General features: G+C 36.9%; 13 protein-coding genes, 1 long non-coding RNA gene and 3 pseudogenes across 15 annotated transcripts; 7 read left to right on the forward strand and 10 right to left on the reverse strand.

Annotated features, from left to right (window-relative positions):
• Positions 1-3,995: 3,995 nt before the first annotated feature.
• On the forward strand, positions 3,996-6,779 carry LOC137724737 (uncharacterized). Its single transcript, XM_068463448.1, has 5 exons — positions 3,996-4,798; positions 5,233-5,371; positions 5,574-5,802; positions 6,289-6,382; positions 6,524-6,779. Exons 1-5 carry the CDS (start codon positions 3,996-3,998, stop codon positions 6,777-6,779), a joined length of 1,521 nt encoding a protein of 506 aa, XP_068319549.1.
• A 3,188-nt stretch (positions 6,780-9,967) lies between these two features.
• Positions 9,968-10,564, reverse strand: LOC137724738 (protein DOWNY MILDEW RESISTANCE 6-like). Its single transcript, XM_068463449.1, has 2 exons — positions 10,370-10,564; positions 9,968-10,126 (listed from the first exon to the last, which is right to left on the reverse strand). The coding sequence occupies exons 1-2, from the start codon at positions 10,562-10,564 to the stop codon at positions 9,968-9,970; spliced, it is 354 nt and encodes a 117-aa protein (XP_068319550.1).
• Positions 10,565-14,266: 3,702 nt separating this feature from the next.
• On the reverse strand, positions 14,267-15,043 carry LOC137724740 (protein DMR6-LIKE OXYGENASE 2-like). The gene is made up of 2 exons (XM_068463450.1): positions 14,849-15,043; positions 14,267-14,512 (listed from the first exon to the last, which is right to left on the reverse strand). Exons 1-2 carry the CDS (start codon positions 15,041-15,043, stop codon positions 14,267-14,269), a joined length of 441 nt encoding a protein of 146 aa, XP_068319551.1.
• A 6,933-nt stretch (positions 15,044-21,976) lies between these two features.
• On the forward strand, positions 21,977-23,051 carry LOC137724741 (WAT1-related protein At1g44800-like; annotated as a pseudogene).
• Positions 23,052-24,299: 1,248 nt separating this feature from the next.
• LOC137724570 (CDT1-like protein a, chloroplastic) lies at positions 24,300-27,794 on the reverse strand. Its single transcript, XM_068463335.1, has 7 exons — positions 27,420-27,794; positions 27,201-27,320; positions 26,856-27,093; positions 25,594-26,499; positions 24,806-25,004; positions 24,637-24,721; positions 24,300-24,534 (listed from the first exon to the last, which is right to left on the reverse strand). The coding sequence occupies exons 1-7, from the start codon at positions 27,716-27,718 to the stop codon at positions 24,477-24,479; spliced, it is 1,905 nt and encodes a 634-aa protein (XP_068319436.1). The 5' UTR covers positions 27,719-27,794; the 3' UTR covers positions 24,300-24,476.
• Positions 27,795-30,204: 2,410 nt separating this feature from the next.
• Positions 30,205-36,158, forward strand: LOC137724569 (autophagy-related protein 9-like). Its single transcript, XM_068463334.1, has 10 exons — positions 30,205-30,629; positions 31,417-32,058; positions 32,176-32,496; positions 33,165-33,387; positions 33,600-33,779; positions 33,879-34,085; positions 34,480-34,557; positions 34,659-34,729; positions 34,842-34,952; positions 35,109-36,158. Exons 2-10 carry the CDS (start codon positions 31,487-31,489, stop codon positions 35,965-35,967), a joined length of 2,622 nt encoding a protein of 873 aa, XP_068319435.1. The 5' UTR covers positions 30,205-30,629; positions 31,417-31,486; the 3' UTR covers positions 35,968-36,158.
• A 1,162-nt stretch (positions 36,159-37,320) lies between these two features.
• On the forward strand, positions 37,321-40,149 carry LOC137724571 (protein KINESIN LIGHT CHAIN-RELATED 2). 2 transcript variants are annotated; one of them, XR_011067458.1, is made up of 3 exons: positions 37,321-39,157; positions 39,420-39,714; positions 39,855-40,149. XR_011067458.1 is itself a non-coding variant. In XM_068463336.1 (2 exons), exons 1-2 carry the CDS (start codon positions 37,473-37,475, stop codon positions 39,631-39,633), a joined length of 1,899 nt encoding a protein of 632 aa, XP_068319437.1. In that variant the 5' UTR covers positions 37,321-37,472; the 3' UTR covers positions 39,634-40,149. The 2 variants fall into 2 exon arrangements, 1 of the variants encoding a protein (XP_068319437.1); XM_068463336.1 differs by having other exon boundaries at positions 39,420-40,149.
• Positions 40,150-41,347: 1,198 nt separating this feature from the next.
• LOC137724742 (RING-H2 finger protein ATL16-like) lies at positions 41,348-42,273 on the reverse strand. The gene has a single exon (XM_068463451.1). The coding sequence runs from the start codon at positions 42,271-42,273 to the stop codon at positions 41,548-41,550; it is 726 nt and encodes a 241-aa protein (XP_068319552.1). The 3' UTR covers positions 41,348-41,547.
• A 2,701-nt stretch (positions 42,274-44,974) lies between these two features.
• Positions 44,975-46,651, reverse strand: LOC137724572 (hyoscyamine 6-dioxygenase-like). The gene is made up of 4 exons (XM_068463337.1): positions 46,442-46,651; positions 45,884-46,134; positions 45,350-45,665; positions 44,975-45,217 (listed from the first exon to the last, which is right to left on the reverse strand). Exons 1-4 carry the CDS (start codon positions 46,649-46,651, stop codon positions 44,975-44,977), a joined length of 1,020 nt encoding a protein of 339 aa, XP_068319438.1.
• A 4,529-nt stretch (positions 46,652-51,180) lies between these two features.
• LOC137726936 (uncharacterized) lies at positions 51,181-53,847 on the reverse strand. Its single transcript, XR_011067702.1, has 3 exons — positions 53,612-53,847; positions 51,863-51,995; positions 51,181-51,778 (listed from the first exon to the last, which is right to left on the reverse strand). It is a non-coding gene; the product is annotated as an uncharacterized lncRNA (long non-coding RNA).
• Positions 52,472-53,613, reverse strand: LOC137726935 (phytolongin Phyl2.2-like; annotated as a pseudogene).
• Positions 53,848-55,086: 1,239 nt separating the features above from the next.
• LOC137720967 (protein DOWNY MILDEW RESISTANCE 6-like) lies at positions 55,087-58,844 on the forward strand. The gene is made up of 5 exons (XM_068460096.1): positions 55,087-55,276; positions 57,212-57,450; positions 57,682-57,932; positions 58,026-58,347; positions 58,447-58,844. The coding sequence occupies exons 2-5, from the start codon at positions 57,244-57,246 to the stop codon at positions 58,699-58,701; spliced, it is 1,035 nt and encodes a 344-aa protein (XP_068316197.1). The 5' UTR covers positions 55,087-55,276; positions 57,212-57,243; the 3' UTR covers positions 58,702-58,844.
• A 5,827-nt stretch (positions 58,845-64,671) lies between these two features.
• Positions 64,672-65,121, forward strand: LOC137724743 (ethylene-responsive transcription factor ERF098-like). Its single transcript, XM_068463453.1, has one exon. It carries the CDS (start codon positions 64,672-64,674, stop codon positions 65,119-65,121), a length of 450 nt encoding a protein of 149 aa, XP_068319554.1.
• Positions 65,122-73,123: 8,002 nt separating this feature from the next.
• LOC137721451 (ethylene-responsive transcription factor ERF098-like) lies at positions 73,124-73,771 on the reverse strand (annotated as a pseudogene).
• Positions 73,772-77,019: 3,248 nt separating this feature from the next.
• On the reverse strand, positions 77,020-77,598 carry LOC137724744 (uncharacterized mitochondrial protein AtMg00810-like). Its single transcript, XM_068463454.1, has one exon. The coding sequence runs from the start codon at positions 77,596-77,598 to the stop codon at positions 77,020-77,022; it is 579 nt and encodes a 192-aa protein (XP_068319555.1).
• An 11,272-nt stretch (positions 77,599-88,870) lies between these two features.
• On the reverse strand, positions 88,871-89,764 carry LOC137724745 (uncharacterized). The gene has a single exon (XM_068463455.1). The coding sequence runs from the start codon at positions 89,762-89,764 to the stop codon at positions 88,871-88,873; it is 894 nt and encodes a 297-aa protein (XP_068319556.1).
• A 3,538-nt stretch (positions 89,765-93,302) lies between these two features.
• On the forward strand, positions 93,303-94,185 carry LOC137721987 (ethylene-response factor C3-like). Its single transcript, XM_068461002.1, has one exon. It carries the CDS (start codon positions 93,400-93,402, stop codon positions 94,159-94,161), a length of 762 nt encoding a protein of 253 aa, XP_068317103.1. The 5' UTR covers positions 93,303-93,399; the 3' UTR covers positions 94,162-94,185.
• The last annotated feature ends 24,337 nt before the right edge of the window (positions 94,186-118,522 follow it).

A 118,522-nucleotide genomic window follows, 5' to 3' on the forward strand; every position in this document is an offset into this window, starting at 1 on the left:
GGGGTTTAACCTACCTAATTCACTAGCAATATAATGGCCATTTAATCATGGTTTTTTAACTTATTTAAATCTTGATTTTAATGAAAGTATTTTTTATGAATTAATTTATTTATTTAAGGAAATAATCAAGTCAACCAGCTAATTAAGCCAGCTTATGCATGAATAAGCGCAGTTAGTGATGCAAAGGATATATCATTTTCCCATGTATAGAGAATGGTGAAAGGAAAGAGTAGAATCATGAGTACAAAGAGACAAAGGAGAATGATTATTTGCTTTCTCATCCCATATGGATTATGATGTCATAGGATTTCGGTAGTTCTTGTAGTCAAGAGTATTTACATTCACGTTTAGTCAAGTTCGAATTCTCTTCTTTTTTTATTTATGCATCATCGTACTTTAGCATATAGATCGGACCATCATCCAAAATCTGGACATAGTTGTGTGGTGAAACCAAGCTATGATACCACAAATTCATGTGTTCATTGCTAGAGGCCAACTTATAAGGAAGGGTGCCCAAGAGCTTGTGTACCATCATAATATAAGTTTTCTAATAACATGACAGTGTTAGTCAAACTTAAAACCTGCTTGATTAGAATATAAACCGAAAATATAATGAAACTGACATTACAGTTTCTTACCATGAATGAGTACTTAAAGAAAGAAAACCATTCTAAATCCTTTCCCCTCTTTTTAATAATACCTAAGAGAAAACAATTTGTCGATTCCACCTTAAAATCAGTAATCAAATACTCACAAAATTAGTAATGAGATCAACTAGTGGGTAGTTGATCCGATTCTCATTCATTATATTCCATATTCCTCAGTTTCTCGATTTCCTAATCTCTCTTTTTATACCTGATAAGTAAACACGCTATTATAGAGAAGAGACGGTGTTTAGAATTTTCAAATTGCTTACATATGTAGATTCCAAGAGGGACCTTTTAATTGCTTTCTTTATCTCACTTGACATAGTTGGGAACCAAGATCATCCCAAGTAGATCTTGTAGCTCAGCTTTTTACTAACATGTAATCTTAACAAGGTGACTCCTTAGTCTCCCTTGTCATGAGTACTAGTTTGAGATCTTCCTTCACCCCCTCAAGTCAATATCGACGGGCGATTGTGGAACATCCATTTGAATTCAATGTCTACATTATGGATGTGTGACACTAGTGGCCATTACATGAATAAATTACATGATATTCCACGTAATTTAATGTTTCATTTTCCAAAAATAAAAAAGCAAGAGCAGCTAGATAAAAGAAATGTGCGTTCATCTTTTTCTATTTTGTTAGAGGCTTGTTAACTTGCAAAACTCCCAGTGGACCCATTGTGGACCAAACAAATCAAGTGATAGAGAATCCAATGATGATCACGATTTATATTTTTGCGTTTTGATTTATCAACTTTTCATATTTTTAATAGGATATTCATAATTACATAGATCAAATTGAACTTTTAAAAGCCAAACGATTAAGAAAAAAGAATAGCAGCACGCAAAATAGTAACATATATTTCATTTTCTTTTGACGCCATTTTTTTAGAAACATATCATATTATGTTATGACATTTTTTTTTTCTTCATTATTGAACATAACACCCCATACTTTGAAAAGCGTATTTTTTTTTTTTTTTTTGCTACTGAAAATTTTGAAGTTCTCTTCTGTATTTCAATGATCATAAACATGAACATTAAAACAATTAAATAAAATAATTAGCAAGATTGTTAGAGTTCCAACCTTAAGATATTGGTATTGTTTGGAAGCGTTTTTGAAATGATTGAAATTACTTTTTGTGAAAATATTTTTGAAACAAATTCTTAGTAAAAATTCAAGTGGATCTTGGAAAAACACTTTTGAAATCCAAAATCACTTTCACTAAAAAAAATGTTTTCAATCATTTTAAAACATTTTTGAACGAATCCCTATATTGGAAAAGTTACTTTCAAAGAATAAAATGACAATGATATTTCAAAATCCAATTATAAGAGCAAAGATGTATTGACCAGATGCATATAACAGCATCATGCAATTCTAAAGCATACTAGTATATGGGACAGTCAAACACGATTTGTGTAAAATAAAATATAAGTAATTACGTACTAAAAAAGTAACTCCCACCCACCAAAGGAAGGTACAAAATGCTTCAAACCACAAGCAAATTTTGGTAAGATTAGGACTTGAAAGATATATCCAACTTTCCAACTTGTGCACTTAGAAACTTGAAAGATAAGGTGGATTTAGTGGCATTTGTCATTCATTAAGGCTTAAAGTTTGTAAGGAATTTGTAATTTAGGTGGTTAAGAGTGTTTATCTTTGCATTGAGATTTTATAGCATATATCTTTGCATCGAGATTTTTTAGTTAAAATAGCTCTTGAGATTAACATAACTCTTCACTTTGGTCCAGACAATGAAAATCGACAAAAGTGGTCATTGAGTTTGTCCACCGTAAATTATTTTAGTTTTTGCTGTAAAAAATTTGTCAATATCCTCGTTATGTGGTCACGCGAACGACCACGTGATTACCTTTTTAAGAATATTTTTTGTCAAACCAACCTTCTATTTAACGATGATACTGACAGATTTTCATGAAATGACCAAAATGATTTACAATGGACGAACTAAGGGACCACTTCTATAAATTTTCATTGACAGGGGCCAAAGTGAAGAGTTGTGTCAATTTCAAAGACCAATTTGACTAAAAAAAACTTAGATTCTATTGTTGTGATGCACTAAGCATAAGATAATGACATTAGCATTGACGCAAGATCAGAAAAAGTGCTTTAAGGATCCGTATCCGTTACAGAAAATTTGAACACACTTCAGCCTTGAAGAGCTTTGATTTTAGTTGACATAACAAACTTCAGTCCATGAGAATTGAGATTCCAATCCAAAGACTTCACTTCTGTCAACAAATTGGAAACTAAATGACGCTAGACTAAATGGGCGTTGGCTGCTTTAAGGTTGGAGCTTATAACGGTCGAGCGGCGGTACTGTCTCAAGAGTATCTTGTATGTAGGTGCTAATAAAATCTTTATATATAAAAGCTCGGTGGAGTGGAGAACTGTCCTTAACAAGTGCTTTTGCAGGTTCAATATGGCAGGTGCTAGAAGGATGTATGAAGCTTATGACTGTGGTCCTTGAAACCTTGCTGTCTGTCACAACTCTGGTCAACACTGCTCAGATTCCCGTTACTGATAATCTGTGTTCATAGCAAAAATGCAGGAGATGTTTGTTAAAGAACGGACTATTGATATGTGATTAATAATTAATATATATATATATATATATATATATTTGTTGTCAACAAAACGTATCGACATATTATTAATGCACCTTCAAAGGCATTGGTGCACCCTAATTTTTTTAATAAAGAACGAACTTCCTAATAAGAATAGAGTATATATATATATTGTTAGTGTGTAAATTGTGATCTGATGTGGTAGTTGTATTTCTAGCTCATATTGCTAGAATGATTAGCTAAATTGGTTGTATACTTTCTTGTTTAAGTCTCATAGGTCTTAAGTAAGTAAGTAGACATGTGTCTTCATCTCATAGGGTGTAAGATGGAAGGCTGGGATTGCATTGATGTTATTATGAATACTGAGATCAAATTTTCTCGAGAATTGCAACCCATGAAAGTGCAAAGGCTACATGGGACATTCTGAAACAAGAATTTGTTGGTGATAAGCAAGTAAGATTTGTGAAACTTCAAGGTCTTAGACAAGATTTTGAGTATACTCGCATGAATGATAATGAATCTCTCTCTATGTATATTGCTAAATTGTTTGATCTGATTAATCAAATGAGAAGTTATGGTGAAGATCAGAGTAATCAGAGAATTGTGTAGAAATTGTTAATTAGTTTGCCTAAATCCTATGATAGTATTGCAGCTCTGATAGAAAATACTAAGGATTTGGACACCATAGATGCTTAGGATGTGATTGTCACTTTAAAGGGTTATGAACAAAGACTTGATAGGCATGGTGAAAGTAGTATGGAGAAAGCATTTGCTAGTTTGAACATTGCATCGAAACCAAATAGGTTTAATGGTCAAACAAACAATAGCAAATACCATAAGAATTTCAAGTCAAAAGGAAAACAGTGGAGTAACAAAACTAATTGGAGTAATAAGGCTGGTGTTCCTATGAAAAATGAAGCAAACAACACTGGAGATAAGTGTAAATTCTGTGATAGACTACACTATGGTGAATGTTGGGTCAAGAACAAGGTCAAGTGTCACAAATGCAATAAGATTGGACATATTGGAAGATACTGTAAGACAAACAAGGTTGTGCAACAAGTAAATCTTGCTCATCAGGTGGAAGAAGCTGTTAATTTGTTCTATGCTAATCACTTTGGTGAAGTGGAGAAAATGATTGATGTGTGGTATATAGATAGTGGATGTAGTAATCATATGACATCCAAGGAATATTTGCTTGTAGACATTGATAGAAATGTGAAAGCCAAGGTCCAAGTAGGCACTGGAGTCTTGGTTAAAGTGGCAGGAAAATGGACACTGGTCATTGAGACAATGAAGGGTAGGAGATATATAAAGGAAGTTATGTTTATACCTGGTCTTGCAGAGAATTTGCTCAGTGTAGGTCAGATGAATGAGCATGGTTACTTTCTTCTGTTTGGAGACTATAGAGTGGATGTGTTTGATGACAGATCTCTAAGAAACTCGGTGGTCAGTGTGAAACCAAAAGGAAATAGGTGTTTTCCCTTGATTTGCAGTACAAACAAAGAGCTTGCATTGAGAACAAATGTGCAAAAGTGTGCAAAGGTGTGGCACAAGAGGTTTGGTCATCTAAATTTCAGGAGTCTTAAGTTATTACAAAGTCAATGAATGGTATTGGGGCTACCTAAAATCCAAGATAATGATGAAATGTGTCAAGGGTGTGCACTTGGGAAGAATCACAGGGAGTCATTTCCCAAAGAATCAATGTGGAAAGCAAATGAACCATTGGAATTAATACACTCAGATGTGTGTGGTCCTATGTAAACTCCAAGTCTGAGTGGAAACAAGTACTTCATTACTTTCATGACTACTTAAGGATGTGTTGGGTCTATTTTTTGACAAACAAATCAGAGGTCTTCCATGTATTTAAGAAATTTAAAGATATGGTAGAGCTTCAATGTGGATATCTTGTGAAGAAATTGAGAACAGATAGGGGATGAGAGTTCACCTCAAATGAATTTGAGAAGTTCTGTGAAACCTTGGGGATATATAGACAACCCATTGTTGCATATTCTCCACAACAGAATGGAGTTGTAGAAAGGAAAAACATGACTGTTGTGGAGATGGCCAAGTGCATGCTGTATGAGAAAGAACTCCCTTACAATGCATGGTGTGAAGCAGTGAACACATCTGTATATCTACTAAACAGAAGTCCTACAAAAGCTTTGGGGAATATTACACCTTTTGAGTAAGTTCAGTGGAAGAAAACATGGGATTGAACACCCAAAAGTGTTTGGTTCAATGTGTTACTCTCTTATTCCAGGAAATTTGACACACAAATTAGAAGAAACAAGTGTCATAGGTATTTTAATTGGATATGGTGCTTGTGAGAAGGGATATAGAGTGCTTAATCCTGCAACTCAAAAGGTTTTGCTCTCTAGGGATGTAATCTTTGATGAAAATGGTAAATGGGACTGGGAGAAGCATAAAATCAAGGAAGTATGCATCCCACTATCTACAAATGAGTCTCTGGACATGGGTAAAATTGATGAAGTGTCAATATCTCTGGAACAAGTGATACCTGATGGGTCTCAAGTTCAAATTGAAAGTTCTCCAGCCACTGGTTCTGATGAATCAACTAGCTCATTATCTATACCTTAGTATGATGATACTCCACTGAGGTATAGGAACTTGAGTGAGATTTATGAGAGATGTCACTTATGTATTGTTTAACCAAAATGCTTTGATGAAGCTGCACATGATAAAGCATGGAAAAAGGCAATGAAGGATGAAATGAGTATGATTGAGAAGAATCAAACATGGGAATTGGTAAGGAGACCATTTAATAAACCTATGATTAGGGTAAAATGGGTGTATAAAACAAAGTTGAACTTAGATGGCTCGGTTCAAAAGAATAAGGCTAGGCTAGTTGCAAAGGGCTATGCACAAAAGCCTGGGATAAACTATAATGAAACCTTTGCACTTGTGGCAAGGTTAGACACCATAAGAACTCTTATTGCACCGATTACAAAGAACGATTGGAAACTGTTTGAACTAGATGTGAAATCGACTTTCTTAAATGGTGTACTTGAAGATGTGGTGTATGTAGGTCAGCCATATGGATTCATTGTGCAAGGAGATGAGGATAAGGTGTACAAATTGCACAAAGCCTTGTATGGTCTAAAGCAGGCACCTAGGGCCTGGTATGGAGAGATTGATTTTTATTTTGCACAGTGTGGTTTCAAAAGAAGTACCAGTTAGGCAACATTGTATACCAAGTGTAGAGGAGACTCAGATTTGATCATAGTGTCCATTTATGTTGATGATATAGTTTATACTGGAAGTTCTCACGAGTTAATGGATGAATTCAAGGCTGATATAATGCATAAGTATGAAATGATAGATTCGGGTTTGCTGCACCATTTTCTAGGAATGAGAGTTATGCAAACTGAAGACAACATCTTCATATACCAGATGAAGTATGTTTCATCTCTGTTGAAGAAATTTGTACTCCAGGATTGTAAACTTGTGAGCACTCCACTTGTACCAAATGAAAAACTGAGAAATGAAGATGATTGTGGAGCTGCAGATGAAGCTTAATATAAGAAAATTGTGTGAAGCTTGCAGTACTTCACAACAACAAAGCCTGATATAATGTATGTTGCATGTTTGTTAGCAAGGTTCATGCACTGTCCTTCTAACAAGCATCATGGGACAGCAAAGAGGGTGCTCAAATATGTTCAAGGAACTCTGGATTTTGGTTTAGAGTACAAGAAAGCAAAGGAGCAATTCTGATAGGCTTGTATGATAGTGATTGAAGTGGTTTAGAAGAAGACATGAAAAGCACATATGGTTATGCTTTTACATTTGGCAACTATTTCTTTTCTTGGACCTCTGTCAAACAACAATGTGTTAATTTGTCCACGGCTAAAGCAGAGTATATTAGTGCATCTGAGGCAATTGCCAAGCCACTTGGCTACGATTTGTGCTAGAAGATTTTGGTGAAATGCAATTTGTTGCAACACCACTGAATTGTGACAATACTTCAACTATTGCTATCACTAAGAATCCCATATTTCATCAAAAAACCAAGCATATAAATAGAAGGTATCACTTCATCAAGGAGGCATTGCAGCAAGGAGTGATTGACTTGGTTCACTGTCCTACAAAGGTGCAAGTTGATGACCTTTTTACAAAGGCATTAGCAAGAGAGCAATTCACCTATCTTAGAGAACTTCTTGGGGTGAAATCAGTTCACAATTTAAAAGGGGTTGTTAGTGTGTAAATTGTGATATGATGTGGTAGTGTGGTAGTTGTATTTCTAGCTCATATTGCTAGAATGATTAGCTAAATTGGTTGTATACTTTCTTGTTTAAGTCTCATAGATCTTAAGTAAGTAGACATGTGTCTTCATCTCATAGGGTGTAAGATAGAAGGCTGGGATTGCCTTGATGTTATTTTGAATATTGCCAAAAGTATATAATGGTTAGAAAGAGAGTGATATTCCCTCACTCTCTCAAATGAATGAAATGGTGAATGTGTGAAGAATATTCAGAGTTATATTCTCTATTCTCTCTCTCTCTATCATCATCTCTCCTTCATTTTTCGTACTGTAATTCCTTTCATTCTCAGAGAGGATATGTGTAGTCATAGCTCACAGTGTATAATTTCTTCGAACTCTAACATATATATCATTGTCCTCAAACAAAAGGTATCAACAGCTTATCAAATACATTTTCGACAGAGCATCCGTTTTTAATAATGAACGAACCTGCTTTACAGATTTCTAAGATATATATATATGTGTGTGTGTGTGTGTGGGGGGGGGGAGGTGAAGTACCTGCAACATGTGACCTATATTGACCACAAATGCATTGGGGACAGGCTCAACAGCCAGCCATTGATCATCTTTCAAGACTTGAAGGCCATGAACTTGTTCTTGGAGAAGAATAGTTATGAGATTAATATTACTGTGTTTAGGTAATCCCAAGGTTAAACTTGGGTCTGGACATGGTGGGGTAATAATTTGCAGCCATCAACTGCACTTGGCTCAGTTCACCCTCAAAAAATCCAGTTTCGAGTCCTAACCCTTCACAAATTAGATCCAGAAGACACAGCCCCAGCTTCCACACCTCCACCGAATAATGTCCCAACACTTCTCTGAAATTTTAGATCAGAAACAAAAAAGAAAATACATCTTTAACAATCTTTTGAATTGCAATGGTGACTTAAAATAAATGTCTTGAAGGGTTACGACGAAGTGATCATAGGCTCATAGTAGAAAAATACCGAACCCGCATATATAGTTCATGAAAAATACAAACGTGTATTGTTTGTTGGAGTTTTGAGACTCCTAGTATCCCACATCGGGGAACTTTTTAGTTCCCATTGCCATTTATATAGGTCTAGTCCTTTGTTCTAGTAATTAGAACTTGAACTATTTGAAAATAGATTGAATGTCTGAGCCTTATAATTTTGTGAATTAGGTATGTATAATGTAGCCTAATACAATTAATATTAATTTTAATTTCAAATAAAGTTTTTTAATTAACATATTAATTAAGACACGTTTGATTAAGAGACACATCTCTTAGAAAAAGCTCAATAGATAGGGTGTGAAACAACCTATATATTTGCAATCACATTTTCCAAATAGTATCATCATTTTCTTCCTCTTTCTCTTCAGTACAAAATTTCCAAAGAGTAAACACACAAAACAATTCACTAGAATTCTATAATCTAGTGCGGGTTATAGAATTAGGTAGTTGTATCCTGGTCGAGCAGACATTGTAGAACCACAAGCACAAAAGTGAGACGGAAATACTGTTCGAAGGACATAGTTTTTGCATTAGCTTCTACCTATGGTTAATCTTGTATTTATTCTTGTTATTTCATTCTGTATAGCAAGTATTTATCATTAATAAAGTATTTCAAGTTTTGTTATTTCTGTTATTTTTATTTATTTCTGAATTTTTGTTCAACATTGTTCAATAGCTCTTTAAAAGATTCGATGCAGAATTGAGCCATTATATAATATTTTAGTATTATTTGTTTAGTTTTCTTTATTTGTAGTGTTTTTTTTCAATATGCTTATAGTACATGTATAAGTATGCAAACAATATATATGTAGGCCTAATTGGATTAATAGTTCCCGTGGTGATAGGGTAGTTGGAAGATAGTCTATGTGGTAAAAAAAAACTAGGATTTAAGCCCCTGTGGTAAAGTCTGTTAGGATTTATGCACTAAATTAAAAATTTCATCAATTTTTTGTTAATTATTAGCACGTGAGCCACACATATTAGGCTAAAACAAAACTCTCCGTACACATGTTAGGCTAAAACGGACTTCTCCATTAATTGTTAACGTGTGAGGCTGGCTCGCGTGCTAATAATTAAAGGAAAGTTGACGGAATTTTCAATTTTAGGCATAAATCCTAACAAACTTTACCATAGGGACTTAAATCCTAGTTTTTTTTTTTACCACATGGGCTATTTTCCAACTACTCTATCACCACGGGGACTATTAATCCAATTAGCCGTATATATGTATTATTCATGCAAACAATATACGTGTATAGTAGTTTAAGAAAACACGTATCTTCCATATGTCTGATAATTGTATGGAAAACAAAGTATTTTTCAAAAAGTGTTTTGTACGCATATAATACACGAATCAACTAACTCTAGGGAAGTGATTAAAATACCGATATTTAGCCGGTTTTTCAGGCCAGGAATCGATGTGTTCCTCCAGAGGATGACAAGTCTTAAATTGTCTCTCCAATAATGTTTCTACTCCTTCACATAGTCGATGCTGGTGTATAGTCTGCAACTTTTCTTAGCATCTTCAGAATAGAGGCTTGCTTTGTCTTCAGAAGGCTGCTCAAAAAACTCCTTGGACACACTCACGACATCATGCATCAAATTGTCTGGCACTCCATGATTAACCAACTGCATTTGCAAATCAAGTTATCGATTTGTAAATCCGCCTTTTAACCACCAAAACAAAAAGAAAGAAGAGGAAGTCATTTTCACACTCTTTTCTCCCGTCTTTTTTTTTTTTTTTTTTTTTTCTCTAGCTTTTGAATTGAATAAATCAAAGAAGAATCAAGGAAAGACATAAACAAGAGAAGCATAGAATGAGAAAACGATAATGTGAAAATCACTACAAAAAAATAAACGAGTAAGGCAAACCTGGAAAAACCCGAACTCTCGGGCAGCTTCTGTGATCTGCTTGATCAGCTGTGGTTTGTCAGTGCCAAGAAAATAAATAACCGGGATGCTCTCAAATAGTGAAACACGTACATTCCCAGGTCTAGTTTCAAGGGGTAATATATAAGATTCAGGTACATACTGCAAGTCCCTTCCGTTTGAGATGAGTTTCTCCATTTTTTTTTTTTTTGTTCAAAATAATGAAGTTAATTAAAAATGAAATGGTTTAAAATAGTTTGAAGGAAGACAGATTAAACGTCCATTTCATAAAAGCATATTCTTTTTTCATGCTGTGGTATAGGAGCATGCAGAAACAGACAAGCCATAGTTGAAAATCAGAAGCGGACAAACCAAATGTTAAACTAAGAAGAATATTTAATTAATCGAAAACAGAAAAATATTGACGAGAAGGCTACATAATTAGGTGTTATTAATATGTTCTTCCCTCAGTTTTTTATTTGGTTGTAGATGCATAAAACAAACAAATATGATCTTAAGGGGAATCTACAAACATCTATCTTGTTGAAGAATTTTGATGAAAATTAAACAAATTTACTGATATATATTTAAATGATATTATGATGACACAGTTTTACGGAAGAAAATACTTAAACTTGAATACTAAGAGCGTAATATGTCCTAATCAACTTGACTATGCCCAAATTGACTAACTAATTCATTGTTAAACATGAATTTGAAATCATCACTCATGAATAGGGGTGACCACAACAATTACAATTTGGAATCGTCGATCATAATTATTTGCATGTTATACATTGTTACGTAAACAATAATAAAAAAATAAAAAAATCACATTGTTGAGGGCTCTACGGTTGACAAGTACAATCCATCTTCGATAATGGATTTCACATTGGTTAAAATTAACATTTGTTGCGGATTCAATTCTTCTAATGAAATAAAAGAAATATCACATTATTGAAGATTGGACCTTTTAATGATTTACGGCAAGAGCTTTTAAAAGCGTCCTCTAGTTTGCTTTTGAAGCAAATATCATAAGAAGAAAAATAGAGCTTTTAATTAGATTATATCGGATCTCTAGGAAAAACTAAATGGAAAATTGCCATCTCCTTACACAATTACAATTTACACTTACTCGGCAATCCACCACACAATCAAGTGACCCCCTCACTGAAAAAAATAACAAATTAAAAGAGGAAAAGTATAAACTTAAATTGTAAGGTCTAATTCAGCTATGCACCTATGGACCAAAATATATAGATTTTGATGCAAATCAAATTCAATAACCTGTCTTAGTAAGTACAAGAGCTTAAGTAAATCCAGCCGATCATAAGCATGCTTTGTCTCCCCTCTCCATTTTCATCTTCGAAACTTTGCCATGCACGACTAAGATGGAATCAACACCAATCTTCGAAACTTCATTACATATTGTTTTCTGTTCCTGCTCAGCGTTGGAGGACATTCTTGTTTATGCGCGGAGTCTTAGGCAAGTTGTCGAAGTCCTAATCCTCAGCCGGGAAGATCTCGTAGTGCGTTCGAATCTTGTTGAGCCTCAGATACTTCTGCTAAAGTGACTCTGTCGGTATGTTTCGTGCTAACAAAGGACGAGCACCACCCCAAGTGTTTGTGCCCAAGCCCAATGACGATGGGTGTTGGGGTGTCCTGAATTCCAGCATCGATCTCTCTTTGCCTCATTGTTATATATATATATGGGCATTGTCAAACAACAAAGTTACAAATTAACAAGCTCAAGAATTTATTAATACCATCAAATATTTCTCTCTATAAAAATAATCATCTTATTATTCATCCATTGATCTGTAACCCAATTTCTTAATTGATTCTTAAAAAATTTCATAGTAAAAAATGCTCTATCACATGGGATTACTGTATGTATTATGTGCATTTTTTTCTCAAAAAAAAAAAATGAGTGGGTTCATCCGCCCCCTCTGGGCCCAAGGTGGCTTCGTCTATATATATCTAACATACTTTGACACTCATTTTGTGGGGCCCATTTCATAATATATTTCAACAGTCCGAACCGTCTATATTTTAGTACATTGTTCATAGATTATCTTTGCAAAAAAATTAGACAAATCCAAAACCATTAAAACATTCATTTGTAGTGAAGAAAATGGATAAATACGGTTTTACAAAGAGACACTAAATTTAAAGAGAATGGACAAATACGATTGGGGTGATTTTTGATAGACATGATTTATGAGGTAAAGCATAAAGAGAGACAGTTAAATGTGTGTGTCCGCAAAAACGTGTGTCAAAATGTGTGTCAAAAACATGTGACCCCTAATCCAACTGCATAATGTTGCTACAGAATCATCATATAAACAAATGTGACAAATAAGAAAAATGTACTTCAGTCACGGTACATATGGCTATATTTTTATGAGGGGGTCCAAATGGTAACTTCATATTATCATAAGGGTAAATTCATATTAAATATCAAGTTGGACATTAGTTTTAAGGAAAAATAACATATTTCAGAAAAAAATACTAAGTCTAATAAAATATTTTAGGATAAGCCACACATCTTATTGCAAGTAAGCCTTTGACTGAATAAAAGGGGTGGGAGATTACCGTCTTGTCCTCAAGCTTATTTTTTTAGGATTTTATAAAGGCTTAAAAGGCCCTCAAAGCCTAGGGTTTACTTTTACGATTTAGCGTTTTAGAAGGTTCGTCGAGGTTTGGGGTTGATCATTTTGGGTTTAGGGTTCTAAAATGTCTTGGGAAGAGCTTAGGGCTTAAGGTGTAGGTCTTGGATTATGGATGGAGAACTAGAGCTTAGGGTTTAAGGTGTAGGTCTCGGGTTATGAACGGAGAACTAGAGCTATGCCTTAAGTGATTAACATAGTGAAATTATTTTTCTTCTAAAAAAGCCTTACGTATGCATGTTACTCACAATTGATTAGGAAGATTAATTGCTATGGCCTTGTTTTAGCTTGAATTTCTTTTGAATTTGATATGCAAAATAATGGCTTCCTAATCAAAAGGGTAGAGATATGATGGAGACAAAAGGGGACGATTACATAAGAACTTGAAGTTATAACGTCAATTTCTTTTCCTATAGTTATAAAGGAATTAGAGAAACAAGCACAAACAAAACCGGTCACAAACTTTTAACCAAAAATCGAATAGAGATAAACAAACATTAAACTGTATTTACACTACGGTTTAGCGCCCCTCTATGTTGGGTTCCTATTTGTTAGGCCCAACTATGATGAATGAAAATATGTTTAGTTTATTTTATCTCTCTTTCCCTTTTTCTCTCTAATCAGGTAGAGTCTTATCACTCTAGTTGTATTTTTCATCAAACTTCCATAACTAGTATTATTTGTACATATTTCCGAAAGAATAATCTTGCATAATCTTTTGGAAGAAGTTTACAACAGCCAATTTCCAACGGGAAGAACATTGTGTCATCGATACATGTATCAAGTATTCAGAGAATCAGATTCATTCCTAATTTAACAATAAGTGCCTTTTTATTTTAATATTAAATAATGAATTCATTTAATCATAACACAATTCAACCTTGGAGAGCTTTGATTTTAGTTGACATAATAAACTCCCGTATACGTCCACGAGATTCCAATCCAAAGATTGTTAAGCTATACACAGAGAAGATGAAGAAAGATGAACCATCACATAGAAACAGAGGAAAGATAGCTGAAAATGATTCTTGTATTCATTTCTTAGTGAAGAAGTAATTACATTGATGAGGTATTTATACAACTCACTAACTTCTAACAAACTGCCCATCTATAATCTTTGGACAAGTGGCAACATCACAAGCATACAAACAACCACGTTATATCTCTATCAAAGACCTCTGTCAACAAATTGGAAACTAAATGACACTTGATCAAATGGACGTTGGCTGCTTTAAGGTTGGAGCTTATAAAGGTCGAGCGGCGCTACTCCATCAAGAGTACCTTGTATGTAGGTGCTAGCAAAATCTTTATATATAAAAGCTCTGTAGAGTGGAGAACTGTCCTTAATAAGTGCTTTTGCAGGTTCAATACGGCAGGTGCTAGAAGTATTTATGAAGCATCCGACTGATGTCCTTGAAACCTTACTATCTGTCACAACTCTGTGGTCAGCACTGCTCAGATTCCCACTGCTAATAATCTGTATTCATAACAAAATGCATGAGAATGTTGTTAAACAACGGACTATTGATCTGTTATTAATAATATATTGAGATATATATATATATATATATATTATTGTCGTCAACAAAGCGTATCAATATAGTATTAATGCACCTTCAAAAACATTGATGCACACTAATTTCTTTAATAAAGAACGAATTTCGTCCACAGAATGAAGTATATATAAGTCTGGCTAGATATAATACGGCTATGGAACATGCGTACATTCTTAATATTCGGCGTTCATGATGAAAATGAACCTCCCGTACGGGAAACTTCTCAGATAAACATGTAATATAAGTGGGTGAAGTACCTGTAACATGTGACCAATACTGACCACAAATGCATTAGGGACAGGCTCAACAGCCAGCCACTGCTCATCTTTCAAAACTTGAAGGCCATTAACTTGTTCTTGGAGAAGAATAGTTATGAGATTAATATTAAAGTGTTTAGGTAATCCCAAGGTTAAACTTGGGTCTGGACATGGTGGGTAATTATTTGCAGCCATCACTTGCACTTGGCTCAGTTCACCCTCAAAAAATCCAGTTTCGAGTCCTACCCCTTCACAAATTAGATCCAGAAGACAAAGCCCCAGCTTTCTCACCTCCACAGAATAATTTCCCGTCACTTCTCTGAAATTTTAGATCAGAAACAAAATGAAAATACATCTTTAACAATATTTGAATTGCAGAAGTAACTTAAAATAATTACTGAACACGTATTTATTTACATGAAAAATACGACGTGTATTATTCAGTAGCTCTTTAAAGGATTCAATGAAGAATTGAGCCATTACATAATGTTTCAGTGCGTATTATTTGTTTAACTGAAAATATGAGTACACCCCTTAGAATTCAATTTTCTTTAACTAAAACCCGTCATGGTAAGTTTTTCTAACAAAAACCCAATGATTAAGCTCCAACTAAGCAATATCCATAATTAAGTTTGACTTGGCAAAATTTGTATTTGTTGATGTCTAAATTACCCTTAATAACACTTACTTTGGGTCTCTCACTTATTATCTACATTTTATTTTACATTATTTCATTCAATTAAATGTCTTCAAATACCTTATGGGGATTTGGAAAAAAATTTAAATGTCATGATTCATATGCATTTAATAACAAAAATTTACATGATACCAATGTTCCTTATATATTTGTTTTCTCATGATGCTAACAAGTAAATTAGTATATCCTACAAATATAAAAAGGTTATTTTATTCAAAATTATCAATATTTTAAATATAAAATAGGTAAATTATTTTGCACAACATATATATAATAACAATATAAGTTCCTAGTAAATTATGTAATGATACATGCAAAATAATTTTCCTACAAAATAAATAAATATTTTTTATTCAAAATTAATTAAATACCAATATTTTGCAAATATATATAACAATTTACCTACATGCAAAATAATTTACCTACAAAATAAAAGAATGTAGATTGATTGCACACTCTATATAATAATAACAAAATGTGGCTAGTATATATGTATTATCACATGAAAAATAATTTACCTACAAAATAGTTATGAGATTTCCCCTGGTGATTGAATGTTGCTTCTGATTCGTTAAACAATTCTTCCTCTTCCTGATTGAATTCCCACATCATCCTTGAGGAAGAAGAAGAAGACATTGAAAGAAAGAAACAGAAACTATGAATAATGATACAGATTTTTGTGAATAAGGAAGCAGAAACTATAAATAATGATAGAGAGCTTGAGAATTTTGGTGTGAGATTTGTGAGGATGGATGGTGGATTATATAGAGGATTCAGAAAGGATTAGGTTGTGCATAATGCCACGTGGCATCCCGTCATTCGTTACAAATCTGATGGAAATCTATCCTCAAAGATTGTAAACAGATTATGACACGTGGCATGCCGTCATTCGTTAAAAATCTGATGGAAATCTATCCTCAAAGATTGTGAACCGATTATGACACGTGGCGCGACATGATTGGTTAATAATCTTATCAGAAATCCATCACCAATAATTGTATTATTTTGTAATATTTTGTATTATTTAATAATACTTCGGATAATGACACGTGGCGCAACGAGAACGATTAAAAATCTTATCCGATATTACAATTAAAATTATTTTGTATTATTTTATAAATAAAAAAAAATACTAATATTTTATTGCCTATTGCCAGGGCTATTGAAGTGTAACGGTGGAGATGCAAATTCTATTGCCAGGGCTACTTACTGTTCATTAAGGGCAGTTACTGTTCATTAGGTGGATTGAATAGTGTATTGCCAGGGGGGAGGGCTCCAACGTTGGAGTTGCTCTTAGGCCTTATTTGGTAACCTATATAACATACCGGATAGGATCACTATTACGATTCCATATATTTGATGCTGTTTTGTATTAAATAATACCCAAACTAAGTGATCCATGCTCGCCGGTCCGCAAGTGCAGCTTCAAAGTGCCAAGCTTAGTCCCTGTGGAAAAGGCAGGAAGGAAGCAATATACCAAGATGCAACTCGAGAGAAAAGAAATTGTTCTCTTTGTAAATTCCTGTCTTCAGTGTTTTCTTTGCTACTCACGGGTACAAGACAAGGAGGCTACCCTGTTATATAAGAGTTCCACCAAAAGCTTTGTGTGCTAGGGATTCGAAAGAGAAGGAAAAATGAAGATTATAAAGTCTGCAAAAGAAAAGAAAGCTACAACAGGGAATAAAAAAAAGGGTGCTTTATATTTTGGTCCTTACAATTCATTATTTCTAGATAAAAACCTATCTATCTTTAAAGATCCAGTTTAAGCCCAAATTTAAAATTTACAAACATATAGGAACACTAATGACCTATTAATCCAATTTATTTACACTCATGCCACTCATGCTTTATGGTCCCTTTTTCAAATTCCTAAATTTATGCCAAATTAAAAGTAGTAGAAAAAGTGAAATAAAATGAAAAAAGTGTTTGCATTAACCGTATCTATGTCAAACTAGAAAAGTAGTTTTTTTTTTTTCGTGATATATTTTGTAGCAGTTTTATCCATATTAATTGGTAGGTAAATTAGTTTGTTCCAATTATTTAAAAAAAAAAAATACTACACCTATGTTATATATTTTGAATCAAATAACATTCCTCTAACTTGTAGGTAAATTATTTTATATGTATTGTTATATATGTTAGATACGTTTTGTTGTTGTATAAACATGAGTGGAACATAATATTGTTGATTTTATACATCAAACTGCATTTCTTTTGTTATAGGTAAAGTAGTTTCCATGTACAAGTACTTATGTTAGGCAAGTTTTGTTGTTGGTACATACAATATTTTGTATCATTGTAAAGAAAGATATTACATTACACCCATCGTATAATTGTTGTAGGTAAATTAATTTGTTCTAATTATATAAAAAAAATACACTACACCTAGTTATATTTAATTTTTCCAATTATTAAAAAAAATTATACTACACCCAACCAAATAACATTTCTCTAACTTGTAGTTAAATTATTTTCCATGTATTGTTAGATATGTTATGCACGTTTTATTGTTGTATAAACATGGGTGTAACATAGTATTTTTAATACTATGCATCGAACTACATTTCTTCTTAATATAGGTAAATTATTTTCCATGTAATTAGTACATATGTTAGGCACGTTTTGATGTTGGTATAAACATTATTTTGCATCATTGTAAAAAAGAGATATTATATTACACCCATGGTATAATTGTTGTAGGTAAATTAATGTGCATGTAGATAATGAAATACAATGTTCTAATATATTAATAAAAAAGGATAAATTCAAAAGTATGCAAGAGTAGGGTGAAAAAACTGAATCGAATAGTTTTATGAAAATTCAAAACCTTTCTAAAAAATTAATATGCAATAAATTTTTAACATTAATGTCTTCTTTTTTTCTTGTTGCAAAATCATTTACTATTTCCTTACAATTAATTGTCTACATCAAGTATGTAATAGGGTATTTTAGGCATGTGAAAAATGTAAAATGTGTGAATTAATATGAAGTTAATGAATTTGCTTATGTGGATCCTAGTCATTGGGTTTTCTTTGAGTAAAAAAGTTATGCAGGGTTTTATATGAAGAAAATTGAGTTTAAAGGACTAAAGTCATATTTTCACTAAAAAAAATAAAGGAAGTTGTCTTCTAAGTTGCTAGAAGATTTGACGCAAACACAAAGAAAAGATGAGAGGGAAACAAAAGCTCCTCCAAAACTTTCCATTCACGTAAGCATTATGAGCATGGTCCCCATGGATTAAATTTTGTGCATAAAACAAGAAATATATCAGCGGCAACTGCTCTACGACACCAAAGATTGAAAAAGATCATTATTTCATAAAGAAATAACGTGGAGATGACTCATAGAATTTGCATGCAAAAAAAAAAGATGGTCTTAGTCTCACAAGTAAACAAAGACATGCATCAACTCTCATTGACTTCATTCTAAAAGCATGCCACATCCTCAAATAGATAGCAGAAGATAGCAATCCTCAATGAAAAAACAAAATCCTATTTGGACTTGGTAAGATAAGAGAAGGAAAAGGCTTGCTGACAACTCCCCAAATCAAATGGGAAAGACACTCACGTGGCAACTTTAAAATGCCACAGCTCTCCAACATAAAATCATGTGCTTTCTTTTGAACGAAAGTCTAACTATAAAAGCTTGACAAAAGCATTTATATATATAAAAAAAAAAAAATGCTGCTCTGCCACTTGCTTTTGTTAAACAATATGAAAGCAAAGACTTGATGTGCTGCTGTGCAAAGATAAAAAGGCGACAACAAAGTGACAGGTATGACGTCAAAATGAAATGGGTTTAAAGACAAAGTGAAAAAAAGGGCAAATAAAAGAAAGAAAGGTTGCTCATCACGTGGGAGTCTAGGTCTCACCCTAAATGCACTAGGCTTTGATTATTAAAGGAAAAGACATGGGTCATTCTCGTCAAAACTCATCAATTCATTTTTTGCCAATCATCATCTTTTAGCTCAAATTAATCAAATGGGCACCTTCTTTTTGCCGAAGTCTCAAGCCAAGTCTCCAGAACCCCAAATCGATGACAACGGCACCGCTCTCATCTCCTTTGCAGCCTCATTGCCGCATCAAATAGAAGACAACCTCGAACCACTTCAAAATTCGTAGACATTAATCACCTCAAAGATGGACTTACGCTACGTCAAATTTAATTTCAAAATTTCAAAGTGGTCGAATGGCACAAAGTCACTCTAAATTCAATTGGTATGAAGCCATGTCAAGTTACAAGGGGCACGAAGCCATATCAAATCCCAAATGGTATGAAGCTGAAGAAAAGTCTCAAATGGCATAAAGTCATGTCAAATATCAAATAGCACAAAGCTGCATTAAATTTCAAACTTGCTCCAAATGTTTAAAGTCCTCGTGCCGCACAAGCTAAAACTGCACAAGGCATCAAAAACTCTAATAGCTCAAAGTCCTCGCCCACACGAGCTAAAATTGCAAAAGGCATCAAATGCTCGAACTGTTTGAAGTCCTCGCCCGCACGACCTAAAACTGCATAAGGCATCAAACGCTCCAACGACTTAAAGTTCTCACCCGCACGAGCTAAAACTGCACAAGGCATCAAAAGCTCCAAACGACTCAAAATCTTCGCCCGCACGAGTTAAAACTGCACAAGGCATCAAACGCTCCAACGGTTTAAAGTCCTTGCCCGCACAAGCTAAAACTGCACAAGGCATCAAAAGCTCGAACGGCTCAAAGTCCTCGCTCGCACGAGCTAAAACTTCACAAGGCATCAAACCTCAACAAATACATCAGGAACTACGAGTGATTGATCCCTCAACGAGAGTACGCAGGCAATCTAAGGCTCGACCTAGGTGCAGTCGCAAAATGAAATAAACACCCAAATTCCCAAATTACGATTTATTCAAATTGGAATCAAAGGGTATTCCTTTCTCAAAAGAAGGCTTGTAATTAATAGGCATGTAGCCTATAATGGGTCGAACTCGAATTAATAAAAATCCTCTTTGAAAACATGAATGAGGGTGAAATTGTGTCGAGTAAATTATTTGTTTACATATTGGGTACAATTTTTGCTCAACAGACCTGCTAAGTTATCCAACCAAAAAGCTGTGTATTATTAGTCGGGTGGTCTCTCGCCCACTATGTTCCCCTCATTTTCACTCTACTCCTCTTACATCGCTTGCTCTCTCCTCTGAATCCAAGGTTCTTCCTCCTCTTCTGAATATGAGGTTCTTCTTCCTCCTCTTTGTTCCTCCCTCCTATTTTTCTTGCAATTTTTCTTCTCTATCTGTTCTGCCCTCCTTTTTTTTTTTTTTTTTTTTTCCCAATCAGATTGAATCTGATTGTTGTTCTCTCTAATTTTGCAATTGATTTTATAAATTTTCAATTGCTAAAGAACCCATATGCCTCCTTTGGGTCATATCCTTTGGAATCATTCTAGTGTAAGAATGTAATTTTTCGTTAAAGTGAATAGTACTATGGGCTTTTTGTTAAAACTCCCTATAAATAATACTGTCATTATTCTGATATTGCACCAAATGCCCAACTATCCGGTAACTATTTATCCTCTCCAACAAAAATAATCAGTACATTACGAGCTGCCAAATGAGGCCTTAAAGCCCATGGTTGACTTTTGTGCGTATGAATTTGGATGTAAAACTTTGAGGGTATGAATTTGGAATGTAAACTAAAAGCTCCTGTATCAGAAGAGTCGGTCACAAACTTTTAACCAAAAATCGAACAGACTAAACAAAAAATAAGCTGTATCCAAACAACGGTTTAACGCATTAGGTTTGCCTTGTTATTAAGTGCAGCTTTCCCATTTGGGGCAGCTATGATGAATGAAAATTCTGCAATCAGTATTATTTGGGCATGTTTCCGAAAGAAATAATTCTGCAGACTGCAGAATCCTTTGGAACAAGTCTACAAAAGCAAATTTCCAACAGGAAGAACAATTCTTATTCTCCACAGCAACATATGCGTTATATCGTATCACCAAATCACTATAAAAGAAAAAGAATAGGGAAGAATCCGTATAGGGCAAGTGCTTAAAAACAATTATTGTGTCGTCGATACATGTATCAAGTATTCAAAAAATCAGATTCTTAACTAATTTAACTATAAGTGCCCTTTTTATTTTAATAAACTAAATAATGAATTCATTTAGTCTCACAAGTTCATTAATCGTTCTTATAAAAACAATCAAACCATAGCCATTCAGTCTTACAGAACAAGTTCAATCAAACCAATTTTTTTATGCAGATCAAAGAAAGAAGCAAAATTTTATTGAAATTAATAAAGAGTGTGGGCATATATGTCGTCAAAAGCGTTTGCCTCCTGAGAGAAATACAAGGGGGCACTTGGTGCAACCGTGCAAGGCTTGAAAACCCAGGGAAAAAAGTTCATTGAATGCAACTGCCTCCACTGGACTGAACCCGACACCTGCCTCCGACAATGGTTGAAGAAATATTGGCTATTGCTATGGTTTCAGGAATAATTAAGTGTAGCCAAACTAGCTGATTAGAGGAATATAACCATTACTTTTGTTCTAAGTACTAAGCACACAATTCTCTCAACATGCAGGCATTATCAAAACAGAACCACATTCACAAATACGGATGAATTTAGTGCGTAATTCCTTTGACTATAAACAGGGGGAGAGTAGCAAAAAGATATGTTGCAGAGTAATGAGATATGGCACCTGGAGTATGTCCATACGGGATGGCCTTCACGAGATTCAAGCCGCACTGTTTTGGCACAGATAGGTTATACATTTCTACTTTTTCACAGCTGCTTCGTTTGATCACGGGATGAATCCTCATGTCTTTGTAACCTATCGACACATAGTAGGTGGCGTTGTGATGTTTCCATTTGCCTATTTTCTTGAAAGGTACTTCTAGCTTGCCGTCATGAACTGAACAATTAGAGTACATTTTAACACTGAATACATTCGACTGAAAAATCTCATTATTATGAGAGTGAAGGTTTACCATTTGAAGTTTCTTTTTTGTTTCCCTGCAGAAAAGTAAGGCCAAAGTTGACACTAGCATTGTTTCATTCACATTTGAGATTGTCTGAAGCAGGAAAATACTAACCTTTTTCTGTTGATGAAGAACAGGGTTAGCTTAACCCTTAACATGTATTTTGCAAGCTTGAAGTACACGTCTCCAACCTTTGTCACATCGGTCGCCAACACCATTCCATCCATGACTTTTCTAATTGTAGTAATTCTCTGGTCGGGCATTAAAAGCTCACAAACACCTGAAAGATAAGTATACATCTCTCGCTTGTTTTTAACAACACTTTTCAATACACATCTCATATAGGATGGAGGCCCCGTGGAATAGCTAAAATCTTCGGAACCTTAATATCTTCGGCTGGAGTCATGACCATGACCTTGTACAAAGTACCTGCCATGCGAAGCTAACCAGGAGATCCAATACACATCAGAAGAAACTCTGTTCCCACAAACTGGACGAAAGGATCAATCCTCCTCATTGCAAGTTGTATACAGAAAAAGTTAGCCTAATTCATAGCAACACAACAAACCATGCATTATCAGCTACATAAAAACATTATGTTAAAAAATAAATTACATCACAGTAAGTTAGCCTAATTCATAGCAACACAACAAACAATGCATGCATTATCGGCTACATAAGAACATTATGATAAAAAAGAAATTATATCACCGTAAACTAATACATGGTATTATAATGCAAGAGATTTCATTTACAGTAAGTATTCTTCTATCTGTAGGCAATCACATTGAAGAAATATCCTGCACAACTATCACTAACCGCATAGATATACTGTATTGGGGCAGCACAATCGGCTGTCTTCACATTAATCATACAACACAAACAGGCAGCATGGAGTATTAGATACAACAATGACTTCTGGTCCATCATATATGCTGTAAGTAAAGCTATGACATGAGTGGAATTCTAATTTATTAAGTAGCTATTGACAGTATATTTTGCATGACAAACAAAAACGACAGGGAGTTGTATGCTCAGGTGCAATAATCTTCACTCAACTGTGGTGCACAAAACAATAAGGACCCGTTTTTGTGACCACTGCACATTGGCAGGTAGAAGCACTGTTATGTCAGACTTGCAAGCAACATGTAAACGCACACAAACACAACAGCGTGCGCACACACACAGAGAGACTTTCAATCTACTTAAATAGATGTCTAATTTGATATTTGGCTCACTCAGAATACATTATCATCATCGGTCTCTACATGGTTTTATGGGGCAAAGATAAAAGATCAAAATCTTATCGGGTCGCAAGAGCAATAATGAGCAGACGAAACACTAGATGCAAATGGAATCTTAGCAGCAGTACAGGTCCTCCATATAGACCTTGAGGAAAAAGATGCAACTCTTGGTTGAAGATTATGCATCCTATCATCCAGAACAATGTATTAGAAAATTAAGCAATTAGCAAAGTCAGCTGAATGAATGCCATTGGTATTGTTTACATGCAATGGCTTAAGTATTGAGTGCTAGCACATTAAGGTCGATACGATCCAAGATGTATCATATTCTGCTTTAACTTCATGAGAAGTGTCATCAGACCTACCAACTAATGTGGTTAAAGAGAAGATGCTTAGAAATAACCCTCGAGAACTAGCACATCTCAATCAGCTTGAAACCAAGCATTTTTTTGTGATGCTTAGAATTTTTTTGCTGTTTATTTGAATTTTAAAGAAAAAAAAAAGCTCTTAAAACTGTAAAAAGGGAAATACATATTTCAATAACATTGTTGCTAAATCATTCTTGACAAAAGCCTCCATACTAACAACTAGATTAGGCCACCCAGATTTACTTTACATGAACTACTAATTAACTAAAACATTTACAAAATGCCTAATGAAAGGGTAAAATTGCGACACTATCCCCTAAATTTGCTTCTTACAGTAACCTTCAATTACCCATCATGTGGCTCACTTTGCTTCTTCAAGCCGTGCACGTATGGACTCAGGGTTTGACAATTTATTAATCCTGCAAGAAGAATAGAAACATAATGATGTCAAACAACTTGTAATGGAATACAATATACATTAAAACAAACAATTTGCATTTCTAACTATAAAGACAACTCACTTGATGACAATTCCAGATGCGAACTTTTCAGAAATCCATTCTGGAACCAGTTCTAATAGCAACTTAAGCTGCTCTTCAACTTCACCTGTGAAACGAACCACGAAGAGGAACTTAGGCTCAACTGAAGCGTCCATAATTCGGAAAGAATCTTCTTTCATATATAGACTACCTTCATCAACGATATCAGAATGGCTAAAAATTAACTTCTCTACAAGATCCTCTTTTTTCATAAATGAACAGTTCATTGATTGAAATAAGAAATGAATCATGTTGAAGAGTTCAGGAAGGCTGGAAATCATCTGTTGTCGCCTCTTTGCTTGCAAGATGGCTGCATTTCGCTCCTTTGCCTTTCTCTCCTTGTCTTTAATCTGCAAAGACGTACATGGATTAGTTCTCAAAATTAAAGTTCATTATGTTCATATCCAAGTAGAAGCAGAGAAATATGGAATAACCAATTCTTAGAGACTGGTTCCGAGGTTAAAATTGTCAACAATGACATAGTAGCCAAAAGCTTTCATGACTATTTTTCTTTCAACTATATGTACTCTACGTTCATCCAATCATATTGTTATCTAAAATAAAAGAAAGAAAAATATTTACACTTATTGACATCTTAGAGAGTCGTACCACCAGTTTCTGCTGCATCTACTACATGCGAAAAGACAGAAAGTTTCCCAATAACAGTTTGTGTGCTGGACGCAGAAAACATTTGTTAAAATATGCTACACCATCCATCCCATTATTAAAGGCAACTGGAATAGATGATGAGAGCATATTTCTTGAATATTTATAATCTAATCTGCTTTTGAGATTTCAACTGGAACAAAAAGGGGAAGACAAAATTTTTGTGCGTGCAGGGCAAGTTAATAAAAATGGAATTAGTAAGCTCCAGCAGCTTTTATAGAATCAGACATGCTCAATAAGGAGAAAGGAATGGAGAATTCACAATAGACATACTGATTGCAGAAGACCTTCTGAAAGAACATTGGAAATGTCACTATCAAGTGATGCGGCATCCAGAACAAGTATTTTCTCCTCAGACAGTTTATTCATCACAGGAGTGCTAATTTTTAATGACCTGGAGCATGGAGGATGCCCAACCAACTTGTTCGGTGAGCTTGTAGAAATATAACCTGGGCTCAACATTTTATTCTTCACAGGAGTGTCAAATTTCAATGACCTGGAGCATGGAGGACGCCTAAACACTTTATTTGGGGAGCTTGCAGAATTATCATCGGGGCTCAGATAACATCTCTTTGGCGGGTGCAATGCAGGTGTTGTGGTCATCAACCTGGCTGGTGTTGCAGCAACCTTTTCTGGGGTCGACCCAATGCTGGCACCTGTTTTGGGCAAACCATCATCATTTTCTATGTGGTCTCTCTCTTTAGTTGGAGTTGCAGGAACTTGGCCATAGGATGAAGCAGCAGTACTGATTTCCTCAGTGCAGAAGAAAGCACTGAAATTTGACTCTGGAACTGAAAATTTTAGAGATTGGGTTTCAGTTCTTGTAACTTTCTGAAAAGAGTGCCTTTGAAAAGACCGGGACAGATAGCCTTCTATTGCTGATTGCTGCTTTTTAGGTGTTTCAAATAATGTCTGAATTGGCACTGACTCTGTGGGAGTCTCGTTTATGTCTGAATTCAAATCCCCCTTTGATTGATTAGATGTCATTAAATGCATTTCATCTGGAATTGCATCACCCTGAAGGCAGATTGTTGATACTGCTGCTTGCTCAACTGTGCATACGCTGGACAATACCTCACCAGGAGATGACGATGCAGGAAACTTGACCGTATCTGAATGCATGTGTTCCTTCACATGATTGAATGGATATGGTAGAATTTCTTCTGGAATTTCGTAATCCTAAAAACAAATTAAGAATTGTTAGACCACATAGTATTGGCAAAGTGGATCAAGAAATAGATTGTAAAAACGATAAAAAGAAAAGCTTGGAGTCACAAGTATACTAGCATGATCTCTCTTTTTCATTTACAAAACTTGAAACTTGCTCCCCAGCTACGACAAGTGGACTAGTAAAAATACTTTCCTTAACTCCTAATCTAATTTAATTAGATAACGACTGAGAAAAATGGAAATATAGGCACCTTGCTGCAAGAATGACCGGGAATAAAAATCATTGCCTAAAGTTCTCATTGTTACATAAATTAACTCAGTACTTTGCATTCTAAATTGCTTGCAATCAGAATTCAGAAGTATACCTCAGGATAGGATTTTGAAATATCTGCAAGCCGTTTGCGGAAAGCCTTCCTTAAACGCATAATCCCACCACCTTCAGATTTCAACTTGCCATCATTGTGCACTGCATGAATATTCATGCTAATGTGAAGATCCGGCTTCCTACGACTGGTTTTCTCATCCCACACAACCATTTTCTTTATCTCAATTACCTCAGGTAAAATAAATTTCAGCTGAGCCAAGTGGGTATAAGTAAACCTCCTAAAAATTAGAGAAACAATATTCAATCAATTTCTGCAGCATCAAATTATATCTTTAGCAACCAAACAGAAAATTAAAAAGATTTTCTTTAACATGAAGAAAAATACCTATCCGTTAAATGCTCAATCACCGGGCTAATATTCGTAAAATTCGACTTCAAACCCTTCTTTCGCAACCTCCCAATCGAAATATCCAAGCAATTGAAAAACTCCCCCAACATCTCATACCTGCAAAAACACCCACAGAACATAATATATCAAAATCAACCCAAACAATTCAGCAAATCAAACACATATAATCAATTGAAGCTAGAAAAAAATTCTTACTTTTCCGGTAGCTGCATGGAGCGGCGAACGCGGGTCTTCAGCGGAGTTTTGTCCGGCCAAGAGGCGATCTCGTCCGTCAGTTGCTTCTTCTGGGTCGACTTAAGCAGGCTTTTGGCAGCGGATCTTCTAACTTGTACAATGGGGAGCGCGACGTTGCAGCTGCGAGCTCCACGACGGAGCTGCGGTGGCTTCTCCGGGGTTTTGGAGCTCAGCGTCTCATTTTCTCGGATTTGGGGCTCACGATTCAGGGTTTTGCTCACCGGCGTCTCGCACCTGAAGGTCTCCGCGGAGGAACTCATTGAGTAGATGAAGAGAAATTCGGATTCGGAATCGATCGAAAGGCGAGATCTTGAGGGTCAGAGTCTCACAGAGAAGGAGAAGAGATCAGCGTTTTGGGGATTTTGGTATTTACGCGAGTTCTCCTTGGCGGGAAAAGATGAAGCGGCGCTCGCCTGGCCGATTGCTTCCCGCCAAAGAGATCCGTTGGCTCCCGCATTCTTGCTTCGGTTGGGCTTTCATTTGGGCTTTTTTAGGCCCAAGCCCGAATTTTTTATATGCTGTGATTCTTGAGCTCCCAGTATGTCATCCCAACTCAAAACTTCCTAAAAAAGCAGAAGCAGCTCCAAAAAATAACCCCAAACAAACACTAATTTTGTTTCAGATACCTATTCGGGACCGCGTACGCTAACTAAACATGGTTTCGGATAATACAAAAATGATTTGGACATTGTTTGTGTGCGTAAAAACGTATGTACCGACTTACACTGCACTTAATTTGGACGTCCATTAAACAGGTAATTGAATTTCAACCAATATATTACAATCAAGTACTTAATCACCGTGGGTATTGATGATGGCTAGTTTTTCCCGGTGCTGCACTAGTTCTTTCTCTCTTAGCAACCCCGCTCGCTGTTCCGGAATCTGAGATTGATTCAAGATTATGCATCCTCTTTCATTCAGAAGCTGAAGTAATCGAATCGAGTAGTGAAATCGATCGATCGTGTGTTAAGCATTGACATTGTAGTTCTAAAAGACATCAGAGATTTGCACGTTGTTCAACATCCTTACGTATATGCATGTTGTTCAAGTCGGAAATTCTACTGCCAGACTTTCTCAGCTCTCAAACATGTTGCTGCCTCAGATCCCATGACCGAAACTATACTCTTCACGTGAACAACAGGTGAAATGATTTACTTCGGCGGGTGGATAATCCTGTGGAAAATCATAAGGACGATATCGAGAAGGGGTTCTACATTAATGGGAGGAGAGACCTTATATGGACTTATAAGAGGTTATGCTACTCTCTATATTGCCAATTAGTTTTATGGTGGAATCTCAATTTTCTTCACGATATCACAGTAGGTTGTCCCACGTGTGAAGTCAAACGGCCACACGCGCTTCATATCATTATGTGTGCTCTATATTATCTCGTGTTAGGTTTGAAAATTCGTCACACGTAAAGAGGCGTATTGAGAATGAATCTCACATTGATAAGAGGAGAGAATTTACATAAATTTATAAGAGGTTAGACTATTTTCCATCTTATCAATTGATTTTACCGTAGAACCTAACTTTCGTACGACATACCCTCCCACCAAGAATCGTCGAACCAATCTAGAATGTTTGTCGAACCAATAATCAAGCATCAACCTTACCTTTCTTCTGTTGTATGCGCGCACACGCACAAAAGAACACCAAGATCACAAGATTCCACAATTACATATAGTAAGATTAGATTTGTAACACAAACGTGAAAATCAATAACAAAAGCGTAATTTTGGCTAAAAGATTCTCAAAAACACAGGATCATTGGGAATTGCTTTATTTTATTTTATTTAATGTTTTTTTCTAAAAAATCGCATGCGTACTTATTAATCAAAGAGTGGGAATAATACATTCCCAAAACGTAACCCTGCTGGAAATGTCAACTTAAAATAAGGTTAAAAAATGAATCTGATAAAGCAAAATTCAGAAACCTGAATTTTTTCTTAGAAAAAGAAAAAGAATCGAAATTAACATTCAAAACTCAGAGATGAATTTACCTTATTATATTATAACAGGCAGTAGAAAGAGGTGGTTTGTTTGTTGTGTCACCGTTTTTGTTTATGGAATGTTTTAAAATAATGACGACACATTACAAATACTAGTCTTTTCGCAATTATTTTTGTGCATTGTAATAAAAAGCATGTACTAATAATCCGACTTGAACGACGTTAATATGAGATGGACGAAATTGATATAAAGATACATTAACACTACAAGGACATGAAAATACATTGGTATTAAGCTCGTTATGAGATGAAATTCGAACCTGAGAATTTAGATAGAATCGAAATTTAAAATTAAATGCACCAATTTTCTTGTTTACTTCATAAACAAAAACATTTAGAAATTCATGTGCCTCATAAATTCAAGCTTTAAAATGTATGTACAACATTCCACACCCACCACTATTTCTCGACTACAACCATTTTACCATGACAATCAGTGTCACTATATCTAATATGGTGCTCGCTCGACCAGCTGCTTTCGACCCAAGTGTTTTTCATTTACATATTGTGTGTTAGGCTAGTTGTTTGAGATAACATGTCCGCCTCCTTTACATTCTAGTTCGAATCGCCACTCGAAAATACCGCCATCGTAAAAGTGGATTTGTGGGCTCCCCTATTAAGCCCTTAACCCAAATATCACCATTATCCAGGCCTTCCTTAGGCCCAGAGCAAACCCTCCCCAATACAATTTTGGTGTTTATATAGTTCGATTCCAACAAAAAACCAAAGGTTTGTGAAGCATCAAACGCTCCGTTCGCAAGTATTTACCCAACTCCACGTCTCCTTCCCAGTCTTTTCTTATTTTTTGGTACAATTTAACAAGCAAGCTCCCACGCAGAGAGACAGCAGAAGAAGAAAACAAAACACCCAAATGATTAAATAAATTTGAACAAAAAAAACCCAAAAGCTTTCCCTTCTCTCTTCGGTTTCTCCTCTCTGCTTTCAATCAATCGGCAGAGCCATTTGTATTTACAGGACCGTTGCCCTCCAGCTTCTTCCCCATTTTTTACCTCCACAGCTCTCTTCACCCTTTGCCCTTTTCCTCTCACCGTCTCAATCCGTTTCGAATTGGGTGTCCTTTTCGAAACGTATCTTTTCTGTGTTCCAATCAATTTCATTGATTTCGACTCTTCTGATGATGCTGCTTCGTGGCTCGGAGGTAAAGATTCTTTCTTTAACTTTATCGTGTTGTTATTCGTTTTGGGTTTTGTTTGTTTTGCCCAAAAGAAAGATTGAATATGTTGGAGTTTTGTTCAATTTTTATTTCTGTGCATAAACATGGTTTTGTTCCTTTTCTTGTCGAATTTTTGCATTTGCGTTTCTGGGTTTTGTTTAATTTGTTTGTTAGACTTTGATATTTTCGTGGCGAATTGACTTATGGTCAAGGTAGATGATCAGATTGTAGTAATTATTCCAGCTTTCGGGTATGATTTTTACTTTGTTGCACAAAAGTCTGGAACTTTCCAAGAAAGTAAACAGCTGAAGTATATTGCTTTATGTAGGATAAAAAACAAAGTAGGTGCTAGGTTTGTAGGATTTTGTGTTACATTGCACTGGAGAGGTTCTGTGTGCGTTTCTCGAGGTTGTGCTGTTACTTTTACTCAACTGGATAGTGAAATTAGTGCCTATGTTCTAAGTTTGGTTTGTTTGGCATATTTATATACTTACTAGTTTATTTTCAATCTGAAAAAACTCGGGTTCAGCGGATCAGTTTAGTATGCTGGAGACAGTTCGTGGTTGGTTTCAGTTGTGATTTGATAATTTGATCCTCGTTAAACTGTCATTCCAATGTGATGATAATCTGAGTGGGGTGTTTTGGTTGTGGTGGGAGAGCTTATTGATTTTGTTACTGCATTATATATTTTACCCTCTTCACAAATGCTGAACTTTGTTTAGAACTTTACATGCCTGTAAAAGGACTTATCTTATGCCTTTCATCCTTACAGATACCTGCTTAACTGGTATAGTAGTTTGTGGAATGGACTGGCTGTATCTGTCCACTGTCAGCCTTTGTGAATGATGTTCCGTAGGTTGAAGGGTGTGACATCTCTTGGCATTTTGAAGTGGAAAGGCGATTCATCCTTGACATCAGGGTTGCTTAGGGATGTGGCTCCTGAGGTTGAATTATCTGACTATGGTAGGGCACCGAGTCCTGGTAGTGAGAGCCCTTCAGGGCTTCTTAATGGTGAGAGTATAAATGTTGAACCAATTGCTGATTTGGACCTGTTCTTTGAAAGGCTCTACAGCTACTACTGTGAGAAAGGACTTTGGTGTATTATTATAAAGTGGATAGTTGAACTTCTGAGCTTGGGCTTCACTATATTGTTCTCAGGATTCTTCTTATTAAAAGTTGATTGGAATGGTCTTCGTAATGCAAAATGTGGGATGGATGCATTCGAATCTGGAATTAAGCCCTGTGACCTTGCTAAGGAAGCCCTTCATCAGCACCCATTAACGCCTCTAACTCTTTCCAAAGCCATCATTGTTGGATATTTGGGCATATTTTCCATTTATTTGGTCTTCTGTTTTTTGCGGTTTTTCTCTCAGTTAAGGGATACTTTGGCAGTCCGTCACTTCTATCACAACAGGTATGTCTGAGTAGTTTGATCTCAAAAGATTTAATGCATTTTGAACTATGCCTGTTGTTTTGTACAAAATCTATGCCTTACTAGTAAAGAATAGTGATTTTGGTTGTCTTCTTGCAGTCTCCATGTCACAGACAATGAAATTCAGACCATGCCATGGGCATCAATTCTTGAAAAGGTTGTTCAGCTACAAAGATCACAGCGGCTCTGTGTGGTCAAAGATCTTTCTGCTCATGATGTGGTTATGCGATTGATGCGGAAGGAGAACTACTTGATTGGAATGCTTAACAAGGGGGTGCTTGCTTTCCCAATTTCACAGTGGGTTCCAGGTGCTGGTCCAATTGTAAAGTTTGGCTCTGATGGAAAGCAAGGACGATTAATACTGACAAAAACCCTCGAGTGGACCTTAAATTGGTGCATTCTGCAGAGCATGTTTGATCGGTAGGGTGAATCTAAGTACAAACATCTTGCAATGTTTATGTACTTCTCGATTTCACTTGGAGTCTTAATCTTATGTCCAAATGGCATATGATCTATATCATATTTACAATTATCTGGAAAACATTATGATGCCTTCTTTCTTGTTTTTGTACTTTAGAATTTTTGTTCACTAAAGTGAATATTTATCCTATAAGATGCTAGGAGCAAAACTATTATGCTTTACTTTAAAAAGAAAAATAAAAATTAGAAGCTATCTCTTAATATGGTCATCCCTGACTGGCAAGAAAGTATTGGGTTGAGTTGTCATGGTCTCTTGGTCAAACTGTGTTTAATATTTTTATTGCTTTTAGTTTCTAATCTACTTCGTGTGCTTATAAATATTTGCACAATTTAGGGAAAAATGATAAACTGGGACCTGTTTTGTCTACACTAGAATCTTTGGTAGGAGGTTTTATTGGTTTGAGTGGCATTGCTTCAAGGACCACTAAAGGGTAGAGTATGGCTTTCTTGATAATTGTTTATTCATGTATCAATGGCTTGTATTATGTATTTCCTTTTGAATGAAGTGTGTAATATTGTTTACAAACGGGATGCACTCGGAGAATTTTATTTGTCCTGTGTGTTTTCTGTTATAATATTCGTTTCTGACGATGTGACTCTTTCTGCAGAAATTTCTGCGTTACAAGGGACTTTAAATCTAATCCAAGAACATTAAAGAAAAGGCTTATGGTAGTTGGATTCGTAATGCTTCTCCTTTCCCCATTTCTTGTAATATTCATGCTGGTATATCTCTTCCTGAGGCATGCAGAACAGTTTTATAACCATCCAAGCACGGCATCATCTCGAAGGTGGTCAAATTTGTCAAGGTGGATGTTTAGGGAATTTAATGAGGTAATATTTTTGTTCTTCCTCTCAAGTTCAACTTGATCCTTTTCCCATGTCTGGTACTTATGCTACAGAAAAAATTGTTAGTCAAAAGTTGTCATTTAAGGTCCAAATATTATGTTGGCTTAGGAAAATCAATATTCCCCTCCCTTCCTGCTTTTTGTTTGCAATGTCTATAATTGTACAGTGTTTTGTACTATTGGCATGGTGAATGGCAGGTGGACCATTTGTTTAAACACCGAGTCACGAGCAGTGTAGTGCATGCTTCTGATTATCTGAAGCAATTTCCTTGTCCTATTATATCCATAATAGCGAAATTCATCTCTTTTGTTTCTGGTGGCTTTGCTGCTATCCTAATCATCATCGCATTTCTGGAGGAATCTCTGCTAGAGGGCCATGTAAGATATTCTTACTTGTAACTTAATGCTATATCAGGCTGTCTGTATACATTTTGATGCTAATTATTTTGTTTCTACAATATTTTTTTAATCATGTAGATATTTGGACGCAACTTGTTCTGGTATGCTGCTGTTTTTGGAACTATAACAGCTATTAGCAGGGCTGCCATTACCGATGAACTGCTGGTCCTTGATCCAGAGGGGGCAATGTCTATGGTGGTACAATATACACATTATATGCCGAAGACATGGCGTGGCAAGGAGAATACTGAAAGGGTTCGGGTAGAGTTTGAAACCCTGTTTCATGTAAGTCTCATTTCATTTACTCTTGTTCATCTTAAACTGGGATTACATGTGGAAAATATTTCTGGGCACTCAAGTAGTGTAGTGTGGCTTCTGTTGAGAGTTTCAGAAAAGTAGGACGTATCTTTTGCCAGTTGGTGAAACAGATATTATAGGCCCCATTTATGCATCACATACGTGGTGGAATCTAGTGTTTTGATTCCGTCCCAGTAAATATTTGATTGTTCACAGTTAATATTATATCCAGTTTTGATTTTTTATTATATTACATGCTTGAAGATTAGTTACCCTTTCCAGTTGAATTTAGCCTGAAGGAAAGAAATTAACAGTTTATAACATTCTATGATTACAAAACAAATTAAGCTGATGTTCATGCTGTTTTGATTTTTCAATGCAGTATACTGGAATGATGTTACTTGAGGAGATGGCCTCAATCTTCCTTACTCCATATTTACTTATATTTGTTGTTCCGAAGGTCAGTTTTGATCATAATTGTTAAATCTCATTTTATTTCTATGCCATCTATGCACAGTTGGCAGTTTTTTGTTCTAATATGCTATCTGATTTATTTTGCAGAGGGTGGATGACATTTTACAGTTTATTGAAGACTTCACAGTAGATGTTGAGGGTGTTGGTCATGTGTGTAGGTCGGTATTCTTCATCAGTCATTGTTGTCACCGTCTTTTCATTTGTATTCTGGCACCATATACTCTATTAACAAGAATACGAAATTTGACTGCCCTCTTGATTTCCTGGCAGTTTTAGTGCCTTCGATTTTCAAAGGCACGGTAATAGCAATTACGGGTCACTTTACAATGTACCTCGCTCCCAGAGGAGTTCTCAGGGGAAAATGGAGAAATCGTTTTTGAGGTAAGATCACAACCATTACTCATAAGATTTCTGTAAGCAGCAATTAAGTAGTTGTCAAAAACATGCAGTATTCCTAGGACTATGCAAATTAGGCACGCCCTGGATAATTGCCTTTCCGCATCTCAAATCTTATGAACTTTCCAATCTTTGTGGCAGCTTCAAGAGTAACTATCCATCGTGGGACCCAAATACTGAAGGTGATCAGTTTCTTAAAAAGCTGAGAACTTTCAGAGAGCAAAAGTTGCAGGGACAAGGAACTCGACATGCATATTCTCCTCCGAGAGGATTTGGTGACCGGAACAATCTTTTATCACGGGAAAGGCCATATCATAGCCCTGGAACTGGCTATCACTTGGGGTCTCTGTGGTTAATTGACGCAGATCTAAAGAATCACCCATATCTCCTTGATTGGTATTACACCTCTCGGCCACACCGTACGGCAAGTTACGCTGGTGAAATTCCAGAAGAACCATTTGAAGCTACTGAGCAACATTCTACTGATTGGACCCCAACCAACTTTCTACATAATCAACTGAGATTTGAAGATCTCTGGGCGCATCGTTATGATGACCGTTCACAGTCTAATATGGGGGCTTCTACATCAGCGCCTTTCCACCGAGAGAGTGTACTTCAGCATCATGACGCTGGTACTTCCGCAATTCCAATGCGGAGTCATTGGTGGGCTAGAACCGGCCAACACGGAACACAGCCCCAGTCAAGTTTTCTCGAGCCTCCAGATTTCACCCAACGCGGGAAACAGCCCCTGTCAAGCTTTCTCGATCCTCCAAACTTCATGCGCCAGCCTTCAGATAATTTTTACGGAAGCTTCGAGGAACACGAACAAGAAGAAGAACCGGAACAAGAACAAGAACAACGGTTGGACTGGAGGAACTACCAAAGCTTGTCCCGAACGACGTACGTGGGTGACCTAGACTTAGAGGCAGGAGAGTGTAATCTTCATTTCGGTGACGTATACAGTAGTGGACCCCCTGAAACTCCGAAAATAAAGCCATAGCCACCCCTCAAGCTTGTAGTGATATCGATTACCTTTTGTTGGCCTCTGGTTTTATCAAGAGGTTCTTGCTTAAGTAGTAATTTGGGTGGTCTTGTAGCAACTGTGGAATGTGATTAGTGTTATTACTCATGCAAGGAATCAGTGCATTCTTTGTTGTATATAAATTCAATCGAATCTTGATTAGACCAATACTTGACTTTGTGAGGAATCTGTGTTATCTGAAGTCAGCATCCTAAAGTAGCGGAAGCTTTCAATATAGTAAGGCCATCTCCAACCGAAGAGTCTACAGGGCTGAAAATAGTCCTAAACTCTCGAACCGAGGGCTACGTCAGAGGGTTCATGGGCCCCATGGAATTTGAAAGGGCCAAAGGGCTGGTCGGATGCAGCCAGCTTGGGGCTAGCCGGAAATTCAAAAAATCCTATCGGATATAACTGACCGAAATGCTTAAACAAAAATTTGAATCCAACAGCTAGCTGACTAGCAATTGTATTCATTTTTTTTTTTGGTTTTTTGGCCCTCGATTGGAGATGGTTTTTTATGACAAGGCTAAAACAAGTCATATGGCCATTTGGCCATCGGTTGGAGACGGAGGCAAATATGACCATGTACTGTTAATTAAAATATTAATATCTTAGAGGACCAAACGAGTCCTCTAGCCAGCCCTCGGTTAGAGATGGCCTAAGAATGTTCCTCCCTAATTAGTACGTCTAGATAATAAAGAATACATGTGGCAAGATGCTAGTATATATAAGTTATTTATTGATCATTTCAAATTTGTTCTTCAATATTCTATTAGTATTACGGTTAAGCGACATTCTTCTCAACCTGTAAATAAAAAGCCTTAGATTCGGTTTACATAAATAACAAGTTTGATACTTGATTATTATGATTGGCTTATTGTGTCTGTTAGTCATAGTGAATAAAAATATTTTCATGCCAAACACGAGATTTTATTCAATAAAACTCTAACAATACAACAAAAACGTTAACAAAGACAAGCAAAAGCATCTTCAAGAGTACAACAAAGACGTCGACAAAACAAGCAAAACCATAACGCCCAATAGGGCAACAAAAGTAATGAGCTCAAAAGAGAAAAATTTAGACTGCTAGACTATTAATAGGACAACAAAAGTAATGAGCCCAAAATGAGAGAAACTTTGACATAACTGGAAAATATCAAATAAAAGAGTTTCGTGCTTTCAGGAGATCTGATTTACGGATGATATGATCCGACACACCTACCTGTACATTCGTGAAATAAATTTTACAAATGATGTGGGCCGACACACTTATCCACACAAAAAATTACAATGCCCATGCCACTAGACTTATGCAAGGAAACCCGAAATTTTAGCTCCTAAAACGCCGCCGTTTAGGGACATCGCAGTTTTCATTGTTCGTTGTCCATCGCCTTCACTGGAACGCAGAAAGCGGTTGTAGGGTTTATGCAAAAGGGTTTTAACAAAAATCCCAAATTCACAAAAACCTCTCAACATTTCGGACCATGAGAAAATCTTCAATCTCACTCTTATCCCACCTCACTCGTCAGAGACTCAAATCCTCAGCCCCTTCTCTTCTTTCCAGAAATTACATTTCCGACCGCCCATCCTCCTCCTCCCCCTCTCCGCCGCCGGTCTCACCGGCCCGTTTCAGCCCCTGCGCCATAATTCAGGACTCATTCTTCACAAGTAGCCAATTCCAAGCAAACTCATCTCGAAATATGAACACCGTCGTCGAAACATCGCCTCAAATTTCCTCCAGGCAGAGAAAATCCATGGAAAAGTCGGACCTTGAAGAGGCTTTCGAGTCTGCGAAAACCATCGAAGAAATGCTTGCGGCTTTCAAGGCCATGGAGTCGGCTTTCGAAGAGAGGGAGCTCGGCATGGCTGCTCTGAAAGTCGGCCTCAAGCTTGATCAGGAAGGCGAGGACCCTGAAAAGGCTCTGTCTTTTGCTACCAGAGCATTGAAGGCCTTGGATAGAGACGATAGCGGTAAGCCCTCTTTGGTTGTTGCCATGGCTTTGCAGTTAATGGGTTCTGTTAATTATGGATTAAAAAGGTTTAGTGATAGTTTGGGGTACCTTAATAGGGCTAATAGAGCGTTGTGTAGATTAGAGGAGGAGGGTTTTGATGTTCGGGATCTTAGGCCGGTGCTTCACGCTGTGCAGCTCGAGTTGGCAAATGTGAAGACGGCAATGGGGAGGAGAGAGGAGGCTCTAGGGAATCTTAGGAAGTGTTTGGAGATTAAGGAGTTGATGTTGGAGAAAGATAGTACTGAACTTGGCAAGGGACACCGGGATTTGGCAGAGGCGTATGTAGCTCTTTTGAACTTTAAGGATGCATTAGGATTCTGTAGGAAGGCGTTGGAGATTCACAAAGAAAAGTTGGGGCAGAATTCGGTTGAGGTTGCACATGACAGGAGGCTTCTTGCAGTCATTTATACTGGGTTGGAGGAGCATGAGAAGGCGTTGGAGCAAAATGCATTGTCACAAAGGGTTTTGAAGAATTGGGGTCTTAGTTCCGACTTGCTTCGTGCGGAGATTGATGCTGCTAATATGCAGATTGCCCTGGGAAACTTTGACGAGGCTATTGAAACTTTGAAGCGTGTTGTTCAGCAGACAGATAAGGATAGTGAGACTAGGGCACTGGTGTTTATCTCGATGGGAAAAGCGTTATGTAATCAGGAAAGAACGGCAGATGCAAAGAGATGTTTGGAGCTTGCTTGTGGAATTCTTGACAAGAGAGAGACAATCTCCCCAGTAGATGTTTCTGAAGCATACTCGGAGATAGCAATGCAATATGAGACTATGAATGAGTTTGAAACTGCAATTTCACTTTTAAAGCGAACACTAGCTTTGCTTGAGAAGCTCCCACAAGAACAGCACTCTGAGGGAAGTGTTTCAGCTAGAATAGGGTGGTTACTTCTGTTGACCGGAAAGGTCTCACAGGCTGTTCCTTACTTGGAGAGTGCAGCTGAGAGGTTGAAAGAGAGCTTTGGTCCCAAGCATTTTGGCGTCGGCTATATTTACAATAACTTGGGGGCAGCATATTTAGAACTAGAGAGACCTCAGTCAGCTGCACAGATGTTTGCTGTTGCGAAGGACATCATGGATGTCTCACTTGGTCCCCATCATGCCGATTCAATTGAGTCATGCCAGAACCTCTCAAAAGCATACGCTGCCATGGGAAGGTATTAATACTCTTTCTTATTTTCTTACATATTAGATTTATTACTTCATTGGATATGGAAGTTACAATGTGGTTATAAATCTTGCTATTTCCATTGTTTCCTGGTCAAAGAAAGTGAACTTAATACGATTCTGGCACTTAAATTCTATTTATCAAGCAGCAATTCATTGAGACGATTGATGCATTTAGTAGAAATGTTTAGTCTTATGTCGATTGTTATGGACAAATATAGTATCTCAGAATTTCTCTCCTGGATTTTTCAGCTATGTCCTTGCAATCCAATTCCAGCAGCAAGTAGTTGATGCTTGGGAAAGCCACGGACCAAGTGCTGAAGACGAGCTCAAAGAAGCACACCGAGTTCTCGAACAATTGAAATTTAAAGCCCGTAACACATTTGCAAGTAATGAATTTACTACAAAGGCCTTACCTCTGCCCCAGACCCAAATGCATGGATCTGACAGGAGTTCAAAAGGCTGATTTCCTGTGAATTAATAATTCAGAAGATGCTCAAACTTATCCATCTGCTGCATAGCATGGACTGGGTAGCTTCATATATTGGTGAGGATCTGTGGCTGCTGGTTTTAATTTTTTTCGGTAATCTTACGTAGCTAGTTATATAAACGACACAATTTATAGTGATTCCTAGTTTTGCCAATGCCTTAATTATTCTGAAGTAATCACCCTGTTTTTTCTGCTAGAAGTTGAAGATTTTGGCCAGCATTCGAGTTTAGCCTGTCTACGAAGCTTGTAATGATAATCTTGGTCCTTAATTGCTTGATTAATAAACGATCTTACGGGTCTTTTTGATACACTTATTATCTGTTTAGTAAGAATTTAATCTACATTTCGAGCGTGTGGACGACTGGTTTACGCTGGCTTGCCAGATTTTTCTGAGACATGTTGCCCTACAATATAGTAACTCTGTTTCTCTTGAACAACTTCTTGATGATGTTTGGTTAGCAAAGACATGTAATGATGATGTTGGTGTTGGCTTGGCTCATGTATGCTGCTTTGTTGTTTTGGCCCTGCTTTTCTTTTAGGGCATGTTAACAAAAATGGGAAATTGAAGGAATTAGAGAACTAAAACATAAAGAGAAGGAAAGGGAATCGGATCAACTAGTCACCTAGTGGATTTGATTTCCAGATTTTAGGCATTTAATTACAGATTTCAAGGGAAAGTTAACGAGGGAAATGATCTCAATTTCTATTCCTTGTAACTAAACATGCCTGTATGGAAATGATTTTCGTACACCGTTTTCTCATCATGCATACCGTTGCTTATTTTTGTTCTTTGAATTGAATAGATCAAAAGAAAACCTAGAGACAAAGTTAAACATGAATGGACATAAAAAAAATGCTGCTTATTTTTGTTCTTTGAATTGAATAGATCAAAAGAAAACCTAGAGACAAAGTTAAACATGAATGGACATAAAAAAATGCGTGTGCAAAAATCATACAGCCTTCTTTTTCTTTCCTCTGTATTCATAAGGGCCAAAGAAATGAGTAATGTTATTTTTATCACAATTTTATACCACATTTTTTTACTATCTTTGGTGGTAGATGAGTTGGACAAGCTACATCATTGAATTTCAATCTTTTTATTAATTAAAACACTTAAATAATCTTAGGTGGAAGAAGGAGACTCCTCGTATACCACAATCGTCATTTAATTAACAATCTTTTATTATTTATTGATTAACATTTTGAAATTAAATGCTAATTAATTTAGATGATGTGGCTGTCCATATCAGATGGTATACAATTGTGGTACAAAAATATGGTAAGAATAACATTATTGCAAAGAAATAGCATTCGTATAATTAAAATTAGACATAATGAATCCATTAAGGCTTTCAGCACTCACCAACATTTGCATAATTGCTTCAATATAAAAATTTGTCAAAAGTAATCATTCTCATTCATGAAGAAGAAGATGACAAAGCTAGAAGCAATGATTCTCAAAAACCCATGCCAGGGTTTAAGCAAGGAATCTCTAATGTCTTTCATTATGTCTAAAATTAACCCAATGTGACCCCATACATTGGTTTATCTCATCTTTAGCTTAGTTGGTTAAGATAATTCACCTATACAAGGCTTCAAGTTCGGATTCCCCTCCCATTGTCGTTCCAAGATAGTTAAGAACATTCACTTCTGCACCTGATGTCCTAAGTTTGACTTACCCTTTCCCAATCTTGCGCCAACTGTTTACAGCTTAGTTAAAAGCATTAATCTATACATCTCAAGTCCTAAGCTCGATTCCCCTCTTCCAATACCGCTTGTATTAAGAAGAAAAGGGTACAAAAAGAAATTCACATGACAACTCACACTCAACAGGAAGGGAAAAACAGACCTGAGTTTTTGACATTCTCCGTCCTTCTTGATTCATAACTTCTATGTGGTGCTATGAGTTATGACTTGTGTAGAATCATTGCTATGTTGTTGCCTAGGCGGAAGTATGACTCCATCTCCTCCCTCCAATTCAATCACTACAAAGTCCACATCACTACCGATCGAAAACAGCTCCGAGTCTTGAGGCGAAGAGCTCGGTGCTATGGCATGATCGATCGGACAACGAATAGTACCCGAAACACTTGTTCTGCAAAGAGGGCAGTTGGCATTGCTTTGAAGCCATACATCAATGCAGTCCAAGTGAAACTCATGGCTGCAATTGGGAAGAACTTTTAGTGTGTCTTGTTCTTGAAACTCCTTCAAACAAACTGCACATCCACACACACTTCTCTCTTCATCAACTTCTCCTCCTTTGAACTGAACAGTTGGGATTCCACGAATGACTGATTCGTCAAGGCCGCGGTTCCACACTGACGGAGAGAAGGCCGTAAGTAGCTCCTCATTTTGTCGAGCTCGTGAGGTGGTCGGAAACCTCATTATCAAGAGATTGAGTTGGTGCCACTTTGAGCAAAACTTGACAACAATGAGATAGTAGCTCACTAGCAAGAAAGCTGAGGCCATGAGGCTTAGTAGAACAATAGCTAAGGTAGGGAAAGAAGAAGGTGGACTGGGCAGAGGTGGTTGATATGTGGAGTTTACCTGGTTTTTGATGTTTAGGAAGACAGTTTGATCACCAAAATTGTACCAGTTGTTGTGCTTTGGTGCCATAAAAAAATGGAGCTGAATGTCAATGAAACATGAGAGTTTGTGTTTCACAGACGCTGATATATAAGATTTTGACCAATAGGTTTAGAGTTTTTTTTTTTAATTTAATTTATTAAATCAATGAAATTTAATAAAATAAATTTTAAAAAATACATCAAAGATGCCTGCAAGACATAAATTTTAACAAAAATGCCTAAACAACAACATCATATATAAAAGTTAAAGCGGAACTAGTTTGGTAACAACATAAATGTGAATGTACAAAGAATTGGAGATCAATTACAAATTTCTAATTGAAAAAAAAAAAAAAAAAAAAAAAACTAAATCTACAGTAAACCGTATATAAATCACAACTTAGTGGCCCCTTAATGACGTCTTGGTGTCTCTCGAATTTTACTTTTAATTAAAAGTTGTAACTAGTTACATATATGTATATTTACATACAGGTGTTGGAAGATTGGTTGAACATAAAGGTGGTTCTGGGCCACTCTGAAATTATGGTTTAGAATGGAGTTGGCCTACTTCTTTGGGACATAGTCCCTCCCTACAACATCTTCTTACAACCCATTATGGTTTAAGGGTGATAGTTTTCGCATTTCTTTTGAAGTCATCTGCACTTCAAATTAGATATGTTTACAATTATTTACAATCACTTGCCATCTAATACTAAGGGTTAGATAAGGCATAATTTTAGATATAATTGGTGATATATCACATTATCTCTATCTCTTTCATTACGTTAGATTTTGATCTTATGTGATGATATACATACTTGGTTACAAGTAGAATATGTCCTAAATTGATGGATTTGGAATTTTGGAGAGCCATTGTCAACTGTATGCGTATCTCACCATTTGGAAAAAGAAATAATATTAAATGTTTGCATAAAAAAAACATATTTGGAAGAAGAGAAAATATAGTTTAACTACTAAAATCTCCACTAAATAAGGAAAAGTGCATCCTGCAGATAAAAGGATAAATTCAAATTTTATTTTAATTTTAAAAAATAGAGGTGACTATTGGTCAAAACACTTCAATCAAATTTTAAAAATGCACATATATTTAATCTAAATGATATAGAAAAAATGTAGGGAATTCTAATTTTCCCTAAAAAAATATTGTTCAAATAGAAGCCTGTGTTTGCATTTCATAACCAAGGATGCATGATATATCTCCTACTCATGCCATAGTTTTCTTCTTTCCCTGAAGAACACACAACTTGTACAGCGCTGCAACTCCAAGTCAACAACCTATATATATTTTTTGTATGCCAATCACTAGCAATAAAGCCCAAGATTTGGTGTTAGATTACATATTGATTTTTAATCCTTCAAAATATATTTTTGATAAAATTCATATTTTATTATTTATTATTTAATGTGTATTTTTATTTCATCTCTCCACATTAAAATTTTAATTTTGTTAATAAGTCAAAATGAGAGAACATTTAGTGACACATAAGAAAAGTATGTAAATACATACGTGTTTGTACCATACTTGATCAATTCCGAAATTACTAAGCACCGGTCAACAACATACCGTTAAGGACCCACAAGACTTTTGCTCTAACCAGGAGGCCAATCACAACACGACACATGTCAGTATTAGAGACCAATCACAGCGCAACACGTGTCGATATCAGAAGCCAATCACAACACGACACGTGTCAATGTCAGAACAAAGCTAGAAACTCTCTTCTATAAAAGGGGATCATTCTCCCACAATAATCTTTAATGTCATTTGTACTAAACTATTCACTAGAACTCACTAAAAGAGAGCTTGAACCTATGTATTTGTGTAAACCCTTCACAACTAATGAGAACTCCTCTACTCCGTGGACGTAGCCAATCTGGGTGAACCACGTACATCTTGTGTTATTTGCTTCCCTGTCTCTATTCATTTACATACTTATCCACACTAATGACCAGAGCAACCTAGTGAAGGTCACAAACTTAACACTTTCTGTTGTACCAAAGTCCTCGCCGATTTTGTGCATCAACAATACGTGTATAGAAATAATTGTACCAAAATATATTAAATTGGATTGTTTTATCCAAAAATGTATGTACCAAAATATTTGTACTTAAATATATTATGATGAATTAGTGTTGTTGATGCACAAAATCGGGTCGATCTTAGACCAATGTAAATCAGATCGTAAATCACACAAACACACAAGAACACAAAGATATATTGTGGTTCACCCCAAGTTGGAGCTACGTCCATACTGGTGTTAATTCGGTTTCACTATGTAAATGAAGGTTACAATGTACATGGAGGCTATAGAGGCTATAGAGGCTAGGGTTTGCTCTCTTCGCCATCCCTTGCTCCCCCTTCAAGTGGGGGTGAAGGATCCCTTTTATAGAATAAGAGTTTCCTTCACCTCTTACATACATCATGGGCTCGATCACGAGGCCCAAATACTAAGGCCCAATGTATGGTACAACAAGTGTAACCAAATGTTAGTACCGAGCTATACTATAATGAATCTGTGTAATTAAATGTTTACTGAAATATATTATAATGAAGTATAGACTAAAAAAATGACATAGAATATAAATGCTAGCATTTAAATAGAACCAAATGAACTCAATTTTGGAATATTGTACGAGACATTATTCTAAACTTAAAACTGAAGAGATCATTCTAAACTATAACTCAAAATATGTGGTAATTTATCTTAATTGGCGCGCGGGTCACATGATTAGCTCCCCGAGAGGCTTAAAACCTTCGACAGTTCCTCATCATTGGCAGCTTTCGATTTGAAGTATTGAAGGAACTCTGTAAACGTCATGGATTTGTACAATGGTGGATTGCACAGAGCTTTTGCAGGTTCTATAACAGTCTCATTAGACGGATAAATAAAGTACGCAACCGTTGTCCTTGCAACTCTTGAATTTGTCACGGCTCGATGGTCAGCGCCTTTAAACTTTGAGTTGCTGATCATCTGCATTAATCCACGCCATCAAGTTAATGTTCGGGAGATCACATTTTTTTGTATATAAAGATTTAAAGAGTATATATTAAGGGGGTTTTACATATAAACTTTAATAACATTACAATTTAGTTAGATACGTACCTGCATGATGTAGCCTATGTTAACAACAAAGCCACTAGAAATAGGCTGAACACCAATCCAATTCCCATCTTTGAAGACTTGGAGTCCTTCTGAATCTTGCAGTAAAATGGTAATGAGGCTTGGATCACGGTGTTTCGGTAATCCCAAAGTTAAACTAGGATCTGGGCACGGCTCATAGTGGTTGGACAGCAGCCGTGGATGTTCACTGAGTCCACCATTGAAGAACTCTTTGCTCAGTCCCAACCCTTCAGCAAGCATCTCCAAAATCCTAGAACCCAACTTTCTTACCTCCTCCACGTATGGCTTTAAAACTTCTCTGCAAATACACGAAAAAATCAAAATCATCATTAATCTACAATCGCATGGAATTAAGCTAATGAGTAGCGATTTTCACACATCTGTTTGTCATAAAACACTCATCGCCTTTAAGCTCTTTGATTCTCCTTTAATTACTAGGACATAAAGGAAGAGTGTAGCGAGAGAAAAGGAAATGCGGAAATCATTCTGTTTGAAAAGGATACGAGCACTATGTACCGGTATTGAGTAGGATTTTGAGGCCAAAACTGCATGTTGTTTTCAGAAGGATGAGCAGGGTGAGTCAATGCATCTCTCCAGTAGTGAAGCTCTTCATTCGCATAGTTTTCACTGCTTGTGTAGAACTTGCATCTTCCAGTGGGGTCCTTTGAGCCTTCGATTATCTTGTCTTTTCGGGGCATTGCATGAAACTCCTTGGAAACACTCATTGTGTCATCAATCAACTTCTTGGAAACCCCATGATTGATGACCTGAGAAAATAACAATACTGTTACTATTAGAAATTCTCTGAGCAAAACGTCGTTCCCTTATTAAATAAAAATTAAAGAATAGAAACGGACATGCATCGATAAGGAACTTGATGACACATTATCAACAACATTAAAATTTTTTTTTTTAATAAAGAACAGATACCTATTCAATTGCAGACAACTTTCGTTTAGCATAAACATAATTGAACTTTAAACTTCAATGCAAAAAAAAAAAAAAAAAAAAAAAAAAAAAGGAAGAAGATGAAAGAAGTGTAAAGTTGATGAAGGTGCATGACTCTTTTCAAACCTGGAAAAATCCGAAGTCTTGGCTAGCTTTGGAAATTTGTTGAAGTGTGTGACTGCGATCATTGTTGCCAAGATCAACTACCGGAATGTTCTTGCAAGGAGGAACGCCGATAGTGTTGCCAGGCCGCTTTTCTGGTGGGTGGAGATAGGTTTGGGGAACAGATTGAACATCAAACCAGCTTGAAGCAAGCTTCTGGTCAAATGTCTCCATATCAACCTTCGAAACACAGTAGTAACAAAAATCGTTGCAAGTTGGCATTTTATAGGAAGTCATCTACCCTATTTCACATGCGTCGCCAAGTTGTGGAGATGGAAATTAAGAAATATGTTAGCATTAAATAACTTTCCATATTTCAAAATTAATGAATAAGTTGCTGTTCTTTTTTTTGGTAAGAAAATAAAAAGGATATGGTTCAAATTTTTTTGCCGGAACTAGAGAGTGCCAATCCCTCTAGATTTGTGAAGCTTCCGACTAGGGTAATAAGTAAAACAAATCCGTTTCCATAATTATTCAGCATAAATAGTGTCAAGTAACGTTATTAATCAATTAATGCTAACATGTGTATGGAAGTCATATTTAGCTAAATTGCGTAGAAATATGTGTTTTCTCTGTAAATCAAAGTTCAAATCCTCCTCAACGTCATTTAGATTAGGTGTAATCAAATAAAAAAGCATGTGTATTGATTTATTAATGTAATATACTAGGTCCATAATTTATCGCTAATGTTGTCCGACCCACATATAACACACTAATAACTAACGTCACACCAAATTTTAGAGACCAAGAGCATATCTTTGCAAGAATGAATCAATTTATTCGAATTTATTTAAGTTCCTTAATATGCATTCATGCATATATACTAAGATGCCAGCCTACATTCGCATTTACACAATATTTTCAACTTTCCCTTACCGTCAAATATTTGCTTGCAGCTGTAAATAAACCAACAGATTCTTATGATCAATTAATAACTATATATTGTGTTCGACCCTTTTGGGAAGAATGTCAATGAACTACCCAGCTTTTCGAATTGGTCGAACTCGAAAATTGCGAGATCAAAAGGTTAATTGACTTACAAAAAATCGAATCCTGTTATAATTTTAGGAAATAACTGGCCCGTTTTTGGGACACTGTTTGCCACTACTTCTTTGATCTTTTATTTTCTGGTTTTAGTGATTGATTATTTCCTTTATTTTCTCTTTGTTTTCGCTTTCTGACGTTTCCTTTTTGATTGGGAAGCAATTTCACATTTCACATTTCACAATTTAAAATTGATATAATTATGTATAGTTTGCCTTCCCTAATTCGTCACTGTATTTTGAATGAGTTTTTACCTTCAACTTTCTCTATTTGTACTAAAACTGTTATTACACCCCACATACTGTCTAATACTACCCTCACACTCCATACTTTCTACAAACACTTACAATCTCCACTTAAACCCCACATCAGACTCTGGTCTATTTAAATATAATAAAAAAGGCCCACAAACTCATCTTTTTCACCTCGAATATCAATTTTAACGTATATTGATGATAGATTTGAGCTAAAATTTTTGCCTTTAGACGAATCACCTCTAATTTAACCTTCTTTGATATTTAAATTTGAATGCAAGCCTTTGCATTAGTGGTTGCAAGGATTCTTGTTGAAAAAATTATGGGTGCCTTGGAGGCTTGGATTAATTTTGGAAGGGAATAAACTAATATTCGATTCAAGAATATATACTATACTGTTATTATTTGTTAATAAAATCACATCGGAATAATGGTAAGTCTACTAATGATTAACCTAACTTGTCCACGACCTCCTGTTTCATACCATTTCATATCCTTCCACCACAAACTAAAGAGTAAATTTGGCGATCACATTGGCCATTGAATGTGGATAGGGAAAATACTTTGAGTGCTTGAAGAAAAACAATCTAATACGAATTCAAAATGATTTTGGGTGTAATAACCTGTCCCTAATTTTACAATTTTATAAATTTTAAAGGAGTGAATTGACGAAAATGTCCATTGAGGCGAGTTGTTGACCTTTGTTGACAGTTAATTCATGACATGTACAAGCTACTGTTTTACTGTATTCTCGAAGTACTCGACGGTACGAACACGTAGGCGCAAGCGGAATCGAATTCAAAGTTACAATGAAGATTTTACGGAATTACAAATCCGAAAAATACTTTTATAAAAAAAAATTATTATTTTATATTATTAATTTTCTATTATTTTTTAATATTTTTTGATTTGATATTTTAAATATTTTAATAATTTATTTTTGGCTCGTGGGGCCCACACATCTCAAAATCTCTACTATCTCCCCGTCGCGTGTCCCTCTTCCCTTACTCTCCCGGACCTTCCTCTCTCTTCCCTCCATCACCGACAAGTCTACCCCGACGAGCACACCACCCACAAAACTTCCCCGTCACGAACTTTGACCAGGTTGAGGCATTTCCCTTTCCTTTTATCTCCGGCAGTGGCACCATCACTGTTCATATATCTCGAGTTTCCGACGATGGTAAGCTCCAAAAACCACCCAAACTTCTTGGATCATGTTTTGGTTTATGTTTCTAGCTTTTCTAAGGTCTTTGGTGGGGGTTTTAGTTCAGAAACAATGCGGGGGAAAGTTTTCCAGTTTTTCGATGAGGAACTTGGCCTTTACAGGCTTTTTCCGACCGATCCCGACCACAACTCAACCTCATTTTGGTATACTCTTGTTCCTGATCTCCTAAGCTTCATTTTGACTTTTATTTCATTGAAAATAGTTAAGAATCGAGCTCGAATGGAGCTCGAGAAGTTTCTCGACCAAACTCGGCCCAGTTCGGCCTTCTTCTTTGTTGGGTTCGGCTGACCTACAAGCCCAAACTGGTCAACCCGACCCAGGAGAGAAAAGGAAACAAAAAGGGGGCCCAAGCCCAAACCCAACCTAAATCTTTGGGTCGTTGACCTTATATGGCCCATTTCCTAAAAAGGATATGGAATATTTCTTGTTTTAACTTTTTCAAAATTTTCTCGAAAACAATTTAGGCTAATTTTAATGCCCCGAGTCCATTTTTGACATCCATTTAGTGAAATTCCAAAGTTTTAACGTAGTTGACCGCTGGGGCGGCTTAGTTGAGTTTTTAGGGTTGACCATTGACTTTCTCATTAACTTTTTGTAAAATTTGTCAAGGACCCTTCTTTGGGTATTTTGACCCCTTGATTTCAAATCCTCACTCTGTTTTCCCAAATTTAATCATTTTAGTGGAGTTTTACGAATGGTCCTAATATTATGCTTAGGTGCAGTTATTATCATAGACTCCAGTTTTCCTAGTTCGAATGGTTGCGACTTCGCAAGTATTTGTGAGTGGGCATTTTCTTTTATATAGTACATATATACTTGTTTAGTTTCCATATATACATCTAATAACGAAGTTCCTATGTGATTGCCATAATTAAATTAACGTTTATAAGAATTGTTGGATTGTTGGGAAATTATGAAATAATCCTACGGGATGCACATGTAAGCTTACTATAAGGGGATGTCTTAATTAGATTTACGGCTATGAATATTTTTATGTCGACTAGAATTATCGAATTACCGTACATATTTATATTTACGTTATCTGCTTATCATGTGCTACAATGGTGTTTGTACTTGGCCGGGCAAGGGCCAGGCTTCACATATATGTTCACATCGTACCGTACGCTCACTTTGGATCCACTGTAGGTGCCAGTCCTATCTTAGATTGCTATAGGCAATTAGGACTCGTATGTGACGCGTATAGTGCTAGTCTTCACGTGATTGTAGTACTAGAGCGTAAATCATTATTACACACAGTCTTGTTCATGTCAGAATACCTCTGCATGAACTCGTGTGTCAACATATGTTGATGAGCACTCGATATGATATGTTTGTTTATGCGAGATTATGTGACTACCGGATGTTAGGTGTTTATATAAGAAATATTGTGATGTATTAAATTCTTGAGATATTACAGGATACGGTAAGTATTTCCATAATATACATAGTATGTATATTTTGGAAACTATACTTATTTTATAGCGAGTGGTTATTATGTTTTCGAAAAAGGTTTTTACAAAATTTTGTTTTTAGGCACACTCACCGTTTTTTTTGCCCCTCCAAGTTTTAGTAGCTAAGCTTTGTGTCGACGAGGATCCTTGGCAAATCTTGGTATAAGTGGTTACCTTCGATGATATAATTCTCATTATACTTTTACTATACTTTACTTATGCTCTGACATCACGTGTGAAATGTGTTCATTCCTGCTCACAAGCGCACTATTATATTTAGGCACTTTTAGGTTTAAATTTATTCATATTTTTCACATCACTACACTTAATGGCTTCGTCACCCTCCGGGTGTCAGCCAACACAGCTCAATTTGGGGTCCAAGTAGACATCCCGGGTCGAAGTGTGTCATTGGGAGTATTAAGAAAATAATTTTCTTTTTAAAATCTTACGTGGCCTAAATAGTCATTTTATTTGAACATTTCTTATCTAAAAAAATAAAAAATTAATCTCTCTCGAGAACTTGTGATAGGGAGAGAAGTTTAATTTTTAATTTTTTTTTTAAATTAGAGATGTTAAAGTCACTTATAGGTGATGTTTAGACAAAAAAAACAGAAAAATTTTGTTTTGTGAAATTACATTACTATCCTTAACTTTTTTATTGTGATAGAAGATTAAATAATCTTCTCATCCTACTTTGGTTGAGAAAGTGCGTTTTATTAATACGTAGTTTATATAAGTGTTGATAATGGTGTTAAAATAAGAGTTAATAGATGTCCACCTGTCAAAATCTTAAGGGCCGGTAGTTTTTTGGTACAAATATTTGGGTGCAGAAGATCTGAAGGCGGCCTAGTTTAGAAAGCTAATACAGCGATCTTACATTCGAAAATATGAGCTTCAGGAACTTCTTCCTCGCTCCTTTGACACTTGACAGCTTCAATACCTTGGACAACCACTGCAACGGGAGCTCACGATCTTCTTCGGAGAAAATGGTATGTACAACAGGCACAGTGCTTCAGGATAAACTATTTTCACAAACGTTGGTGCGTAGAGTTCATCTCCACCACAGTTTTGAGACATTTGAACTAGTGGGGTACCGAATATTATGTGCACAACGTTCGTGAAAATAGAGTGCTGATCCTAAGTGTAACAAACTCAAATTTCGGACCTATCAATTCCAGTGTCGTCCTCATTCTCTGAGTCGTCCCTTCTAGAAATTATATTGATCAAGTTCCTAGTGGCTTGGCCGACAACAAGGTCGTCTTTGCTGCTCCGACAACAGCGGGTTGCAAAGAGATGATGGGAAGGCTTGCCCTCTCCTGTATCATTGCTGTATCATAAAATATTGATAACAATAGTTCAGAATTCAGTGGAAAGCCTTATTAAGAAGACAATCACAAGACAAATTTCTAACCAGAAGCCACAGAGATGGAGCTTGAAACGTAGACATAGTCTGCTGCCGTGCAATTGTACCAATCTGCAGAATCCCAGCTTCTGCTGCTTGAACGGCTTGAGTGGATTTGCTGACCCCATCAGCTATCTCTTGACTGCATGGAATGGAAAACAAAGCATGACATACTTCATCCAATTTAAAAGTTCGAAGAAAAATCTGATGTGAGCATATATAAAAGACACAAAAATTGAATTTCAAAGCCTCAACAGATATCGTTGATAACCAATAGTGTTGTTAAGTAATTCCTCCTATCAAACCTGGTTTAGGGCTGGTTTGGTATTGATGTGCTTTGAAAAAAAACTGTTTCTACCATGCTGTGAGAATAAGCAGCTGTGAAATAAAGCAGCAGAGTGTTTGATAAATTTTTTTGTGAAAGTGCTTTTGGAAAAAAAAGCAGTATTATAATGTTTGGTAAACTTTTATGTAAAACAGTTGTGATCGTGTGAAATGATCAAAAAAAGTATAATACTTAATGTGCCATTAATTTAATTTTCTTAACAAATAAAGGTGAATTACTAAAATTTCATCCATCTTCAAAGTAAAGCACATTACAACACCGAAACACCAAATCCGCCCATTCAACTGTCAATGCACTTGAATCCCCTGCAAACCCACAACCAAATCCCAAACAACACGGCCCAAACAAACAAGTCAAGGATCAAAACAACCCAAGCATGCCTCCTCCAAACTTGCTTGGCCTTTTGGCGGTCACCCGAATGCAAAAGACCACTCTTTTGTGTTGGCAACAGAAAATCTCTAAACCCGCCGCCATAGCATCATCGCACACATCCACCTTCTTCTCCATTGCAGTCACATCTTTGCAAAGATCGCCATTAACCTCCCCAGATAACCTCCTCTTCTTCTTCAACCCTTCGCTCGGATTCTTCCCAAGCAGCGGTGTCAGCACCATTTTCTTCCCTTTACTCGCACCAAAGCTTAGATTCTGACTGGCTGCCGGCGAATTGGGCAAGTCCGAGGCCATTACTTTTCGAATAATTGAATCAAACTGAACTTGCAAGCAACTGGGGGCAAAATTATCCCGAACCAAGATAGACCCACTTCCACTAACATCCTCAAAATCGGATTTCAACTGGTTTAAGAACGAAAGCGCCTTGGAGTCATTGAGATCGGCATCGCAGATAGCGAAATACACAAAAGGTTTAGAAGTGAGATGCCAGAGCAAGGAAGAGAAGTGAGACGCGAGGGGTGAGGGTAGGATCTCCATTTGAAAACTTTAATTAAACCATACTGTTCACCCGTGTTGCTGTGATAAAAAACCGGTTTTTGAAAGCAGCAAATAGCTGCTTCCCATTTCCAGCTGTTTCTCACAGCAGATTTGGAAATAAGTGCTTTTTTGTTGAGTTACGAAGCACAACATTGAGCTCAACTTTTTTTCATCCCAGCTTTTAAAAAAATGTAAGCTGTACCAAATCAGGGCTTAGTGTATTTCTGGATGTAAACACCAGTGTATAACACACAATTTTCCAAGGGAAAAAGAAAAACAGCTTAGATTGAATTTTTGCCCCTTAAAACCCCCACTGCTTAAGCAGATGGGTATGTATGCATGAACTTGATTTTGAGTTATGAACTAGCAGTTAACGGATAGCTCATCGAAAAGAGATGAGTCTAACTATGAAGAGAGACTACAAAGCAACCGTGTATGACATAAGAAATGAATCAAGGACTCCAAAATGAAGATTTAGTTATCACCTAAGATCATTCAGTTCCAGCGTAAGATCACTTATTTCCATGCCTGAAAGCCTAACGGCAGCCATAGTACTAGGGAGTTCTTCACAAGCTGTATCCGCCAGCTTTGAAAGAGATATTGCAGCTTTCCCCTTTGCCTACAGAACATACCAGAAACAGCTACATTGGAACCTCAATTTGGACAAGACCTCCATCCAGTTTAAAGAAAGAAAAGGGCACCTAAATCTGCGAACTTGTCTTTGGAAAAAAAATATATATATATATATTTATCAAGAGTTGCAGTAGAAGATATTACACATTCCATGGCATGCAAGCAGTAGAAGATGAATCTTCCGACCATCCAAATAACATTTCAGCAGCCCTCAAACTCTTCAAATTAACCAATTACAATCGTCTAAGGAATGGGAGGGGACAACCACTAGCAAAAGCATCAAAGACCCGATAACCAGCAGAAAGATATACATAATGAATAGGATGTGATTCGGGGTTTAGGGTTCTTGCGAAAAAGTTTGGGAGCTGACTCCAAAAGCTTTCACAGTTTAACTAACCGCCATTTCGGATGGATCACATTACACAAGAGCAAGAAGCAGCTGCAAAAAACACAAATGAACACCCGAGTGAACCTTTTATCGGGGAAACCACACGTGTAAGCACAAAAGACAAAGTTGTGTGTGTCTGTTTGCATCCCATTGTCAATATATATTGGACGGTTAAAATTGATTCAACAGTCTTGGTCATTCAATTTAAGTTACATATCAAGTTTGGGAATCGTTAATAACATTTCAAAATTTTCATTATACATTCTTAATAAGTGTAATTTTCTTTTTAATTATAGAAAATTTGAAATGCAAAAAAAGATTTTTGGAGTTTCAATAATAATTCTCTCAAATTTAATAGTAAATATGTGTCGGCACTGAATATGACTAGTGTAACGGTGGAAATCAAACCCTCTTTACCCAATTCGATGCTCACTTAAGCCCAACAGCGATGAGATGCCCTTTTGGTCTATCAAAAAACATACATTCCTCATATGAATTCTATTGTTGTGCACATACTCAGACCAAAACGACGTTGTTTTAGACCTAAGAATTTTTTCTCCTTCATATCGAACGGCATCCAACACTTCGACATAATAATAAAATAAAATAAAATGATAGCATAGACTCGTCGATTTGGTACGTTCATAAATCTTTCTTCTTTTTTTATTATATCCTCTCAACATTGCTAGAGGATTTCGAAGAATGATGACATGGTGTTAATATTAATTTTTTTGTGTCATTTAGTATTACAATCTAATGATATTTCTCTTCACTTATAAGTGAGAAATCTTAAATTTGATTCTCACTAAAAATAAATTTAAACTATATTATTATTATTTCATCTTCATTTTTAGGGTAAATAATAACTTTTGTTCAAAAAATAAAAATAAAACTACCACTCATCCCCCATTAACCTTTCACGATCCGTCTTCTCCTTGACCCTAGACCAAGACAAATCCTTTCTGTTCTGCTGCTGCCGGCTGCTCCTCTATTCTAGACCACTTCTGTTCTGCTTCTGCCATTGGTCCAGCAACCAGGTTGCCAGCTTAGTCCAACTTCCAAGCCATCAGTCAGCCTGCCACACCGCCATCAGCCCCGGTCCCCACCTACGGGCACCGCTAATTTTAAGGTAAATATCTAATTTTTTTTAATTTAAATTTCTAATGGATAAAAAAGCACTTCTCTGACAGTTCCTAATTTCGCCCATTTTTCTAACAATTTCTGGAGCATCGTGTATAGGGGTGGGCACGGTACGGTTCGGTGCGATTCCACCCCTAAATTGGAACCGGAACCAAAATATATTAATGGTTCGATTCGGTGCGGTTCCACTTAAATTTATGACTAGAACATTACGGTTCGGTCTACATCGGTTCCGATTCGGTTCTTGCCGGTTTACGGTTCCTAATAATAAATTATTTGAACACCAAATCATTATGCATTCAAATACATCTTCTAAAACTGATTACATAAAGTTGCATACAATACATCTTTTTTAATGCAAATGTCTTTGGTAGTGGCACCAAGTCAACAAAAAGAGACAACTAAATTACATATGCACTGGTCAATCAGTCAACAAACAAAAAAATGATGAAACAAATTGCAAGTTTTCAGACTTCAGAGAGCAAGCAAGAAGCAGCAGCTCCTGTACACAATTTTTCAACCTATTATACCATGACATGTGTGTGTATATATAATTTATTTATTTATTATTAATAAAACGGTTCGGTTCGGTTCGGCCGGTTCTTAGTCATTCGAAACCGGAACCGGAACCGGTTTGACCGGTTCGGTTCGGTTTTTCACTCAAAGTTGACTTTTCCGGTCAACACGGTTTTTTTCGATTTTTTTTCTTACGGTTCGATGCGGTTTTGCGGTTTGGCGGTTTTTATGCCCACCCCTAATCGTGTATTCCGGAGTATCTAAGAATATCCCATCGAGGGATTGACCACAAAGTCGTTTGTCTTAATTATTGAAGAGTATGGGAAAACTGCCAATTGGTCCTTGTGCAGTCGAGTAGATACACTCTAGTGGAGTTCTGTTTATTGGAAAAGGATTTTCTCCTAATCTTTTTTATCAATCAATTCGGATTATTGAAATTTGATATATAACGATTAACTTTATTATAATTTTTAAAGTAATGCTTTATTTTTAACTGTTGAATCAAATTTTAAGGATCCAGATTAATTGATAAGGTAGATTTGATGAAAAAGATGTGGAGAGGATCCCTTTCCCTGTGTATCCTTGCTTGTATTCTTCAGCTCGTAATGATACTCGACTTGTTTGTTATATATCTTTCAATTATTCTTTTGGCCTTTTTTTGGTTCAAAGAAAAATAAAATAAAAATTTGAAACACGTCTAGTGAATAATGTCAAGAAAATGATTTATGCACGTCTCTTTTACACATTTTGCACACTCCGTTTACTTGTGTCTCTCGATTGTATTTTTCTTTGTTCAAAACCAATGTTAGAAAAAGTAAAAGTGTATAGAAGAGAAAAATGACGTGTGAAAATCATTTCAATCAATCATCAAGCTTAATCTCTTAGAACCTAATCTGCGTTTTTCTTCTGAATTTATTTCCCTCAAATTCATATTTTCTGGTATCTAATTTGACTTTAGGTGAATTTGGGAAATCCTTCATACTTTGGGAGCCGTCATGATTTCGCACACGATATTCTTTCTTAAACTCAATGGCATCAGGAGAGCACTCGCTATAGCCTATAGCGAACGTGGCTCATGGACCACATTCGTGGTCTTGTTTATAAATGGTAGCCAAGCTGCCAGAGATTTTACCATATAACCAAGTATATACATCCCGTTGTTAGTATCCTTCGTCACAGCCCCTCGGTCACACTAGAGAAAGTCCCTCAATGTCTCTCACATGGCATCACATGACAATACGGCAAAACCGACATAGTTGGCACCCTGTTCGCTATTTATGTTTTATTTAAAGTAGGCTGTGTGGAGATTGGATGGATGGTTGATGCAAATTAAAGTATATTATCGTTATCAAATTGCTACAGGCCTGCAACAAATATATATTATTATGCACTATTTTTTGGTCTTCAGTCATCGCCGGATCAGATTCACATTTGGAGCAAATGGAGAAGCTTGTTTCAAGCTGGTACAAAGATGGAACCTTGCCGGAGAGTTTCATATGGCCACCGGATTCAAGACCCGGGAAGCTTGCTGCTGCTCCTTCATGCAAGAACATTCCAGTTATTGATCTTGGTGGAGCTGAAGGCGGTGATCATGCCTACATCATTCACCAAATACTCGAGGCCGGTCAAGAATTCGGATTTTTTCAGGTTCCTTATCAGAACTCGAAGTTCTTCCCTTAATTGTCGATATTCTAGTAAAGTTAGATAATGATCGTTACAGCTGTTAACTTTCCGTTAAAATTGTTAACAGTTTTGTTAGAGTTGGGTATTCTGTGCTTAGGCTAGCTTGTGTACAAGTACAAACTCTGTTAATTAAAGGTATTGGTTGAATGAACTATCGGATTTTCATCAATGTGATTTCCAAATGTTGCAAAGCAGGCAATCAACCATGGCATCTCAGATACTCTGTTAAGTGACACAATGAGTGTGTTGAAGGAGTTCTTTGAGTTGCCGCTAGAGGACAAGGCAAGCGTTTACTCTGAGGACCCCCAAAAAAGTTGCAAGCTCTTCAGCAGCAGCGTAAATTATGATGGGGAAGATGTTCATCTTTGGCGCGATGTCCTACGACACCCTTGTCATCCATTGGTGGAATGCTTGCAAGATTGGCCTCAGCAGCCAAGTAGATATCGGTAAGGCCTGCAGTTTCATGTTCAGAAAAATACCATTGTTTGTATGCATATATTTGTCAAAGATTCATATGAATCAGTTGTTGATGATTTCAGAGAGCTTGTTGGGACATGTTCTACGCAAGTGAGAAAACTGGCTCTGAACATTTTGGAGCTAATCAGTGAAGGACTTGGGCTCGGAACTGGGTATTTCAGAAACGAACTTAGCCAAAACTTGATACTCTCAGTTAATCATTACCCGCCTTGCCCCGACCCAAGTTTGACATTAGGATTAACTAAACATTGTGACCCAAACGTCATAACCATCTTAATGCAAGAGGATCATGTAAATGGACTTCAAGTTTTCAAAGACGGGGAATGGGTTGGTGTGGAGCCTATTTCACATGCACTTGTGGTTAACATAGGCTATCAGTTACAGGTATAGATCAGCAGATTCAGTACCCTCTTTACGTGGAAAAAAAAAAATTATAGCGTATCGGTCTTCTTAATTACCAATTTTTGTTGACGTGGGATGCAGATCATCAGTAATGGGAAGCTGAAAAGTTCTGAACATCGGGCTGTGACGAATCCATGTAATGCTAGGACATCTGCAGGATTTTTCGTTGCGCCTTCTGATGTTTGCGTTGTAGAACCTGCAAGAGCTCTTGTTAGTGCAAGCAATCCCCAACTATATAAAAGTTCCCAGTACAAAGAGTTTGTTCGCAACTTTAATACGACGATATTCGAAGGTAAAAGCGAATTTGCAATGGAAAGCCTTAAGCTCCAAACTTAGCTGATGATGACCAACAGTTGATTACGATGGAGCGAGAAGTAAATGGAATGCAAGAATTTAGATGGCTCTGAGTGTTGTATGTGGTCGAATATCCTAATGGATAGGGTGCGGAGTTTCTACCTATATATGCATCCTAAGTTCTAAACTCCCCATCCCCTTAGTAATAAAATTTGAGTGTTGTTCATTTGAATAAATGTGTTTTTGCTCTCTGTGAAAGCTAAAACCGAACTGGTTGAAATTTACTTTTATTCATTGTAAGATTATAATAAGATTTTTTAATGAATGATCACGCTTAATTGCTTACATCCCAATCCCCTTTAAAAAAAAATTATTTCCTTTCATATATTCGTCTTTCCAACTTGGTTTTACTTCTTGTAGGATGTAATGGTTTCATTTGTCTATACACGAAGTAGAGTTGAGATGAGTTTTGCATGTGAAAGTTGAATAAGGCATGCCTTACTACTCCTCTCTAGGATTCAATCGTGTCATATTCCTATTATGTTCTGGAAACCTTAATTTTAGATTTACTCGACTTGTTTATGAGCCCGTTTGTTAATTGGAAAGGAAACTAGCCAGAACTGCATTGACTAGCATAAATATAGGCCTTAACTTAGTTTCATTTGAGAATGAATTCCACATAGATGGGAAGACGGATCTTATATGGACTTATAAGTAAGTTAGGATACCGTTCATATTTTCAATTGGTTTTATGGTGAAAACGTCAACTTTCTTTATGACCAGAGCTAGGTTATCCCATATGTGAAGTCTCAACAACCACGTGCTCCATACCACCCAAGTTGTGTTGTCCATATGTTTGGCTTAAAAATTCACCACACGTGAGGGACGTATTGAGAATGAATGCCACATTGATGGAAGAATGGACCATGCATAGACTTATAAGTAAATTGAGCTACTCTTTATATTACTAATTAGTTTTATGGTAAAACCTTAACTTTCTTCAGTATCCTCAACAAACTCATGATCTTTAATTTTTTTTTTTTTCCTAGAGTTGATCAATACTTTAGGAGTTAACATGTGATCATTGTTTGTTCTCAAGTGACATTTAAGCTGATTTTAATGATCAAGATGGATTTCCAAACAAGTCACAAGTGGATGGAATGGAAGCCTAGAATATGAACAAGGGAACAAGTTTCTTTTTTTCCTAACAAGGGAACAAGTTTGTGAGGTCTGAAAGCTGCTACTTACCTACCAGCGGGTTGAAGCCAGTCAAAACCAAACCGACGGCTAAACAAAGCGAAGAAGGATTGGAAGAGATACCATGCCCGCTGGCAGCTCCAAGAAAGTCCCGCCTCCTAACTCAACATCAAATAACTTAGGTAATGGAGTTTGCTCTAGGGTGTTCTGTATCCCAGTCGTACTTGATTTGGAAGCAGTTTCCCCACACCATGTTGAGAGACAGCAAACTGGGTTAAGAATGAACGTTAGGCTACCAAGAAAAGCATACAATAAAATCTAGATTTTGGTGTTTAATTTGTGCATTTTATATGTACACATATATAATGTTATGCTACCAACACACGCACATGTATACATGGGTCACAATCGGGGGACACATTTTGTAGTGTATTTTTACGATCAAATTGTTTATCTTGTACATCTTAAAGATCATGTCTACTAAAAATACCTAAATTCGAAACTATATGAGAAGTGAATTAAACAATAATCATTTTAGTGTTTCTTTGCAATCGTATTCGTCTATTTTCTTCATTACAAAACATGTGTGTGTGTGTGTGTCAAAAAATGAGTAAAAAAGTTACGAAGTTGATAAGGCTAGTTGGACAAAATAGTATGCTCAGTGCTCGACACCAAGTTCAAATGCCATGTAAAAAGTGATTGTGCTCTAAAGTAGTGTATTTAGCAAATGAACAGTTGTGCTCTAAATTTAAATAGTGATTTTTTATTTTGCTGTAGTAGAATGTCGTTTACAATATCATTTGGAGATGAATTTTTTTAATTTAGCTCTTTAAAATACAACTTCAGTTAAAAAAAAATATATATATATATTCTGTTACAAAAAACAAATGCAACTTTAGTTGCTTTACAGCATATCTTGAACAAGAGATGCCGTAAGCACTTACATGATGCTACGTGCGATGTTACAACTGGGTTCATACAGTGTAAATGAAACATGTGACATTATATATGTTAATTAATTTAAAAACCTATTCATTCTATGATCTCATCGATTAAGTCACTGTACTTATTTGCACACATCTTCAATAATTAGTGTAGTTTTTTAATTTATGTGAAACAACGTCCTTGATTACGAAAGTAATTAGTGTAATTTTATAGGGAAAATGATCTTCGTAGGATTTTTTTTTTGGGGATTCAGGTGATCTTGTAATCGTGTTCATTTGTCGTACATCGTACGGTCAGTTTTCGTTAGGTACTATTTATATTTAATTTAAAATTTAAAATAATTTGTGACCGCATGATATACGATAAATAAATACGATTACAAAATTCCTTTGATCCCAAAAAAAGGATCCGTCCTAAACCAAACTTATTTTTTGGATGGTCTGGATTAAACTAAACCCACTTGTTAATATACTACTATTAAGCACTCTAAAAGAAGCATTTGATGACCTCATGGATTTGGACTTTGCCTTATTTACTTCCTCCCCTCCTTTTTCCTGAAATCAAATCAATTAAAAAATGGAGATTGGGAATTAAGATTTCTGACCGTTGGAAAATTTTCACTATTATCTAATTTTAGCGTGCCCAAGAAGCAGTGTGGAGATTAAAAATAACCTAAACAGGCCAAAATCATTGCATTGCCTCGTTCACTTCATCAAATGTCCCTAAAAGTATACTATTAAGACCAACTCTAGTGAGTAAGTTAAAACTTAAAATTAAGTTTTAAACCCAAAGATTCTACAATCATTTGGTCAAAAAAGGTTTCACGTTGAAAGTTATTTTTTTGCCAAATTTAACTTAGAAAATTAGCCAAGGTTAGTGGTTGGGACACATCGGTGAGACTCAATTGTTTACGCTGTCAGCCACTTGCGAAAGAACCAAAGACTATTTTTTTTAATAGGACAACCCATGTGGTTGGAATCAACCAACAGTCCAGATTCAATTTTTTTTTTAAAAAAAAATCAAAATTATAAATACATTAAATTAAACGGTTGAGATTGAATATAAGCAAACTTACCAAATTTAAATCCAACGGCTAAAACAACTAAAAAAATTGTATACATCAAAATTCACCAAAAAACTTTATAAATATCTATGTATTTGTTCAAATATCCACACAAAATTCACTTTCGTCAAACAATTTTTCTTTTTCTTCTTTCTATTCACCTATATATTTGTGTTTAAGAATGGGGTAGGCCCAAGGTGGTTTAACCATACAAGGTCTACTCAGTCTATTTAATTTTTTACATTATTCAATGTTTTCTATATTATATAATTAGAGTAATGTTATTCATATCATGTTTTTGTATCACATTTTCATACCACCTTAGGTGACATTTGATATGGATAGCCATATCATTTGAATTAATTAGATTTTTAAATTTAGTTCATTATTTAATAAACTAATAATTAAGAAAAATTAGTTAATTAAATGACTATTATGGTATACGAGGAGTCTTTCTCCTTCATTTCATTGGGTTTTGCAAATTTTTCAAAAGATGTGGCTGTCCATATCAGATACCACCTAAGGTGGTATAGAAATGTGGTATAAAAATATGGTATGAATATTGTTACTCATATAATTATGGATATTGCTATGGAGACTAAAACAAAATTTGCACACTAAATGGTGTGTCACCAGTAAAAATCAATCATCAACTTCCGTGTAATTTAATTTACAAATTTTAATATACAAATTTAATTGCCCCTAGCATTACCCTACAAACTTTTTGTATAATATAACGTGGATAATCTCAGTAAGCCTTGTATGATTTGTCCTTGCAGCCATCTACTTAATTGTATTTTGGGGACAATGATCCTCTCCAGATCCCTTCCACCTAATCCTCTTCATCAAACAATCCGGGCCCTTGAAATTTGATCCAACGGCTAAAGTTATTATAACATTTAGAGTGGACCCGTGTTTTTAGCCATTTGATCAAATTTCAAGGACTCGAATTGTTTGATGAGGAGGATTAGGTGGAAGGGATCCGGAGAGGATCACTTTCCGTATTTTGGTATCTTGCTCCTAGGCTCCCAACTCACCAAGAAAGGAGCAAACAAAAACAAACATTAAACATGGCACTACATATTGTGCTTAGGATGTTCGCTCTCTTATCGTTTGTATACTAATTCGTAATTATGAGACAGGATTTAAATTAAGGAGAAATGAGAATAAGGAGAAGGTGGTGTAGTAGGGTTGTTGGGGTGGGTTGGTAGTGGGTCTTGGCAATCTGGAAGGTGGTGCGGTGGTCTGTGTTCTAAGGGGCGGGGATGGTCTGTGTTCTAAGGGGCGGGGATGGTCTGTGTTCTAAGGGGCGGGGATGGTCTGTGTTCTAATCGTGGGAGGCAAATGGAACAAGCTGCATCTGAAAGGTAATTTCTTCCAAAATTCAAATACCTCATCCAAGTCAGTATTCGGGGAATATCAAGGGTTTGATTACTAGTGTTGGATGGAGCCCACTACTTTTTTCATTTCCAAATTTAGTAAACGCGAAAATCACCTAAAGAATTTGATTTCCTTTCTTCTACCTCAATTCCAGTTTTGTAAACACGCCATAAGGACTTCCGCTTGCTGATTAACAGTAGCATATAATCTTGCCGATTTAACAACCTAAACGCATGCAAGATTGTCATCCTTATCGTCTGCAAGCCAAATGATCTCGCTTTTGAACAAATTTAACATATAATCTTTCTCCTAAGTTTAGGACTTGTCTTGATCTATAAAGTCATCTTCAACCAATCCAGCCAGAGGGTTATAGGACTAAAAGTAGCCCAAAATGACATGAAAACCGTCTCACGACCGAAGGCTAGGCCAAATGACTCGTGGACCCCACTGGACCAAAATTGTACAATCAAGCCAACCGGTTGGCCCAAACTAGCCAGCCGCGAGCTGGCCCAACATTCAAACCCCAACGGCTATCTGGTGTTAGCATGACGCCATCTAGCAACGGCTAATTGACGTCATGCTAATGCCAGGTGATCGTTGGATTTGGATTTTTTTTTTTTTGGGTCAAAATAAAAAAAAAAATCTAATTTTTTTTTCCTATAACTACCTAAGTCATTAAACAACATTAAACTTAAACAATATTAAACAACATAATCTCTATAATAGAGATGATATCTACATGTATTGACAGACCCTACCTCTGTTCAAGAAATAGTGCACATGATAGTACAAATAAGTGGTAAGTGTAGCATTTGACTACCGCCTTTCATGTCGACCACCCAAAAGCCACCCACCTGTAGTGCCACAATGTGATTCCACTGACGTTCTCCATCTTTTCTCTCTTTTCCACATTTTCGTTCTCATGTTATCTCTCGTTCTTTGCCACTCTTATTCGACTTGGAACCAGATGGATGGCTGGATACACCTTAGACTTGTCACCTCCGACCTCCGATTTAAGATCCTTTCCGTATGTGTTGCCGTTGACCTCGAGTTAAGACCCTTTCAGTTTAATTAACCAAAACCCAAATGTTTATATAACTACCATTTTGAAGGAATTACGTAATCTAAAAATTATGACACTGCCCTATTTGAAATTGGGAATGAAAATACCAAAAAAAATAAAAAATAAAAAAATAAATAAAAAAGGTTCCTGTCAGATACCCTCAAAATTGACCGCTTCTTGAAAGCCATCATGCACCTTCCATCTTCTATTAATTTGTCATAATACTTTGCACCTAATAAACAATCTTTATCAAATGGCCATCTTGGTGTGATTTGTCAACTTCTACTTATACCCAATTAGTCACGTGTCCAAAACCCAATATAAATTCAAGAGTGAGGATTCACTAGTTTCACTTTACTAGGCCATGGAAAGAGGCGGCAAAGATAAAGAAGAGAGACAGAAAGATATCAAGTATAGAGGTGTGAGAACAAGGCCGTGGGGGAAATTCGCAGCCGAAATACGCGATTCGACGAGGCAGGGAGCTCGGTTGTGGCTTGGCACCTTCAACACTGCTGAAGAAGCTGCAAGGGCTTATGATAGAGCTGCTTTTTCCATGAGGGGTCCTCTTGCAATCCTCAATTTTCCAAGTGAATATGATTTGAAAGATGCTGGTCAGTCTGCTGCTGCTACTACTTCCTCGTCAACTTCTTCGTCTTCATCTTCTTTGTCGTCGTCTTCAAGACCCCATAATGTGACCAGGACGGAATCCGGAAGAGAAATCTTCGAGTTTGAGTGTTTAGATGATAGCGTTTTAGAGGACCTTCTTGATTTTGACGATCGTACCAAAGCTAATGAAGAAAAACAAATTAAGTAGGCATTCTTTAGTATTCTGGTTTCCACACTCCATTATTACAATGTGCCTTGAGATTTTCTCAGTTGTTCCATAAACAATGCAAATGTAACCCGAGTTTCTTTGTTCCGGCGGCGGTGTGGGTTTTGAGTCGTTTAGATGAATGATATAATGAAAGACTGCTTCCGTGTGAGTACTAAGAAAAGAAGATGACATGTGTTATCAATCTATTGATCAACTATTTTAGTGTTTTTTCTGGGTCTTAAATCCAACAATTACTTTTGTTACCATACAACGTTGTTTTACACTAACAGGTACACTTTATTAGGCACAGTCACACAATAAATCAAACATAATTTGATATTAAATTTGCCTCGCAAGTAGAACTCAAACCTAAAACCTACTCGTGACTACACTATATTTGAAGCCTTAATGTCATAAATATAATTAAGACCTATTTGTAGCTACGTTCCTTATAACTTGATTAATATCACTTTGCCTTTATAACTCGAAAGTTTCCACTTTACTTCATGAAACTCAAAATTCGTTCCATTTTGCCCATTAGGACTCGATTTTGATACCATTTTGCCTCATGAAACACAAAAGCTGTTGTAACGTCTCATCCCCGAAATATTTATTTTCGAGAAATTATTCTAATGATAAGCCCAATTTAATACTCTTGTTTAATTTACTACCATTACACATTATTCTTTAATTAAAGTTCCTTAATTACTCACAAAAGTGTACCACCAAAATTACTTATAAAAAACATACGTTAAAATTTTTAATTTAACACCAATTTTTTCTCTTCACTCTAGTTCCCAACAAGAGGTCAAACTCGATTATTTAAGGCTGCATCTGACCTGTTAGACTGCCTACGTAACATTAAGCAGGATCAAACCTTTCGTAGTTCACCATTCATCATTTTATCCATTTCCGAAAATACTCTAATAACGGAAATATTCAACATTAGTTTTCACAATCGAATCACACCAAATGGTTACCAAATACGGGTTTTAAAATATCAAAATCTGCATGATACGACAGGGTCGGCCCACTGGCCACTCGCCGCCGCACGCGCCGCCGCGGGTGGCAGTCGGCCGCCCCAACTCGCCTGAAATATTTAACTATTTCCAAAAATAACCAAATTTTACAGGAAAGTAGATCTCAGTGAGGGGAGAAATTTTCATACCTGAGGCCAAGTCCAATTCGGCCGGGAAACTCCTCAAATTGCCCTCAAACTGTGACATCCCGTCCCGGAAATATCAAAACGTACTTTTGAAATTACAATTTTACCCCTAGTTCGTTACATTTACGTGTAGTGTTGTGTTGTGTAGTGTTGTAGGACCACACACACACTCACACACTCTCTTTCTCTCCCGTGATTCCCTCTCCCTCTGTCTCTTTTCTGTCTCTTCTCTCTCTCTCTCCCAAGCTCCGTTCTTTCTTCTTCTTCCTTCTGAAAACGTACGGACGACACACAAATCACCCAAACCTTGATGGATCGAAGAAACTAAGGACACCATCGAACTCGTGAAGCTCGTACGAGTGCAACCATACCATTTTCAGGTGAGAAATCCTTCGTTTTCATGTCGATTCGAGGTAATCCGATTTAGGTACTGTTCATGCAAACTTAAACTAGCGTGTTTTTGGACTTTTGAAGCTTGTAGATGTCTTAGTGAGGTCCCAAGGAGCCTCGGAGTACTTCGTTGGAGAAGTTTGGACGTCGGGATCATCGTGGTCAAAGTTGGCCGGAACTTTCGAGGGGTTTTCCGGCGAATCCACGGCGAGTTAGGGGTCAAGGCAGGTATGGATGTGTTCGTCTCGTCAATACCTTCATTTTGATATATTGTACGTCGAAAATGGTTAAGAAATGAAGAAGTTATGACACTTTGAAGTTTACCCAGAAATTCCGGCAAAACACCCACCGCCGGCGAAACCAGTCCGGCGACGCGAGGAAGAAGACGCGCGCGTGGGCAGCGCGTGAACAGTGCGCGTGGAGGCGCGTGAGAGCTCCAAATTGAGTTCTGAAAATTGTCACGCGTTCGTGACGTCGTGTAGATCACCGTGGTATATTCATACACCCAAATTGAGTAACGTATGAGAAAGTTATGGATGAATGTTTGGTGTATGTGCGTTAAATAACGTCAATTTGGTTACTTTTTGTATAGGTGAAAATTATACAGACGACGAATGTAACCAAACTAGGCGTGAGGGTTACGAGCCGGCTACTTATCAGTGAGTGGGCAGTTATTTTTCAGTATATATATATACGTATGCTTGACGTATTTCCCAGAAAACGTATTTTAAAAGAAATACGAATTAAATATCCTGTCATGTATGCATTATATTTTAATATGTGCATTACCATAATTATGCATACTGTTGCAAGGTGCTGAGGAGGCCCAGGTAAGCTACCTTTGAAATACATTTGATATACATTTGAAATACATTTGATATACGTACGAAATACATTTGATATACGTATGAAATACCTTTGAAATACATTTGATATACGTACGAAATACATTTGATATACGTATGAAATACGTTTGGAATACGATTGAAATACTATGGAAATACAAATGAAATATGATTGAGATATGATTGGAATATGATTGAGATATGATTGGAATATGATTGAGATATGATTGAAATATGATGAATTATACGATTGTGATATGATTGAAATATGATTGAGATATAATTGAGATGCGATTGTGACATGATCGAGATATGTTTGTGATATGATTGAGATATAATTGAGATACGATTGAGATATTATGCTGATAACGATCATGAGATATGATTGAGATATGAAGAATGATATGATGGAGATGTGATTGAAAGCTCATTTACTTGCACACGTATATTAGTGCTCCCGCCTAGAGATAGAGGCATAGCCTTCACGTGTATGTTCACCTCCCGCACCGCATGCTCGCCTTGGATCCAAGTTAGGTGCACAGCCTGTCGTATAGACCACTTATGTGGGTTCGACTTGTAGGTGACCCGCGATTTATCGCACAGCTTCACGTGATTGTAGCACTAGAGCATATTATGTTATATACAGTGATGAGTTGCAGACCACGCGAGGTGGTACTGAATGTGTGCAAGATATACATGATGTGATGAGATGATTATGAGCTATATATGCAGCCGAGGGCTGAGTTGATTGTGATGAAATGATTATGAGCTATATATGCAGCCGAGGGCTGAGTTGATTGTGATGAAATGATTATGAGCTATATATGCAGCCGAGGGCTGAGTTGATTATGATGAGTTGATTATGAGCTATATATGCAGTCGATGACTGAGTTGATTATGATGAGTTAATTATGAGTTATATATGCAGCCGAGGGCTGAGTTGATTAGAATGAAAAAGTATGAGCTATGTTTATAGCCGAATGTTGAATTGATTATATGTTATTCCATCATATTCACATAGAGATGATGAGCATTTTGTTATGATACTTGGCATGACATACATTCATATTGTCTAGCATAATTTGAGATATATTACGCATACGATTATATACTTTACTTCTGGGAAACTATACTTGTTTTACGGCGAGGGGTTAGTATATTCAAAAGAGAAAAGAAGGTTTTGAATACGTTCGTTTTGCTGACCCACTCAACTTTGTTTTGCGCCCCTCCAGGTTTAAGATATCAGAGCTTGGTGGCTACGAGGAATTCAACGGTGTTCTGACAGAATGGCCAAAAAATTAGGACTCACCTTTGGGTGTTTCATCTTAGAAATTGTATCTTTAAAGCTTCCGTACTGTGTAAATGGTTACGTCACTCTCACGTGACGGCCAGCATGCCCTCCTTCGGGATGGGGTGTGTCACAAACCGCCGGCAACCCTTGAAATGGGTGGCTTCGATCCGTCACCTCCGGTGCTCCGCCGCCCCCAAGGTTGGTTGGGCTTTGTTCTCTCCCTCACCAGGAGTCGAACTATGGTGGTAGTCGACCGTGTTACTTTCCCAAATGGCAGAATTGCCGCCGTCCACCCCGTACACCCACCGGTGCGGTTTTCACAAATACCAAGCCAATTTTCATCAAATTTGGGGTGGAAATGGTAGAGGGGAGGTTGGTTAGGTGTTTGGTAGAAGTGTTAGACCGTGAATCGCCGGAAAAATGAGCGAAAAACCCGTCGGAAATGCTCTCTACGCGGGTCGGGTCGCGGTTCTTCAAAGGACCCGATTCCCCCTTTTTGTTTCTCTCCTTTCCCCTCCTTTCTCTTCTTTCTGATTGGTCCTTTTCCCCCTCATTTCTCTCCTTTCTCTTCCTTCTGATTGGGAGAAGTCTCCTTTCTCTTCCTTCTGATTGGTCCTTCTCCCCCTCCTTTCTCTCCATTCTCTTCCTTCTGATTGGTCCTTCTCCCCCTCCTTTCTCTCCTTTCTCTTCTTTCTCTTCCTTTTTTTTCATCTCAGCCGTCCACGTGTCATCATAGATAATGGCTTCAGAAATCTCGAGCCTTCTAGATCAAACCAAAATTACAAAAATGTCTCTAACTTTAAACGTTAATAACTCTTTCGTTATAATTCCGTTTCACTAACGGTTTGCACTTACATGTTCGTGAGATCGAGTTCTATTAAAAATATAAATCGTGACTTTGAACGGTCTACGAATTTTTAATAATTAATTTCCAAACTTCACTCTTCGTAACTAGTTTAATTAAAATCTAAATTCAAATGAATTACTATAAATTCTCGAAAAATAATATAAAATCTCAATAATAGAAATACGTAAATTATGATAATTTCCGGTAACAAAATTTTAAAATTCCTCAATTAAATTTTCATAACCATAAATCGATTTATTTTCGATTTTCTCCATATATTCATAATTATGAATATTCTATTTCATATATTTAAATTTCAGGATATTACAACTATCATTTTACTCTATAAAACTCAAAATTGCTCACATTATCTTAATTCTGTTAATTCCGTTATGTGTGATTTGATTTGGATGCACAAGGCTAATCAATTTCTTTTTTATTTTATATTTTTCATCTCTGCAACTCAAGCACAACAACCCAAAAAAATTTCAATTCTTAATTTCTTCTTTTAAACTTAATATTTCTTATTTATTGTTGAATGTTTACGCATAGCGAAAATTTATAATCAAATTCATTGGTGCATGTGCATTGTATATGTTTCAGAGGCTGACTTTTGAGTTTCAAAGAGAAAAGAGATTTCACAAGTCAAGTCGAATGAATTTTGAGTTTGAGAAAGTAACGTGGTGACTTTTGAGTTACAAGTGGTAAAGTAAAATCAAAATCGAATTTCAAGGGACATAGGTAAAAATAAGTCTATAATTAAAATCAAAAGTTGGGACTCTTTTAATCATCTCTTTGCATGTACCTGTAGTAGCGTTTAAGTAAAGCCCTTTGATTTCACCTGTTTCAGTCTGTGATGTATAAATTGCTATAGAAACTAGAATAGTAGAGTCACTTACTAAGAATGTCTAGTGATATCCCTTCACTTGTAAGTGAAAGATTTTAAGTTCGAATCTCATGGATGGTGAGTTCGATATCAATTTATTCCCACCAATTAATGTGAATAGAAATGTTAGGGAGACCACATTTTTATATCATATTTTTGGACCATATGATGTGGCAAGTGATGTATAAAAGATACATAACAAAATAGAAATGCTAGGGAGCCCACATTTTTTTATCATATTTCTGGACCATATGATGTGGTAAGTGGTGTGTACATGTCATGTCAATTAATAAACTTATTTCATTGAATATCTGATGTTATGCATCACTTGTCACATGTGACCGTACACCAATATAATATATGTAGTCTCCCTAACATTACTTTAATAAAATTACATACAAAGGTTTTTGTGTCAGGACTTAGAGCATCTTGGATCATACTAAATATTTTTATATTAGGGTGTATTCAATTGAGAATTTAAAAGACTCTAATGAATTTATAAATTTATGAATTTTTATGGAGTTTAATTGATTCGTAGAGATTTCATATAAAATTTTGATTCAATTCCCTCGAAATCTCATGAGGAAATGCGAGATTTGTGGATGCTTAAAATACACTACTAAATCTCTCTCATTCCCTCTAATTCCTCAACTTTCTCAAATTCTTGAAAATCAATTTCTAATTGAATACACCTGAAATGTTATAAACTTCTTTAAACTTCTAATTTAATACATCCGGATTTCTAAAGATTTTAATAAATTATCTTAAAATTATAATTGAATACACCTAAAATTTCAGAGAATCACTTAAAAGAATACCCATAGATTTATTAAAAGAATTAAAATCCCTCAAAATCTCAATTGAATACACCCCCTAAATTTTAGCTAAAACAAAAAAAAATTATTTTAGACTTTCTATATTTATTTATTTTTATTCAAAACATGCTCCCAGTTTTCAGAGTCATAATTATTATAAGCAAGAACAATAGGGAATTGTTATTGACACTCCAAAATTCTCATTCTACACTCCAAACTTTCTATATTTAGAAAGAAAAATACACTTGTAAGGAGTGTAGAATGAGATTTTTGGAGTGCCAATAACACTTCCCTAACAATAAAGTGTTTGTTGTTTGTTTTGAAAATAAATATTTTATTTATTGAAAAAAACAATATTTGGCTACTCAAAAGAGACGACTAGGAGTTCTACTCAAAATCGTTTATGTCCATTTATAAAAATTTGTATTTATGATCGGAGCCGTTCGTATTGTAAATCACTCTATAAAGGTCGCCTCTGCAAAAAATCAATTGAAACTAAGATCGTTTAGTTATCGAATAGTATAAAACAGATGAACAAAATTGGTAAAAACTTTACGAACCGTCTATGTATTTACTAGAATAAATTGACAAAACGACCTTAGTTTTTAATTTTTTTTTTGTAAAGATAATCTTTACAAAGTAATTTATAATATGAATAGTTTCTGATCATGAGCACAAAGATCATAAGCACAAAGTTGTATGATTCGAACACAAAGAATTTTGAGTAGGAGTTCTTAGTCATTTTTGAGTAGCCAAATATTATTCTTGAAAAAAGGGCATTATAAATATATATTATGAAGAATTCAATTCCAAAATAGTTCTTACAAACTAGATCTAAACATATTACAATACAACACCACCAATCGCAAAACAATGAGTCGATTTCAAGTGCTTGTAGAAAGTCGAGCTCATCAGGAACTGCAAGATTGCATAGATCAATAAAATCATTAAATCTCGTGTTACACAGCGACCATGTGAGAACAAAAATCTCAAATCAAATTGGGACAGTGAGTACGATGCCCATAAGCCGCCACGATCTCAGAGCACCAAGTGAAGTAGATCTAAAAAAATCAAACAGCTCCACCCTTCACACATAGATCCAAAAGAGATGTAAACCAAAACAAAAAATTAAAATGAAGCAACTCTCCTATAAAAAGAAATCAAACTAGCAAACTCTCCCTAAAGAGAAATCAAACCAAACTTCAAGATAATTCTTGAAAATTGTCAAACAAAAACAAAATAAAATGATAAATTTATGTTGCCGCTCTACATCCTCCATGGCAAGTAATGCATACGATTAACATCCAATAAAATAATTAACTGACGTAGCACACACCACTTGTCGCATTAGATCGTACACTAAGGTAGTACAAAAATATGATATCTCTAACATTTTTCTAAATTTTTTAATAAAATGTATTCAACGAATTGTGGTGTGTTAATAACTTAATAAAACTATCATTTGTATGTTGTCTAAGATGAAAATTTGTTGGGATAATGGACCATAGGAACAAGGGGTTCTCAGTCCTTTGTCTAAGATGAAAATTTGCAGTGCATCGGTTGGCAAAACCCCTGCTTTATCAATTGGGCAGCGCATTAGTTTGGCACTACAATCTTCTTAAAACTATTCAATATCTCATCTTTCAAGATTATGATTGTACTCCGAATTAAATCAACCAAATAATAATTTCTTCGAAAAAAAAATCAACAGCAACAGTTGGAGACTATGGAACAAATTCAGATGATGCAAATTAAAAGTACCCCTTATTTTCAATTTTTTGGGGGTAAAGAGTTAAATAGGAAAAACCCAAAGAAAGAATGCTAAATATCAGTGAATTCTTTCCTTATTGTGTTGGTTGCCCCTGCCTATGATGATCTTCTTTTGTATCAAGAAGGTCCTCCAAGAGATTGTTGTCCAAATACTCAAACTCAATAACTTCGTCTTCTTCTTGGACTCTTCCAAAATTAATACTCCTTCCAGGGTCAACGCCCGGAAATAAAGATGACGAAGAAGCAGAAGATGAAGACGAGGATAAAGTGCTCAAAGAGCTTGAAGGGTTGTGATGTTGGTAGTCATTTGGAAAGTTGAGTATGGCTAAATGGCCTCGAAAGCCGAAAGCAGCTCGATCATAAGCCCTTGCTGCCTCCTCAGCTGTCTCAAATGTGCCTAACCATAGCCGTGCTCCATTTCTCGAAGGGTCACGAATTTCAGCTGCAAACTTACCCCACGGCCGCCTCCGAATCCCTCTATACCGGTTTTGATCTCGTACCTTCGGCTCCCTCTGCTGGTTATTATTCTCTGGTCCTCTCTTCCCCTCCATACTAATGTTTGTTTTTCCGATGGAAAAAATACTTTGATGTCAATTTTGATGGTAAAATACGGGTTGTGGCATGCAGGATATATAGTGCATGGTGGTGTGCTATAATAAATTAGTTTGGTCTAATCTGATAGGTGATGTGTTGGAATGTTTTCTTTGATTAGGAAGAAAAAGCAAATCTCCATTTCGCCATGAAAAGCGCTTTGAGCATTTTGTGACGATATATTGACGTATTTTCATTTATTTTTATTTATATATAAAGAAAGTTGAGATTTTTTTCCATTATTTCATGAAATGTCTCTTCTTTTCTGTTGTAGAATTCAAACTCTCAATACACCCTTTACGTGTGGTGAGTTTTTAAACTCTCAATACGTGTCCTTCACACATGGGACAACATCCTCTGAGATCATGAACAAAATTAAGATTCTATTGAGAACCAATTGGCAATATAGAGCTTTCCAACCTCTTATAACTTCTTGCAAGGTTTCCCTTTTCACCTATGTGGGACGCGTTTACCTTCACATCCTCACATGCCCTTACGTGTGGCGAATTTTCAAGCCAAACATGTAGACAACATAATTGGATGATGTGGAGCACGTGTGGTTGTTGGGCTTCACATGTGGGTCAACCTATTCTGATACCGTGAAGAAAATTGAGGTTCAACTATAAAACTATTGAAAATACAGAGAATAATCTAATTTTCTATAAGCACATATAAAGTCTTTTATTATCTGATGTGAGATTTATATTCTCAATAATATATACTTTGATGAAAGTGATATACAAATGTATTGAAAATCAAATACCAAATTTGAAATACAAAGATAAAAATACGTTCTTATTCACGTGAGCTACAAGTCTTTGCCTACTATTGTTTACTTGATCCGGTGGCGATTGGACAGGCAAAGCAAAAATTATGGAGGTGCATGCATTTATGGGAATTATTTTGATGTAATGTGTGAGGTGACGAGGGTTTTGATGGCTGGCCAGCCAGCCAGCCAGCCAGCAGCAGAGTGAGGTCATACTACTCTATTGTCCTAGTGGTGGCCGGCGGGTGCCAAGCCATCTTTGGCTCTTCTTTTTAAGACATTGGCGGCCGTCAATGCCCCCTTGTTGGCCTTTTTTCTGTCTGGCAGTTTGGTCAAACAAACTGTCGTTTTTTTCTTTCTAAAATGACAAGAGACGACGCATTGCTTACACTTTATAACCCTAATTAATAATTATCCATATCCAGATTTTATTGACAAATCGAATTGCATACATATCAGGACCAATGTTAAGAAGCAATTGCAAACCTTTCACATGCACTCAGAAGACAGAAGCCCAAACCCACACTTGGAAGTTGAGATTAGCCCAACTTAATATGTTTAAACACTTAATTATGATTGGTTTTTTGATAAAGAAGTTAATTGTTAATTAAGTTGCAGCCCACCCCAAAAGCTTAGGAAAATATCTGACAAACCACACGCAAGTGGCCCTACCCATTCTACCTTGTAGTCACTATTGAGAGTGTAAATGACATATTGAAAATTAAAAAAAAAAAAAAAAAAAAAACTTGCAAATAAGGAGTTGGGTTACGGCTTTCTCTATAACCAACTAGTTTTAGGGTAAATATCAACTTTCTTTAGCAACACTTAAGTGTCTGAAGAGTTTCAGAGCATTGTTACTTACATGATATGAGAACATGAATGAATGAGGGATTAGGAGTGGAGATGTGAATGATTAGATATTGAATGAACAAATAACAATCTCCCTTATGTTTAGGATTCCTTCAATTTTTAGGAATTTCATACCCAAAATTAATTGGTCTCTAGGTGTTAATAAAAGAAGGATTGAGAATCATTACTCATTCACTCACATTTCCATACATGATAAGTAAACAGACTTTTACTTCTTACTGGCTTTCCAAGTGGCTACCTCAATGTCTCATTGGTATAAATAAATAGTCCTATTAAGGTTGTCCCTGGGCAAGGGCGACAAGTGCAATGGCCCAAGGAGAACGACTTACATGGATAGGGTTCGTTGCTATATTGAATTCCTTGTCCAACAATGCATTATCGTGTGCAAGTTTCTCTTCACATGACAATGTATGATTGGGTCAGGATGCCACGTAGCTGTGAACTCACTCCATGTAAGTTATTATCTAATGCAAGACCGTATCTCAAAGAGGGCTCCTAAATTTTTATCTATTTGTATATCTATATGAGAAACACAATTTAAAATCAAAAGTGTTATTTTTACCATCTATTTGTACTATCTCTCTAATGTAGATGAGACTCATATGCATTGGTAGACCACAACTCTATTAGAGAGATGGTACAACTGATAGGATTCCAAGGGGGAAGGGGAAAAAAAGATGCAGAAGCCTCAAATTCGGGTGAGGAGAGCCGCAAAGGTGCTTGATTTCCACTATGGCACTAGTTCTCGTTTTCCTATAAATTATTATTGTAATTATAATTGCACATTTAATCATGAAGAATCCTAATTGTTCAAACAATTCTTCCATCCTCCAACCACAACGAGATTTATTCTTGGCGTAGGTGACCGTAACATTATCCTTTCAAACACATATCTGCCCTTTCTTTGGACTCCCTACCACAGCAAACCCTTGTCTATGCTCACTCCGGCGCATGCCTAGATGCCCTTATCGGTCGTCTTTGAGTGGCTTATGAAGAGCATAATCAATTTGTAATTTTGGATTGAAGAATAAGAAAGATAAGCCACACAATTTATGTAAAAGGAAAACTTTCTATTCATTGTATGCGGCTGCTTAAATCATTGCAGAGCACATTACCAACATTCTCTTACATTCCTTTTAGCACAGAATCCAATCTTAGCCATACAAGGTGACACTTGGCTAATACAAGGACATAAAAGTATTACATAAGAGATTGAATCTAGACCTTACACTTGTCCTATGAGAAAATGACATAAGCCAATAAAGAAATTTGAAAACAACTTAATGATCAACATTCCCTTCTATGTTGTTTACTGATTTCACATCAATGAGTAAATCGACCTTTAGGAAGGGCTTTAATAACGATATCAACAAGCTGATCTTCACTCTTGCAGTAAATAAGCTCAATCACATTCTATTGCAGAGCTTCTCTAATAAAATGGTACTTTCTGTTGATGTGTTTGGACTTTCGATGGAAGACTAGGTTCATGGTCATGGCTATTGTTGATACGTTGTCACACATAAGAGGGGTAGCTTCTGCCTGCATCTCTCCAAAATCCTCTAAAGCAAATCTCAACCAAATGGCTTGAGTTCTTGCCTTAGCTGCACTGATATACTCAACTTCTATAGTTGAGAAAGCAACACTATGTTGTTTCACAGAAGCCTAGGAAAACACACCACTGCTAAATGTGAAAGCATATCCAAATGTTCTATTCATATCATCCTCACTCCCACTCCAATCAATGTCATAATAGTCAATAAGAATAGCTTGCTTCCCTTTCTCAAATTCAATTTCATAGTCAATGGTCCCTTGTATATACCTCATAACCCTTTTGGTTATCTCAAGATGCTTCTTAGTAGAACAATGCATAAATCTTGCCAAGAGTGATGCATCAAACGTAATGTCAATCCTAGTAGCAGTTACATACAACAAGTTGCCCATAATTTGCCTGTAAACTCTTTCATCAGTTGAATCACTGCCATCATTTTTGCAAAGTTTCTCATTCGTAACCAGTGAAGTGCTTACTGGTTTACAACTTTTCAAGCCACATTTGCCAAGTAGTGATACAACATATTTCTTTTCCCCAATAAAGATACCATTCTCAGTTTGCAGGATTCTCATGCTAAGGAAATGATGCAACAACCCCAAATTAGTCATTTCATACCTATTCATCATATTAGACTTGAACTCTGTCATCAATTCTTTACGGCTGCCTATGTAAACTATGTCATCCACATACATTGTAATGATTATAATGACAGTGCCATCATTGACCTTAATGTATAGAGTAGCCTCACTGGGGCTTTTTTCAAAATCACATTTGAAAAGCTATGCATCAATTTCCTCATACCATCTCCTTGGTGCCTATTTCATTATACATTTTCTTTTGCATTTGTATCACAAAACCCTCAAGTTGGTCAACATAGACTTCCTTATGAAGGATTCCATTTAAGAAAGCAAACTTGACATCAAGTTGAAATATTTTCCTACCTTTCTATCTACAAGTGCTATCAATGTTCTAGTGGTATCCATTCTTGCCACAACGGCAAATGTCAGATAAAGTCCATACAAGCTTTTGAGCATACCCATTGGCAACTAACCTTGCCTTGTACTTTTGTATAGAACCATCCAAATTGAGTTTGGTCTTGAAAGCCCATTTGGCTCCAATGGCAGGCTTGGTTGTAGGTCTGTCTATCAACTGTTAAGTTTCATTTTTCTTTATCATGAAAATCTCATTTTTCATAACTGCCTGCTATTAAAACCAAATCAATGCACCGTTGTGAATGATAGAGGCGCAAATTCGAGTAACCTATAAAACAACAAACAATCGTGAGCAAGCCTAAGACCTGGGGAGGGGGAGTGAGGGGTGTGTGTGTGACGGCCAAAGACTCTTCGATGGCTAAGTTAGTAAGCAGGTATAAGACTCAAGCAGTTGACAAGTGAATTAGAGTATGATGATTGCGTTACCAGAGATGAACCCTAGATGAATGTATTTATACCGGTCGGGAGATATACTTTTTTGATATTGAATCCTTGGTCTAATTGCATCATCTTTAGAAGTGTGATTACTTGCGGCGCACACCAATTCCTAAATTGTAAGAACTCTAAGACATATAGAGGATTTTGTTGATTCCATACCAGGATTAGATCATTGTGTCTTGCAGAACAAGCAAGGGCGGAGCCAAGTACAAGCAACCCTGGGCTATAGCCTAGGTAGCTCTTGTGGGTACAGACCAATTATTCCCTATATTTCATTTATTTATATATTTATTTCACTATTAGCCCATGTATCTTTTTTATTTATTTACTTCATTAACCAATACTATTTATTTCCTAAATAACAAAATCTATTTTACACTTCTTATATTATCCATTTATGGTTAATCGTGACAATAATTACTTACTTTTATAGTGCTTTTAATTATTTTCAAAAGCAACTCGTTACATGTTTTAGTTTTTGGATTATTTTATGCATGATTTTTATCTATTTAAAAAAGTTTTACAGTGTGTTAAGCTTTTTCTGTTTGTTTATGTATCTATTTATCATATTAAAGGTTGATGAACATAGAATAATCGGACAAGAGCTTTGCTTATAACATTAATGTGTAGTCATTTTTTCAAAACCAACTTTTTTTTTATTTTTTATATTTCATACTTTTTAGCTAGCCCAACGACCGTAAATTTTCTGGCTCCACTCTTGGGAGCAAGCATGTTCATTCTAGGGAAGTTGCTCAAGGCAAAAACTATTTCATCTTCAATGATGAGATTTCTTGATATCTTGTCCTTAAATAGCCCTCTCATAGTTGAGGCTTTTTAGGTTTTCCTCATCCCTTTCCTTTTGTTTATATCATGAAGTCTCTTCATTTATCACACCCAGTTCCCTCTTTGACTTTTGATGTCTGAAATTCTCAAACCAAAAACTTACTTTTACCAAATCAATCTTTGCCAAGCAAGTAGGCAAGACAGAGTCAAGCCATAATCCCATAATAATCTCCATTTCTTCTTACAACTTGTTCTATAACATTCACCTTCATGGGATATCCTCATCGTAGTCTTTGCATATGGGTCCTCAACAAAGTGTTGAGATTCTGTAGAGGGTTCTTCTTCATTGAAGTCCTCCTTGCCTTCATCTGGGAGTGGTCGCTAGTGACAACTGGACCTCATCAAAATTGATGATCCTAGCCAAGTCTGCCTTGTACTTATAGTCATCGTAGGAAAAGTCATATGCTAGGGGTGAAGGCTTGCCTCCCCTAAACAGTTGTACCTTTAGTACCCTATTCATTGGACTTTGATAATAACGTGTTTGCAAGAATTTTTCTCATCTCTTGCTTCCTTGTTCACAAAATAAAATTTTAATATGATAAATCTTTCCAAAGTAAACGAAGTTTGAGAGAAAATAAGTAACAGAGCGAAACACAAGTAAGTTTGTGTGCCGGGATAGAGCTCGAAGCTCCCCTCGATGACGTTGATTTGCAAAAACGTCACCTACCAAACTTAGTATTCATAAAGATTCCAATCGTGATATCCAGAGTACCACCTTACTCCAGTACTAGGTATTGATATTAAACCCACAGATTACCTTTTCATCCGTACTTGTCAAAATGCATTTATCGAATTAAGGATGAGAAAACCTTGAATGAATTGTAGAAATAACTTGGAAAAAAAATATTCTCACTTTCTTATCTTGCCCCACTTTCTAGACCAAGGATTTTAATATTTGCAACGTGATGCTAAGGTAGCATTTCCTTCTTAGTTCGAATTGTTTGTTTGTCTCCAATGAATCTTAAACAAAAATTCTTTGGAGACTTGATAGCTTGCAAGTGGGTCGAAACACCTTTAGAATCCTTTTGGGTTAAAACTTCTTTTTAGGACAAACTTAGCCCAGAAAATGAGCTGGGACCAATCGCTGACGTTGTCGGCCCCTTTCAAAAAGACTAATGACTATTTTTTTTATCAAACGACCCACGTGGTTGTACAGTTGGTTCAACCAACGATCCATATTCAATCTCTTTTTAAAAAATCAAATTTATAAATACATTAAATCAACGGTTGAGATCGAATATGAGCAAATTTAACCATAAAAAACGGATCTAACAACCCAAAATTAAATCCAACAGCTAAAACAATTAAAAAATTATTTGAATCAAAATTCACCCAGAGCTCTATAAATACCTATGTATTTGTTGAAACATCCACACAAAATTCACTTTCGTCAAACAATTCTTCATTTTTTTTCTTTCTACTCACCATGTACTTGTGTTTAAGAACGGGGTAGGTTGTGTGGTTTTCCACATTCTTTCATGTGGTTCATATGTGTGAGAATGAGATAAGTTTAGTGATTTTTCATTATTTATCAGAATTTAAATTTTTTTTAGGTTAAAGTGTTCATAAATATGATAACCTACATAATTTTTTTTTTTTTTTTAAAAAGTTAGCGGAAAAAAATTAAGCTAAATTTATTCATTAACAATTTTGGGCTAAAATTGTAAGCCAAAACCATAAAAGTACAAAAACTGTTTCTGAGTTAGAATCTAAATTTTGCAATAAAAATTTGGTCAATATATGCATATAAATTATATAAATATATATATATATATATATATATATATCTATACACACACACACACACAAAGGAAAACCCAAACTGATCCAATGTTTCAAAAAATATTAGTTGATTAAATTATTAAAAAATAATAATGCCGTACATTTATATAATATGGCCACACATCTAGATAATTCTTCTCTATATAGCTTGTATTCAAATTTGGCGATTGGTCTATCATTCATACATTCCTGTTGAATTAAGCTCATTCAACTTATATTCAAAAGATGTGGATTTCAATTTTCTTGAAAATGTGCTAATAAAATATATTTCTGCAAGTTGCAAATATTGATTGTTCCATTATTTGGGCAATCTTGCAATGACCAAATGACATAAACCACCCCCCCAAAAAAAAAAAAAAAAAAAAAAAGCACTTTCTGTCTCTCTCTGTCTCTCTCTCCTCTTAAGAGTGAGCTTCCAGGAAAGAGCTAGGGCACGTACACCACAATCTTATCGATCAACGGCTTAATTTTTATGTCATTGAAAATTCGGGTAGAGCTAGAAGTTTGCTCAGAAACAATTTTTTGTTTTTTTTTTTTACGATATTATCTATATTAAGAGAAAGGATATGAGCTTAACCTCATAATATGTTAGCAATAATATGATTCAAATTTGCATTTAACAATAATCGAACCTAAGACATCTCACTTATAAGTAAAAAGAAATATTACTAGACCGTAGTATAAAGTGACTATTTAGAAACATATTAGAAATTAAGTAGAGATTAAAAAGAGACAAAAAGAGAAGTTCTTGGAAGCATGCAACTTGGAACATTATCTTGATTAAATCCCTTAAATTAATATAATTAAGAAAAATTGTAAATCCGCACATGCTTAAATGAAATGCTAAAATATTGAGGTAGCTCATATGAGTGACAGTGAGCTAGTGAGAGCATGCGATGCATTTAGCCCCGTTCAGTACATTTCAGGGCAAAAAGAAGCATAAAATATGGATTCCTTATAGTGTATGCTTGATGAGATTAGGGAAAAATTATATGTCGAATATTAATTAATTAATAAAATAAAAACCTTTTATGACGTTCTTACATCATGGTCTTAGCTAAGTAGCTTCCAGCACTTCTGACTTTTTTGGCAAGTGCTTCTTGCATTCTGCCCATATACGTATAATCCATCAGCTCAATTTGTCTTCTTAATTTGTATTTTGCATGTGTGATCTTGTTGTTGGTATAGTTAACTGAAATGGTCATGGAATATTTCTTAATGCATTGTCAAATTAACTTCCAAATCCACCAATTAGTATTGATTAATTTCTTTCTTGTTCAAATCATGTCTTACGCAAGTGTCACTTATAAGACTGGAGATACATGCATTTGCTCGTTTTAATAACAAAATCACACGAGGGATAATCATGATTTATTTTATACAACCACCATAAAATGAAATTAGGGTTTTCTTAATCCAAATACTTTAAAGTTTCACTTAATCCGAATACTTTTAAGGTTTCGTAGTCTAACATTCTTGATCAGAAACTCCTTCATAAAACACAATCTTATCGCACGTTCTAAATGTCTCTTATCGTATGATTCATGCACCCAACGAAGAACTTCGATCCAAATACACCATATGTGCCCCAAAAATATGGTGGTGATTATAACAATATTAGTCACATCTACTAACACAAGTTGAAAAGTTGGCCGCCGCCCGATACCCCATATGGATTTATTTTGGACCACACTAAACTGAAACTACAAACGATTTTTTTAATTTGTGTTTAGTTTTATTTGTTTTTTAGCTAAATCGTATTTAAGAAAGAATAACGTGCCGACAGTGAAACTTTAACAAAAAAAAAATATGTTCGGGGATTTGACACATAACGTTTGATTCGGTAGCTTACGATGAGCAAGTGGATGTTATTATATTCACAGGTTGGGATTTAAGGGATCTAATTATATATTACAATAATCATAACATAAAGAAATGTAGTCATCATAGCCCAATTCAACTGTCACAATATTATAATAATCATAATATAAAATCCAACTGTTTATTTTTTATTTTTTATTTTTTTATGAGTGAAATCTACTATCATTACTCTTAAAAAAAAAAAAAAAAAAACTATAACTTTAAATTAATTGGGTAAAGTACAAAAAAATAGCTCAACAATTAGGTCACAACAGTTTCATACCTCATCTTTTAAAATTGACAATGTCGTACCGCATCTTAAGAATTTGTGACAATGTCATACATCCGTCAATTTTTCTGTTAAGTGCTGACGTGGCAAGAAACAGAGACCACTCACTAATCCAGCTGGATTAAAAAATAATTAAATATATTTTTAATAATTAAATATTAAAAAATAAGAATAAAAAATATATATATATATCTTTTAATTTTTTTTTCTTCTTCTTCCTTCTTCCTTCTTCTGGGTTGCAGTTTGGGTTTTTTTTTTTCCTTCTCCTCCTCCTCTTCTTCCTTTTCGCCTTCTTCTTCTTCCTCTTCCGCAGGCGGGCCAGGAGGGGGGTTGAGTGGATGGGTTTTCTTCTTCCTCTTCCTCTTCCTCCTTCTTCTTTTTCTCCTTCTTCTTCTTCTTCCTTCTTCTGGTGTTTTTTTTTTTTTTTTTTTTTTTTTTTTTTTTGTGTGTTGCAATTTCCATTTTTTTTCCTCCTCCTCTTCTTCCTTCTTCTTCTTCTTCTTCTTCTTCGGTTCTTCCTCCTTCTCCTGGGGGGGGGGGGGAGCGAGCCGGTGGGGTTGGGTTTTCAATTTTTTTTTTTTTTTTTTTTTTTGTTGCATTAAAGATTAAGCAGAAGAAGATGAAGATGGGGAAGAGAGAGGGGGAGGGAAGGGACGACTAAGGTTGTTATTTTTTATTTTTACTTTTATTTATTATTTTAATATTTAAAAAATATTAAATATTTTTTTAATTTTTAATAATTTTTTAATAGAAAGTGGTTCCAGTCTCTTGCCACGTTAGCACTTAACAGAAAAACTAACAGAAAAATTGACGGAGGTATGACATTGTCACAAATTCGTAAGATGCGGTATGACATTGTCAATTTTAAAAGATGAGGTATGAAACTGTCGTGACCTCAATAGTTGAGGTAATTTTTTGTACTTTACCCTAATTAATCTAATGTTGGTCAACACGTGACGTCACCAATTTCATGTATATCTAACATACCCTGCCTTCGAGATATATGCAAAGCACAACTCACAATACAACAGAGTAGTGATTTTTCGTACACTTTATGGTTGCATCTAACCTTCTTGTTAGACTGCCTACATACCCTTAACAGGGATCACGCCATTCGTAGTTCACCATTCGTCAAACTCTAATTTATCACCTTACCATGCACGCAAGTATGCCATTCCCACACATATGCTTTCCAATTCATCCATCATATAAATCACTATGTTTCAACGTGATATTGCAATTCACATCATGTATCATATCAAAGAACTGAAGAAGCACAATACCATTCTTTAGCCATATTAATTAACTAATTTGACCGAAATAATAACAATTATATACATACCTTCTAAATTCATACTTTATGAAATCATAATCGAATCACTGGAAATTCCGAATGAGTTACCCAGACGTTTAACAGCTTTTCTAATTCAGTTCACAAGATTCTCAAAACCATTGTTCACAAATACACTAAAAGCTAAGACTAGAGTGACACAGTTCAGTCAAGCTTACATCTCCAAAGAATGGGATTTTAGACCACTCAACGAAATCCAATAACATCGGGTTCCGGACCACTAAACGGAGCCAAATTAAAATATAATCGCCTATCAAATGTACCAAGTACAACTAATCCTCATCACCCCTAGAATGCGTATGGTCCCCCATCGCGGATATATCAAGCATGATCACCCCTAAATACGTATGGTCCCCCATCGCGAATATACCAAGCAGGACTACATCCTAACTTTAGGTAACGATCACCCATCACGGATATACCAAGCTTGATCACTCCTAGAATGCGTATGGTCCTCCATCGCGAATATACTAGGCAGAACCATAGGCATAGTCTAATAACGTAGGCAGTGATCACTCATCGTGGATATACCAAAGATGATCACCCCTAACAGTCCCCCATCGTGGATATACCAAGTAGAACTGTATCCTATAACTTTAGGTAGTGATCACACATCACAGATATACCAAACATGATCACTCCTAGAATGTGTATGGTCCTCCATCGCAAATATACCAATGTGGACCATATACATAGTATAATCGTGCAGGCGATGATCACCCATCGCGGATATACCAAGTATGATCACCCTTGAAATATGTATGGTCACCCATCGCAGATATACCAAGTAGGACCCTCTAAGTACCACTGCAAATTGGTGTAATCAGTTCAGCACACAATCTTCTCCTACCTCAATCCCTATGATTTACAATGTAGGTGCCTACACTATCAACTTCTCATGAACAATAACTATCCAATCATACAAGCATAAAAGTTCTGCATAATACTTATAAAAAGATTCTAGGTTCACATCATCATAAAAACAATCATACACATCATACCGATCATACAAATCAAACCACATTTCATAAACGTTTCCAAACTACAGTCGAATCACAATTAATAAACATAGATCGATGGCTAAAAATACAAAATAACAATTCAATAGAAATCACATTTAATGAACAAGTATAACTCAATATGGCGCCACTAGGACATAAATCGAGACACACGTCAACCAAGGAAGACACGTCAACACAATGAGCCCACAAGCTCCCTAAGTTCTCATGCAACAACACTCTAAGATAAACGACATGCTAGAATAACTCGGTCTAGTTGACTAAAAAGTCAACCGTTGATCAAGATCGAGAGTAGGGTCTACAACCCTAGAAATCTAAACTGGAAGATCCACCTATCAGATTTCTGATCCATAACTTGCCAAAGTCCTTATGCTTCTAGAATAACATACTAAAATTTCATTGAGATCCAACGGTCGGATCTCCATCAATCACGAAATCAAGAGTCAGTCGACATTTGGTTTTACAAACTTAGAAATCCAATTTGGGAAGATTCGTACGTTGGATTCCCGATCCATAAATTCTTAATATCCTCAAATATTATGTACAATTACGAATTTAAGTTTGGCGCCAATCCAACGGTTGAATCGTCAATTCATATAATGTCCAAGTGGCGGTCCATATCAAAACTATGGTCATATGATGAGTTTTCATCAATCGAACGTCACATATGGAATCAAGGTATCTAAATTAGTCTAGGAAGGGCAGGTAGGGTCTCGCCTCATATGCCATTGCAACTTGCTGGAAAATTCAACTATTTCCAAAAATTACCAAATTTCACAGAAATGAAGATCTCAATAAGTAAAGCAAGTTTTATACCTGTGGCCAAGTTCAATTTGGCCGGGAAAAGCCCCAGTTTCCCTCGAACTCGTCGGAAACCCTAGAAATTGGTGGCTTCGATCCATCACTTCCGGTGCTCTGCCGCCCCTATAGTTGTTTGGGCTTTCTTCTAGGCCTCAAGAAGAGTGTTTTGGTGGTGATGGTGGTCGACGTAGCTTTCACGATCGGTGGATTTCGATTGTGGCACCCCCGAAACTGACGGTTTTGTTCTTCACGATATGGGGCGAAAACCCCAACAATCTTAGGTGTAAACTAAAGAGAGGATGATGGTGATTGATTTCCAGGTGGTGACGAGCCTTGGATTGCCAGAAAAACACCAAAATTGACATCGGAACTCACAAATTTTTGTCGGGTTCGCGGGTCCATTTATGACCTGGCCTGCTAGGCCATTTTTTTTTTTTTTTAAAGAAACTTATAACGTCCATAACGTTTCCTTTCTCGTCCCGATTCACGAACGGCCTTCGCCTATTCGCTCGTGGGGTCAAGCCCAATTAAAAAATATATATTAAGAGTGACCCTCGAAGGTCTACGGATTTAATTATTTTCAAAAATTCAAACTTTGTAATTAAGTTATTAAAATCTAAAATTAATTTAAATTCACGAAAATACCATAAAATCCCGCGAATATGAAATACGTAGATTACAATAGTGAAATCCAGGAACGGGATTTCACAGTAGTACTAAGTGACCCCTCAAAATTCTAAGGAATTTTTATTTGAACCCATATAACCTCTTTTTACACCCAGCTTACTCTTTGCACCCATATTATTTTTAATTAAACTATTAATATCTCTTTAAACTCAAATTTACTACCTAAACTACCCTTACCAACCCAATTCAATATATAAATTTATCTTTACACCCATTTTAAAATAAAAAATCAAAATCAAAGCATTCTCTCCTCAGACCTTATCTCCTCCCAACAGTTGTTTTTTATAGAGTTTCCATCATCCATCATCCTCTACAGCATTGCTCTTGGTAAATTCTAGGTTGCTTTGCGCCAACTATATAGATTTTCAATATTTTCATTAAGAAATAACTGCAGGCAATCAAATAATTCATTTCTAGGGAAACGTATACTTGACATCTGATGGTAATGGTATGAAGTAATCTGTAGTGCCATGAAACAAAATAATAGGAGGTAGGACAGAAGCAGCATTTCTAACATTCTGGTCTTGAATCATGTGTTCTGGAGAAAAAAGTTGCAAAGATTGTTCTTCTTCCATTATGTTGTGAGAGGTTTTGAAGTATAAGAGAATATGTATGGTCAACATTTAAGAGACCAAGAAGCATGTACCCTAAAAAGATTAAATCATATAAATACCTCGACAGTGGAATTGATCCACTAAGTTAATCAAATTGTACCTGTTTGAAATTAGAAAACTCAGAAGCAACAAAAATACACGAGAAGCAATTCGAAGGAAGATAGAAAATCCAGCTGAGAGCTTTATTTGGTGAGAAAACTTCTTGTTTATTTGTAATTGATATTGTCATTTTTGGTGTAAGAGAAAGAAGCATGTACATAAACATAAAAATTGTATTGCTCATCATTTTTTTAATAACATGATATGTACGGTGCTATCAGTTTTTGTTAGGGTTTGATTATTGGGTGTGCGTTTATTGATAAACCTTATTTTATGGGAACTGTTATTAGCACTTAAAAAATCTCTCGCTCCTCACAAATATATTTTTCTTTCTAATTATAAAAAGTTTAGAGTGCTAAATGAGATTTTTGGCGTGCTAATAACAATTTCTTATTTTTATTTATTAATCGTATCTTGTACTTGATGGTAATTATGCAATAGGATTATATTGACATTTCATATATAAAGTTTAAATTGAGAGCAAAAAGAAGTTATATGGATTTAAGTAAAAATTTTCAAATTCTAATTTGAATACCTCCCGTTAATATTTTTTGTATTATTTTATTTTCATGGATATCACCGGCAACAGAAGTTAGAATTAACGACCTTTTAACGACTCAAGAAGTTGTTTGACTAAAATATGTTAAAAGAAGTAGAAACCCAGTCGAAATAAAATATCACCATGCACAACGAAGCATTGTAAGACATGAACATCCGTGCATGAAATGCAGCAAGTCAAAAGTCAATTGACCGACCGAGTCCATATAAAATTCTCCACTTATGGTATTTGAATAAATATGTAAAAGATAAATTATCTATATTTAACTATTGTCGAGGAGTTTTTATCGCTACAAGAAACGTAAATCATTTGGTTCATTACTTTATGCGTTATAATAAAGATGGGTTAAAAAGATAGTATGCCTTACTATAAGTTATATTGAACAAAAACAAAAATTTATGTGTTAACTATGTGTTAACAATACGTAGCCGTGTTACAATATACTTAAAATTACTTGAGTGCACATGATACAAAACCACAGATCTGTAAAAAATTTAAGAATCGAATTTTAAAGTGTCGGTAATCTTAGGCATTATTGGTCTGTAACTTTAATTACCAACACCATTTTTTTTTTTTGGAAGCTGGGGAATTCATTACCCGGGCAAAGATGCCAATCAATACAAAGAGAGCCTACACGGAGGCAAGCAAACAACAAGGCAAAGAAAAACTATGGACAGTAAAGGGATCGCACATCTCCACACACCACTGCGACGCCAACAAGTCTTCCACCATGTTGGTTGATCTTGGGATCCAAGACCAGCGACAGTCCTGAAAAGACTCCCCTAACCATTTAGCTTTCACTAGGGAAAGGTAGGCCTCCCATATGCCAATCTCAAAAGAATTCGAAAGAGGGCAAACAGATTCATAGGAATTAGATTCCACAAATACCTTTCGAAGCCCCAAAGCTAAATCAAATTCACAACCTTTAAGGATAGCCACTGCTTCCGCAGCACCCGCACTCGAAGCCCTGATGGCATGCCGGATTGCAGCAACAAAAAAGCCATTGACATCCCCCAGAACAATTCCCACAAACCTGGAGCACGTCGGCTCATACCAACTGGCATCAACATTAATTTTTGTGAACATCGTGGGAGGAAGAGACCACCTGAACTCACGAACAGCCACCGCTCCATGTTCTGGGAACACTGAGTTCTTTCTCACAGCTTCGAAAAAAGATCCAGCCGAGTTGGAGATAGCACATATGACCTGTGTGGGATTGATTTGACTATTATTGTACAAAAGATTGCATATGCCTTTCCAAATGTGCCAACAAGTAAAGGCAACATACAAAAGAAGGGCCACTCTATCACCAGTAGAACCGCCATGCGCATTTGAAAAAGAGAGTACCCACTCCACCCAGCTCGAAACCTCACTCCTATCAATTTTGAGGTTAAGAGTTCCACCAAACCATATGGGTTCCACCCAGGGACATATTAACAATAAGTGTTTGATCGATTCATCCTGGTTGTGGCATATCGGGCAAGTCGAATTAGGGTTTGAACGCCTTTTGAACAATTCATCCATTGTCGGAAGAGCCCAATAGAGGGTTTTCCACATGAAACTTTGGATCTTTGCCGGCATTTTAAGCTTCCAGATAACCTTCCAAATCCGACTCGGGATAACATGGGATGAAGAGGGACGATAACACCTGGGGGCTGAGTCGAGCTTGCTCCCTGTGGTACCCGATCTTCACTGAGTACTGCCCATTCTTGGTCTCCGCCCAAATAAGCTTGTCAATACTCGTGTAATCAAACCACATAACAGACAAAGTTATATAAAAATGTTTCCACTTTAGATTATTTATGAAGTTAATGATGTCGAATTACTTTGAAGTTATTTATGTTAGATTATTTTGAAGTTATTTATGGCATCTTATATGCATATTTAGTTAAACTTATAGGGGGCGTTTGTTTGCCCTCATTAACTCGGACTGGACTGGACTGGACTAGCTATTAGTCCAATACTGTGTTTGTTCCATGCTGGGACTAACATTAATGAGACTAAAGGGGACTAGCATGGACAAAACCCTTCACTAAGAGGTCTTAGTGAGACCCCCCAATAACCATGGGACTAGCTAAGACTATCCTCTATTTCTCGTCCTTGTCATGCTCAACGACCACTCCCGACAGACTCCTCGTCATCGCTGGTCACCTAGATCAATCATTAACTTCCCGACTCTCTTTCAGATCCATTTCACAACCAACTTTCATATAAAATATACCAAATTGAAGCTGGGAGTGACAAGATTACGATTTTACTTGAATCGAGGCCAAAATGTGGTCGAATGTGGCCGGAAAATGGCCTGGAAGTCTCTGCCTGTTTGGGCTTCTTCAAATCCATGACAAATTCGAGCATGCAAAGCTAAGATCTCGATCCAGGGATGGTGATGAATTTTTTGGCGGTGCTAACTTCATCCAATTTAATGAGGGTTGGCCAAAAAACACATCTAGAAACCTGCAACTCGTCTGGAAAATTGGAGCCGTGAGGTTCCGTTCAAACAACGCATAGCTAAAAGGGAGGGAGGACAGAGAAATAGTGACTGGAATCAATAAGGAGTTTGACCAGGAATGAGAAAGAGACATGAATTGAGAGGTCTGAGAGGAAAAAAAAAGGGAGAAGGTGGGACGATGAGAGAAGAGGAAAAGAGTGGGACGGAAATGGTAGGAAAAGATGGAGAAAAAGATAAGATCATAATAAAATATTAATAATTTATATATTAAATAAAATAATATTAGAATTTGTTATTATCCGGCTTCTTAGTCCAATACTGCACCAAACGCTTCACTAAGTTAGTCCAGTTTAGTCTAGTCTAAGTCAGTCCAGCTTAGTCATTGAAGTTAATCCAGTCCGAGATACTCTGGCGCAACAAACGCCCCCATAGGGTTTTATTTATGGAGGTGGATTGTTTGCCCTTTCATTTTCATACTCTCTTCATGCCCTCCTGTGATGTGTGGTCACGGTTAAGTCACGTTAACATTTTTTATTAATTTTTTTATAGAAATAATAAAACAAAAAGTAATAGGAATATAAAATGTTAACGTGACTTAACTGTGGTCACACAAACAAGAAGGCATGGGGAGAGTATAAAAATGAGAGGGCAGACAATTCACCTCTTTTATTATTTATTTATTGGACAATACTTAGGCATTGACTGTTCAGTACCACAAGTATACTGGCTATGACTTGTCCCACTAACAAAGATACACGTGTATAATTTACATATATTAAAATTATCAGCTATTCTTGCAACCAAACATCTCTCCTCTCTGACCTCAACGATGGGGAAACACAGACCCCTTCTATACCACTTTCATGTCCTTCCCCATCAGAAGCCAGGTTTCGATCCTTCCTCTCTGTTGCCCATTTGCACCATCCATCTCTTAACAACCTCTATGGCTATAGATCTCAGTACTACTTATTAATTTTTCCTTCACAAGCAATAAGGTATATTTCCAGATCAAGGATGGAGGCTACGAGGTCTCCGGCGAAGGGAGAAAAATGCTCGATCGACGGTGGGGATGGGTTTTCCTGTCTCTATGTTTGTGGGGTTAAGAATGGAATTTATGAAAGAGAATTGGAGATGAGATTGGGGTGGGGACGACAGAGATGAGGATGGTAGTGGATCCACGGGGGAGGGGATTTGGTTGGAATGGTGGTCGGAGGAGGGGTTTGCAGGATGAGATTGACGGAAATAGGTGCGGACACGGGGCCTGGGAAGAAGCAAGGAAGAAGTTGAGTGTTTGGTTATGGGTTTAAGATAAGCGGGGTGTTTGGTTAACAAGACAACGAGTGTTTGGCGAGAGTGTAAATGACAAGTGTTTTATTATTGCTGGACCATGTCATTAGGTTAGTGTTTTGGGTACTAAACAGTCAGTACCCAAGTATTATCCTTATTTATTTATTTATTTTAATAAACGATAGCGTTAGTGTGTTAACTTATTAGTTATTAAGAAAAGAAGAGATCGGTGGTGGTCAACTCCGTACCAGAATGTAAAAACATAATTGATTCCTGCTACTGCAATAAAGCGTGCTATAAATTTACGGTACTCAAAAACCAAGTTTTGAGAGAAGGCAAATTCAGATAATAAAAATACCATCAATGTTTCCTCCTAAAGCTTTTTAAATACTTAAATGATGTCGATGGATCTTACATGTATTCATATTTTGATTCCTTACACAAAACCCAATTTAGTGGTATATAATTCGTCCATACATCTGAAGTCCTATGTTTGAATCTTCTTTTTCGTAGTTTAATGAATTTAATGTAAATTACCTATCATTTGAAAAAAAAAAAAAAACAAAGTACAAAAAAAAAAAAAAAAAAAAAAAAAAAAACAACAACCTACGCCCATGGTTTTAGGGGTAGTAGGAGGAGCAGAAATTGCTTAGAAATGATAAGGCGCAACAAGCATTCAAGATTTTAAATACATAAAAAAACGCTTTTAATTATTTGAATTATACAAGTCTACAACAAAAAATCAATAATGGAACTAATCATGTCCTCTTTTTTATATAATGGATGACTAATAATTGGTGTTAGATTCTCTCCTATTTTTTTATTTTTTTTTCTAAATGGAAGGAGAAAAATCCAGAGCCCTAATAATTTCGTTAACCCTTATAATGTTTGTTGTTCGTTTAGCCGACTGGCCCCCATGGCCAGCTGCGCCACTCCACAACTAAATTCCTTAGATATGAAACAAACTGTTTATTTAATTCGTTATGCAAACCGACCCGATTACAAATATGGATTACCATGATGCCACGGCAACATCACAATCATATAATTATATGTAATTTGTTAATTTACGTCAGACCCCGCCGCCGGGCCTTATTTGACCCACGTGCCTAAAAGTACGGTCCTTGTTATAAACAAAGAACACATACTTCTCTAGATTTTGGTGGACAATCCTAAAACATCCTCCTTGACCATAACTGGTAGCTTTCATAGCTTAATTTAATCATCTACATTATCTAATATCTGCCCTTGTAATCTTATGGGGTGTCTTTAGTTCAAAATTCAAAAACCTTCTTATTTTTCTTCATGTATATATAGGACCTTGGCCTATTTGGTACCATAACAAAGAAACACCCACACCCTCAAGAAAAAGAAGGAACAAAAAGAAACCACAAATTTAGACACCCTTTCAATCCCAACCCACATGGAAATGGAGTTTGCTTTCTTCCAATTTTCAAGTCCTTCAGATTTCTCATCGGATTCCTCATTCGGTTCACTAGACTCATTTTCATGGGATGATGAATCACTACAACTTCCTTTCAATAGCCATGAGTTGATGAATTTTTCACCGTTTAGCATCAACGACTCCCAAGACACGTTGCTGCACGATGTGGTGGCCAGAAGCGCAAAACAGACATTTGTTGCACAGAACGAGGCGAACAACTTCAATAGGGTTAAAGAAGAGGAGGTGACTTCAGCCAACAACCAAACCCTAGAAGAAAAATCCACAAAGGAGAAGGCTTATAGAGGGGTGAGGAGAAGGCCTTGGGGAAAATATGCTGCTGAAATAAGAGACTCAACAAGGAATGGAATTCGGGTTTGGCTCGGCACATTCGATAGCCCTGAGGCTGCTGCTTTAGCTTATGACCAAGCTGCATTTGCGCTGAGGGGTTCTTTGGCTGTGCTTAATTTTCCAGCACAAGTTGTCCAAGAGTCTCTTCAAGAAATCAAGTATAGACACGATGAAGCGTGCTCACCTGTCATCGCACTTAAGAGGAGGCACTCCATGAAAAGAAAGTCGATGCACAAAAAGTGTAATAAACTAGTTAGCCAATGCACGGATCAAAGAAAAGTAAATGAGGTTTTGCCACAAAATGTGATGGTATTAGAGGATTTGGGCGTTGAGTATTTGGAAGAACTTTTGGACATAAGCTCCAGTGGAAGTAATAACTGGTGTCCGCAGTAAAAAAGAATCATAATATTTATCTTTCAGATATCTTTTTTTTTTTTTTTTTTAATTAATTATTATGTTAATTTTCTTTCCTTCACTTTTGACCTTCTCTTTCTTTCCTCGTTAGTTTGACCTTTGGATCAAAGGTTCTAGTTAAGCGTTGAGGGGTCACGACTCACGATGCGGTTTAGATCCACGGCCTTAGAGAATTCTGTTAACTAATTCCCTCTTCTTTGTAAAGTTGAAAGAGGCGTACTGTACAACATGTGGATTAAAATAATTTTCTGTCTCAATTATTGCAGTCTAAAATATTACATGGAAACCTATATAATCTTAAATATTACAAATATTTGCATGGTGGCCTTAAAATATATTAATGTTGTCCTCATAGTATTACATGGAAACCTATATTATCTTAAATACTGCAAACATATACATAGTGGCCTTAAAATATATTAATTTTGTCCTTTATCTAAGTTAATGGATTAGGAAGCAAAAGTGTGAATGATCAACACCTCCTGGCCTCTAGAATCCAAAATTTTACTTCATCATTATTTTTAGAGGTCAAAGCTGACAGCTTATTTAGATATTTTTCATTTGTATTATCATTAAATTTAACATTTATAATCTGCATGTGACACCAGAATGATATCGTATTGTTTCCCACTATGTTTATATATGAATTTATTTATGCAGTTATTGTTACTTCGTGGTAACACAAACAAGCCAAAGATGTACAGAATTTTAAAAGAACCCTACTTTTAGGTGTTGATCGTTACGCTCCAACACTCAACAACTTGTGTTTCCTACACTTTGATGCTTTGCACTCAAAATATTTGACCATGTCCCACTCCCCACTATTTCATTTCAATTCGAACACATATGGGCCAAACAGCAAATGGGAAGACATAACGTCCAAAGAGAAAACTTTGAAGTGAGTTGTTATTGATACTTAATAAAGATATAGTGTGTACAAGAAGGAAAAAATTTTCATAAAATTTGACACACTCTTTTAATTCGAAATGTTTATGTAAAACAAAAAAAATTTGAGGTCCTCTAATTCACCAGCATGTAATAAAACTTTGTAGTGAGTCGTTATTGATACTTAATAAAGATATAGTGTGTACAAGAAGGAAAAAAAAATCATAAAATTTGACACACTCTTTTAATTCAAAATGTTTATGTAAAACAAAAAAAAAATTTGACGTCCTCTAATTCTCCAACACGTAATCTTATAATCTTGCCAAGAAGTTATAGACGTGATATTCGCTTGCCACTAATGAGAGATGTTATCTTTATTTGCCACTAGTGAGAGGGGTATACCTGCAAAAGACATTTTAATGTTTACAGTGCTAGTGGCTTGTTTAAATAGTTAAAGAGTAAACTTTGCTAGTTTCGCTAGTAACATAGTTGCCAGGAAGGGATCATTGAGGGTTTTCTTGGTCATACAGTACACTCGTGCAGAGCAAGGTTATATTGAATCGACAAGTAGGGGATCAGACGGGGTATGTAGCGGCTAAATGAAAAAAATTTATGGTCGCCCCCATCATCTTCACCTTGTAGGAACTACGTGAACACCCCGAGGATCGATGGCTATGACATCCACGACACTGCCATTCGAACTGAATATGATAATTGGAGTTGTCAATCGATTCATAACTTTTCAAACACAGACACGCAAGAAAAAAAAAACCCCACACTTTTTTATCTCCCATTAATGGCAGAGATAACATTCTAAACTACAGAGGGAGATGATAAATATAGACCTCCGTTAAGTGAACCAAAATCAGTTGGTTCTCGATTATAGTGATTTCCTTGGATCATGGAGAGCCAACTAATATTAATCTACCTTCCATTCTGTACAAACATGTCAACTAGGAAACAATTTGTATAGGTTTTAATTTAGGATCGTGCTTACTCTCTGTATTATATAAAACCCCTTTTGTAACTATTCAAGGAAATTATTCAGCCAATATCACAATTAATTTACAATTTATTAAATAAATCACACGGAAATAACAAACATAATTAAATAGAGGTGTACGAATGACTTAGAGCTGTGTATTTATCATTTTCCAATTACATATCACAAACCGCATAAGCAACGAGACTATCATTCCCTCCGTTATTCTAATAAGAAAAAGAGAGGCTATCCTTCCAATACTAACTGTTATTTCTTCCCTTCACAAATAGTAGGAAAAAAAGTTTAAATGAAATCATACATCTTATCTGTATGTTTATCTCGATCATCGCATGATAAAGAAAGATTTTATATGCGATTGTATAACTAAGTTTTTCTCCACGATATGGAGATTGGAGAATATGTATGCATAAAGAAAATTTGTATGCAAAGAGATTTTAAAACGCACATCCATTGTTTATACACGTATTCCAGGTAATGGGCCAACGAATTTTCTTTCATCTTTATCTTATGTGCTAATTGGGTCATTAATTTTTGGGTACACTAAGACAATCCAATGCTCTATGAAGGAAGGTGAGCCTGACCAAAATCCCTATCAGCATAAAGAATGCCCAGTTCTAAATATAAACCAAACAACTTAATAAGTCAGCCAGGATGGGTTTAGAATGGGCGCAGGTGGAGAGTGATTCATCAAATTCAATTCCTGCTATTAACTTGGTGTAGGGTTGAATGGCTCTTCACTTGGTTTGATTGCTGAAGATGTTAATGCCCTTGCGGCAAGTGTGAAGAACTTAAGCTTTGCTTATGGTCCAATATCCTAATCGATAAGGTGTTCAGTTTTTACTCATGCGTCACAAGCAAGATTCCTCCATTATTATACGGGATGTCCACCTCTAAGATTATATTATGTAATCAATCAAATAAAGGCATCGCTCATTTTCAAACAAATATATATATATATATAATAAATAAAATAATAGCAGAAGAATTACTCGTGAAAAAATAATTTCATGAAGTACAACAAACAGAAACATCATGTGTTATCACTACAAAAAATCCCTTTGGCAGACAGAAAATTTTCATCAGCTAAAAGGACGATTTGTCGCTGGAAACTTTACTTGATGGAAGTTCGTCGGCATAGAATAGTCAGGCACAAATCGTCGTAGGGCCTTACACGGTGTATAAACTATTCCATTGGGTAAAAGGAAGTCAATGTGACGAAAGACATCGTCGGACGAGAGTGTATTGACCCAATTTACCTCGACGGAATCTACCTCATTGGTTAGACATAATTAAAAAATGTGGTGGGCTTTACCTGACGACACAATCGTTGAGTAAATTGTACCAAGTAAACCTTACGACACCTCCATTCGGGTAAAAAAAATTTAAATTAAAAAAAAAACTTAAAACTATTAAATAATTTATTTAATTCTAAAATTTCAAAAAACAATAATTATTACAAAAAATGGAAAAATAAAAATATTAACTTCAAAAATTTTAAAAACAAAAAGTATTTTAAAAATGGAAATATAATATTTACAACCCAAAACAAAATTGTTCGTACAAGTATAGGGGTTTACCCAACGGAGGTTCGTCGGGCAAAGGTTGTGTGAGTGGATTTTTCAAGACACGTGGGTGATTATTTGTGATGCGTCAAAAATTGGAAATGGACTTTTGACCGAATATGGGTTTACCCAATGGAGTTGAGTCTGGCAAGGCTTGTGTTGATAGATTTTTCTAGACACATGGATGGATAGTTATGACACGTCGAAAATTAAAATTGGACTTGTGACCACATAATAGGAGTTTACCCAACGGAGGTCCGTCGGGCAAAGGTTACATACTTGTAACAAGTCGAAAATTAGAATTGAACTTTTGAATGTTGACTACTAGTATCAGCCTTGAAGCATATGCAAACATATTTAAGGATTGGATCGTAGAAATTAGTTTCGTAAAATGCGTTATTGTTTTTTCTATACTTTCATTAATTAAAATGTAAAGTTTTGTGAACAAAGGCTCAGCCGTAGTTTAGAACTTTAGGATCCATTACAAAAATACTAAGAGGAAAAAAAAAAAAAAAAAAAAAACAAATTTACATGATACCAACCAATGCTATGGTATAAGACAAATCCGATCACGCAATGCCAATGCATTTGTTGGGGATTACAAAACATTTAAATTTTATTCTAACTTAAGTACAATGAAAAAAAAAAGGCTTAGGCATAAGATTTAGATATTTACAAAAAAAGCTCGGTTGTGGACTCCCAAGTAAACACTTTTAAATCCAATTTCGGCTGAGCTTTAGAAATAAGGTGAAGCCTTTTGTGAAAAAAGGCTTAGCCATAGGATTTAGGGCTTTGAAGTAGTATCCTCTCCATGTTCTTCCACATGCAAGACATCCGATAACTTTTGTTCATCACTTTTTCGGCATTACGGTGGTATCCTCACGGTTCTTACGCATTACGGTGGTATCATCTCCATATACTCCCTAGACCTCCGACCACAACAAACATGTCTTTGTTGCTGGTGTGTTTTTGATGACATACTTAGGGACCTTGTGCAAAGTAGTGAAATGGTAGTGTTTGGGTAGTGGGAACTAGGGGTATTGAAGCAAAGAAGAAAGGGAGAAGGGAGAAAGATGAATAGGAAGGCACAGAGTAGAAAGAGGAAAATGAAGTTAATGAGGAGACAAAGGAAGAGGAAGGCACTAACTTATAAATTGATGATAAGCTTTTGCCCTACAAACCACTCTGTCAGGTAAGTAATAGGTAAACGTCGAGTAAAGGTTATCTCGATGGATATTTATCACACGTCATTACTGGACTTTTGACCACCGACAGTACACTTAGTTGACGAACCATGTTGTCAAGCGAATCCTTCCTAGCCGACCAATTCTTAATTCGCCAGGCAAACCCTCTGTTGTGGTGTGCCATTTTTTTTTTTCATTTTTGCGCCAAAAGTTTGCCCGACGACATACTACTTGCCCTTCGACAATAGTCCCTCATGCAAAGGGTTTGAGTAAACCTTAAATGTTGATTGTCTTCGCCCTACCAACTAAAATATCCGTTGCACAAAGTTTTGTATGACAAAACCCTATTTTCTAGTAGTGTATATAGGTAGGATCCTCTCTCTCTCTCTCTCCATATATATATACTTTTTGACTAATAATTTTTTTAATTACTGGAACAAACATAACAAAAATGTGACGTTTTTATCGACGTAAACTACCTGCAAGGAATAGTGTCTAAGACGCAAGAAATAATGTAATATTCTAGCATAGACTTATAAAAAGTGTTTTATTACTAAAGGTGCAATGTTATTTGACACACAAAACCGACTTGTAACAAAGATATGGTTCTCTGGCTAATAACTCATTCTAATCTAAAATTTATGCGAAATATTTGAATCGTGGCATATTGTGCAACAACTAAAAAGAGAAAGTTGTTGAAAGATGATTTCAGCATATACTTTTGCAATGTAATTGGAGCCTTATCACCTGCAATAAGTATGTACTTCATCTCTTTTCTGAGCTGGATTTATGCGACTTGCGGAAACCACAGCTACATATCTACTCCAAAAATGAACAAACATGCAGATGATATGCTGCATCAAGTTTTAACATGTGAGATTACTGCATGTAGAAAGATTACCAAAAGAAAGGTTCTAAAGGATATTCAATGAGTACAGCACTACAATACCACAATAAACCCAACATCTTTAATTGAAGGCTCACTTCTACAATATCCCTTCGTGGGGAAGGTATGTGGAGCAAACGATGATTTATGAGTTAACTAGTACAATTATTGACGAGACATCATTTACAAGTTTTTCCAATACTTTGTGCTCAACAATATATTCTCTCAATATTTTTCTTAATTTTTCTAAGAACACTGTTAGCAATTCTCCCTTTGTTGATTTGCTTGGTGCATAATTAATTAGGATGCTATATTGTTATACAAGTAACCCACTAAACCCACTTCTACAGATCAGGATGGAAAATCTTCTTTGTATAGCATTTTCCTCCATTCATAAGCACCAAAGTTTGTTGTACCAAAACTAATAAGGGATGGATGTCAATCTGGATTTGACTAGAGTTCTTCATATGTTTTATATGACTATAGTGTCACAAATAAATAAAAAATCAAACGATAACCTTAAATATTACCTCTGAAACATGAAAAAACCTCAAAGTTTATTTATAAAAAATACTGAAAATATGACTTTAGCCTTTGAAATTTAATTTTCTTCACATAAAACCTGTGACATCCCGTCCCGGAAATACCGAAATGTACGTATGAAATTACAATTTTACCCCTAGTGTGCTTTCGTCACGTTTTGGTTGTTCGTTGTGTTGTGGCATGTGTTTGGAACCTCACACACTCCCACACACACACAGACACTATCCTTCTCTCTCTCCCTCTGTCTTCTCTCTCTCCCGAGTCCTCTACCCTTCTTCTTCTTCCTAAAAACGTACGGACCAACACATTTACCCCTCAAACCGTGACAGATCGAGGAAACTAAGGACACCATTCGACTCGTGAGGTCGAGGCGAGCACGACCATAGCATTTTCAGGTAAGAACTTCGACGTTTTCACGTCGATATCGCGAGGTCCGTTTTGAGCACTGTTCATGCAACATTAATTTACTTAGTTTTTGGACATTTGAAGCTTGTAGGTGTGTTGGTGAGGTCCTAAGGAGCGTCGGAGTAGCTCGTTGGACGAATTTGGACGTCGGGAAGGCCTAGTTCGAAGTTGGCCGGTTTTTGAGTTTTGAGACAGGTATGATCGCGTAACTTTTAGCCTTTAAAAGTGGTCCAACGTGATTCTACTAGTTTAGGGCTTTCTTTTGGTCCAAGAATCATAGAAAACGGTTGAGAAACGAAGGAGAATAGTTAGTTTAAAGTTTTTCCCAGTTTCCGGCGACCGGAGTCCGGCGAGGGTAGGCCGGAGAAGAAAGGGGAATATTCCGTCAAGTTTGACGGAATATTCCTAACGGCAGTGACGGTATCCGGTTAGGTTTGACGGAATATTCCGTCAGTTTAACGGAATATTCCTGACGGCGTCTGTTGACACCGTCAGTGTGCCTGGCACGTGGCCGCGCGTGGGGGCGCGTGGGTCCGTGCCTGTGCTGGCGCGTGGGGGCGCGTGCGGGGTCCAAAAATTATTTTAAAAATATGGTTGTGATCCTGAGGTTGTGTAGAGCACGTTGGTATATTCATTTGTCCATTTTGAGTATTGTATGAGAAGTTGTTACGAGAAACGGGTTATGTGCTTTAAAGTTAACGTTTTTATAGTTGTTTCGCATTTAGGTGACACGTACCCAGAGGACGAGCGTGCACACGCGAGACAGGGGGGCTACGACCCTTCTACATACCAGTGAGTGGGCTTTTGTTTTCCGTATATACCTATATACATTTATATTCCCAGAAATTGATTTAAAAGGGTTATTTGCCTTATGCCATGCATGTGATTATTAACGTTTATGCATCATCACATTCATTAGTAGTAGCATGCATATACATATTTATATGTGGGTGCTGTGGAGGCATAGGTAAGTGCCAGGTAAGCGTTATTTAACGATTGCATTAAATAGTGGTTAGAGATGCTTAGAGAGCTCATAACCTGTACCCCCGGTGTTAGTGCTCCCGCCCTGAGCAGGGCACAGGCCTTCACGTGATGTTCACCTCCCGCACCTTAGGCTCAGCTTGGATCCAAGCTAGGTGCACAGGCCTGTCGTACAGACCACATTAGGTGGTTCCGACTTGTAGGTGACCCGCGATTATTCGCCCAGGCTTCACGTGATCGTAGCACTTATTTACACCCAGTCCTGTCGTACAGACCACTTTAGGTGGTTCCGACTCGTGGGCAGGTTTAGATATTGAGGTTGAGATTTGAGCTCTAGATGTAGCCGTACAGGTCACGTAGGTGACTCCGGCTGCCTGATTACATGATATTGATTATGATTATACCTGGGCACTTGCATATCACTTTAAGATTTTGGCATGGCATATCTTGAGCATGATTGGTATACCCTTGAGCATGTTTTGCATGTTTACACATACGTACATATGTTTATTTTCTGGGAAGTATACAGGTTTTACGGCGAGGGGTTAGAAAGTATTTTATGAAATGGTTTTCAAAGAGCTTTGTTTTTGCCCACTCACGCTTTTGTTTTGCGCCCCTCCAGGTTCTAGTTGCTTAGCCGTTGCGGTGGTTTCCCTTGTGAGCTTTTCGGCGTTCTGACAGACACTCCACATTGTAGGGTCGCCTTCGGGCGTACTACTGTTGTTGTTTTAATTGGACTGCTATAGACCTGCTCTGAATTTGTATCGCACTAACTAGCACTCATTCTAGTACTTGTATGCTAGTTTTTAATTATTTCGTACTTTCATATTACTACTTACTAGCTTCCGCACGTGCACATGGCTACGTCACCTTTGAGTGACGGCCAGCACGCTCCGATCTCGGTCGGGGTGTGTCAGTTTGGTATCAGAGCCTAGGTTTGGCAGTCCTGTGTCCTTGTGAGTATTCTAATAATTTTAGTGTCTTCTGTCAGAACTATGCCGCCACGTCGGGAACCCCGTCGCTCTTCTGAGCCTATGTTCCCCGATATTACTCAGTTGGGGGAAGCTTTTGCTACAGCCCTTCAGGCAGTGATGCGCCCTCCCCAGAGGACTCCTCTGGAGACCATGTACAATCTGAAGTTGGATAAGTTTAAGGGCAGTGAGGGACCCGAGAGTGCAGAGCGCTGGCTAGAACACATTGAGAAGACTTTCCGGGTGCTACATAATCAGGGGAACTTGCCTATGGAGAGGTGGGTCGAGACGACCGCTTGGTTTCTAGATACGGAGTCGGCAGCTTGGTGGGAGCAGGAGCTCCGTAGGTTGACTCCGGATCAGAGGATTGATTGGAACGTGTTTACGGGGTTGTTTAGGAGAAGATATGTACCCCCTGAGTACATTGACCGCAAGAAGCAGGAGTTTTCCGAACTGAAACAGCGGAAGATGTCAGCGAATGAGTACTACCGTAAGTTTACGGACTTGTCCCGTTATCACCCTGATGTCGCTGGTAATCCGGCGGAGATGCTCCGTCTTTTCCGTCTGGGCACAAGGAAGAAGTGGCGTTCTATGGCGTCTACGGTCCACAGCGAGACTTATCGGGACTTCTATGAGATACTACTGAGGATCGAGGACTCCGAGAATATGTCGAGCGATACTGATGAAGAAAAGGACGGCAACCAGAAGAAAGATGACAAAGGCAAAGGTCAGGCATCGCTCGGACCCCGACAGACTCAGAACTTCAAGAGAGGTGGAGCTAGTTCTAGTTCTTCGAGTGGTGGCTTCAGTGCCACTGGGCAGGGTCGTGGAAGTAGATTTTCTGGTGGCGCTAGAGGCCAGAGGCAGGGCGATGGTGGGCGAGGCAGAGCCCCTATTTGCCGCAGGTGTAACAACCGACATTTCGGTGAGTGTAGACGTGGTAGCAACGGTTGTTTCACATGTGGACAGGTGGGACATAGAGCGGCAAATTGTCCCCAGGGTCAGCAGCAGCAGAAACCACAGCAGACCTTTATGCCACCGCCTGCACCACTCCAGCAGATCCAGGGTCCTAGTAGTTACGGCCAGACGGGTCGAGGTGGTGCTTACCACTATCAGGGTGATGCTGTCCCTTATGCTCCGGGGCAGTATCAGTACCCTCAGGATCCCTATTCCCAGGGTGGCTATCCCCAGTATTCAGGCGGCTATATGCCGTATCCTCCAGCCCCAGCGGGTGGTTCACAGTGGTATCAGGGAGGACAGTATCAGCAGGGGGAGATTGCCACTAGCAGTGCAGGATCTTCGAGACAGTCAGGCCAGCCCAGTCAGGGGCGTGGTGCTCAGGGACGCGGTGTTCAGGCGAGCCGAGGCCGCGGTGGGCGTCAGCAGGGACAGGGGCGTCTTCACAATATTTCTCTGCAGGACGCTCAGAACAACCCAGACTTGATTATGGGTACGTTGAACATTCTTGGTTGTTTTGCTAGAGTCTTAATTGATTGTGGAGCTACACATTCCGTAATTTCTCATACATTTGCTCAAGCGACGCAACCTCGCCCCACACCCCTAGGGTATGATTTAGAGTTTGTTATGCCTAGGGGAGAGAGTTGCGTTGTAGATTGTGTGTACCCGGGGTGTCCAGTGATCGTAGAGGGTGTTGCTTTGTCAGCTGATCTTATCCCGTTAGATATTGTGGACTTTGATGTGATTCTGGGCACGGACTGGTTGCACTTCTATCGTGCCAACATTGACTGTTACGGGAAAGTAGTTACGTTTCACCGACCTGGACTACCTGTGGTTACTTTCGTGGGTGAGCAGAGTGGGGTGAGATATGGCGTTATTTCGGCGCTACGAGCGAAAAAGTTGTTAACTAAGGGTTGTCAGGGGTATCTGGCTCATGTGGTGCTGGATGAGGTTGTTACTAGCAGAATAGAGGATGTGAGAGTGGTCAGACACTTCCCTGATGTATTTCCTGAGGATTTACCTGGGTTACCCCCAGATCGAGACGTAGAGTTCACCATTGAGTTGATTCCAGGTACTAATCCTATTTCTCTAACTCCATATCGTATGGCTCCCGCGGAGTTAAGGGAATTGAAAGTTCAGCTGCAGGAGTTAGTAGATAAGGGATTTATCCAGCCTAGTACTTCGCCTTGGGGTGCTCCAGTGTTGTTTGTGAGAAAGAAGGATGGAACTTTGAGACTGTGCATCGACTACAGGCAACTCAATCGGGTGACGATTAAAAACCGTTATCCATTGCCTCGTATCGATGATTTGTTCGATCAGCTGAGAGGTGCTTGTGTGTTCTCTAAAATAGACTTGAGGTCTGGTTACTATCAGCTGAAGATCAGTAGGGATGATGTCCCTAAGACGGCGTTCAGGACTCGTTACGGTCATTACGAGTTTCTGGTTATGCCATTTGGATTGACGAATGCACCAGCCGCCTTTATGGATTTGATGAACCGAGTATTCCAGCCTTACTTGGATAGATTCGTCATTGTCTTCATTGACGATATTCTGGTGTATTCTAAGTCGAAAGCGGAGCATGTTCGACATCTTACTTTGGTGTTGAAAAGGTTGAGGGAACACCAGTTATATGCTAAGTTTAGCAAGTGCCAGTTCTGGTTAGACCAAGTTGCGTTCTTGGGACACGTCATTTCTGCTCAGGGTATTTTGGTTGACCCTCAGAAGGTTGCAGCGGTAGAGAGTTGGGAGCAACCGCGAACCGTCACCGAAGTGAGAAGTTTCCTTGGTTTGGCAGGGTATTATCGGAGGTTCGTTAAGGATTTTTCGGTGATTGCCTTGCCGTTGACGAGGTTAACGAGGAAGGATGTCAAATTTGAGTGGGATGATAGGTGTGAGCAGAGTTTCCAGCAGTTGAAGCATTGTCTCACTCATGCACCTGTTTTGGCACTCCCAGACGATAGTGGTGATTTTGAGGTTTACAGCGATGCTTCTTTGAATGGTCTGGGATGTGTATTGATGCAGCATGGTAGGGTGATTGCTTATGCCTCGCGGCAGTTGAAACCTCATGAGTCGAATTACCCTACCCATGATTTGGAGTTGGCTGCTATCATCTTTGCGTTGAAATTGTGGAGACACTATCTTTACGGAGAGAAGTGCAGGATCTTTACAGATCACAAGAGTCTCCAATATCTCTTTACTCAGAAGGAACTTAATCTTCGCCAGCGGAGGTGGTTGGAGTTGCTCAGCGATTACGATTGCACGATTGACTACCATCCTGGTCGTGCGAACGTAGTAGCTGATGCACTTAGCAGGAAGTCTCAGGGTCGCATTAATGCGTTGTACGCTAGTCGTATTCCTCTTTTGGCGGACTTGCGTGCTACGGGAGTAAGGTTAGAAGCAGAAGACCGAGATGTGGCTCTACTTGCTAATTTTCAAGTTAGGCCAATACTTGTTGATCGGGTGCTTGAAGCCCAAGTAACTGACCAGGAGACTCAAGAACTTATTCAAGCTCGAGAGCAAGGAAGGAGGCGGGACCTCAGAGTTCGGGATTCGGATGGCATGTTGATGCTAGAAGGTAGAATGTTCGTGCCTAAGAGTGTGGAGTTGAAGAAAGAAATTCTCGATGAAGCACATATCTCGGCTTATGCCATGCACCCAGGAGCTACTAAAATGTATCATACCATTCGACCGTTTTATTATTGGCCGGGTATGAAGAGGGAGATAGCCGAGTATGTGAGCAGGTGTGCTGTTTGTCAGCAAGTTAAAGCAGAAAGGAAGAAGCCGTTTGGGTTGTTGCAGCCGCTTCCCGTTCCAGAGTGGAAATGGGAAAACATCACCATGGATTTTGTGTACAAGCTCCCGCGTACACATAATGGCTTTGACGGCATTTGGGTGATCGTCGATCGACTCACTAAGTCGGCTCATTTTATTCATGTGAGAGAGAAGTATTCTCTGAGCCGTTTAGCGGAGTTGTTCATTTCGAAGGTTGTAAAGTACCACGGTGTCCCAGTGAGTATTGTTTCGGATCGAGATCCACGATTTACGTCGAAGTTTTGGGTAGCTTTCCAGGAAGCTTTGGGCACGAGATTACTTTACAGCACGGCGTATCATCCACAGACAGACGGACAGTCAGAGAGAACTATTCAGACCTTGGAGGATATGCTACGAGCTTCGGTGTTGCAGTTTGGTGACGCTTGGCATCAAAGATTGGATTTGATGGAATTTGCTTACAACAACAGTTTTCATTCGAGCATTGGCATGGCGCCATTTGAGGCCTTGTATGGCAGAGCTTGTCGCACACCGTTATGTTGGTCAGAGGTTGGAGAAAGAGTTTTAGTGGGTCCGGAGATTGTCGAGGAGACTACTCTGAATGTTCAGGTAATCAAGTCTAACTTGAAAGCAGCTCAGGACAGGCAGAAGAGCCTAGCGGATCGGCATGCTACGGACAGAACATATGAGGTCGGAGATCGGGTATTTCTGAAGCTTTCACCGTGGAGAGGTGTTGTGCGGTTCGGAAAGAAAGGGAAGTTGAGCCCCCGGTACATTGGACCATACGTGGTCACAGAACGAGTCGGTGAGGTAGCTTACAGGTTGGAGTTGCCCCCGGAGTTGGCTAGAGTGCATAATGTTTTTCACGTGTCTATGCTCCGACACTATGTTGCTGATCCATCTCACGTGATACCTCCTCAACCGCTTGAGATTAACCCAGATCTGACGTATGATGAAGAACCGGTGACGATCATTGATTGGAAAGAGAAGGTTTTGAGGAACAAGACAGTGAATTTAGTGAAGGTTTTGTGGAGGAACCATTCAGTTGAGGAAGCTACGTGGGAGACAGAAGATCGGATGAGGGATTTGTATCCCCGGTTGTTCTTTAACCACTAGGGGTTGTTATTTGGTTGTTTTGAATTTCGGGACGAAATTCTTTTAAGGTGGGAAGGTTGTGACATCCCGTCCCGGAAATACCGAAATGTACGTATGAAATTACAATTTTACCCCTAGTGTGCTTTCGTCACGTTTTGGTTGTTCGTTGTGTTGTGGCATGTGTTTGGAACCTCACACACTCCCACACACACACAGACACTATCCTTCTCTCTCTCCCTCTGTCTTCTCTCTCTCCCGAGTCCTCTACCCTTCTTCTTCTTCCTAAAAACGTACGGACCAACACATTTACCCCTCAAACCGTGACAGATCGAGGAAACTAAGGACACCATTCGACTCGTGAGGTCGAGGCGAGCACGACCATAGCATTTTCAGGTAAGAACTTCGACGTTTTCACGTCGATATCGCGAGGTCCGTTTTGAGCACTGTTCATGCAACATTAATTTACTTAGTTTTTGGACATTTGAAGCTTGTAGGTGTGTTGGTGAGGTCCTAAGGAGCGTCGGAGTAGCTCGTTGGACGAATTTGGACGTCGGGAAGGCCTAGTTCGAAGTTGGCCGGTTTTTGAGTTTTGAGACAGGTATGATCGCGTAACTTTTAGCCTTTAAAAGTGGTCCAACGTGATTCTACTAGTTTAGGGCTTTCTTTTGGTCCAAGAATCATAGAAAACGGTTGAGAAACGAAGGAGAATAGTTAGTTTAAAGTTTTTCCCAGTTTCCGGCGACCGGAGTCCGGCGAGGGTAGGCCGGAGAAGAAAGGGGAATATTCCGTCAAGTTTGACGGAATATTCCTAACGGCAGTGACGGTATCCGGTTAGGTTTGACGGAATATTCCGTCAGTTTAACGGAATATTCCTGACGGCGTCTGTTGACACCGTCAGTGTGCCTGGCACGTGGCCGCGCGTGGGGGCGCGTGGGTCCGTGCCTGTGCTGGCGCGTGGGGGCGCGTGCGGGGTCCAAAAATTATTTTAAAAATATGGTTGTGATCCTGAGGTTGTGTAGAGCACGTTGGTATATTCATTTGTCCATTTTGAGTATTGTATGAGAAGTTGTTACGAGAAACGGGTTATGTGCTTTAAAGTTAACGTTTTTATAGTTGTTTCGCATTTAGGTGACACGTACCTAGAGGACGAGCGTGCACACGCGAGACAGGGGGGCTACGACCCTTCTACATACCAGTGAGTGGGCTTTTGTTTTCCGTATATACCTATATACATTTATATTCCCAGAAATTGATTTAAAAGGGTTATTTGCCTTATGCCATGCATGTGATTATTAACGTTTATGCATCATCACATTCATTAGTAGTAGCATGCATATACATATTTATATGTGGGTGCTGTGGAGGCATAGGTAAGTGCCAGGTAAGCGTTATTTAACGATTGCATTAAATAGTGGTTAGAGATGCTTAGAGAGCTCATAACCTGTACCCCCGGTGTTAGTGCTCCCGCCCTGAGCAGGGCACAGGCCTTCACGTGATGTTCACCTCCCGCACCTTAGGCTCAGCTTGGATCCAAGCTAGGTGCACAGGCCTGTCGTACAGACCACATTAGGTGGTTCCGACTTGTAGGTGACCCGCGATTATTCGCCCAGGCTTCACGTGATCGTAGCACTTATTTACACCCAGTCCTGTCGTACAGACCACTTTAGGTGGTTCCGACTCGTGGGCAGGTTTAGATATTGAGGTTGAGATTTGAGCTCTAGATGTAGCCGTACAGGTCACGTAGGTGACTCCGGCTGCCTGATTACATGATATTGATTATGATTATACCTGGGCACTTGCATATCACTTTAAGATTTTGGCATGGCATATCTTGAGCATGATTGGTATACCCTTGAGCATGTTTTGCATGTTTACACATACGTACATATGTTTATTTTCTGGGAAGTATACAGGTTTTACGGCGAGGGGTTAGAAAGTATTTTATGAAATGGTTTTCAAAGAGCTTTGTTTTTGCCCACTCACGCTTTTGTTTTGCGCCCCTCCAGGTTCTAGTTGCTTAGCCGTTGCGGTGGTTTCCCTTGTGAGCTTTTCGGCGTTCTGACAGACACTCCACATTGTAGGGTCGCCTTCGGGCGTACTACTGTTGTTGTTTTAATTGGACTGCTATAGACCTGCTCTGAATTTGTATCGCACTAACTAGCACTCATTCTAGTACTTGTATGCTAGTTTTTAATTATTTCGTACTTTCATATTACTACTTACTAGCTTCCGCACGTGCACATGGCTACGTCACCTTTGAGTGACGGCCAGCACGCTCCGATCTCGGTCGGGGTGTGTCAAAACCCGTCATAAGTTTTTTACTCAAATAAAACCCATTAACTAGATTCCACGTCAGCAAATTCATTAATTATATTTGACTTTACACATTTAAAAATTTTCAATGCCCAAAACACCCCTATTTAAATGTTTGATGTACACAATTAGTTCCATATAGATTGTAAGAGAGAATTAATGATTTTACGAAAATAATAAATAATAAATTTATTGCCTAATATATAATAACAACAAAACATGCCTAATATATGTAATAATACATGCGTAGTTAAGTCAACAAATTATATTTTTACATAGAAAGGTAGGAAAATTATTTCACACACACACATATATATATATATAACAAAAAATAAAAATAAAAAAAAAACACCTGGTATACGTAATAATTTACCTACAAAATAATTTACCTACATAATAAAGCAAACCCAATGTATGCAAAATAATGTACCTGCATAAAAAAAAAAACAAAATTATTATTTTATTCAATACTATTTTACCTATTCTTTTGTACACATAAATTTACATATATATAGATTAATTAGGATAATATGTTTGATCATATATGTAGTATTGTGCATATACATATACATATATATATTTGAACGTATATATATGTGTGTGTGTGTGTGTGTGTGTGTGTTAGGGGTAATAATATGCAATAAATTATTTATTCATTGTAATTAAGGTGAGTAATAATATTTATTGATTTATTTTGAATATTGTGGTACAAGTTGTAAATATTTTGTATTAATAGGTCAATTACTTTCCTACATGGCAATCACTTTTAAATTTGGGTTTTATTTAGATGTTTATAATTAGGTGGGTTTTTATATAGGAAACAAGAGTTGCAAGAGTCTATATGTAAAGAACCCTAAAAAATATAAAATTTAACAACCTTATCTCATCATAAGTTTTTTATTTTATACCATACCTCAAATCTAGACTCGCTAGCCCTAATTGGAAACACAATACGAAATAACAAAATTCTGAAAATATCTTTAAAACTTAAAATCCCTTGTTAACTACAAAGCCAAAATACAATGCTATGAATTTGCCACCAATTTTGCACATGTCAAATTGTTGTTTGATATACTACGTCACCTACTGTACTATTTGATAACTATAATATGTGCATGTGTGCGAGGTAGTTAAGTTAGTTAGGATTCTATGTGTTGAGATTGTGACAAGTGTCAACATCTTGAGAGCCTTGTATTAGCTCAGTAGCTAAGCAATGTAACTAGATATATACATAGTGTATAAGTGTAATCAATATTCATTCAATACAAAAATATACTTTCTCTCTCTACAACTATACTTTCTTCCTCTCCAAGATTGCCGCTTCTCTCTCTGTTTATATGGTATCTTTCGCCTGAAAAGCTTCAGCTTGACGGTTTCTTGATCTTGGTTTTCTGCTTCAGCTCACTATTTGTGATCACTACTCGGTCTTCTTCTTCTTCTTGGGATCTTGATTGCTCTCTACGTCTTCGATTGGGTGCATCTTCCTCTTTGCACACCAAGTGTTTGTTATAATTTCTCAGAGAAATTTTCATATGGGTTTCTTCTTTGTTCTTCTACAATGGTGACTTCTGCTCAACTGCAAATTCTTCAATCTCCTATAACGTCTCTCATATCAACAATCTATTCTTTTGTGACTGTCAAATTGGATGATTCCAATTATCTTACTTGGAATTTCCAGATCGAATTGCTTCTTGAAAGTCATGGTCTTATTAGTTTTGTGGATGGGTCTCATCCCTGTCCTACTCGACTCAATATGCCTACTTATAGGGATTCAACTGTCTCTTCAAATGATGTTTCTTTTTCAATTGAAAGTGATGAGTTCAAGATCTGGAAAATGCACAATCAGGCATTGATGCAATTACTCACAGCTACTTTATCTCCTTCAATAGTTTCTTGTGCAATTGGTAGTTTAAGTGCCTGTGAATTGTGGTCGCATCTTAAAGAACAATTTTCTTGTCACTCAAGCTACAATCTTTCAGATGAAATCTGAGTTACAAAACATCAAGAAAGGTACCGATTCAATTTCATTATATCTGCAATGCATTAAAGAAGCTCGTGATTATTTGTTTGCTGTTGGAGGTCAATTCAATGACGATGATATTGTTGTTTTGACCTTGAATGGTCTCTCTTCTAAATACAATACTCTAAGATCGATTATTCGAGGCCGTGAGGATGTTATTTCCATGAAAGATCTCAAATCTCAGTTACTTGTTGAGGAAGCTATGGTTGAAAATGTTCCCATTACACTTTTCTTGTCTACCATGGTTGCTCGAAATAATGGCAGTGACTCCAAGCCTTATGGTGACTCTTCCAAAGCTGAGAATCATTCGAATGGTAATTCCTATAGTGGTTCTTCTCAGTCAACTTTTTATTCTTCTGGTAATTCTAGGTTTAAGCCAAACTATAGTAAAAAACAAAAACAAAGGAAAATTTTAGTACAATTCTCAGTCTCATTTTGGAAATTCCAAGTCCACCTATGGAAATTATAATGTGAATCCAGCTTTTGACATTCTTAGTACTTCTCCACCAAGGCAACAGGGATTTTCTAGTACATCTTGTCAAATTTGTGGCAAGTTTGGACACCTAATTACCTACAGATTGAGGAATTCTGATAGTACAGTTTCTGAGGGTTGTCAATATGTAAGAAGAAGAATCACAGTGCTAAATACTGTCATTTTGGGAACTCTAACATTTCCATTCAAGCTCCAAAAGCTATGCATGTTTCTCCATCACAACATCATGAACCAACTGCTCTTCCTTAACAACTTTGGCTCACTGATTCTGGAACATCTTCACATATGACTGCTGATTTGAGTAATTTGTCATTGGCATCTTCATATCCTACCAATGAAACCATTCAAACTGCAAGTGGTGCAGGTTTATTAATATCTCATATTGGTTCCTCCACTCTTTATACTTCTTTCAAACCCTTGCAACTTAATTCAGTACTTTGTGTTCCTGGATTATCTCAGAACCTTTTATTTATGCATAACTATGCTTAGATAATAATTGTTTGTTGATATATGATGCTTTCTGTTTCTGGATCCAGGACAAAGCCACAAGGAGGATTCTCTTTCAAGGCCAATGCAGTAATGGATTATACCTAATACCATTTCCAGCAAGGATTAGTGTTGTCCATTCTCATGCTTGGACTGCTTATCTTAGGCATTAAGTATCTTCTAGTCTCTGGTATAATAGATTAGGTCACCTTTCCAACTCTATGATTTCTCTCATGTTAAAGAAGTGTAATGTGTCTGTATTACCTGGTTCATTGTTTGTGATGTGTCATACATGTCTAGAAGACAAATTTTGTAAATTGCCCTTTGTCAATTCTGTGTCTAAGTCTCTACACCCCTTTCAAGTCTTTCATAGTGATGTATGTGGTCCATCTCCTTGTAATTCAATAGATGGGTTTAGGTAGTATTTGACATTCATTGATGAATGCAGTAGACATTGTTGGTTGTTTCCCATTATCAATAAAAGTGATGTTTTCTCTGCTTTTGTTGGTTTTTATAATTTTGTCTCCAATCATTTTGTCACTTCCATCAAAACATTATAGAGTAATGCTAGAGGAGAATACCTTAGTAAACCATTTCAAAAGTTTCTATTGGAAAAAAGGAATTAAACATCAATTGTCATGCCCTTACATACCTGAGCAAAATGGTTTAGCAGAAAGGAAGCATAGACACATCATTGAAACAACAATAACTCTATTGGAAATAGCCTTCTTACCCCCAATTTTCTGGTCTTTTGCTTGCCAAACTGCTCTCTACCTTATAAATCGAATGCCTTCACATACACTTCATAATAAATCTCCTTTTGAACTGTTGTTTAATAGTGTTCCAGATATTCAACATCTCAAAATATTTGGTTGCTCAGTGTTTCCATTATTAAAACCATATAACAATACCAAATTACAACCCAAGACAACCAAATGCGTTTTTCTAGGCTATGCTTCCAGATACAAGGGGATCATTTGTTATGATATTATTCATACCAAGTTTTATATTTCCAGACATGTAGTGTTTAATGAGTCAAAATTCCCATATCCTACCTTATTTGTTAAATGTCATGTCTCCATCAAATCCACTTCTACATTTGTGGTCTCATCATCATCTCAATCCATATTAGTTAATGGTGACAACCATATAGTGTCCCTCCCATCATTTAGGACACCTACTATGCCTAACACTATGCCACCTCCACATTCTGATCAACAAACCGATACTCTCAATTCATTACAGTCCATTATTGCATCCACATGTCAGCAATCATCTTATTCATTTCATGTGGCTCCTGAGATTCAAAATGGGTCATGCTCTAAGAGCATTACTGATTCTACTTCTAAGATTCCTAGTGACAATGGTGTTGCCATACATAATGAGCTTCAACCTGACAATTTGCAAGTTATTCTTCCTATTCCTCATATGAACATCCACGTTATGCAAACAAGAGCTAAAATTGGAATTTGATATTAAAGATTTAGGTCCTTTCCATTATTTCCTTGGGACTCAAATCACATAGAATGCAAGTGGAATGTTTCTCTCTCAATCTAAATATGTTTATGATTTGTTGGTTAAGGCAGACATGGTTCATTCTAAACCTTGTTCAACACCTTGCTTACCATATAACATGTTATTGAAAGATGATAGACATCCTTTCAATAATCCATCTCTTTATAGGAGTATTATGGGTGCTCTTTAATACCTCAGTTTCACGAGGCCTGATATCTTATACTTAGTTCATCAGGTTTGTTAGTTCATGCATTGTCATATGGATTCTCATTATGCTGTTGTGAAGAGGATTCTCAGGTATTTGAAGGGTACTACTGAGCTTGGAATTCAGTTTAGCAAAGGAGACTTTGATCTTCATGCATTTAGTGATGCTGACTGGGCTAGAGATCCTAAAGACAGAAGGTCTACCACCGGTTTAGTTGTGTTTCTAGGGCCAAAACCGATTTCTTGGTCCTCTAAGAAACAAAATACAGTCTCTCGATCATCTACAAAGGCTGAATAGCGAGCACTCTCAAGTACTTAAGCAGAAATTGATTGGACCAAACAACTTCTCCAATTTATGCAAATTAATGTTTCTTGTCCAATAACACTGTTTTCTGATAATCTATCTGCCATAACCCTTGCTTACAATCCAATCATGCATCAGAGGACCAAACATATTGAGGTTGATGTACATGTTGTCCGAAAGAGGGTTGCAAAGAAGCTTTTGCAAGTGCAGTTTGTTTCCTCGAATGAACAATTTGCTGATATTCTTACAAAGGGTTTGTCTATTCCTTTGTACCATACACACTGTTACAATCTCAAACTTGGGAAGCCTCACTCTGAGATTGAGGGAGGATGATAACTATAATATGTGCATGTGTGTGAGGTAGTTCAGTTGGTTAGGATTCTATGTGTTGAGATTGTGACAAGTGTCAATATCTTGAGAGCCTTGTATTAGCTTAGTAGTTAAGCAATGTAACTAGATATATACATAGTGTATAAGTGTAATTAGTATTCATTCCATACAAAAATGTACTTTCTCTGTCTCCAACTATACTTTCTTCCTCTCTAAGATTGCTGCTTTTCTCTCTGTTTACACTATTAAGTGATATGTTTTACTATCTGGTATGTTGGATGCAGTGGACAAATAGCATCATTTGATATATTGAGTTTTTAGATTTGTTAGAAGTTTGTTAGGTTGCTCTTAATGTGGGTTATATATATAACTAGCAAAAACTATTGTATCAGATAATATCAATTCAGGAGATTTCATTGTCCTCTTCGATCTTTGTCTCTTTTTTCTCTCTCCACCATCTTTTTTTGTACCAATCTTATCTTTTGCAATGTAGTTAACATCTACATCTTTATATATCATGTTGCCTCCCTCTAGATGATATGGTCACAACAGTACATTACTGTTGATCATCTCCATGAACCTAGGGTCACATATTGAGAAAAGTTGGGCCTTTTATCTCCAGACAAAAATATCTAAGTTTTCTGTTTGGCCACCAATTTTCACGAGTGTTTTGACCAAGAAATAGAACCATATATAGGTCCATCAACTATATCGAACACCTGAGGTTGCGACCCCCACCACATGTGTGGACTGATTATTCAGCACCTAATGTCAGCTTCTAGCGAGGGGGAATTCGAACATAAAACTCGAGCGCAGAATTGAATAGACTTAAAACCTTGAGTCACAAGTCTCTTGCAGTATCTATTTCTTAGACAAAATTATTAGACAGCTGAAAAGACAATATGTAGTGGATGCTCTTTTCAACTTTTAAGATCATATTCAGTGCATTTGCCTTTCTCAAGCCAGAAGGATGTGCATCAGCCAACCCAGGTGGAAAAAACATAAATCATGGAGCAAAATCCACTGCATCACTGATATAATTCCTAGCATTACCAAGTAGTCAGGTCTGGGACTTTCCAGGAACCACAAACAATATCAAGTACCGACTAGCGAGGGTTTGTTAAAAGGGCAAAAATTAACGAACGATAGGGATGGATATTGGATGAATAGCATCATAGCAATATTGGTAGTTGGGCGTGATAATTTTGGGTTCACCACTTTTCATTATGTTCCCCACTAAATCCTCCGGGCGTGGGCACTCAACACTGAAACAAATTAAACTTTGAAAGAAGAAATGGCACTCCAATTTGGAAAATGGAGTCTTTTAAGGTGAAAGTGGGAAACTTTTCACTGTGTGGGGTTTATATTCAAGGTGAAGAACGAACAATATATAAGAAAGATGTAGGAAGGAGGCTCTACTTTAAACCATAGCCCTCAAGAATGACTTCCATGCATGCATGGCCATACCAAAATTGTTTAAAAAGTCTAGCACGTGGATGCAGAACATCTTAGTGGGGGAGTTGAGGGTCACATATGAAATGAATGTAGCACTCACAATAATCACATAAAATTGATAATGATCTGCTTTATTGCAGCCTTCCCTTGATTTTCTTTTTGTAACTGGTAACCATTTCAAAATTACAAGGATATTGGAAGTCTAGAGATTAAGATATTCATCTCTACACCGGAAATCTTTGCTTCGATTCTTCATCTCTCGATATTTTATGTATTAAAGAAAACAGTTTAAAACTTTTCTAATCTAATATACACCATCAAATTACTGATGAATCCACATAGGAGTCATATTATATGCAAGTGCCACTACCTACAACTATTATGCTAATTAAGCATGAAGTTTCACAATGCTCTTTGGATATCCTCTTCTTAAGCATAGCTATTGTGGACACAAGATGCTTGACATATGCTTCAAAGTGACTCAGATACAATAAGTAGTTAAGAATAACTAGCCAAATTGTCGTTCAAGCTTTCAAATTTTCAGCAACTTAATATGAGAAGAAAACTTCATACATAAATCCGCCATTGAATACGATCACATCAAGTACCAAATAATGTCCAAAGTTGGGAATATCATCATCATGGTCACAACTTACAAGGTTAAAAATAGGTTTAGGTGCTACTGATTGCGATGCAGGATGGAACTTAGCCTCTGGTACTTGCAATCGCAAATTTATCTTTCTATAAAGAAAAGGAGAACAAAAGTAAAGAATATGGTCAAGTAACTTAAATTAATCGTTAATATTATAATCTTTCTTTTTTAAAGAGACTAGACCTTTTAATTTTCATTTTAAGAGACGTTACGCCTCAATCGATCAAAACTAGTGCTTAATCAACAGAAAAAGTAAAAGCGAAATAAGTATTCTCATTCTTTGAAGCTGCCTATAATGAATAGGTCCATTCCATTGTGTCGAGATATACATTTCTTATGGCTTATAATTATTACTTTGAAAATTAAGTTTCAAAGTTGAAGGCTCGTTCGATGATCATATATATGTTTTAATTTTTTGTTTTCACGTTTGTGCTAGAGATAGATGTTAAATATATACGAAAAATGAGGGATGTACTGTACATTCTTTGCCTGGGCAGATTTACTCCATACTGTGCATGCTTCTTGCAAGATTTATTCGATTTCAAGTTTCGTCCATAGATAAACACTGAGCCCATATGATAATCAAATATTATCTTTGGATGAGCAATACCTATATTAAAAACTAGGAAATTTAATGTTTTCTTTGACTTTAGATTATAGCCTCATATTCTGTTATATATTAATATTATTATGAAAATGATTAGCCCGACTCATCCTTGTGTATTAATTTTTGTGACTGAAACCTGCTTTATTATTGAAGAAATTTTTAGTTGTAATGAGAATACAAATGTGTAGTATCCTACATCGTCCGTGAGGGCGTGGTCTTTGGGCCTTATATGTCCATGCCTGCATGTACCTTTCAGTGAGGCCTTTTGGAGCTGCGGCTTGCAAAGACAAAACCGTGCGGTAGCCCTGCTGTCTGCGACCTAGTCCAGGGCAGGGAATGCCAAAGCGGACAATATCACTGCGAGGGAAGGCGGGATGTGACAATTTGGTATCAGAGTCAGACTCACGGTTGTGGTGTGCCGATGAGGACGTCGGACTCCTTAAGGGGGGTGGATTGTAGTATCCCACATCGCCCGTGAGGGCGTGGTCTTTGGGCCTTATATGTCCATGCCTGCATGTACCTTTCAGTGAGGCCTTTTGGAGTTGCGGCTTGCAAAGACAAAACCGTACGGTAGCCCTGCTGTCTGCGACCTAGTCCAGGGTAGGGAATGCCAAAGCGGACAATATCACTACGAGGGAAGGCGGGATGTGACAAATGGTACATCACGTGTTTTAGTATAAGTGGTGAAAAATTTTATGTTTTAAGTTATTAGTTTTTTAG

Source organism: Pyrus communis, chromosome 2 (assembly GCF_963583255.1).
Source record: "Pyrus communis chromosome 2, drPyrComm1.1, whole genome shotgun sequence".
NCBI lineage: Eukaryota > Viridiplantae > Streptophyta > Magnoliopsida > Rosales > Rosaceae > Pyrus > Pyrus communis.

What these genes read in the sequence shown, in the direction of transcription:
- LOC137724737 (XM_068463448.1), top strand. Translation starts at nt 3,996, where the DNA reads ATGGAGAAAGCATTTGCTAGTTTGAACATTGCATCGAAACCAAATAGG. An exon ending in GCAAAGGTGTGGCACAAGAG is followed by an intron (nt 4,799 to 5,232) that starts GTTTGGTCATCT and finishes GGGGATATATAG; the next exon opens with ACAACCCATTGTTGCATATT. An exon ending in AAGCAGGCACCTAGGGCCTG is followed by an intron (nt 6,383 to 6,523) that starts GTATGGAGAGAT and finishes TTATACTGGAAG; the next exon opens with TTCTCACGAGTTAATGGATG.
- LOC137724738 (XM_068463449.1), bottom strand. Translation starts at nt 10,564, where the DNA reads ATGGAGAAACTCATCTCAAACGGAAGGGACTTGCAGTATGTACCTGAA. An exon ending in GAGAGTTCGGGTTTTTCCAG is followed by an intron (nt 10,127 to 10,369) that starts GTTTGCCTTACT and finishes TTGCAAATGCAG; the next exon opens with TTGGTTAATCATGGAGTGCC.
- LOC137724740 (XM_068463450.1), bottom strand. Translation starts at nt 15,043, where the DNA reads ATGGCTGCAAATAATTACCCACCATGTCCAGACCCAAGTTTAACCTTG. An exon ending in GTATTGGTCACATGTTACAG is followed by an intron (nt 14,513 to 14,848) that starts GTACTTCACCCA and finishes TTATGAATACAG; the next exon opens with ATTATTAGCAGTGGGAATCT.
- LOC137724570 (XM_068463335.1), bottom strand. Translation starts at nt 27,718, where the DNA reads ATGAGTTCCTCCGCGGAGACCTTCAGGTGCGAGACGCCGGTGAGCAAA. An exon ending in ATTGAGCATTTAACGGATAG is followed by an intron (nt 27,094 to 27,200) that starts GTATTTTTCTTC and finishes TCTAATTTTTAG; the next exon opens with GAGGTTTACTTATACCCACT. An exon ending in CAGAAGGTCTTCTGCAATCA is followed by an intron (nt 25,005 to 25,593) that starts GTATGTCTATTG and finishes ACGTCTTTGCAG; the next exon opens with ATTAAAGACAAGGAGAGAAA.
- LOC137724569 (XM_068463334.1), top strand. Translation starts at nt 31,487, where the DNA reads ATGATGTTCCGTAGGTTGAAGGGTGTGACATCTCTTGGCATTTTGAAG. An exon ending in CGTCACTTCTATCACAACAG is followed by an intron (nt 32,059 to 32,175) that starts GTATGTCTGAGT and finishes GTCTTCTTGCAG; the next exon opens with TCTCCATGTCACAGACAATG. An exon ending in ATGGAGAAATCGTTTTTGAG is followed by an intron (nt 34,953 to 35,108) that starts GTAAGATCACAA and finishes TCTTTGTGGCAG; the next exon opens with CTTCAAGAGTAACTATCCAT.
- LOC137724571 (XM_068463336.1), top strand. Translation starts at nt 37,473, where the DNA reads ATGAGAAAATCTTCAATCTCACTCTTATCCCACCTCACTCGTCAGAGA. An exon ending in GCATACGCTGCCATGGGAAG is followed by an intron (nt 39,158 to 39,419) that starts GTATTAATACTC and finishes TGGATTTTTCAG; the next exon opens with CTATGTCCTTGCAATCCAAT.
- LOC137724742 (XM_068463451.1), bottom strand. Translation starts at nt 42,273, where the DNA reads ATGGCACCAAAGCACAACAACTGGTACAATTTTGGTGATCAAACTGTC.
- LOC137724572 (XM_068463337.1), bottom strand. Translation starts at nt 46,651, where the DNA reads ATGGAGACATTTGACCAGAAGCTTGCTTCAAGCTGGTTTGATGTTCAA. An exon ending in AAGACTTCGGATTTTTCCAG is followed by an intron (nt 46,135 to 46,441) that starts GTTTGAAAAGAG and finishes TTATTTTCTCAG; the next exon opens with GTCATCAATCATGGGGTTTC. An exon ending in ACATAGGCTACATCATGCAG is followed by an intron (nt 45,218 to 45,349) that starts GTACGTATCTAA and finishes GGATTAATGCAG; the next exon opens with ATGATCAGCAACTCAAAGTT.
- LOC137720967 (XM_068460096.1), top strand. Translation starts at nt 57,244, where the DNA reads ATGGAGAAGCTTGTTTCAAGCTGGTACAAAGATGGAACCTTGCCGGAG. An exon ending in CAGCAGCCAAGTAGATATCG is followed by an intron (nt 57,933 to 58,025) that starts GTAAGGCCTGCA and finishes TGATGATTTCAG; the next exon opens with AGAGCTTGTTGGGACATGTT. An exon ending in ACATAGGCTATCAGTTACAG is followed by an intron (nt 58,348 to 58,446) that starts GTATAGATCAGC and finishes CGTGGGATGCAG; the next exon opens with ATCATCAGTAATGGGAAGCT.
- LOC137724743 (XM_068463453.1), top strand. Translation starts at nt 64,672, where the DNA reads ATGGAAAGAGGCGGCAAAGATAAAGAAGAGAGACAGAAAGATATCAAG.
- LOC137724744 (XM_068463454.1), bottom strand. Translation starts at nt 77,598, where the DNA reads ATGTATGTGGATGACATAGTTTACATAGGCAGCCGTAAAGAATTGATG.
- LOC137724745 (XM_068463455.1), bottom strand. Translation starts at nt 89,764, where the DNA reads ATGGATGAATTGTTCAAAAGGCGTTCAAACCCTAATTCGACTTGCCCG.
- LOC137721987 (XM_068461002.1), top strand. Translation starts at nt 93,400, where the DNA reads ATGGAAATGGAGTTTGCTTTCTTCCAATTTTCAAGTCCTTCAGATTTC.